This window comes from Hydra vulgaris, chromosome 13, assembly GCF_038396675.1.
Source record: "Hydra vulgaris chromosome 13, alternate assembly HydraT2T_AEP".
NCBI lineage: Eukaryota > Metazoa > Cnidaria > Hydrozoa > Anthoathecata > Hydridae > Hydra > Hydra vulgaris.
The window spans coordinates 1,753,036-1,897,214 of NC_088932.1; the positions used below are offsets into that span (position 1 = coordinate 1,753,036).

The 144,179-nt window shown below is 27.6% G+C and overlaps 3 protein-coding genes and 1 pseudogene across 6 annotated transcripts in view; 1 reads left to right on the forward strand and 3 right to left on the reverse strand.

Moving 5' to 3' along the window:
• Positions 1-11,851: 11,851 nt before the first annotated feature.
• On the reverse strand, positions 11,852-60,062 carry LOC100206328 (puratrophin-1). Of its 3 annotated transcripts, none has more exons than XM_065815510.1 (20): positions 59,882-60,062; positions 54,349-54,510; positions 37,672-38,032; positions 33,739-33,973; positions 31,092-31,197; positions 28,284-28,388; positions 25,991-26,107; positions 25,503-25,889; positions 20,367-20,489; positions 16,456-16,941; positions 15,958-16,364; positions 15,802-15,871; positions 15,614-15,703; positions 14,557-14,700; positions 14,407-14,484; positions 14,288-14,323; positions 14,062-14,196; positions 13,821-13,928; positions 12,603-13,676; positions 11,852-12,337 (listed from the first exon to the last, which is right to left on the reverse strand). In XM_065815510.1, the coding sequence occupies exons 1-20, from the start codon at positions 59,885-59,887 to the stop codon at positions 12,263-12,265; spliced, it is 4,305 nt and encodes a 1,434-aa protein (XP_065671582.1). In that variant the 5' UTR covers positions 59,888-60,062; the 3' UTR covers positions 11,852-12,262. The 3 variants fall into 3 exon arrangements, with proteins under 3 accessions (XP_065671582.1, XP_065671581.1, XP_065671583.1); XM_065815509.1 differs by lacking the exon at positions 59,882-60,062 and adding an exon at positions 55,206-55,403; XM_065815511.1 differs by lacking the exon at positions 54,349-54,510 and having other exon boundaries at positions 59,882-60,022.
• A 41,027-nt stretch (positions 60,063-101,089) lies between these two features.
• LOC136090187 (cytochrome b-like) lies at positions 101,090-102,340 on the forward strand (annotated as a pseudogene).
• Positions 102,341-113,133: 10,793 nt separating this feature from the next.
• On the reverse strand, positions 113,134-113,907 carry LOC136089524 (uncharacterized). The gene has a single exon (XM_065815574.1). It carries the CDS (start codon positions 113,905-113,907, stop codon positions 113,134-113,136), a length of 774 nt encoding a protein of 257 aa, XP_065671646.1.
• Positions 113,908-124,864: 10,957 nt separating this feature from the next.
• Positions 124,865-144,179, reverse strand: part of LOC100197148 (polycystin-1-like protein 2) — a 212,699-nt gene continuing 193,384 nt past the window's right edge. For both annotated transcript variants that reach the window (XM_065816396.1, XM_065816397.1), the window contains exons 34-39: positions 142,552-142,871; positions 138,138-138,333; positions 137,102-137,740; positions 134,602-134,880; positions 134,134-134,403; positions 124,865-126,126 (exon numbers count right to left, since the gene is read on the reverse strand). In XM_065816396.1, coding sequence (XP_065672468.1) covers positions 125,843-126,126; positions 134,134-134,403; positions 134,602-134,880; positions 137,102-137,740; positions 138,138-138,333; positions 142,552-142,871 — 1,988 coding nt within the window. In that variant the 3' untranslated portion in view covers positions 124,865-125,842. The remainder of the gene's footprint in view (positions 126,127-134,133; positions 134,404-134,601; positions 134,881-137,101; positions 137,741-138,137; positions 138,334-142,551; positions 142,872-144,179) is intronic.

A 144,179-nucleotide genomic window follows, 5' to 3' on the forward strand; every position in this document is an offset into this window, starting at 1 on the left:
TCATATTATCATCTCATATCATATTCATTATAATATCTCATATCATATTCATCTCATATCATCTCATATCATATTCATCTCATATCATATTCATTATCATATTATCATCTCATCTCAATTATCTTCACATTATCATATTATCATCTCATTATCATATTAGCATATAATCTCAGTTATATTTTGAATATCACAGATTAAAAAAAAAAAAATTCCTTCAGAAATTTATTTTTTGTCGCACTATAACTAATAATTACCACAACTTGCCATGTGTTGTCTTATATTTATTTGAGCTATAAGATGATCAATCGAGTTTAAATTGATTGCTCGTCCCCTTAAATCCCCATTTTTATATATGTTTTAACTTGATTGCTATGGTACTAAATTTTGCATAGCAACAACTCATTTTTACATTAAAAGTTGTTTTAACAGTATTTTATTTGCGCTAAGTACACAATATTGGGGTATGTATTAAAATGAGATTCACAATTCTAATGAGGTTAATTTGTCTTGGTTGTTATGGATACAGTGTCCGACAAAAAAAAAGCTTTGGTAAACTCTCAAAAAATTACAACAAAAAAGAATGACAATCAAATATTCTTTACAATATATATATTTTTTAATACTATTTCAGGAAGAAATAATTCATTTCAATAGTTTATCTTTAATATTCTAGAAATATCTTTGAACAAACTACAACCACATGTTTACGTCATTTTATTATTTGTCAATTAGAGCTTGACATGTAGAATTCCGGACAAATTTTTGGCGAGTTGTGAAAATATTTATTGTGAGCGAAAACGTAATCCTAAATTATTTTTCTTGCTTCCAACCAAGCACCCAAGTCGAACAATGCGTCAGGCAACTCAAAAAAAGAAAAGAAAATAACTCACTGAGTTTGAAAAGGGCCAAATTGTGGCATGGCATGAAAGTGAATACACTGACCATGAAATTGGAAAAAAAATTTTTGTTCAAGTATTATTGATTTTTGTTCAAGTATTATTTGACGGGAAGTTTTAAACGCAAAGAAGGGAGCGGAAGAAGGCGTAAAACAACTACCAGAGAGGACAGATTAATTATAAGAGAGGTTCGAAAGAATAGAAAGATAACAGCGGCTAAAATAAAGAGAAATTTTAAACTGGATGTTGACGAACGGACGGTTCTTCGAAGGATCCATTCTATTGGGAAATTTAAATCTTACTGGAGCGTTAAAAAACCATTCATTTCTGAAAGTAAGGGAAAAAAAGACTTCAATGGGCAAAGCAATATCAGAATTGGACAATCGAACAATGGAAAAATGTTTTATGGAATGACGAGTCACCATTTTGTTTGCGCTTCAGTGGACGGTCGCGTGTTTGGCGGTTACATAATGAACGTTACGATTCATTAGTAACACAGCCAACAGTAAAGCACGATAAAAAAAGTGAATGTATGGGGATGTTTTACTTCATCGGGTGTTGGTCGTTTGTATAAAATTTCTGATATTATGGACAGTAAAATGTACAAAAAAATCTTAATTCATCAACTGATACCTAGTGCAAATGAGCTCTTTAAAGATAAAAGTTGGGTCTTTCAACAAGATAATGACCCAAAACATATGGCAAAAAATGTGAAAAATGATTTGAAGAACAAAAAATTAGTGGTTCTTTCTTGGCCAGCTCAAAGTCCTGATCTGAACCCTATCGAGAATCTCTGGATGTATATTGGATAATGTAATCAAGACAAGAGCTCCAAAAAATGAAGTAGAGTTGTTTCAAATTCTTCAAAATCAATGGAAGAACATTTCTGGGAAACTTTTACAATCACTTGTTGAGAGTATACCTCGTCGGTGCAAGGCAGTGATCAAAAGCCGTGGCTTCACCACAAAGTATTAGTTTGGTCTATTTCGTTATTTTAATAAAAATTCTCAAATTTTTGTCATTTTTTTCTTGTTTTTTTTTTTCTAAGAATCAATGCACCAAATCTAAATTTTTTGTTTATTTTTTTCTATATCAGTTGTAGAAATTTAGTTCTCTTGCATGTCTATCTAAACTTTTTTTTTGACGGACACTGTACCTTCTTTGCATAGCATAGCAACAACAGATTTTCAGTAGTTGTTAATAATTTAATTACTAACACTAATGGTAAATTAATTACTTTTAATTTTAATTACTGACACTTGTACTAACTTAATTACTAACAAGAACTAGTAGTCCACGCGGCATGTATGTTGTAACATTAAACTTTTAAATAAAAAATAATTGTTACAATAATTATTTAGATATGGTTTTATTAAACTAAGACTCATAATTTTCTCTAAAAAAACAATCTTAGTATTTCAAAACAAAATATTACTGATATTTTGTTTTGATATATTGAAATTTATTCATCCAAAATTTGCTGAATTTAAAGACGTTGATTTTAGACATACTGTTTAACGATTTGTTTATTTGTATAAAAAAAAAGTGGAAATCTGCAAACTATACTGTCGAAAATTTTGAAAAGAAGTTTGTAAACTGGCTTAATGAATTGTCAGAAAAAAGACAACGAACCAACTGCAAGTAGACGTGGTTGAAAACCAGTGGAATTTGATAATAGCTCTAATAAAACTAAAGAACGACGTGTATCTTGTTTAATTGAATCTCATTCATCCGATGAACTATTTTTTGCTGCTAATATAAAATTTAGAGATGAATCTATTGTTATTGCTACCAAGAACTGCCAAGAAAAATAAAGTAACTAAATATTCAGCAGACGAAGCACTGGCTTTAATAATTGATGCAAGTCTGACAAAAGCTTCCTATCTGTTGATTAGAAGTGGAGCCTTGGAGAAAGAATATAACATCTACCCCGTTACAATGACGTCAGAGATGCAAAATTAAAATGTTATCATGCAAATATAACAGCGGAGGACTATTCAGCTTCAGTTCCTTTAAAAGATTTAATGATTCGTACTTTGCAAAGAATCTGTGCAGTTCAAAACCTGTGCTAAGGCACTTGATATTGAACGAAAAAGCGATAAAAATAATGACACTTACGTGTAAGGCTGGTTTTGATAGTGTTACTGGCTAAAGCATTTATAAACAAGTTTTATCAGAACCTGACATTAACATACATTTAAAGCGTGAAGAATCATTATTTATTACTTGTCTAGTCCCATTGAATTGGACTGGATTTAACAAAAAGCAACGAAAAGGTGCCTATTTGGAAAAATCAAAAGTCGTCCTCCATAGCCCATTGTAGACCCATAAGATTTGCATACAAAATGGAATCCAAGGAATCTGTGATTGAAGAAGATCAGAATATTAAAAGTGAGATAGAAAGCTTGGGTATGATTTTATTAGAGGTTTGCGGATCTTCTATTGAAGTGAATTGTATAATTGAACTTACAATGATTGATGAGAAGGTTCAAACAATATTATCTGAAAAAACTAACTCATACCAATGCTGTTCAGTGTGTGGTGTCTCTCCAAAAAATATGAATAGTTTTGATATCCTTACTATAGATTATACTAATAGAGAGTTCAAATATGGTCTTTCAAGTCTTCATGCATGGATTTGATTTTTTAATATGGTATTGCACATTGCATATAAAAAAAGAAACAAGAATGTGGCAAGCAAGATCTAAAGAACACAAAGAAAAGGCATCTGTAGCCAAAAAAAGATTCAGACTGATTTTATGAACAAAAAGGGACTTGTTGTTGATTTCCCTAAAAGTGGTGGTTCTGGAACAAGCAATGATGGCAATACCTCAAGACGTACTTTTGCAGCATATGAACAAACAGCTGAAATTCAGGGAATTGATCAAAACCTTATATTCAGATTTTACATTATCTTGGTAACGCTCTCTTAAGGATATGAAGTAGACTGCTTAAAATTCAAGGGTTATTGTTTTGACTCTGTTAGACTATATGTATCCCTTTATCCATGGTATTACATGGCTCAATCAGTTCACAAAGTATTGATACATGGACATGACGTAATTAAAAGCCTTACATTCCCCATCGGACTTATGTCAGAGGAAGCTCAAAAGGCTAGAAATAAAGACTTCAAATCGTATCGCGAAAATTTCAGCCGAAAAATATCCAGAAGAGCAACAAATACTGATCTTATCAATAGACTCCTATTTCCAGTGATCCTGTTATTTCATTACTGCGTAAATCATTATCACACCAAACAAATCATGAAGCATTTCCTTCAGGTGTTTTACAATTACTTAAACAATCTTGAAACGATATTATTTTTTTATAATTTTTTGATGTAATTTAAAATTGAATGTTTTCTTGCACTATTTTTTGCTTTTATCATTCCTAAAACATTATTTACCTAAATACTCAATTGTTATTCAATATAGGTGGTCAAAAATCCAATAAGATATTCAAATATCAATTTACCACATCGTAACTAAGGAAAGTAACCGGTAACTAAGCAATATAAGTATCCATAGCAACTAAACTTTAAAAGTTATCACTTTTGTGAGAAGTGTGATCTCATATTGGTATTCATGCCGAATTTAGTGAATATAGTACTTATAAAATATCTGCAGATAACAAAAATAGGTTGTTGCTAAGCAAAATAAAGGTATCCATAGCGACAAAATAAAAAAATATCACCTTCATAAAAAGCGCAGACATCATATTAGTACTCATACTAATTATAGTGAATATAGCTCTGATATTAAATTAGTTATGAATTTTGTCCAGTAAAAGTGAATTCTGGCTCACTGTGCAGTGTATATATATAGTGTATGTATATATATATATATATTTATATATATATATATATATATATATATATATATATATATATATATATATATATATATATATATATCTAGAGATAGGGGACGGACCCCTCCTCCTGCATAAAACGTGAGAGCAACAAGTTGGTAAAATATTTTTTTTACTATTCTCAAATAATTTAATATTTATCGAAAACATAATATATAATACTCTTAGCATTGAAAAATTATATCGATATATAATTTTGTGGTTGGTGCGGCGAGGAGGTTGTGCGCCTGGATTGAGGGGTTTCTTTTAGAGATGAAGAAAAGTCGATAATATTGTTCACTAACTCTTTTGTTAAAGAGTCGAGTCATTATTAAAAGATAATTCGTTAAAAGTGTTTTTATATAGGAAAAAGTTTAAGAAATTTAATTATTTGATCCTCTAAAGAAGAGTAAATTAATGGAAAGTTATTTGGCTGATGACAAGAATATAAGGGTTCGATTCCTTTCTCTTTATTATAAAACTAAAATAATTTTCTTTTGATTATGGAGAAATAAAGTATTATAATCGTTTATACATGTTTGTGGAAGCAAATAAATGAGTAAAATATGGTAATACCTGTTTTGTATTCGATTTTATCGATTTTATGTCAAAATTGATTTTTCAATGGCGGGGTGAACTTTTTTCAAAAGATATGCAAATAATAGTTCATTTCGTACTTTTTAGGTAAAAGTTCATCAAACTACAGTACAGGAGCATGGGGTTGAAAAAAGTCATAACCCTAGTGGACACATTTAACCTATTTTTTTCATAAAAATTTATTTCTTAATTATCACGGCGTCTGCTGGCACTTGTTGTATGGTTGTTTTCAGCTTTAACATATTATATGTTTATAATGTGTATTAATTCTTTAAATTCTAATTATTCTGTTTTTTGGTTAGTAGCTGTACTTTGTTTTTCTTTTGCTTTATTAATTAATTAGATTTAGAATTTTTATCATTACTATTAATAATAATTTACGTAGGAGCTATTGTAATTTTATTTTTCTTTGTAATAATGATGTTAGATATAATTCAAATTAAAAAAAAAGTTCTAATTTTAATAATATAATTCCCATAAGTTTCATTATTTTAACTTTATTTATAATAAAAATTATTAATAAAGATGGATTCATACCTTATTATTTGAACAATGATGTTTTGTATTTGATGGTAGTTCAAACTTTAAATGTTCATAATTTTTGAACGTTAAAAGATTATACCATGAAACGGGACGACTGAATAAGCGCGAACTTCATAAGTGCAAACTGGCATAAGTGCGAAGCAGTTGCAAAAACTGGCACAAGTGCGAACTGGCATAAGTGCGCCAAATAAATTTGCAAACATTAGCATAAGTGAGAATTGGCATAATTGCGAATTCGAATCAGTTATAAAAACTGGCATAAGTGCAAATTAGCATAAGTGCGAGTTGGCATAAGTGCGCCGAACAAAATTACAAACAGTTGCATAAGTTCGAACTTTCATAAGTGCGCTGAACAAAATTACAAACAGTTGCATAAGTTCGAACTTTCATAAGTGCGAACTGGCATAAGTGCGAAACGGTTGCAAAATCTGACATAAATGTGAACTGACATAAGTGCGCCAAAAGAATTTGTTAACATTGGCATAAGCGCGAGCTGGCATAAGTGCGAAAAGCTAATTTGCACTTATGTTAAAATTTTCAATTTTATTCGGCGCACTTATGCCAATTCGCACTTACGCTAGTTCGAGTTTTTGTAACTGATTCGCACTTATGCCAATTCGCGCTTATGCCGATGTTTGCAAATTTATTTGGCGCACTTATTCCGATTCGCATTTATGTCAGTTCGCACTTGTGTCAGTTTTCGCAACTGCTTTGCACTTATGCCAGTTCGCACTTATGAAATTTGCGCTTATTCAGTCTCCCGCATGAAATTTAAAATTTACCGAAGAATATAAGTTTAGTTGAGATAAGTAAAAATACTATTTTATCAACTAGTTGCTCTTACGTTTTGGGCAGAGAGGCAAATATTTTGGGGCTTTTTTGTTTCCAGACTCCAACCATTGCAACTTTTTGCAAAGCATCTTTATATGAAATAAGTATAAACATTTAATTGTTTGGAGTTTGCAACATATCTAAAAGTTAGCTATCTTCGGCCCCTTGCTATTATCCTTGAATATTATCCAAAGTTTTGGGGAATTTATTTAATGAAAATCATATACCCAATATTTTTTGATTTTGTTTAAATTTGATTGATTTTATTTTATGGACTTGATTTTTTTCCTGCATATAGAATGTGTAAATTGCACTTAAAAAAATCTAACAGCATGTTTTTATCTATATAGCAATTTCCTAATCTTACTTGCTTTAGAGCTTTATTTTTTTTTTTTTTTTTTTTTTTTGTTCTTTATTACAACTTTTTAATAATTCATTTTACAGTTTTTATAAATAATAAAAACAAAAATCTAAATAGAAGAAAGAAAATACAATAAAAAGATTTTGTAATAAAAATAATAAAGAACGCGGAAACTCGAAGAAGACCGGCATGTCTTGTCACCGAGAACCGCTGAAGTAAAACACTTATTTTAAATTTAAAATAATATAAAAAGTATATAACAAATAACGTTTTTTTCACATTAAACATTAGTCTACAGAATATAATAATTAAATAAACTTGAAAATATTTTAAAAGTAAATCAATAAATTTGTAATTGATAAAATTAGTTTTTTAAGATTAAATTTAAAAGAATTTAAAGTACAATCTTGAGAAATATAATTTGGAGCATTTAAAATTTTTTTTTTTTTTTTTTTTTTTTTTTCTTTCGCTGTTTATATAAAATAAAATAATAAAATTACAATGAAACTTTTACGTCACACAAAGAATATATATAAGACAGACAGGAGCTCAAAGAAGATACGGATGACTGGTGTCACCACAATCTTTTCATAGAGCCCCTTTACAATAACATTTAAAGCCCACATGGCTTTAGTAAATTTACAATAAAACATTTTTTCTGAAAAATACTACGTGAAGAATAAAACTCAATAACATAATTTACAATAACATTAAATAACATTTAAAGCCCACAAGCCTTTAGTAAATTTACAATAAAATATTTTTTCTGAAAAATACTAGGTGAAGAATAAAAACTCATATATACATCCTCATATATACACATACACATACACAAACACATATGCAAACATACTTACACACACATATATAAACATACACGCATAAATATCAGAAGTTAAGGAGATGCAATTTCATTTGTCGTTTAAAAGAGGAAGTGCTTTTCAAATCTTTTATATTGTTATTTTTTAACTGATTCCATAATGACGGACCTTGGTTAATAATTGAGAATTTTGACACTTGCGATTTTACTCTGCTCAATTGATAGTTATGGTTGCTATTTGATCGAAGATTGATAAAATTACATTGTTCCATAAAAATGGTCCGCGAAAAGAAATACAAAATTTTCCAAAATTAGTTTGAGAATACGGTTGACGAATTAAATTATTATTCCTTAATATATATTTATTTCTGCCTTTTTGTAGATATAAATTATGAAAAGAAATAGGCGATAAGTTTGTTTTACATTGAAACATGAAACATAAAATATTAAAAACATTTAGTTCGTATATATTAAGAACTTTCATTTCATATAAAAGAGGTTTGGCATGAGCAAAACGGCCTTTAAAATTTATAAGCCGTGCAACATGCTTCTGTTGCCGATAAAGAAGTTCGAGTTTTCCTTTATTTGTACTGCCCCAAGCAATATTAGCATAGCTTAAATGGCAATGAATTAGTGAGTAATATAATTGAATTAATGTATGTTTGTTTAATACGCTTCTTGCTTTGTATAAAATCCCTATACTCTTAGAAATTTTATTACATAAATTTGCAATGTGGTTCGTCTAAGTAAGACTTTCATCAATATACACACCTAAAAATTTTGTCACTATAACCCGTTTAATAAGAATATCATCAATAAAAAGATTTGGCATATTAATTGGAAGTTGGTGTTTTTTACCAGCTGGATGGAAAAGAATCCATTTAGTTTTTTCAATATTTAATGATAATTTGTTTAATTTAAACCAATTATAAACTTTAGCCAGTTCAATGTTCATGTTGTTAAATAATGTTATTATGTTATTATGAGAGAGAAATAAGTTGGTATCATCAGCAAACATAATTGTAATTAGATTTGAAACTTTAAATAGGTCATTAATGTAAATTAAAAATAAAAGAGGTCCTAATATGGATCCTTGCGGAACTCCGCATGTTGCATTTAACAAACTAGATGATGTACTTTCATCTGATAAAGATTTTTTGCTGCCAGTAGCTTCCCTTATAATTGACCATGTGCGCTTAAAATTTAATTTAAATTTTTCAAGTAAATTTATGTAATAATTTTTATTTTATTTTATTTTTAGGTTTTCAAAAAGTTTAGCATAATTTTTATAAATAATTTTTTCATTTGTTTTAGTTTTTAAGTATTTAATGTATAGTTTTTGTTTAATTTTAGAAGACTTACGCAAACCCTTTGTAATCCATGGTGATTTAATACTTTTAGCATGGAGATTGTGAGTAATGGGTTAGGGTTAGGGTTAGAGCTGCACCAAGCAATATTAGCATAACTGCTAATGAAAAATTTAAAAAAATCAAATTTTTTAAAGTTTAAATTTTGAATTTTTCTCGTCAATTTGACATCGTTGATTCTGAAAAAACAATAAAATTTAGACAAAAAAAATGGAAAATGTGTATAATTAGTTCCCCAGCAACAGCCTTAGCAGCCAGAATGGTTGCTGATTTTGCTAATGAAAAAATCAGGAAGAAACAGTTCTGATCAAATTATAAACATCATAACAATTAGAGTTAGTTACTATTTTAAATTTTTAGAACTTTTTTAAATTTTTTGATAATCGTTTTAATTTTTACTCTTTTAATGAGTTTCTCTCATTAAATTCTCATTCAATTAATCTCTCAGTTTCGCATTTTTTTTAACTTTATTCCAAAATAACTTTTACTCTGTTTTGTCAAATTTGTAGTAATTTTCACGGTTTATAGATAGATAACCCTAAACCTGGCTAAGATAGACAGTCTATGTTCTGAACTTAAAAAAAGAAAAAAAAAATATATTCCTTCTTTATTTATACATTATTTATACTTAGTTCTGGAATACCCAAATTATTTTAATAAACCGAATTAAGTTTTACTTTAAAATTATTCATTATTTTTTTAGTTCAAAACATCCATTGCATCCATTTGTGATTAGTTAGCCACGTTTGATGTAATTATCATTTGCAATCAAAAGGTATCTTGGAACAAAAAACCTACATAATTAGAGTATTACCCTAATTATTTTTAAGCATAATTATTTTTTTTTGTTTTTTTTTGTTTTGTATTTATGTTTATGTCATTATAAATCTAGAAGATATTATCAAGAACAAATATTTTATGAAATAGTTTTTTTAGGTACGTAACACCTTGAAAGAACTCTGTGATCATTTGTATAGAAAGCTTTAGCTTTGTCGATAAAAACCCCAATTATATATTGGAAACTTTCAAAAGAGTTAGTTATATCTCTAATAAACTGGAGAATTGTCTTTTCTGTTGAGATTTTTTTATAACATAATTTGGCAGCTACTTTTACATGATTTATACTGAATTGTAAAGTTTTAATGACTATGGGAAAGTATGCGGATATCAAACACGTATACATTTTAGCGGATCTCGACGACAATCTTCTACGAGTTCCCGCGTTCTTCTATTTCTTAATGACGATCGTGTAAATTTTATTTTATTTCTGTGTTTTATATTTTATAACGGACTGCTTTTTAAAAATATAATAAAGAACAAACAAAAATTAATAATGCAATATCAAAAGTTAAATTCTCACAATATAAAAAATGTCAGATAAAATCTTAAAAATCTCATGCCACGACATAGAAAGTTAGAATTTAATGCGTTTCTCCGATATTAATAGTCAAAAAAGTTACAGGTCGTACGCAGTTTATACTGTCTTAAAAAACTTTAGATAAGACTGAAATTGAGACTAAAATGTTTTATTTTTAATTTAAATTTTGGTCATTATAGCATCTCCCATAATATTTTCGTTTTATTTATTTTTAATAAATGAGTATTTTAGGATGATATACATTTCTAATATAAACAATTGCTATCAATACGTGTCCTGAATAAAATTAAGAATTATACGCGATTAAAAGTATAAAATATAAATTATTAATTAAAAAATATATTTACAAGTTTTATTATTATAAAACTTGAGTTAAGATTTTTATTAAAGCATTTTTTGACTCTTGTTAAAAGATTGTACTGCGCCTGCGTAATAAAATAATTTTACTTTCAAATTTTATCTTAGGAATTACAACAGATTATTGTACCGTGTTTGTTGAGAGTGTTTTTGTATTGTAATATAGTTTTTGAAATTGCTACACATGGTTCCATACAAACATATATATACTAATACGCAAACTCTTTATCTAAGGATTTCGTCTATTGATGGATTATTTATACAATTTTTCTATATTATTGGAACAGCTCTAGCTTCTAATTTGATAGTTTTATTTATTTGGTCGGTAATTTTCATCACTACTAATTTTTTATTTTCAACACTATTCGTAATTTCATTTGCGACATTCCTTATTCTGTTATTCGTAAATCAATAACGCGACAATTTGCAACACAACTCCTTTTTTACATTTTCGACAATCAAATTTGCGACAATTCCGCCACAACTCAACTTTTTTTTAACTCTTCTGTTCACTCAATGCCAAACTTTTTTAAAAAAATTCAGTTTAAACCCAATTATTTATTTTTGAATTTCAAAAATCGCATTTGAAAACTCACTGCTTGATAAAAACTGTTTTTATAAAAAAATATAGCAGTATGAATATAGATAGATATAGCAACATGAACTTAAAAGTTTTTTAATATTTATTTATAGGATCAACCCATTTTTATTCACCTAAAATAATACAACATTTATATATGGTTTATATATATATGTATACACTTATATTTTATATATACACACATGTATGTATGCATATATATATATATATATATATATATATATATATATATATATATATATATATATATACACATAATATAGTTTCTATTTAATTTAAAAATAAATATAAACATATCAATACTAAAAAATTTAACAAGTTTTTGATATATAAACAAAATATATTAAACGCTAACAAATTATTTCAAATGCAAACCTAACATGTTTTTCTTAAACTCTTATTTCGAAATTTTAAAGTTAGTTAACTATAAAAACCTTTAATAAAAATTACGAAGAAACTGTTTCGATACTTTTACTAAAACGAGATTTTAAAAAAAAACTTAGGGTTGTACGCAACAACTGGGTAGGTTTATCTACTCCGAAAGTTTAACAAAGCCAAAATGTCAGAGGCCAACACAGAGTCTAAGAAAATGATAAAGCCAAAATATTGCTGTCGGCGATGTCGCTATTCAAAAACGTTGAGTTTATAAAAAAATATAATTCTCAAAGTAAGTCTGTAAAAGATTTAGATAAGCGTTTTCGGAGGAATGTTGGCAACATTGTTTGTTTCTTTGAATCCTAAAAATAATTTTTTCAATTCATTTTATTTATCATGATGACAACAATCCTTCACACGATTCATCATCATCATCATCATCATCATCATCATCATCATCATCATCATCATCATCATCATCATCATCATCATCATCATCATCATCATGATCATCATCATTATCATCATCATCATCGCCATCATGATGATCATCATATTGCCATTGACATAATTATTATAATGATCATGATAATGATGATGATCATCATCATTATTTTAGTAACCTACCTTGGATGTAAAAAATGTTGTAGTCGATAGAGAGATTGATTTATTAGGACTTTTTAATCTGAGATTTTCTGAAATATTGGTTGAACACGAGTGCAAAGGATCACATGAAAGGCTTTGTAAATTAAGGAACTTGTTGCTGCCCTCCGCCATTGGCGTTTTTGACTGGAAATATGAGTATTGTTTCAGTGGTTTTGTATTATCAAAACAATAAGTTTGAGGAAAGTCTTTATAAATAGATAAATCACCTTGTGTATACGCTTTTTTACATAACATAGGTGATATAGGTTTTTTTATAGAAGTATTATTTGTATCATTTCCTATAAGTAAACTGTTGAGTTTATTAGCAAGGGTATCTTCTTCAACACATTCGACAATAGATTCAGGAGATGTTGGGCGCTCAGAAAGTACTTTTCGGTATTTAACCGTGTTTGTTTTTTTATATACTTCAGAAAAATTGCTTGGTAGTATTATGGGTTGGGTAGCGAAACGTGGCTTTCCTGATGAATATTTTTTATAAATTTTTTTCGTCAAACCTGTTTTAGTTCGGTCTAAAGCGGGTGTTCCGTCATACTGAATGGTTTTTCTAAACACATTATTACGAATAAAAAAACCATCATAAACGTTGCTTTGATCTCGTCTAAAAGTAATATCAGCTTCGTTGTATGTTAACGGTAAATTAAACTGTTGCGAAAACTTTCTCTGTGTTGACGAACTTTTACTACTACCTTCTGCTCGTTTACAATAATTTTTCTCATCACGTGGAGAAATACAAGGAGGATCTTCCGGTAAACTGCCCAAATCATGTACACCAGAACTACCGGAACTATCACCAGCACTCACCCATGAAAGGCGCTTATTTATATTTATATCAAGGGAACGAGGTGATATTTCACGCTGTCTTGAATAAGAGTTCAACTGAACTCCACTATCTGGAAAAATTGCTGATGGTGTACTCTCAACACTTATGCCAGTACTGACTTCTGTTAGACCATATTCTTTATTTCGCGTGGCTTGACGCCATAGAATCCTTGTAATATCACTAGTCCAAGCAGCCTTTATTTCTTCTGTAGTTGCCTAAATTGCCAAATGAAATACAAATTAAACTTTAAAATAAAGCATAAATTTAATCGCTAAATAAAGTATACATTAAACTCTAAAAGCAAACAAAAATTCAGTAAACAGAAAATAACAAACATGGGTACATAAATTTAGATTGACCTGTAAAATGTAAGCATCTGAAGTTCTCCCTTTTTTCCATCGGCGATACCAGACTTCAAATTTTAATCCACTATCCCCAATATTTGCAGTCAGTCCTAAATCAACTGTCTAAATAGAAATTTTTTTTTATAAAATTTGATTTAAAAAAAAGCGTGAAAAATAATAGCACGAAGTAGACATTCAATAAAAATAATTTATTAGCAAAAAGAAAGATAAAACAAAAAAAATATTAAAAAATTGCCTTTATAGAATGCTTATAAATGAAGTGATCACCATGAGCTTTTTGTTCTTTAGCTTTTGTGAATACTATTGAGTGCTCAAAAAGAAAAACCCTACGTAGCCGCTTACGCTTGCCATACCAAACAATAAAATCAGCCTAAAAATGATTTAAAAAAATATCAAGTAAAAGATCTTTCAAAATGCAGTTCAACAGCATGTTTACAGGATGTTAATAATTCAAACTTTACCTGACGTAGCAAACACCCTTCCTCTTTTAAGTTAACCTATAAGAAATATAAGATTTGCTAAAGAGTTAATATGCCTGAATTACTTGAATTTAAAATTTGAATAATAATAAAAAAATTACATCAGCATTTCTTATGGCATCCATAGCAAGAAGATCATTACCGTGGCGAAGTTGAAACTTCATTAATTCATGGGCCATCTAAATACAATGTAAAGTTTTTAATCTAAATAATTACAAACTGCATGATATTCTGAGAAACTTTTTACTCACTTTCATCTCAGAAACACGAGGATCTTTAGGATCACAACAACTAATCATGTCTCGAAGCAAAAGTGAATATTTACCCAGACGTTGAACAGGCTTAATCAAATAACTTGCAAGGTCCAATTTATCATTTAACTGCTTCATTTTCGCCTTATAAAAAGTTAAAAGATATTATTAAAATGTATTTTTTAACATGTTGACTTCCCTAAGGTCAATAGAAAGTTTTCTTCTGTCTCAACCTTATAAAACCAAAACGCAAAAAATAAGAAAGAAATAAGCGTAAAATAAGCGTAAGTGAGCTACCACTTGCATGTAAGTACACTGCCAATAAGTACATTGTCAAATAAGTGCACATAAGTACACTGTCACATAAGTGCACATAAGTACACTGTCACTTGCGCATAAATACACAGCCACTTGCGCATAAGTACACTGCCATTTACACATAAGTACACTGCCATTTACACATAAGTACCATCACTTTACACTAATAACTCATATCTTACTCCTAACACATCTAATTACACACCAAATTTTGTTAACTTATAAAAAACTTATAATAAACAAAAGAATTCAACAAAAAAAATAAATAAGAATATATATATATATATATATATATATATATATATATGTATATATGTATATATATATATATATATATATATGTGTGTGTATATATATATATATATATATATATATATATATATATATATATATATATATATATATATATATGTATATATGTATATGTATATATATACATATACATATATATATATATATATATATATATATATATATATATATATATATATATATATATATATATATATATATAATAATAATAATTTTCAAAAAAAAAATAAGTATATATATATGTATATATATATATATATATATATATATATATATATATATATATATATATATATATATATATATATATATATATATTTTATATATATATATATATATATCATAATAATTTTCATAATACATTCAAAACCCAAGAATAACACTAATATTTAAAGAGTTAAAACAGAAGCAAATATCAAGTCTTCACCTCAAAATAAACATTAGCAAAATCATTCCAAATTTCATCACTTTTGGGTTTGTTTTTATTGTATTGTGCATATACGTAAAACTGACGCTCCTAATAAATTAAAAATTTACTAAATAATTAAAAAAATATTGAAAAAACTGTAAAAAAAAAAAAAAAAAAAAAAAGAATATTCAAACTAAAATACCAACCCATTTTAAAAAACATTTTCCTATCTGTAAAGGAGCATGTCTATAAGATTCGATATCATGAGAAAAATGTCTAGAAAAAATAAAAGATTAATTATAAATAAAAATAACTAAAAGGATTTAAGAAGTTAAAAAAAAAATTAGATAAATAAAGTAAACCTTTTGTGAAATTCATATATTCTGTCTATGTTTCCAAAAAGAATATTTTTTCTTCCTTTTAAAGTTGGGGGAAGGTGATCTGAGTCCATTTCTGGAAGATAATTTACCAGTACATATTCTAATGAATGTACATACTGATACTCTGTATTAATCATCTCTTCTATAATGAACCGAAGTCTCTCTTTCATTTTAAAAGGCATAGCAGCATCAAAAACTGCTAGATTAGCATCATTCTCATCATATTGGGATCCTTGCCAACTATACACAGGAAAATTCACAAGATCAAAGCAATCTGAAACACTTTTAGCATCTTGATACAGATCTTCATCAGCTTCTGTCGAAACATCATCATCTTTGATACCACTAGAGTTTTCATTGTCAGGATCGCTACTGTATTGATCCCAGTTCTGAACAATAAAAAATAAAAAAATTCAATTTCATAAAAAAAATTTCATAAACAAACTTAAAATATAATTAAATATCTTGATACAAATATACCCTTTTTAATCTTTCTTCAGCACCTGCAATTTGATTTTGCTTAACTTGAAGCATTTCTTGAACCTCTAAGCATCGTTTACTATTTTGTTCAGCTTGCTCTACATATTTACTACCTAAATGATGCGCTAGTTCTGTAATTCGAGCTATTTGACTTTCTTTCAAAAATGGATTTTCTTTAATAAAATGACACAAAGAGTTTTTTAAATGGGCAATGCCTTCATGAGTTTGTATTTCTTCCATATTCATGTGTGCTATATATTGCAAACCCGTCATCCACCACTGGTGAGCTTCTAATACTAAAGTGTGAAAATCTAAGCTCTTCGTAAGTTTTTTTTTTCTCTCAGAGTATTTTAAAATAAAATCTTTAAGATATTTTTCAAGTGTGACCAAGGTGTCTTTAATAGATTCATGTATGTCTTTTAACACAGGAAGTTTAAGTAACTGATTGCCCAAAATAATATTTTCTTCTGCGCATTGAATGTTTTCCTTTAAAATAAATTTATATTATTATTATTTTATACAAATAAACATTATCAAGCTTGTCTTTATAGAAATAATTAAACAATAATTAATCAAGACAAAATATAAATATTTTTGATAGTTTTCTTTTACAGGATATAGTATGCAAGTTTTTTTTTGATGTTGCATGGATAGTGTGAAAGTTATTTTTTGCATCAATAGTATGCAAGTTTTTCTTTTGTAGCATAATTACTATGCAAGTTTTTATGGATGTTATGCAAGTTTTTTTGTTATTGTATGCATACTAAGAAAGTTTTTGTTTTGTTTTTGTATAGATGGTATGCAAGTTTTTTTGTTATTGCATTGATAGTCATTGCTCTAATTTAAAATGTATAGTGAATGTAGTGTAAACGTAATAAGAAAAAACAAATATATTGTGAATGTAGTTGGACCTGCTCAAGTTGCCAAGCATGTAGAAAGAAAGAAGAAAGAGACTGAAACAGAGGTTTTGAGATTTTAATCTCATTCTACATATACATATCTCTTGTTGACCAAAACTCAATTTTGCATGACTCATCATTCAGTTAAGTTTTCTATTTTATATGTTCCTTCATTCTTAAAAAATATTTATTCAAATTTTTTTGTCACACATCAATGCTTCAAAACAATCTTCCATCATGTTTACCATAGTCATACAATTAGTTTATAGTTTTTTAAGTTTTCTGTCAACCATTTTATTTCTACTTAACAATATTCTTTGTTTTCTATTAAATTTCAACATGACATCAAGAACAAAAAAATAAAATAAAATCTTATTATGAATACGCTAATTTAATAGTAGTAGTAGTAGTGTCGTTTCACTTTCCGATTTAAAGCCGATTAGAGCTGATAAATTTTTAGTTTCAAGTGGAATTGATGTTCCTCATTGTTTAATTTTACAATAAAAATTTAAATGTTTGTTTGTTGTTGGTTATTTATATATTTCTAATTTTTATAGCCTGTTTCCTTTTCTTTAAATAAATTAAGACTGTTTTTTGTGGACATGTAAGTGTATTTACATAAATTTGCATATATTTCAGTATATTTTATATTTCTCTGTATCTATATGTATATTTTCTTTTAAATAAAATTTTTTTTTTTTTATTACTTTAGATAAAAATATACTAACTGACATTGCCAAAAAAATATGAATATTAATAAATCCTAAATTAAATTGTTAGAGGCTTTTATTTTGAACAATAATTGTAATAAATTGTTTTGATTTTTGTTTAATAACTTTTGACCTCAATGGTAAACCAGTGGTTAAGCTAATGAGTTAAATTCTAGAGGTTTATATTACATATATTCTAAAGTAATTGCATTTGATTTTTTTTTTAAATACATTGCTTAACATAAGCATTTTGATTTTTTTTGTTTTTTTCTTTTAAATAGTTAAATAAAATTGTTTTATAGATGAGAAACCAAGTAAGATTCAACCTTGTGTTTTTGTTTTTATTTCCAAATAAAATCTTTGTTATTAGGATTGCAGGTTTTCGTTGATTTTTCTTTTTACAGATATGTTTACCACTTTGTAGATATGCTTACCACTTTAGACTATTTTTGATATTTTTATTTAATTTCTTTTCTCTTTTTTTTTGGATGGTCGATATTAGGCTTAAATAAGATATTAGAAGAAATACTATCAACTTAAAAATAATTTATAATTAATGAAATGATTAGGCAAGCTGGAATTAATTGCCATCAAACTGTAAGAAATGCTGCTTGGTAAAAAGAAATTAATTTATACCTAAATTAGAACATCATGGTTAGATGAATTGAAAATAATAATCACATAAATGAAAGAGATTGGCCTAGATGAGATAAATCATTCTCAAAATTTAAGAAATGTTGCTAGACAAAAAGAATGTATTGTATTACTTGGTATTACTTGGCACTATATAGTGCTGGGTGGTCTTAATTTCTGTTAATTATTTTTTACTTAAGACACTTTAGAGCTAAGACTAGGTATAAATCTTACTATAATCAGTATCAAAATATAAATACTAGAATTTGTTAAGCTACATATCTTTTTTTTTTTTTTTCTTTTTATCGAAGTTACCAATTATAATTTCTTGGACCCATCAGATAAGTGCTAATATTTATATTTTAATTAAAATTCAACCTTATGTATATCTACTTTTTATTATACTTGACTTTGTTTTTTCATTTAGTTTCAGATATTCTACGATATCACGACTGATAAGGTAAAGATTATTATAATAACTTTTTTTATGACTGTAAAAAATTAGACTATTATCAAATTTGTTATATATATTTTAGTTTTATTTTCAAATAACTGATTATGATTATTCTAAAATGAAATGATTTTATATATTTTTTTGAAGTTCAAACATAATTGCATTCGTTTTTTTTTTTTTAGTTGCCATTGCTTTATTAGTTTACTTACTGTTAAAACATGGTTAGTAAATTCATATGATATGAAATTTACTGTGTTAATTTTGTTTAGTGATAACATTAAAAAGCCTTTTTTTTAATGGTAAATTGTGCTATAGCTATTTTGTGCTAGTTTTGTGCTATTTTTTTATATATTTTTTGTCGATATTAATAACTAATTTATTAATATAATAACTTATTGTAACTTTTTTTTAACACAGTGTCTTTGAAACACAGTCAGGAGATCACTATTGGAACACTCTGTTATTACTAAACTTTAATGTATTTTTTGTTACCATAATTGATTTTGACCATGTTTAAGAAATGATTGATGACCATGTTTAAGAAATAATTGATGATTGATGACCATGATTGATGACATGATTGATGACATGATTGATGACATTGATGACATGATTGATGACCATGTTTAAGAAATAATTGATTTTGACCATGTTTAAGAAATTACGAGTTGCTAATTCATGAACACAATAATAAATATAAAAAATAATGCTCCCCTTTATTAATAAACTTATTCTAAAATACAATAATAAATCTGTAAAACAATGCTTTTGTAGTTGTCTTTCCTTCTCTGGTGCTTGCTGTTATTAAAAATAACCTAATATTTAAAATTACATGGTCTTTACTAAATGCCAAGACCAATAAAAGCTTAAGGTTGCTATTGTCCCAATTTTTATGGAGGAGAGGACAATGCTAAACTAATTAAAATTTTTATAGCGTTCTTTAGCGAAAAAACTGGGACAATGGCAGACCAAATAGATGAATTTGTATTTTATATTTTTCAGATAATATATAATATAATTCAAATTGTTTCAGATAATATATAATATAAGTCAAATTGTTATTTATTTATTACTAACATGTATTACGGTAGCTTACTGATAATAATACAAGAAAAAAGAATATAAAAAGAGCCTTAAGAGCGATAAAATTAAAAAAAAAAAAAATGCATGTTTTATAGGAATTAAAAACAAAAACACAACTTAAAATACAATTACTTCTGAGAGTTGAGAAAATTTTGAAAATTCACTCATAAGAGATTGAGCATGACCTATGGAATCACCTATTTCATTTGGCTGTTCCAGAATAAGAAATGCATCTTTTTGAATCCATGTTGTAATCTAAACAAAAAAGAAAACTATTTACAATCATTAAAATAAATATTTGTTGGCAAAAGTATATTTATTAATGGATGTATATGTATGTATATATATATATATATGTATGTATGAATGTATGTATGTATGTATGTATGTTTGTATGTATGTATATATATATATATACTTATATACATACATACATACATATATATCCTTCACAATACACACAAATATATCCTTCAGGTGTGAAAAAGGTTATCCAATGCAAATAATAGTTCTGACAATCCGCACACCACCTTATAAACTTTTGCAACATCTGAGATCATACTACCAACTATAAATAAAAATGAATGCGGTGTTAAAAACTCATTCAAGAAAATTGACATTCCTATAAACAGATATTGCTGAAAATTATAAATACTCCACAAATCCATCTTATTCTCAAAAACTTGATACCAAAAATTTAGTTATTTTATCATGGATCCCAAAATTAAGCCTTGTTCTTAGGAGAGAATTTCGTAAAGTTGGCATTAAAACAGTCTTCCGTTTTGGTAATCCCTTGATCAATATATTTTGCCGTAACAAGTCTAAACTGCCTCCGAATAGTCATCCAGGAGGTGTACCAACTTGATCGCACATGTGATGCATGTTATATTAGTGAAACAAGAAAAAAGATTTCCACACGAATTCAAGAGCATAAAAATAATGTTACAAAAGCCAACTGGGATACACCTGGAATAGTAGAACATTCACAAAATTGTAATGGTAAAATAAACTGGGAGAACCCTAAAGCGCTTTCTGTTATTTCAAACAACTATACAAAAAAAAAATTAGTGAGGCCAATGAAATACAATGTGTGCAATGTTCAAAATCAAAAGAAAACGTTTTAAATTGTGACAATGGCAATACCGTGATAACTCATCATTGGAAACCACATTTTGTAAAATTGAAAAATGTTGAATATCTAACGTTGCAATGATATCACTTTGTTACGTTAATTTTAATTTTTTAAACGTTTTTTTTTTAAGGTTTTTTATTAGTTTGATTATGGCTCTCACTATATGAGCCAAAATATCACGTAAATAAAAGAAAGAAGTAGTATGATACCGTATATGATGTTTTAATGCTTATAATATTATCACACATACTATTAAAGATCACTTAAATTTTGTATATATATATGTGTGTGTGTATGTATATATATGTATATATATCTATATATATGTATGCATATATATATATATTTATGTATGTATATATATATATATATATATATACACACACACACACACACACACACACACAAAAGTAATTAAAAAAAATACTAAATTGATTTTCTTGTTGAAAAAGGTCAACCATAAATTAAAAATTCGAATTTGCCATATATGCATATGGATAAAATTTCAAATAATTTTATGATTGTTATTTTTTAGTTTTATTTTTTTTTTAAATTGAGAGTTAACATGTAGTTTTTATGTATTTGTGTCAAGCCTTCCCAGGTAGCGCGTGCGGTGGCATACCTTGTTCATCCACATTTAAAGTATTTTTTTAAGACAAACTGACCACGGCAGTTTGCATCTTTTAACTTACAAAGCGTTTCAATAATTTGCAGCAAAAAGCTAAACTTATCTACTAAAAAAAAAATTAAAAAAACTTGTAACAAAATATCAAGTTTAATTATATAAACTAGAAAATTCAATAATTAAAAAAAGTAAAAAAAAAAAAAATTTATATAAAATTTTTACACAACTTTTGTATTCTTTTTTTAGAGTTGTTATTGAAAAAAACATCTTTTATAACGATTTAACAACAATTGAAAGTTTTGATATGCAATTTATTCACGATTTCTATCCGTCCATATAATTAAGAAACTAATTTGGGATGTACGCTAGAACTAAAAGAAATTTTGTTAATTTTTTTCTTACGTTTATTCGTTTTTATGTCTTTTCGCTTTAAAAAAAGTTTTAGCTATATTTGATGCTTTTTCTCAATACTTGTGTAATAGGAAAATAAGCAAATAAATTATTTATTTGCAAAAAATATTACTTGATTAATAAATTTTGTTAATGACAGAATAAGTTAAATAAAAGAACAACATAGTTTCTTTAATAAATGTATTTACCACATTTGATGCATGTCTGAAATTGTATCTTTTATATTGCCCAATTTCCTTTTTTAATACAAATTACTAGAGATTTTGAACATAACAATTGTTCTGTTAAAAAAAATATTTAAAAACTTAAAAAAAGTTTTAAATAAGCTCCTAAAAATTTCGTTAAGAAAGTTCAGTAAATTAACAATGCACTAGCCCACAAAATTTTGCAGCATCGTTTTATTTTTTTACATAAAAAACTTGTTTAAAAAAAAAAATTTATTTTTACAAATAAATAGCAATTAGTTTTCTCACTTTCCACTGCATTGATAAAAACAATAAAGTTTAGCAAAGACATTTGATAAACAAATTTAAAAATTGCCGTGTTTCTAGCGTAATTTATAAAATTTTTCCTTTATATACTGAAAAAAAGTCGCGAAAAAATTGTATATCAAAAAAATTTTTTTTTTTCGTAATATTCTTATTTACTTTTTTGCTCGACTTCAATATAAATGGAAAAAACGCCCTAAAAATAAGAAAACAAAAGCAGTGAAAGGTATATTATTTTTTCGACAACAATTTTCTTTTATCATTATTAAATTTTTTTTAGCTTATTTTATTTAGATATTTTATTTCTTCGAGTATTGCTGGTTTTTTCTCTAGTTTCTTATAGGTTTGTTTGCCGTGAATTCTTAAAACACTTACTATATAAAAACGTGGTCAAGTTGTCTAAAAAATTACTTTAAGTGCGGACGTACAAGGACCGCACACGACCGCACGCGCTTCCTGGGAAAGCTTGCTGTATGCTGTTATTCAGCTTAATCAAAACGTAATAAACAATTCTTATGCTTTGTTAGACAAAATAAAATTAAGCTGGAAGTTCTCTTTTTTTTACTAATGTCAAAAAGATCTTGAAAATTTCTTTTTCATGTAGTAATTTCCTCGAACATCTTTAAAATTTGCTCCCTTCAGCTGGTTTTCCTGATTCATATAATTTGCAATCTTTTAAGTCGTCTGTTAACTGTTATCTTGCTTTATAAACTTCATCTTTTCTCTTTCAGTAACTTCCAACTATAATAGTGGCTGATTGCAACCTTGTTAGAAGTGAAGATGTTTACAAAAAAAAAAACACTTGATAGCTCATTCTGCACAATGATTTGCTCTGGGAATTTCCTGTCTTGATGGTTGCTGAGTCTATAACTTTTTAAATGAGTTTAACGCATTTTTTTGACAGTGTAAGCTAATACATAGCTTTGTATTATCATTTGAATTGTACATTTTATCAGTAAACTAATAGTCCACCTATCTGTAAGAGGTGAATCTACAAATGTCGACTCTTCTCTCTGGTAGTACATAAAGTGCTAAAGAAGCTAGTATTGGAAAACTTGCATTATTTAATTTAAGTATCAATCATATCATCACGCTATAATCACTTCTTTTTCATTCTTGAAACTCTTCCTGAACTGTTTGTAGTTCTTTACATCTACTTTTCTATCTGGTAGATCTAGTGTTTGTAGCTTAACTTCTCTTTGTTTATTCTTCAACACTAACTTTATTAATATAATTTATAATATTCTTAGTGACTAATACATTTCCAATCAAAGTGAAGTGAACAGCTTTCTATATGTAGTGTTTTCTTCATTTCTTCTTTGTTTAACAGCTTCTTTAACAGTTGATCTGAATATACCAGACGATGGTGTCTGTTCTTCTGAATCTTCAGACTCTTGATAATCTGCCTCAGACTCGAATAAGGAAGTTGAAGCTGTTGCTGTTGCCATTACTGTTGTTGAAGTAAGTTTTAAGGACATTTTTCTTCTTTTGGATGGATGAATAGTTTTTGAACTAGCAGCTTTCCCAGTTGTATGATCTGAACTTTGATCTCAATCTGAAGATGATATGATCTTTTGTCATCACTGCAGAACCATTCGCTATCATTATTTGTGATGTCAAAAACTTCATTCAATGGATCGTATTTTCTTTGTTTTACTCATTTATTGTACATCTTCAGCACTTGATCCAGTTTTTCTTGTATGACTTGAATTAATAAATGTGGAAAATTTTATCTCCTTTTACCATAAACTTGTTACTTCTTTCTCAATTTGCTTTATGCGTTCTTGTCTCCCTTTGATGGATCCACCCAGGAACAGATAAGACCAACAATTTGGATTTTGAGTGCTATCCACTGTAACTTCCAGTGTTCTTCTACAGGAACAGTTCTTTTATTCATATGTGACTCATAAAATCGTACGAGATTCTTCAGATTATTTTCTTTCTTTCAGTAGTGGAAGCACTTTTTTTTATAGGATATTATGATTGAAGATAATACTTGAATATACTTATGAAAGGGAATAATAATAAATATAAGTACTTCTATTGTACTTCTAAATCATTTGACTGCAATCTCACGAATATAGATTTTATTATTATTATTATATTATTACTGTTGCTCAATCAGGCAGCTTATATAGTATAAATCTTGCTAATTTCTAAAAACTTCTAGAAGACTCCAGAAAATTCTAGAAAGTTTCAGAGATTTCTAAAAACATCCAGAACAGTCCAGAAAGTTCTATAAGCTTCAAGAAAATTCTAGGCTTGCAAACATTACTTATATACCATTTTAAAATTTTCATCTTGTGGGTGATCTTTTTAAAAAGTTAATGGGATTAAACCCATTACTTTTGAGCAAAATGAAAATGTCAAAAATAATACTAATGTTAAAACAAGTTTCGAAAATTGACTCCTCTCAGAGCTGTTTTTGAGATCTATTAGAGGAGGGCAACTAGTCATTGTTTATTTTTTAAGTGAAAAGGAACAATTGTTCAGTAGCCCCCCTCAAACAGGTCTCAAAAAAATCTAGTGATGAGGGGGGCAATATACACACACACAGAGATATACATATCTATGTGTACATACACATATACATGTATAAGAAAATAGAATACCTTTTGAGATGTTTCCTCAAATAAACTTGTTTTTAAATATAGCTCAATTTTTTCCTGTCTCTTATTCATGTTTAACTGTAATCGATTAAATAAAAGGTTGACTTGACTATAAAGTTGCTTTACACAGTCAATTGTATCAATAAAATCTTCTGTTTTCATATTTTGATCTTCACAATTCTTCCACCAACTGATAATTTGAATGCCTTCTTGTTGAAGATGTATCAAGCGTGAATTACAGAGAATTTCATTTGATTTTTCTTTATGTAGTTCGAGTAATTTTAAGAAATCTTCTTTTGAGTATATTGGATCAGACTTATTTAAATTTGACATTAGATTGATAGCATATTTTGCTGCACTTCGACATCCAACCATAAAAGGCTCCACTTGCTGTAAACGAATGTAATTTATCAGAACTTATCAAATTAGAATAACAAAGAAAAGAAAGTATAACAATTATGAGTGGTAAAAAATATAATTTTAAATGATACCGTTCTAAATTTAATCCATTTCTGATGATCATACTCAAGTGTGCCACCAAATACAATGGGAAGATTACTTTTATCAATCTCATTGTGCAACTTTTCAAGTGATGAAATAAGCTGAAACTAAAAAATTAAACTTCAAAATTAAAATTGCAGAAAAAAGCTATTAAAGCTTGAATAAGTTTTTATGGCACTAAATGTAACTTTTGTAAAACTTAATATTCAAATATTACAGCAAGTCACGGCAGTATTGAAGAACTTTAACTCTCATTCGCACCCACATTCCTCTAAACAGGTTTACACAAGACATTTTTGGCTAACACAAAAGTAAAAAATTAAGAAATTTTATTGACACATAAAATTCCTTTTAATAATATTTTAAACTGCAGGTTATAAACTTCAGCAGGCAAAAAAAATTTTATATTTAATATATATAAAATTATAAAAAAGATTTTTTTAATATATATATACAGAGCGGTTACAAAAAGAGTTATTTTTGTAATGAGTATTACTGTTGCATTAAAAGTAGCATTTAAAAGGTCTTTGCTTTTTTATTGTGTCACTTGCTACAATTTTTCTATTAGCATAGAAATTTAGAAGAGAATTTAAAATCTAAATAAGAACTTATAGAAATTTTGCATAGAGTTTAAAGAGAAAGTAATAATTGAAGTTAAATTTTGAATGAGTTTGATATTATAATTGCATTCCAAATAAATATTATTTTGATAAACTTTAAAACTTACAATAAAATAATTTTGCAGTAAATATATTATTTTCCTTTTGGTATGTTTATATTATAAATATAAAATGGAAAATAAACCCTAATGAAAAATTTAAAATAAATTGCATAAGCTTATATTTCATAACATATTATAATCTTTTTAAACGATTTCCATATTTCTCCATTAACTTTAAACTGCTTTGATGAAAAAAAAATTAACATTTTAAATCACTGACATTTTAAATAAAAAGGATTTTAAACCTCTTGAACATCAAGCCTTTTAAGAAGATATTTAAAAAAAAAAATTTAAACACTTTATTTAATTTATTAAAACTTTTTCATTTTTATTAGGATATTTATGTTTTTATTTGTATATTTCAATATATACAATTTTTATTTAATAAATCTTTTTATAATATATATTTATTAAATATTTTAATAAATACAATTTTTATCATTGAATAAACTCTGTTATAAATTTATTATGTAAATTTTAACCAAATTCAGTTTTAAAAAGCATTAAACAAATTTGTAATGACATCAAACATTAAATGCTACAAAATGATACACCAAATGATACAAAAAACTAATTTAAACCAATATCTCATATAAAAACAGATATCATGCAACAAATACAATGACTGATTGGATAGCTTGCAACAAATATAATGATTGATGCAATAGCTTGCAACAAATATAATGACTGATGCAATAGAATGCAGCATTAGATTTACAAACGATGCCATTCTTATTTTCATTCTAAAATCTGTCTGGGTAAGCAGCTCATTTGGCTCTCAATGGCTATTTCATATGAGCTTTACTTAGCTTGCACACACATTTATTCTTGCCATGGTAACAAGCTTTTGTCTACTTTTTTTAACTTTGAAGATTAGTTTTTTTATTTTAACTCTTTTAAACTATCTTTGGAAGAATTTTAATAAGTAAATTTATTAAACTATACATTATTAGTAAAAATATAAGGTAATATATAAATAACTTTGTTTAGAAATAATATATCTTTAGGGAATTAGAAAAATCTTTATATTAGATAAAGTTAATGTTTAATGTTTTATAGTTTTTCATCAACTATAGCTTTTGTAAAATTCATGTGGTAACAATCTGTATCAATATTGTATGTAATCATTGTACATTTGCAGACAATTATAGAGATATAACTAAACAATTTAAATGCAAAAAAAAAAAAAAAAATTCTTGTGTACGTTGACTAAAATTTTTTTTTTGCATTTAAATTGTTTAGTTATATCTCTAAAATTGTCTGCAAATGTACAATGATTACATACAATATTGATACAGATTGTTACCACATGAATTTTACAAAAGCTATAGTTGATGAAAAACTATAAAACATTGAACATTAACTTTATCTAATATAAAGATTTTTCTAATTCCCTAAAGATATATTATTTCTAAACAAAGTTATTTATATATTACCTTATTTTTTTACTAATAATGTATTATTCATTATTTGTAAAAAAGATAACATTTTTTAAATTTGCATTAAAAACTTTTCATGAATCTTAAAAGAAATACATAATTTAAACTATACAAGTACATTACCTCAAAATTCAAACTTTCTTTTATTTTAGACAATGGAACTAGCAACATCAATGAATCTTTAGGCAATAAGAGATATGTCATGTAAACAGCACCTGGCAAATTTCTCTAAATAATAACAGATATGTCATGTAAGCAAAGCATGGCAAATATTTCTTAATAACAACATATTCATCACAGTCAATACAAACTAAAAAAAAGTAAATTATTAGTGATATCCCGTTAAACATTATCTAATTCTAATTAAGAATAATGATTATAAATTTAATAGGATAAAAGGAATTAAAGAGAGATAACATTAACAAAATAACATATCGAATTTTATTTCATATTCTGATATATCTATACATGAATTAGTCATGTCATATAATTAAAAAAAAAAAGAAAAACAACAAAGCCAGAAAATTGACTTGAAATTACATTTTTATATATTCAACATGTATGTTGAGCATTTTGTTGCTAATAAATTTTTTTTTTAAGAATTGCTATTATTATGAAGAGCAACTAATCAATGAAGTAGGATCACATTTATCTTTGGTAATAAAAATATCAAAATTATTGTAATAAAATGCTTTGAAAATAGCTGAAAAATTGTCTTGAAAAATAAATTATACAATATCAATATCATACTGCTTGGTAATAGAAGCTATTGATATAATGACTGATTCAATAAAATGCAACAAATATAATGGCTGATGCAATAGAAATAAAATAGAATTGTGTTTATAAAACCACTGATATAGCGGTTTTACAAACACAATTTTTTTTTTTGTTGCTTAAATGGAATGCATTTCATCACAAAAGTGGAGCTTTTCTCGAAAACCACCTTAATAAATGTTCAATTTACATTTGTGTGTTTAAATGTTTTGGCAAAACAATTAATTTTTACAACCAAAATATTAAAACTACACTTGTTTTATTTAAAAAATAGCAGCAGATGACAATATCAGCAACAGCAGATGACAAATGACAAATAGCAGATGATAAATGACAATATCAGCAACAGCTGATAACAAATGAAAATATCAGCAACAGCAGATGACAAATGACAAAATCAGCAACAGCAGATGACAAATGACTTGACGAAATACTTGGTAAAGCAAATGAAGCTTCAGCTCTAAAATTAAGTGTATTTTTGCGGTATTCAATAAAACTTTTTGCTCTATCAAATATCTTATATTACAATGTAAAATTATTTTGTTTATAAATTAATTGATAATTTAATAATTATTAAATTATAACATGATTTAAAAAGAGTTACTATGAATAAATTCTTTTAAATTTTATTAACTACCTGATTTCAAATGTTTTGGAGGGTGACAGGGATAATGTCGAAAAATGAATTTCGGAATAATGTCGAATTTATTAAAAAGGCCTAATGTCGCAAATAAATTTTATGAGTAGTGTCAAAAACAAAAAAAAAGAATAGCGATGCAGAAGAATTTAATGAATAGTGTCCAAAACAAAAAAAAAGGAATAGTGTCGCAAATAGTAAAAGGAATAATGTTGCAAACAGTAAAATCGGAATAGTGTCGAAAACAAAAAAAAAGGAATCGTGTCACAAATAAAAAAAGGAATAATGTCGCAAATAGTGAAAATGGAATAGTGTTGCAAATAGTAAAAATAGAATAGTGTCGCAAATAGTAAAAACAGAATAGTGTTGGAAACAGTAATTACTATTCCTTAGATTCATTTGCAACACTGTTCCATTTTCACATTTTCGACAATCAAATTTGCGACAATCAAAATTTTGTGGCACTATTCCGCCACACCGTTTTGGAAATAAAATAATAGTTAAACTTAAAGTAGTTGTGAAAATTCTGCTGAAGACGAACATGATTATTTTTAGAATGAAATTTGCTAGTTATGAAGAAAAACTGAAATAAAAAAACTTTCTGTTTAATTGAACTTTTTTTTCTAACTTATTTTTTAATTAAGTTTAATTACATATTTAGTCTTTACATAAATGAGTAACTCACATAAATACCTTTAAAAAAAAAAAAAATTACATTGATAAGCGACTTAATGGTGCAATTGCACAAACAAAATCTGGCAACTTATGTAAAACATTTATGGCATCTAAAGTTAATTTTATTGTTCAGGATATAGAACTTTAAAAGTTTTATTGGCACTCGCACATTCAAAATTTTTAGTTTTATTTACTGAATTAGTTGAAATGCTTTTTACTAGCTGATAGTGGTTTTAGTAAAAATCACAAACAAGTACTTGTTGCTAGCTATTTACAACATATGAAACAAACTAACTTATTTATGAACAATAAACCAGAAAAAGCTTGGTATGAAGTGAAGAAATGCCAAAATTAACAAACTTAAGGGAGAATTTACCAGAGTAGAGAATTTACTAGACATACCTAAACAGTCTGAAGACCTGGAGATTGGGAAAATTACAAAAAAAAAAAATTTGATTTTAATGCTACACAAAATAATCAGCCATTGGAGAGTCAATCAACGCAATAAACATTAGAGATTTAGCTGCTTTATTTCTATTAACTGCATAAATTTAATTGTATGATTTATTAATACTTCTAAGTTAAAAAGTATAGTTGATAGTTGAACATTTTTCTTTAAATGATTGTAAATTAAAAACTAAATAAAATTGTAAATAAAAATTTCTATATTTGAACAATTATAAAATAATGATAATTTCTATAAATAAATAATTCAAGTGTGAATTTTTTTAAATAAATCTATAAAAAATATATTTATAAATTTTTTTCTGTAAAAAATAAAAATTTAATTCAACTAGACCTAAAAATCAAAATAAAATGAAAACAGATTGTTTCAATATTACCTGCAAAGTTGAAATAGCTTTTCCTATGCATTCTATAATTGTCTGAGCATTATTCATTTGTCGAGCATCTATAACAAGTGATAATCCTTTTTTTTGAACACTTTCTCTAAATTAACATCAGATGAAGACATCAGGTATTTAAACATTCTCTAATTAGGTGAATTGCCCTTAAAATCACCTAATTAAATTAATTCACAAGTTTGAACTATTACCTTTAAAGAGTACCTATTTAAAGACAACTTATATTAAACACTAGATATATGAGGTATATGAATGTTTAACCTAAACAAATAAAACCATGGCAAGGGTCAAATTAAGTGATAGTGAATTGCGATATCTGGAAATGCAACTATTGAGTTTTGGGCTAAAACCGTAAACTCTGTTTTTATCACAAAACTCGATAGTTGCTATTCAATAAAAAAATTTTTGTGCATTGATTTTGAAACTGTGATAAAAAATCTCATTATAAAACCATGTTATTATTATTTTTATTATAGTTATTAAAAATTTAATCTTCAATAGCTTTAATAAATCATCAGATAAAACTAAAGCATACAGTACAAACTAATATTAACAATAAATCAATCACAAATCACAACAGCCAAATGGAGTTTAGCATTGATCAAACATTTTAAATAAAAGAAATCAAAACTACTTTTATATCTTATTTAAATTTTGTTCAATATCTATTTTAAATCAAAGATAGACATTATTTAAATGTTCATAACTCTAGCACAGATATTTATATAAAATCAAAGACATGGGTGCTTAAAAACAAAAACTATTTTAAACAACTTATAGTTAATTTAAAATAAAACAAAAAAATTCTAACAGCATATGTTAACACATCGCTCAATAAGTCCGTAGGATAGCTAATAAAACAACAACATTTTGACATAATTTGATTTTATTCATCAACATAGTCTCCTTTTAAGGCGATACAGTCATTCCAGCGCTTCTCTAACTTTTCGATACCATGTTTGTAGAACGATTTATCTTTTCCTTCAAAATATGCTTCAGTTTCGGCGATGACCTCCTCATTCGATCCAAATCTCTTTCCCTGGAGCATCCTTTTGAGATCTGAGAACAGCCAATAATCGCTGGGGGCCAAATCAGGCGAGTATGGTGGATGGGGCAACAATTCGAAGTGTAATTCATTCATTTTTACCATTGTTTTCATTGACTTGTGACACGGTGCATTGTCTTGATGAAAGACAATGACGTGTCACAAATTGACGCTTTTCGTCAATTACAGCCTTCAATCGTTCCAATAATGCCATGTAATATTCGCTGTTGATCGTTTTACCTTTCTCAAGATAATCAATGAACAATATACCATGGCTATCCCAAAATATGGATGCCATAACCTTGCCAGCAGAAGTTTGAGCCTTTGGGCGCTTTGGGCGGCTTTCACCCGCTGGTGTCCACTCAGCCGACTGTCGATTTGACTCAGGAGTGAAATGGTGGATCCATGTTTCATCCATTGTGACGTAGCGACGCAAAAAATCCTTTTTATCTCGGTGAAATAGTGCCAGACATGCTTCAGAATCATCGATTCGTTGTTGTTTTTGGTCCGGTGTTAACAAACGCGGCACCCATTTCGAACAAAGCTTCTCATACCCAAATGTTCGTGTAATATTGTAAACACACTGCCTTCTGATATCCTTATGGCCTCGGCAATCTCCTTCAATTTCAATTTGCGGTCGGATAAGACGATTTTATGGATGTTTTTGATGTTTTCCTCAGTAACTGCCGAATTTGGGCGACCGGAGCGTTCAGCATCATCGGTGTTTGTACGACCACGTTTAAAGTCAGCAAACCACTTTTCAACCATTTGCCTCGATGGAGAGGAGTCCGAATAACACTTATCAAGCCATTGTTTGGTCTGCACCGTGTTTTTTCCCATCAAAAAGCAATGCTTAATGAGCACACGAAATTCTGATTTTTCCATTTTTTTCAATTCACAAAAGTTGATTCAATCGTTCACACACTAACTTGGTAAATAATGGTCCGATTGTCATGAAACTTTGACAGATATCGTTTGAAGGTTGGTACTTTCTAAAAACAATACGGATTCGGTATTTGTGTTGCCATCTATATGTCATCCTACGGACTTATTGAGCGATGTGTTAAATTATGTATTTTTTATCATTGTTTTTATCATCAATTAACTAATGTTTTAATAATTTAATACATTAAAATTTTCAAATAATTCTTCAAGTTTCCACCTAACAGCAAATCTGATTTAATATTTTGTAAAATGCGCAAACAACTTTGGAATTATACTTAACTTGTTGATATTAAGACCACACTTATTTTATAGACCTTTAGTAACTATTGTTTTAACTTTATTTTTTAAAATGTAAAATACTTGTATAAATAACTGGTGTTTAAACAAACAATAAATTAAATATGATAAGTTAAAATATTGTTGAGTTATTACATTTGCAGTAAAACTTGTTGTTTTGTTTTTTCATAACTTTTTGCAATATGATGAATTTTCATTAACCTTTCATTAAAAACCTTTTTTCAAAACCTTTCATTAAAAAAACAGTTCACAGCTTTTAATGAGAATGATAAAATTGAGAATTTCAAGAAGCAATTCACAATCACTTAATTCGCCCCTTGCATGGAAACCACAAAATACCTTGGAATTTTATAATAATACATAAGTAGTTTTGCAAATTCTTCGCTATCTGCTTTAATATTTTCCCAACTGGTTTCACTAGTATCAAAAAAAATAACAGAACCACCGCGTTTATCTCGACTTCCAGGAAGATAAGCCACCTGATTATGCAACAACTCAAAGTTCACATCTAATACCATCCAAGCACTAAGTGAGCCTTCATTCCAAAGTTCAATTGATAAAGATTTTGAGTGGACTATATTGAAAATAAGTCATTAATTTTTACATACACTTAAACATGAAAATAAACCAATGAAATATCAAAAACATTATCAAATCCCTAACTTCTGAAAAAAAAAAGATTTAAAAATTGTGTTAACATAAATAAGTTTTAACAAAATTAACTTTTTGAATTAAAAAATTCATAAGATTGGTTGATAAAGTTGACAACTTCAATCTATCTGTATTTAATCTTTCAAAATAGAAAAAATAATTCTTGCAACTTCCACAAAAAGCAGAAAAATTAAAAAAAAAAATTATTGTTGAAATGACTGGATATGTAAAAAGGAAGTTAAAATTGAAGTTAAAATTGGTATTACTGAAAATGTTTTCTTATTTCATTAATTTGCGAAGATTATTTGGATAATTTCTTTTGTAACTGGAAAAACCATAACAGAAAACTTGTATGAAGACTTAAGAAAATTTGTTGGAAGGGTTAATGTCTCTTTAGAGAGAAATATCTAAAATATTTTTTAAAGATGTATCAAAAATCATAACTTGTATGAAATTTTTTTAAGTTAATGTTATATATTTACATTTATGTTTATAAATATATATACGTATATATAAATATATGTATATATAAATATATATACATATATACAAATACATATAGGTATATATACGTATATATAAGTATATATACATATATATATGTATACATATATAAATATATATACCTATATATACTTTTATATATATATTAAATTAATAAATATACTTTTATATATATATATATATATATACATACATATATATATATATATATATATATATATATATATATATATATATATATATATATATATATATATATATATATATATATATATATATATATATATATATATATATATATGTATAGATATATATATATATATATATATATATATATATATATATATATATATATATATATGTATAGATAAATGCTTTTGGATGTGCAATATAAATTTATGTTATGTAAACATGTATGTGTATCATAAGTTGAATAAACAAAACCCTTGAACATAGCTAAATGATTGATAGACACAAAAATAAATTGTTTGATGTTTTGTCATGACAGAATGCTTAAGGAAATATATAACAAATGAATAATATTTAACAAAGTTCCCACAAATCATTTTAAATAAACAAAAACGAAATGGTAATATAAGCAGTACTAAACACAGTACTTATTTCATGTTTATTGTTCAATATTTACTCAATATATCTCACCATGTTTTGTCTTCAATATTTCTTACTATGTTCAATGTTCAATATATTTCACCATGTTCAGTGTTCAATATTTCTTAATATGTTCAGTGTTCTATATTTTTTAATATGTTCAGTGTTCAATATTTCTTAATATGTTCAGTGTTCTATATTTTTTAATATGTTCAGTGTTCAATATTTCTTAATATGTTCAGTGTTCAATATTTCTTACTATGTTTTGTGTTCAATATTTCTTACTATGTTCAGTTCTTATTAAATTTTTTTGATTAAAAAGAGTAAATGCATACCAAGAACAACTAATTTTTGTTATTAGTCAGAGCTCACCTTCTCTGTTTTTAATAGGTCAAATAAGTTTTAGTGCATGACATCATTGATTTTTTTAAAAGATTGATCTTTAAAACAAACAAAAAAAATCAATGACGTCAAAAAAATCTTGTTTGAATCCTAGTAATTTATTGTTTTAATCAAAAAAATTAAAAAACGATTTTTTTTATAATTCTCTTTAATATGAATACGATATATCTTGGCATTGAGGATTCCTTTAAACACTATCTTTAATCAAACAGATTTTCATTAAAGCTACTGACTTGTCGAATAAATTGCGTATCAACAGGCCTTCAATGCATGGAGGGGAATTCAATGGCAATCATTGCCAACAACTCTTGAATAAAATTGACTTGTTTGAATCATTATTAGCAAGTGTTAAAATTGGATAACAAGGAACAAAAATAATTGCTGCTTTCAGAGCTTTCAATGAAGTTGGAATCTTGGAATTTCAATCATTCCAAAAATACATGCTGTTATCCAGCACATCATCCAATTTATTGAAAAACAGGCTAAAAGCATGACATTGACCAACAAAATAAACTTTCAAATGCTCAGAAGAATTTTTCAAAAAGACTTGGCTTCTATAATGAACAAGTACCAGAATCTGTTCATTATAATTTCATTAGGCTATAGGAATCTGGTGCCTACAAAATAGATATTAATGTCTATTAATGTCTAGCAATATTAACAGCAATATATAATATATACAATTTTACTTTGCTTACCTCTGAACAGAAGTCAAGCGTTACAACCTCTTGGTATTGGTTTTTTTGCTCTGTTGAAATGATTTAGAAAGAAATTAGAAAAAAATTGGGTAAGAGATTGCAGGCATAAAAATGTTGTTAAATCTGTATATCCTACTTGGTTAAGCACTCTTATCAGTAGTGGTATATATAGTGGTATATATATAGTATATAATAGTATGTATATATATATATATATATATATATATATATATATATATATATATATATATATATATACTAAACAACTAAAGAAAAAAGGTTTCAATGTAAATATATGACTACTACGTCTTACACAATTATACAGCCAAAGTGCAATGAAAAAAAGTCTAATGAAGATCTAATGAAAAAGATAATCACTCAATTTTTTCAGCAAAAAATGTTGTGGTCAGGTTACCATAAGAAGAGAAGAGAAAAAGATGAAAAAAAGACTGCCAGGAAGAAAAAAGTAAAAATAAAATAGGATTCATGCAATATCAGGAATGTATATTCTTATTACTCATACCATATTGTTAAGTTATTTTATACACCTTGAATGTAAAAAAAAGTTGAAAAAATTTCAATTGCAATAAAAAATTATTTAATATTCAAAATAACAAAATATCTAAAGTTTTACCCATATCACCTTATCTCACCCTACGATACTATAATAACCAAGATTTAAATTATTAGAGAGAGAGCTTGACTCAAACATAGACAGTACATGGCACCCTAAGCAATAAGTAAGCAGTTGCTTTATTGTTTCTAATAAACCTACTATCAAGATAACCAAGCAACTTCTTTGACTTCTAATCAACCCACTGTCAAGACAAGCAACTTCTAAGTGATAAAGAGATGGTAAATTATTATTTACCATCTCTTTATCACTTATTTGGCTGATTATGTATGTATTGTATTTGGTTGTATAATACAACTTATTATGAACTGACTCTCAGATTTGGATAATACTAATAATACTAACAAAATATTTTGAGAGGATAAACCCTCTCTCAATCATAAGTTAACTAAAAATTTATTAAACTTTTATTTTTCTTTACGCATTTATAATCATCATTTTGTCACTAAATGGTAATTTACTAAAAAGTAGACTTACTAGCAAAGTTTTAAGCAAATATAATTTACAAGACTTTTATTTCATTTATATACTTTTTATCATATCATATCCAGAATAACAATGACCCTTTCCGTTAATAATTCCTAATTCTTTACTTAACGTTAGCAAAAAGTTAACCAAAAACCAATCATCTGCGCAGCACCAATACAATCATTAACTGTGAAATTGTTAATTTGAACTCATTCATTATATTTGTTAAATATTTGAAGTACTGCATACTACTTTTATATATTGTTTTGCATATTCACACTTTTAAAAAAAAGTTTTGTAACAAACCTGGTGAACTTTCTTCATTATGCATTGAAAGAAGCTTATCCCATGAAATTCTTTCAAAATCATTTTGATTCCAAATAATACATTTTAAGTAGTTGCAATTATCGGTGATATTCAACATTTCAATCCAGTTTTCAGAAACCATTAAAACACAATCTGCACTTGATAATGTTATTGTTTTATAAATTCCATTTAAATAATAGCGTAATAGTAATGTCCTTGGTGAAGTTTCAGCAATATAAACACAAAAATCTCCTGGAAATATATCAGCATTTATTTCATAAGGATGTATAGCATACCTAATAATGTTTTCAAAACGCTGCAACCACGGATGTGGTTTTAGAGAATTTGTGCAATAATATTCCTAAAATAATAAAAAAAGTTTCAAGTTTATTTATAAAATCAATAATTTTTTCTTATTATTACTTGATTTTGCTTTATCTAAAATTGATACAATTATTAGTCTTCTATTTTAATTTAAAGCACATGAAAAAGTGCTAGCCATGTGATCACATGAAAAAGTGCTAGCCATGTGATCACATGAAAAAGTGCTAGCCATGTGATCACATGAAAAAGTGCTAGCCATGTGATCACATGAAAAAGTGCTAGCCATGTCATGAACATTAAGATCTTGCTTTATATTGATTTTTACCACAATTGTTTGAAGCATTCGGATTAAAGATAGTAATATGATTCGGACTTCGATTAAAGAAAGTTAATAATTCAAATTAAAAAATATTAATAATAAATAACAATAAAAAACAGAGTTTTTTTAAATCCAATTCTTCAAAACAATATTTTTTATTCAAACGTTTGTTTTTTTTGCTATTAAAGAGATACTGTTACTAAAGTAACTACTAAAACACAATTAAACTTTTCTATAAATTTTTTTTATAAGCATTTTTTTAAATCCTTATTAAGTTTTGATTTTAATTTTAAAGAAGTAATCAACCAGAGCCCCATCCAAGATAAAATAACAAAAAGCCGAAATTTTTTTTTTGTAGTTCAAAAATCAAGGTGTAAAATAAATGAAAAGAAAAAAATGGTTCTGTTTAAAGTAAAAAAAACTTAATATTCTCAATCTCATAACATACTATTCATAATCTCAAATTATAAAATTGTAAAGACTATATGTATAATTGTTGCCAAATAATTAATAAAGTTTCCCCAAAAAATTCAAACTTTTGAATTTTTTGGGGAACAACATTTTTGAAAAAACCTTTAACAAGACTGCAAGTAAAAAATAAGTTAAGACAGAAACAAAGAGAGGTAAGAGAAGGGATTGACAGAAGAGAAGGGATTGACAGAAGGGATTGGAACTGACAGAAGGGATTGGGATTGACAGAAGTGCTTGGGATTGACAGAAGACTTTAAAAACTGTAAATTGTATGGTTCAGGAAAACATGAAGAGAAATCAAAAGAAAAGAAATTTTATAAAAAGTTTTTTACCTCGAACAAAGACAAATAAGATTCATGATTTCATTAAGAAAAAAGTGTTCTTAAAAAAAGTAAAACAGAGGTTTTAAGGGTTGTTCAAAAAATATTGCTCTGAACCTCAATGGTCTAGTGTAAAATTTTATTTTTCTAGTACAAATCTAATCCCACTTTCCTCTCACACACACAAGTTTCTAAAATACTCTAAAATATTCTATTGCATTGCATAAGATTCTAAAGGTATTTTAATATTTAAGTAAGATCAAGAATATTTAGGCTATTTAAAGAGCATTAGAAAAGATTCTGAAACCTACCAGAACATTTAGGAACTTTCCAGATCATTCTGGAATATTAAATAACATTCTGGAATCTACTTTCAGACACTATCCAAAAAACTCTAAAACCTTCCAAAACTTGTCAGAAAGTTTTAAGGAAAAAATATCATCAACTGTTATGGAAGATACTAGAATGTTAAGAAAGATATTGGGAGGTTCTGGAAAGATTCTGATAGTTTTTTAAACTAGAAGAATGTTTTTAAAGGTTCTAGAAGAATCACAATCTGAAAAATTTTAGATTCCAGAGCTATTTAGTTCCTAAGGTGCATATAAGTACATGCCTTGTTTTTAGATTTTGTTGTGTAACAGAAAAGTGTAATGCAAGTAAATATAACTTTACTCAATATACATATTTATATCATTAAAAGTTAAATTATGTCAATTGTGTATTTTAAAGTACTGCATTGTAATTAAATAAAATTTGAAACCATGCTAAAAATCATTGAAAGTCTAAATATCTCTGAACTAAACAATATTATTACAAAAATAGTTATTAATAAAATTTAAATGTTATTTGAAAAAAATATATACATTTCCTTATTTTAAAAAATTTATACTTCCTATTTATTTCTTAAAACATAACATAACATTATCGGCTTATGTTTGCTTTTATTATTAATTTTATTATTACTAATTTGTTTTCTTTTTAAATGAGGGGCAAATGTTTTTATCTGAGTTTATAAATAAGAAAAAACAATTAAGCCAAATATTATTTATTATTTTTTTTAAAACTGTTCTCTTAATAGTATCTACTTGTTTCATATTTTAACATATATTTCAATTTCATACTATTTTACGGTTTTAATTAGTGGTTTAAAAATAAAAAAATTCAAAACTACCAAAAAGTTTTTATATTTTGGCTTTAACAAAATCTTCACCTACTACTCATAATCTAGTTAATCATTTATAATTGACCTTCATCATCGATGATCAATCTAAGAAATTAATAATAATGGAAAAACTTTTGTTAAAAAGCAATTTCTAAAAAAATCATCTTTTTATAAACTTGTTATATATTTTAAGATTAGTAAAAAACTTATAAAATAATTTGATTATGCTTTATTATATATTACTATTATGTAATATTTACTATTATGTTATAATATTTATTATAATTTAACAATACTAAATTATATATTATAATTTACTATTATGTAAATTTATTATATATTATTATGTATATATATATTATGATTATGATTAGGCTTAATTATGATTTACCTGGCAATGCATTTATATACAATTATAAGCATGAATCATTATCATTTATTTTGTAACAGTATATAAAAAATTTATTGATTTGATGAAACTATAATTTGTTGAATGTAAAATGAACATAAAAAGTAACTTAAATTTTATCAAATTTAAGAATTTTTTTTTTATTAACATAGTTTGAAATTGATCTTTTCTAACACTTTTATTTTACAGCTTTAAATAAAATGTTAATTATAATGATTTTTTAAAATAAACAAATTTTCTGTAAACTAAATGTGTAAATTTTTTCTAGTGAGCATGTATTTTTTATAATAAATTTAAACATTTGAAACTTTCCATGTTTTTCTAAAAAATTTTTCATAAGATTACTTTTTTTAAATACTTTTTTGATGCATAAGTTTAATTTAAACCTTCTCGTTGCAATGAAATGATTTAACTGCTTTATTTTTTTTTGTTTTTATTTTTACAAAGAATTGTTTTAAAGCTTTTTTTAAATTGACTTACTAATGAGATGATTAAAAATCACTATTTTAAAAAGACTATGTTATTATAAAAAATTTTTTTTTTTTTTTTTGCGACTTTTTCAAAAAAAAAATGTTTATACAATTTAAAAATATTATATTTTTTTCCTTTCAATAATTTAATTCCACATTTTAAATAAACAATAACTTAAATAAAATTTATTTATTTATTAAACAATCATTAGAAGTAATTTGTTAAAACGTATTACGTAACTTTAATAAGACGTTTTAAAAGATAAGTTTTAAAGTAATTTATTTCAACCGCAATTAAAAACATAAAAAAAGTAAATTTTGCCTCGAGTTTGAGTTTTTTAAGTATTATTCTAAAGCTTATATATTTTCTTTTTCGTGAGGAATTGTTTTCTTTTTCATTTTTTTTAATTTTCTTCATAGTTTTAAGATTTCAAAAAAAAAGACTTGAAAAAAAAAACGCTGAGCTGAACTGTTTAGCTTAGTGTTTCTTTTTTCAGCGCATTTTTGAAATGTTTAAATCATCAAAATATTTTAACAGTCTTGGTCAAGTTGTCAACAAAAAAAACCATTTGCGTGGTCAGCAATAGCGTTCAACTGCACGCCATTCCTGTCCAAGCCTGTATCAGTATATTTTTGCTTATACTCACTTTGACTGGAGGCACCACCAAAACCACCTTTAAAATGAAGTATACCTTAAAACTTTCCCCCTCTTATTCAAGTCTTGGCATTCACTAAAACTTAATATCCTTGTCAGAGTATGATTATATATACTCTAGAGAGGAGTTGAAAGAGATGTTTCTGTCATAGACATTAATATTTTTGTCTCTTGTTCCTAATTTCATAAACTGAAAGTTAAATATCTGCATTATAAATTATGGATAAATTTCTAATAATTAAAAGACTGTTCATCAGAAAGATCATACTGAATTTTTAAGCTCTTCTTAAGATTAAGGATCTTCATTTTTCATGAGTCTTTTTTTTCAACAGTCTTTTTTGCTAGTAAATCTAGTAGCTTTTTTTATTGAAGCCAATGCTTCAGCAGGATATTCAACCAATTTGGCAACCTTGAACAAAACAATATTGGGTAAGTAAACTATTTTATGAATTGGTTTGAATTTAATTGATGTATTAATACCTTAGATCTTCTGCTTCTACCACCTAAATCTTACCAATCTTTGCTCTTTCTACCTGGACCTGCTGCAACATCTTTTTTGTCAACTGCTATATCTTTTTCCAACCAAGCTTGCTCATATTCTAGAAGTCTTGAGAAGGTTCTTGAATGTTTCTGCATTTTAGATTGGAATTAACATTTAAATATTAATAAAGTTTTGTTAAGATTTATCATTTGAGGTTCGCCAATACTTTTATGGTATAGACCCTCTAGTCTACAAAACTCATGTAAAAGAGGTCAAGTAAATTATCATGATTCCTATCTCTTGAATGATAAGAATTAAATGCTTCTCACAATAAATGTAAGCAATGAACTATTATAGTTATAATAGCAGTGCATTCCTGAGGAGGGGGATCAACATTATCCACTACTTAATGCTGATTGGTCATCAAGGCACCAACATTTTTTTACCTCTTACACCCACGTATTACAGCGCTTTGTGAGCTTTATATTATGAATTTGTTACATTAACGACATTTATATACTTTTATGTCACACAGGTGATTATCAGTTTTCAATAAATTATCTAGAGTTTAGACCATAAATAGTACCACATTTATTAGCCTACTTTTTCTTTTTATATTGCCCGAACTGTCATTTTTTATTATTTTACTTAATATTTTGTTATCTACTTATTTTATTTTATTGTTTTTGTATGGTGCAATAATTTTAGCCATGGTTGCCATTAATAAACCAGCAGATCTATACTGACTTGTTTACTCATAGACCATTGTTTTATCATTTGTTTAGGATGACTAGAGCATGAGTTATTGTTCACCCTATCCCTGAGTCCTAAAATATTATTCCTCCTACAAAATAGTTTTTACATTCATTTATGATTCTCACTCAATGACATCATCTACAATCTACTTCTATTTTCAAATCTCCCAGGTCTCCATAACTGGACGACTCCGTTGGTCACTTTTTGCAACTGTTGGTCACTTTTTGTGACCGTTGGTCACTTTTTGCGATCATTGTGTCCCATAAACAAATTTATTCTTTGAGCCCTGACTTATTCGTTGAGCCCTGACTTTTTCCAATGTACACCACAATGTCCCTGAATTATTCATCGAGCCCTGACTTTTTCCAATGTACACCACAATGACAAAACGGACATTAGGCTATCCCGCTTGATGTGGTTATGGTGCTCAACAACCTAATGACTACGCTGACACTCATGCAACACGCTCCACAATGTTGGATCAGCGCTCGCTGACTATGTGCTTGGATCTAAAATCTCACTCCATAGCACATTATTCCACACCAGCACGGGGCAGTAGCTCTTTTGGCTAAGAGTGATAGCTTGTGGCCTATAGTGACTAATATGTGCATTCGATCGATTGAAGTCCAATCTGTAGGTCTTACGCCTGGCTCTGAGTTGCTAGCCCATAAGCACAAGGAGTGAGTGTATTTAGCTTTCTATTCACCTGATTTAAAAGTGAACAAAAACATAACAAGACCATACTAGATGACCAAACGAAACATACTAATGCACTACACCATCACACCTGTAGACATCAACAGTCTCTGAATCAGTATATCAAATATTTGTTCTTTGCTGCATATGTTCTACACACAGAGTGACTAGAGCGTTAGCTGTTTCTCTCCATGCCCCCTTATCATCCACTCTTCGTTTTTCTACTTCACAAAAGTCTTGCCACACATTTTATATTTTCTTATAATTTTTATTTTTTATTCAATGACACCATCTACATTCTGTTTTTATTTTCACTTTTTGCAAACTTTGTGTCGCATAAACAATTAAAAATTATCATGACTATTTCTTAACTCTTGAATGATAAGAATAAATGTATGCTTCTCACAATAAATGTAAGCAATGAACTATAGTTAGTTATTTTATACACAAGTTTTAATTATAAATTTTTAAAACATGCAATATACCGTCAAATCTCACATATTTTGGCTTTTGAGGTTTGATAATTAGCACCATCTGCTTGAGCACAAGTTTTTTACTCATAGGAACTAAATGTGCCATTTTCACAATGAATGTAAGCAATGAACTACTGCTTGTTACTTAAAACGCTTTTCTTATAAACAAAAACAAAACAAAAAAAAATATTTAAAAGGTTTTATATCAAATTAGGCCATATATGGGCAAATGGTTTTTTTTCGTTCTGCTTTTATATATACCTATCAATGGGAAAATGTTAAAATTACCATGAAATTAAGTGAAATTTTTTAGTTTTTGATCTTAAACTCATAGTTAAACAAACAAAAAAAAAATCAATTCAGGACACTTTTTTAAGCTCTTTTTAACAAAAATTAAAAATTAAAATTTATTGCAAAAATGTTAAAAGTTACCAAATATCTTAAACATGATTTCAAATTAAATTTTGAAATGCTTTTACCCATATATAAAAAAAAATAAGTCTCAGGAAAAGGCGTATAAATTGGCGAATTCTTAAAAAATAACAACAAAGAAAATTATTATTTTCTTTTAATGGTATTTAGTTATATTTTAATTTAATTGATAATTTATAAGCAATAGTTTTTTTTGGAGGGTTTTTTGTAATTTTTTTTAATGAATTTTGACACAGTGCACCACGACCAAATTTTTCCATTTTTTCTCAAAATATATTTATATTACTTAAATAACAAGGGTATACATAACCCCTAGAAATACTATATATTATATCAAAAAGATTTGATAAGAATAAGTTTGACCATGTCAGATGTTTTAACTTGATTAAAATATCAATTAGTTTTTCTACATATTATTAACGTGATTTTATATGCATAAGTTTTCAGATAGATATTGAAAATCAAACAGTTTTTACCAAAACAATGAAAGTACTGAATTGGCCATGTCATTAGCAATCTGTTAGGAATTGTGTAAAGCAAAGAGCTTCAAGTTGAGTGCGCACTCATGAAAAGAGAGACATATTTCAAGCCTTCCCAGGAAACATGTGCGGTTTTTCAATTTGTATGTACATGCATGAGTATTTTTTTAGACAACTTGGTCACAGCCGTTTGAAAGTTTTATTATCAAGTGTTGCAAAACTAGTAAAATAGGAAACTAAAATAAACTTAAATAGAAAAAAAAATAACAATAATTTTAATAATTTGTGTACTGTTTTTATTTTAGTTTCTTTATGGTGGTTGTTATTTTCAGCATCGAAATGTGTTAAGTAAAAGCAAAAAAATAAAACCAGTTTAATAAAAACATGATTTCCCAATATTTTACTTGTTTTGTTTTTAAAGAGGAAAGCAAAAATTTAAATTGCCATCTGATTGTAAAATATATTGCCCCTATAAGAAAACGTCTGGGTATACTTTTAAAGCATGCGTATGTATAACTTTTTGTATTATATAACTATAATTATTTGTTCCTAAGTATACGTACATTTAGTTTATTTAGATAAGGTGTAAACTTCATACACGGATTGTCCCTGGTTCGATTTCTACAACTGTCCAATTTTTTTATTTTTTTATTTTAAATACCGCTGGTCATATGTTTGCTTTGTAACCATTTATTTTTTCTTATTTTATATAAACAATCTTTTTGTTGTATGTTTCTGAATAATACAAATCTCATCACATTTTTTATAACATTTAAGCAATTCAGTGTATTTTCTAAGTAAGGCGCACACATAAATCATGGTGGCCACAAAATCTTAAAAGTTAAATTCCAGGATATTCCCAGGACATTCCAGGACTTTTTGTTGCATTTTCTAAGACAATTTATATCCTATTAAATGAATATTATCAATTATCTTTTCATAATATTTTTTTCATATTGATTGAATTATAGAATATTATATCAATGTTAGAGTTTTTATATATATATATATATTATATATATATATATATATATATATATATATATATATATATATATATATATATATATATATATATATATATATATATATATATATATATATACATATACATATATATATATGAACTTAAAAATAAACAAATCTTTTTTACATTTTTTTTATGAATAGAACCATTAGAAGGGTATTAAATGCATTAAATGTATTATTTTATATATCAGGTTTATTACTGTAAAATATATTTAAATGTATTAAATATAGCGCAAATATAAAAACAAAAATAAAATATGAAGAAATCATATAGTATCATTTTTATCTTACAAAAGGAATATTTATAGTTATAAATTATTTATAAATATTCATTTTAAATAAATTAGCCCAAAATATCTTCAATTTCAAAATCGAACACAGTTTCTTCACTTTCACTCAATTCAGGCGTTTCCCATTTACTTTCACTGCTTAAACTATCATAATCAATGTTGTCCTTTTCGTCATTTACTATTGTAGCAGGTTGAATTATTGGATCAAAAAAAGCTGTTTGCTGTTTTTATAAAAATATATCAGTAATCCGTTTGATTACATTTTTCTTATCATTATCACTAAAATTTGGATCATTGATTTTAATGGCCAGGATAGCGTTAAGTGTTTTGTGGTTAACTCTTTGGTCTTTCTGTTGAGTCTTTGGTCTGACATAAGCATTATCAGAAGGCTTGTTCCACTGATGAGTTTGACCCAGATAAGCATATGGCTCCATATGGCTTGCAAATATTTAGCTTGCAAAGTAATTCTTTTTTATACTGAATGCAGACCATACACCATAGCTTTACAGCAAATATTGTTCAATTATTTTTTCATAAGGTTTAAAAAAAATTTTTTTTTTTCAGAATTTAATTTTTATCCAAATATTTTGTGCAATATGTCATGTGATTTTTATTGTAGAGTATGATAAGTTACTTTAAAACAATACTTTTAAACAATGTCAATGATTGGTTATGGGGTTGTCCATAAAGTACATAAGCTTTTTTTTTTATCTCTTTCCCCCCCCCCACCCCCACACTCCACCTTCAATTTTGCTTTACACTTTTTTGAGTACCTTCCACCTCCCTAAAAGTACCTACCCTTTTAACCTACCTACTCAACATTTTATGATATTTTTTTTAATTTAGTATCTCCTTACTTTCATAACTGAACCCCTCTTTCCTATTCGAGCGTAATTTATGAACGATCTTTTACATACATACTTTATGGACGATCCTTAACGAAAAAATACTTTATCTATGTGTTAAGTCACATGATTTGTTTTAACATTTTTAATTAGTTGAAACATTTTAAAAATAGAATTAAACATACAAGTTCCAAATAAAATTAGGAAAAGATTTTAAATGTGTTGTTTTTTTTAATATTATTGATATTATTATTGTTTATACTATCTTGTTTATTATTTCTGTTATATTTAAAATTAGTCATTTACTTTATTTTCATAGTTTTTTATAAAAAAAGCTTCAAACTCAAACGATCCTGAGAGATTTCTAGATAAGCATTTTTCAATTGATAAAACTACAAAACTGGTTACATGTAAATTACAGAAAAGTTAAATAATAAAGTGATTTCATGCGCCATGCCAATAAAAAAATCAAAAGTTTACAATATGAAACAGCATTTGGAAAAACACATCTATCAAAATATAAAATTGTTGAATCTGAAATGAGTCTTAAGGCCCAAAGAAAATCTTTAAAATCATTTTATCACATTTACAAGATTTCAATACTAAAAAAACTGAATAGATTACTTTAGATTCTTTTGTTATCATTAGTAGTTAAACAATAAATCAAGTTAGTGAAACTTTTAAAATTAGAATTATTGAAATGGTAGTGAATAACGGAATTTTGTTGAAAACATGTGCGGATGAAGGATTTCAGTTGGCTACAGGCCAATTAGGTAAAACTCTTGGATTCAGTACCGGACAAAATCCTTTACGCAATTTGATTAATAAACTTGCTGAAAAAAAAAGAAAGCTGAAATAAAGGAAATATTGCTACAGTAATTTATTTATGTGAAAATAGATGCAGTCACTCGACACCAAAGTAACTATTTGGAAATAAATATTCAATATTATTATGTGAAAAAAATTTAAAAACTTTGGCACTAATAGATACACAAGGACAACACAACCCTGTTGCTATCAAAAAAAATGTGGAAGATAATCTATATAGATTTGGTATCAGGATTGATCAAATAGTATGTGTAAGTGTACACAATGCAGCCAATATGATCAGAGCAATCACAATTTTAAACAAATATTCAGGTGATGAAAATTTTTGAGATGAAGTTTTGCATGATTAAGAACAAGTGGAATTTTTACAACAGGATACAAATGAAGAAGAAAGTGAGGGAGCTCAGGAAGAAAATCTGGCCTTTATCAACCCAGAATGGTGTCAACAATTGTCTACTGGCATGAAGCTGATGCACTGTGTTATTCACATTTTGCATCTAGCTATTCATATGATTTAAAAAAAATATACATTGCCCAACTTTTGGCAAAAGTCCGTTATGTTGTAAAGAAACTAAGAAACTAACATACAATATTTTTAGCAAGGAAGCAATACAAGGTTGTTGCAATTTTAGATAATGAGGCACGCTGGGGTTCTACATTCCAGATAATTGAAAGATTATTACTTTTGCATCCAATGTGAGCAATATGCTGCAGTTGATCAGGTATTCTTTCTACACCCTGAAATATGGGATAAATCTAGTCATCTTTGCCATCTTTTAAAAAAACCACATGATGTGATAGCTAATCCACATTACTCCAGGAGAGTTCCTAAAGGAATGGTTGAAATTGAAATCTGACCTAGAGAAGAATCAAGGACTATTTGAAGAAGACATTTCAAAATCTATGCAAAAACAAGTAGAAAAACCTTTTATTAATGATATATTTCTAGCTGCAGTTTATGTTAATGCTAGATATAGAATACTATTGGAAGAAAACCAAATAATACGAGCAAAACAAGGCTTAAAAACAATAGCAGAAAAAATTTATAAGAGATGCCAAGAATATAATAGAAAGTCAAAAAATAAGAAATACTGCTGTACTATCTACAGTACTTCTTTCAGTTTTAAGTGAATCTAATTCCGATGGAGAAGAGGATGAGATTAAAAAGGAGCTTGATAAAAAAAAAAAATTTATAATACTTATATAGTGCATAATATATAAAATATAAATATACATACGTATACATATATATATATATATATATATATATATATATATATATATATATATATATATATATATATATATATATATATATATATATATATATATATATATATATGCTGACCCTCGGAATTAGGGTCAGCATTCGGCAATGCCAACTTAACTGCCTGAAAGTGAAAGCCGACCTTGTTTCTATGCTTTATGGTAAGACCTTTGTATCAAATAATTTTTGCCGACCTGATGCCGACCTTTAAAAGATTCTCATTTTTCCTAATACACATATATATATATGTATATAAATATATACACAATAGGGTGGAGTGAATTTTAGTTTTTTTTTACATTTCGTTTAGCCTGGGTGTGCAAAAGTTGTCTATTCATTTCAGAAATACTCTGGAAAAATATCAATGCTCTTGAGATTATCTTTGAGGTTCCTCAAGACCTTTAAAAATTTAATGGGTCCCTAATATTATGTAAAAAAAAGTTTTTCAAAAGTATGTTGGGTCTCAAAAGAAGCAAAATTTTATAAAAATTTTAAAAATAACAATTATTTTAAAAAAAAAATGGTTATTTTATAGTTTATTGCAGAAAAAATGACCTTTTAAACTAAAAATGAAAAAAGTTTATTTTTTTTAATTATAATCTCAAAAAAATCTTAAATAATAATTCTTTTGAGACCCAACATGACATACTTTTAATTTTTTTTTACATAATATTAGGGACCCATTAAAATTTTAAAGGTCTTGAGGAACCTCAAGAGAATTTCCTAGAGCATTGATATTTTTCCAGAGTATTTCTGAAATGAATAGACAACTTTTGCACACCCAGGCTAAACGAATTGTAAAAAAAACTAAAATTCACTCCACCCGAATACACAACCCTCAGAATTAGGAAAAAAAAGGTCGGCAATAATTTGCCAACCTCAATCTTTTAAAGGTCAGCATCAGGTCGGCAAAAAAAATTTGATACAAAGATCCTTCCATAAAACATAGGAATGAGGTCGGCAAAAAATTGCCAACCTTAAACACTTTAAGGTCGGCAGTTAGGTCAGCATTGCTGAATGCCGACCCTAATTTCGAGGGTTGTATATATATAGATATATTTTATATATATTATGCATTACATAAATATTAAAAATTATGCACTAGAAATTATATAGAAAAAGAATTTGAGTTCCTAATTATTATCTTTATGGAAAATGGATATTCTGGGCAACAATTTCTAGACATCCTAAAACATTACAAACCATCTTAACCAAAAGACCGCCAACAAATTAACACAAATAATACCATAATACTTCCATAATACTTCTAAATATATATATATATATATATATATATATATATATATATATATATATATATATATATATATATATATATATATATATATATATATTATACATATATATATATATATATTATTCATTCATTTATTTTCTGATTAAGGTCTAACAATCAAGGATATTTACAAATAGTTTGAAACTAATTTAAAGTAAAAACCTGATGAAAATGATATCAAATAATATAATGATACAAATAGTAATAATAATATTAAGAATAATAATAACAATAATAACGATAAAAATAACAGTGATTATGATAAGAATAATAATGATACTTAATATGATAATTAATGGATTTCTAAACAAAAACTGAATATTCTATACACAAATAAGAAAAGTTACAAACACTTAAAAACTGATATAAAGTAACAACCAACTGTGAGATAAAAACAGTTATCGTGAAGAAACTGACAATGCTTAATTAATATTTATAACATTTATAATCAAAATGAAAACTATATAAGTATTATAATAATATGATAAAATACGAATAAATAAAACTAAACTTATAAAAAAAAGATAAATTTAAAAACCGAAACAATAACAACACCAATAATAGCTAAAAAAAAATAATTAAAAATTAAGTAAACAAATCAAAACAGCAGCAATACAAAAAACTCTTGCAAAGTAGAAAGTAAAAAAAATGTTGAAATAAATAGATTAGTTTTTGTTGTTTACTAACAATTAATCGTAAGTAAAAAACAAATAGAAAAAATTAATTTTAAATACCAATAGCAATGATGATAATATTAACATTAATAATAGCAATAATATTAAAAAATTAAGCCACAATTATTACAATAATAAAGTAGTTATATAATATTAAAAAGACAATATTAATTTTCAAACAACAATTGAATATATAAGTACAGACAGGGGAAGTTACAAACAGTATATACTGACAAAACATAACAGCCTACCACACGATACAAACATTTATTGTAAAAAAATAATTTATAATATGCAAAAAAACTGAACTTTTACACACAAGAATATGACATATATCACAGTATAATAAAAGTACATGAGAATATAAAAATTGCACAAGACAATATAAATCCCCACCACGTCCCTGGTAGTACCGCGCTCAACTTGTTTCTCCGCGCAGCGGCCTTGTTTGTCAAGGTTCGTGTTTTGAAGTTATAGAGTTGAGAGAGGGTTATAACCACTATTAAGTAGCCTCCTCATCTGTAGTGGCTTTATCGGCCTTGAGGAGGTAAATAAAAAAAAAAAAAAAAAATAAATAAAATAATGCACAAAAATACATAACAATACTAAACAAAGATTGAAAGTACACAACATTAACAATACACAAAAATATGTTTCAATACAAGATACTGAAAAAAACAACCAAAACTTAAAAAAAAAAGTCTTTTTCTTTTTCATTTTCATTTTTTTGAAAGTTCTTTTTTAAATATATTCAATTGTTACATTTTATTTTTTCAGTTTTCTTTTTTTTTTTGTTTACTTGTTTTGAATTCTCTTTTTTTTTTTGTTTACTTGTTTTGTTTTGGTTTCCGATTATTTAAAGTTAATTGCGTTTTTATCATTATTTTCTTTCTTTTATTTTCTTTAATTTTCTTTAACTTGTCTATAATTTTATTGTCTATATTTTATATATTATATTGTCTATAATTTACAACTATCCTTTTAGTTTTTCTATAAAACTTTTATAAAAACCTTCTTTTACTTCTATAAAATCTTCCGTTATTAAAAAGCGTTCGTCATTCCGGAAGCCATTGCAAAAAAAAAGTCAAAATTTCATTTTTCTCTCGTAGCTCTGGTAGTTTGATCTCTACAACTACATAATCTTAATTTTAATAAAAATGTAGAAACAAAAAAGAAATGAAAAAATTATAAATACATAAAACAAAAAATGTATTGCCAAGTAAAAAATGAAAATGGACAAAAAAAAACTTTTTTTCTTAGTTTTAATTGTTTTTTACAGTATCTTGAATTGAAATATATTTTTGTGAATTGTTTATAATGTTGTATACTTTTAAATTTTATTTAGCATTGTAATGCATTTTTGAGCATTATTTATATTGTCTTGTGTGATGTTATACATAGGGTCTGATTGAGAATAGGGGAGCAGAAGGAGCAATTTGTTAAGAGCCTCACACAATTTAAAAGCCTCTTTTCTAAATTTAAAGACTATTAAATTAAGGAAAAAAAAGAAAATTAATATATTGGGGTCTCTAATACATAAGTTGCCCTACGCCTCACATTTTCATAATACATAATACAATTTTTATATTCAGGTGCTTGCAACCATGTATTTGAAAAATGTGAATCTTGAGGCATTCTACAATTTATACTTTTACTATTTACACTTCTAAAATTAAATTTGCATATTTAGATAATAAACCAAAAGCAATTCAAAACTTTAGAAAAATTAAACATTAAAATTTAATTTGCAAGACTTAAAACTCCACAATTTAAGATATAACAAAACAAAAATTCAAAAAAATTTAAGCAATATATTAAAATAAAGAAAACCTTTCAATTAAATAATAAATCATAGATTGTTAGTTTAGCTTTCTTTGTTTTTGAAACTTTTTTTTTTTTGAAGTTTTTTCTGCAATGATTAATATTAAAAAACTTGCAAGGGGCTATGTCCAAGTTGTCTAAAATAAAATAGTCACAGGTGGTCATAAAAGGCCAAAAACAGCACCTGTCTCCTGGGAAGGCTTGGATTTGTACGAACTATATAATATATATATATATATATATATATATATATATATATATATATATATATATATATATATATATATATATATATATATATATATATATATATATATATATATATATATATATATATATGTATATATATATATACATACATTCATATACATATGTCCAAGGGATATATATATTCCTCAGAATTAGAAAAATGAGGTCGGCAATAATTTGCCAACCTCAATCTTTTAGAGGTAGGCAGCAGGTTGGCAAAAGAAACTTGATACAAAGGTCTTACCATAAAACCTCAGAATTAGGGTCGGCATTGCCGAATGCTGACACTAATTCCAAAGGTTGTATTAGGGTGGTCATTAAAACAACTTTTTTTTAAATGTCTGCTCTCACCCTATAAATGTGTTCTATATAATAAAATAATACTAGAATTTAAAAATTTTCGAAAAAAAAACAACATATTTAGAGGTAGTCCAAGACCCTTAAATATCAGACAGGTAATTATCAAAAAATTAGTTTTTCAAAAGTATATCATGTTGGGTCTCAAAAAAAGGAAAAATACATAAAAACTTCAAAAACAATCATCATTTTATAAAAAAAAATATTATTTTAGATTTTACTGCCAAGAAAATGACATTTTTAAAACTAAAAACTAAAAATATGCATTTTTACAAAAATGTTTATTATAAGTTTTTTTCCTAATGTTTATATATATATATATATATATATAATATATATATATATATATATAATATATATATATATATATATATATATATATATATATATATATATATATATATATATATATATATATACTATATATATATATATATATATATATATATATATATATATATATATATATATATATATATATATATATATATATATATATATATATATATATATATATATATATATATATATATATAAATACATATATTATAGAACTAATAACAAAATGAAAACCTCAAGTGTGATGCGTAATGAGTCAATTAGTTCAACAACAGGTTGCAGGTACTCTTGTACAAATCGAAAGCTGACCCCTGCGTAATATTTTTGACAAATATTATCAAGCTGTTCAATTCGATTTGAAAATAGTGAATATTGGCAAATTATTTTCCAATTTTCCTAAGTAAATCAATTAATTATAAAAGTAATGACTATTTAATATAATTATAAATTACTAAAACATCTATTTATTATAAAACTTTAAGTAGACAAAAAAACTTGTTAAAAGCAGATCATAAAAAAATCAATTTAATTAAACTTCAGTCTCTAACACTGGTTTACCTATAAATCTTGATATATTTACTGATAAGTAAATATATCGAGATTTGAAGGTCTTATAAACTTTAATCAAATTATAAGTTGAAGGTCTTATAAACTTTAATCAGATAAGCCAACTAAATAGCAAAATTTTTGTGTGAACTTTTTGGTTTCAACAACTTTCTAGTTTTAACATAAAACATTTTTCTAATATTAGAATATTTCTGATACTATTATTATAACATTTTAAAATGTTTCTTTTGTGTTTATAATTCAATAATTTAATACTCTTATTCTTCTAATAACATAAGTTTTAAAACTTCTTAGAAATGTTTATCACCGTTGTTGTTTTCCATCAAATTAAGAAATTTATTAAAATAATGCACCTCAATACAGTACAATGTTACTAAACCACATACCAGCATGAACATTACAATATTACAGTTTAAATACTCAGCATTGCATTACAGTTAACATTACAATTTATATATTCCTCCATACATTTAATGAGATACATGTTTAATTGCAAAAAACAAATATAAAAAGTAAATATTAACTATATTTCTTTTAAAATAACTGTTTTCCATAGCAAAATATCATAGAACTTTTGAAAAATATTATAAGATTTTTAACATTGTTAAAAAACAATAAAAAAGAAAAAAAAAAACTTTGATTTGAAAAAGATGACATGAAGTGATCTTCAAACATAACTGTCATTTTAAAAAGTCACCACCAGGAGATGAAAAAAAAGGCTCATCCTTATAATTGTTTTCATTCAAAGTAAAAGAAAAACCTGCATGGAAGTAAACATTGATAAATAAGAGGAAAGCTTTTGTCAACAAAAGTGTTTATATATCTAAACTTATAAAATACGTTTGTTAATCTTTATGGTTACATTAATGTAAATACTTTTTAAACAAATTCTTAACACTAGTATATTGTCATAACACTTGCAGAAAATAGTTTACAAATATTAAACGTATAAGATTTTTATGAAACTTTTTTTTCAGTTTATTTTTTTAGTTTCAAAATTTTTAAGTGTTTACTTGTTATATTAAAAGCTTAAATCTAAAGAAATCCCTAATAAGTTATAAAAACTAACCAAATTTCACACACAAAAAAAATATTTGAAAAAATAAAATTTTTTAAATTTATATAAAATAAACAATAAAATTTAACAATAAAATTAAACAATAAAATAAACAATAATTTATATTAAATAAACGGCAATTTTTTTGTATAATAACAATTCTTTCTTAAAAATGGTTCATTTAAGTAATCAAATAACAAATCTTATTATTTGAAATTCAATTAATTTATTTCATTGTAAATAAATACAAGTATAAACTTTTAAGTGAGACAATTTACACAACAAATATATAATATAAATAATCTCATAACAAATAGGAAAAACTTTTTTTACACTTTTTCAAACTTGTTTTTTTTTTTTTAATATCTCAAGTATAAAACATAAAAAGACTTTAGGGTCATTCCATGACAACTGGACCAAGGTTCAACATAGACCTCCTCAGATTTTGATGAAACTTATTTGAATAAGTTTCATCAAAATCTGAATCAAAAAACGTGGATTTGTTTATATCAATGAGTAAAAGAAATTCCTGAAAATTTCAGCATAAAATCTTTAGTGTTTCATGAGATATGGTCGTTTGAAATTTCTGATTTTTAACTTATAATTTGGTATAAGTTGTAATCTAAATTTGAAAATGATAATCAAATAAGTCAAATTAATGAGGAAGGGTGGAATCATGAATGTATTGAAAAAATATTATAAAATTTATAGTCATGGTATTAAATATCAGGTAAATTAGACTAAAAGTCTTTCACTTCAGTTTTACTTAATAGGCTACTAATAAGTTTATATGAAAACATTAAAAACTAAATTTCAGTTTTTATATATGTATGTTTAGTGGTGTGTTTGAGCATAAAGGCACTTCATACATCAGACATAAAACCAGACGCACCATGTAAGGAGAAGTGTTCAATTACAATTTTTTTATAAGTTCTGGGAAAAAGCGTGAATGTTAAAAATTAAAAGGAAAGGTTAGGGGGCTGGAAAGAGCTAGGGCTATTTAAAAATTGAGTTTAATTCAGGCTTAACTAAAGACTTATTTCTAGTACTGATTATGAAATACTTTTAAATTCATACATACATTGTATTACAATATATAATACAAACTAAAGTACAACAATAACTTTATTTTTATTGTTTTTAATGCATTTTGGGCAATTTTCATTATTGTGATTTTGTAACTTACCCATGAGTACCCACTATTTTTTTTTCTGAAATCACTGTAATAAAGTTTACTAAATTAGAAGAAAAAAAAAATCTTATTAAAACCAGTGTTGATCCTAGGTTACCGTTACATATTTTCCTAAGTTTTAGCCGCAGCAATTTTTAGAGGGCAATTTTTTACTGAATTGTATCTTATCAGTAAATTTCTAAAAATTTAGAAGCCTACCATATATAGAAACTAAAAAAATATTTCTTTTCACTTCTTAAACTGCAGGTTTTGTATATTGACTCATCAAAGACCAACTTTTTATACTTGCAAACAATTTTTTTGTTTTTTTAGGTAGCCATTATAGAAAAAATGTGACATTCAAGAATACAATGTCAAAGTTTTATTAAAGAGTTGTATACAATAAAAAAAACTAGAAGATTTTCTGAAATTTTGTTTTTAAAATATAGAGCTTCAAAGTATGAACAAATCATGTTTTCGCTACTGAAGTTTTTATTTTTGGAAAAATCAGAAATTTCAAACGACTATATCTCATGAACCACAAAAGATTTTATGCTGAAATTTTTAGGAATTGCTTTACTCATTGATATAAACAAATCCATTAAGTTTCATCAAAATTTGAGGGGGTCTATGTTGCACCTTGGTCCAGTTGATATGGAATGACCCTTTAGCAGTTAAATGTAAAAATGTTGTAAGAGGGGGGTAATAAGAAATCAATAACTACCTATTAAAAAAATAATAAAAAATAAGAAGACCTGTAATATTATAATAGACAACAGACAAATTCTTTTAATGAAAATGATTTTTTTTACTTTTTTTTTGTTGCTCTTATTGTTTTGTCTGCAAACAAAAGCAAAAAATCAAAAATTTCTTGAGATTGTTTTGAACTATGACCTGGTTAATGCATTGTTTAAAATACTTTTTCAATTTAACAACTTAATTACTTAAAAAAATTAATAGTAATAGGAGTTAATGCTGTACTGGACAAAGCCAACAAGTGTTTTGTCACAGACAATAAGACAGAAGTTATGCTTGATTGCTACTCAACCAAAGCTACTTTAAAACAACTAATAGATTTTGCTGTTACAACTTTGATCGAAAACTAATTAAATGCATTTGCATTTCTCTTGAAAAGAATATGTACCTTTGAAGGATGTTTAGTGAATTCTTTGTGTTATTTAAAGCATTTCCCAATAAAATAGTTTTTAACATGTGAAAAATATTTTCAACTGTTTATCTTATCAATGCTATATATTTGTATAATTCAAATCTTCCCTTTTTCTTTGCTCAATTAGAGTTGTCAAGGTAATGAGCTAATTTTATTATTTGAGATTGTTAATTGATGAAACAAGTTTAGCTGCTCTGTGTTATACTTTTTCCATTGCATTAGTCTCCTTTCATATAAGGAGACCAAACCGGAACAGCAAATTCAAGAAGTCTATGAATGAATGTTAAATAAAAAGATCACATTTATGGATGGTCTCAGACAATTTTGCAAATAATTTTCTTTGTTTTTCTTTACTATTGTTTTTATTAAAATAAGTTTCAATTTTGTTTAAAATGGTACCTTTTAATATTTTGCACACCACTAAAGTAAGGGAAACTAGTCTATAATTAGTTGCAACTGCTTTGTCATCTTTTTGATAGCAAAATTATATTTGCAAAATATATATATATATATATATATATATATATATATATATATATATATATATATATATATATATATATATATATATATATATACATATATATATATGTGTGTGTGTGTGTGTGTGTGTGTGTGTGTGTGTGTGTGTGTGTGTGTGTGTGTGTGTGTGTGTGTGTGTGTGTGTGTGTGTGTGTGTGTGTGTGTGCTTATGTGCATATGAAAAGCTGAGAAGAAAAAGTACTTAAGTAACAAAATAAATGTTTTAAGAAAATTTACTCTCATCAGACATAACACTTCAAAATAAGTAGTTTATAAGCATGATCAAAGTAGATTTTTTCATAACATTTATTTTGTAACTTTATTATTTTTCTTCTAGGACCTTTATATATAAATCAGTTTATGAAATAAATTATAATATATTATTGTTACATAATAATAATAACAAAAATAATAAAGGTCAATTTTTTAATGTAAATGTGATCTCAATTTAAGTTGTCAGTCATTCTAAAGTGGAGTGTTGATTACAGGCTGGTTAGAAGCAAATGATACAGTGGGTATTAAAAATAGGGACAGGTTGCATACAAGTAACTACCATTAAATTTTATTTTCTTAAGTTGTTTATAAAATCATGGAAAACATCATATACCTTACTTATTTAAATCAGAATGTATATTAAGGAAACCTTCTAAAAGTCAAAATCAAAATTAAGGAGGCAATTAGTTCAGAACTTTTTAATAAAAACCATATTTTAAAAAACCATTTAGGTAAAAATAGGAACCAACAAGATAATGAAAAAGTAAATACCACATCAATTATTGAAATTAAAAATATCTTACAAAAATTAATATGAAAAATGATTGTTAAAATTTAATATCCACAGTTAGATCTTTTTTCTGAAACCTGATACAACAGATACTTCAGTTATTACTATCTTTCTTTATTATTATTATTATTATTATTATTATTATTATTATTATTATTATTATTATTATTATTATTATCATCATAACTATATTATTACTAGCACTTTTGGTGTTTACTTCAGTATTTTAGATTAGTTATATACTATTTCTTTAATACCTTTTAACTGTAAGCACTTTCTCAGAATTTATGTGATAATATTATGTGAAGTAAAAATATCAAATTACTTAGTTTTTCCATTTAGAGTAATATAATTTAATATTTACTAAATTTATAATAAGGACCAATTATTTCTAGAGACTGTGTTTTGAAACAATTATAAGAATGAAAGATTGGAATTTTTTTTCTAAATATAAAAAAAAGTTACTGCTGAATTCTAAAATCCTAAAAAGTTACATACCTCCATGATGGAGTACTGTGTATCTTAGTATTTTACATTGAGAAATTCTGTATCCATTTTCCAACAAAGGAATTTTATGTTAAAATTTCTGTAATCTCAAACCAAAGCAATTTTATCTTATTTTTTAAGTATCTAAATTTAAAAAATGATACATTTGTCAAGCCTTAGATTTGTCTAAAAAGCAAATATTCTTTAGATGAATTTTATAATTTAATTAAGTATGTTTATACAATGTATACATAAAGATATTTTTTAAATCGCCAAGTAAGTATTGAGATTAAGTAATTTAGGCTTGAGTAACTTTACATGTAACAATTTATTTACAAATGAAAAGGATAAATTAAACAATAAGAAATGTAAAGCTTCATAATTTAAGTTCAGTTTTTTTCACTGAAATAAAAATGATATTAAAAAATTAAATACTATTATAACACCCAAGAATGCTATTCAAGATTTTAAAAACATTTCACATTTTTTTAAATTTATTAGCCAAATAATGTACGCGGGTTTAATGCAAACACCGCCCGCCATTTTATTGAACTATTGTTCAGTAAATCATGATAACATTTAGGCCCTAAGCCAGTAAGATTTCACACTACTTTTTTTCTAACATAAGAATTGTTTACGCTTTAATTAAGCTGAATACCAGACAACAATTTTTCGATATATTCAGTAGCTTTTCTTACTTGCAGAATTGTTATTTAAGTTTGTAATTTTATATTTATTTGTAATTTAGAGTGTTATGATGTAGCAATAAACATTAGTTCGCATGTGTTTCAAAACAATCTCGTTCGACGTATGTCAGATAAGAATGTTTTGATATTTTCTTTTGTTTATTGGATATTGAAATTGTTTACTTTAGCTAGACATATTGTATGCTCAAAAACATAATATTTGTTTATTATGTGAAACCCCTGAGAAAATTTTAATGATGCACAAACAATGTTTTTGTATTTTATCTTGTATTTTTTTGTATTTTACATTTTCATATATATAATTTTTTTTTTGATCCAGATTTAATCTACTAAGGCGTACTTTTTAAAAGTTGTTTCCATATATCATCCAGGGCCGACGAAATGGGTTTCGAAGTGGAGGGGCGCAATCGTCAATTTTTAAAAAAAGTCTTCTATATCTAAAATTTTCTTAAAAAAATTTAAAAAAAAAGGGTCCTTTAGAAAAAGTGTGTGTGGAGAAGGGGGAAAGGCACGTGCCCCTGCTTTCCCCCTCCCCTCCCCCGCTGTCTTCGGCTTTGCCATCACAAGGTGAAATATTACTTTTTTTTTAATTGTTTCTTTTTTTATTCAATATCACAACCATTATTATACTAATTTTTTTACTCATAATAATAAAAGTTACACCTTTCATCATAAATTAACAGATATTGGTTAGATGTCTCTCATTGGTTTGGTGTCACTCATCTAACTAATTTTTTTTTTTTTTTTTTTTTGTAATTGTATTATGTAATAAAATCCTTTACAAAATGTAAAATCCGAATACTTATAAGTACTTATACTTATAATTACTTATAAAATTATAATTATAAATACTTATAAAACTTGATCACAAAAAATATACATATATATATATATATATATATATATATATATATATATATATATATATATATATATATATATATATATATATATATATATATATATATATATATATATATATAATTATTATAATACAAACAAGGTAACTGATAGAAGATCCTAATGATCTTATCGCCAGAACCTTTTTTCAAAAACAATACATATTACGATACCAAAAAGAAAAAAAGAAACTTATAATATAAATATACACATTGTATCATAAGGTTTCATTATATATTGTAATAGTTACTATATCAAAAGTATTCAAAAATATTTTCAATTGAGAGAATGACATTTTTTAATTTATTTTTGAAGACTGGAAAAGTAATCGGCAAATCAAAATTCGGTAAAACAATCCTATTCCAGAGATGTGGTGCACGATATGAAATACAAAATTGTTAAATCTTGTTTTACAAGCGGTTCATTTACAAAATTATTATTTCTTAAGACGTATTTATTTATGGGTTTCAAGGAAGATAAATCTTTAAAAACTAAAGGACACAAATCGTTTTTCCTCATATAAATGAAGCATAAAACATTAAATACATTTAATTCGTATACATTGAGTAATCTCGTTTCCATAAAAAATATTTGAGTATGTGAGAATCGATCTGCAAAATTGATTAAACATTTGAACCAATTTTTCACTTTTTGCAATTCATCATTCGAAAAGGTTTGGTAAATATTATTATTAGAGAGAAACAAATTGGTATCATCTGCAAACATGATACTTAAAATATCTTAAAAGATTTGAGGCTTTATAAAAGTCAATTACGTAAATCAAAAACAAAAGTGGTCCTAGAATAGAACCTTGCGGAACACCACAGGATATTTCTAACAAATTTGTATATCATTATAATAGACAAATTGTTTTCGATTTGATAAATAGCTTCGAAACCATTGTAAAACTCTGCTATTTATTCCGTAATGTTTAAGTTTATGGAGCAAAATATCGTGATCTACAGTATCAAACGCTTTAGATAGATCAATAAAAATGCCTAATGTAAATTGAGAATTTTAAAAAGAATTGGAGATTTTGCGTACAAACTGAATAACTGCATGTATAGATTATTGTTATCGATTGAACATTCTATTGTACATGATTTTTTCTAAAATTTTTGAGAAGGTAGAAAGAACGGAGATTACTAATATTACTAATTACTAAAGAAATTAGTAATATAAGTAATAATACTAAAGGGCGGTAATTACTAATATTAGTTCTGTCACCTTTTTGAAAATAAGAATAATTTTGGCAATTTTTAATCAATCAGAAAAAACTCCTTGTTTAATAGATGCTTTCAAAACTTTAAATAGAACAACTTTTAACTGTTCATAACACTTTATAATTATGTTTCCATTAATTTCATCAGCTCCTACTGCTTCGTTTTTTTTTAAAGAGATTTATAGGCTTTTTCAAACCCTTCAAAGGGTTAGGGTTAGGATTAGAGTCAGGGTTAGGGTTACTCTTCAAAGGATGAATCAGAAAATAACTCATTAGAATAAATGCAATTATCCGTAAGGCTTTGGTATTAGGAATCTTTTTAGCAAGTTTCGGACCAATTTTGATAAAGAATTTATTAAATTCTTGAGCTATAATACTAGGCTCATATACTTTTGTTATCAACTTTAGTGACCTAAGGAGTTTAAGCATAATTTCGTTTTCCAGTGTTTTTTTTATTATTTCCCAAGTGCATTGGGAGTTATTTTTAGCTTTATCAAGAAGTTGTGTATATATATATATATATATGTATGTATATATATATACATATATATATATATATATATATATATATATATATATATATATATATATATATATATATATATATATATATATATATATATATATACATATATATGTATATATATGTATATATATATATATACATATATATATATATATACATATTTATATATATATATATATATATATATATATATATATATATATATATATATATATATATATATATATATTGCTGTTGTATGATTTAGTATTAAAAATAATAAACTCTTGATTGTTGTAGAGTGCTCAATATTTAAGAAAATATATATTTTTTCAAAAACAGAGCGTTTTATAATTATAATTAAATTTTAGAAAAAACAACTTTTAATGGAACTTAAAGTTTCATGCCTATCGGCAATCATCAGCCATGAAGTACAAAATCAAAAATATAAAAAACCGTTTAAAAATTACAAACTACGGTAGAATGAGTTCTGACGTTATATTACAAGAAGACGTAATGGAAAACTCCGCTATCAAATAATGAAAGGAGAAATTTATTTTTGTGTCTGCATTTAGAAACTAATTCGCCTCTTTTGTTTAGCAGATTGTTCCCTTTGTAAAATAATATTTCGAATTTCTCATTTAAACAAAGCATACAAATTTTTGACGCAGGATTGTATGATTTACAAATGATTACAACCACCTTCTAAAAAATGCAATTACTTCCATTTATAAAAAGGCCGACCCAAATCTAAAGAACGTAGTAAATAAAGAAAGTAAGCAAATTTTGACAAATCACGATATTTTTAATAGAATCGAGATAAACGGAACTGCCAATTGTTTTATAACTTTAAAAGATCACAAAGCTAACTTCATAAACAACCCTACTGTGCGTCTTTTAAATCCTGCAAAGAATGAGGTAGGAAGATTGTCCAAATTTATTTTATCCAATATCAACTCGGAATTAAGAACCAGGCTCTGTTTAAACCAATGGCAAAATACGCAGAATGTAATAAATTGGTTCCGAAAAATTGATGATAAACACCTTTGTAAATTTTTAGTATTTGACATAAATGATTTTTATCCGTCAATTGATGAAAACATGCTAAATAAAGCAATTGCCTTCGCCGAGCAACATATAGTTATAGATGAGCAAAGCAAATCCATTATACGTCATGCAAGAAAATCTTTCATTTTTAATGATGGCATATCATGGATTAAGAAAAAAGCAGGACTGTTTGATGTTACCATGGGAGCCTATGATGGCGCGGAAGTTTGCGAACTAATTGGGATTTTTCTTTTAGATCAACTTTCGCAGTTTTACAACAAAAATGATTTTGGTTTATATCGAGATGACGGGTTAGCTGTTTTTAAGAACAAAAATGGCACAAATAAAAAAGCAAGTCGTTCAAGTTTTCAAACGTAACAATCTCAACATCTCTATCAATTGCAATCTTAAAATTGTTAACTACCTTGATTTAACTTTTAATCTTACTCAAAATTCTTTTCAACCATACTGCAAGCCTGAAAATAACCTAAGTTATGTGCATGCTGATTCTAACCATCCACCAAGCATAATAAATAATCTTCCAAAAAATATCGAGCTAAGATTGTCCGCCAACTCATCAAGTGAAGTTATTTTTAATAAATCGACACACCTTTATGATGACGCATTAAAGCAATCGGGATACATTTATAAATTGACATATAAACCAAGCATAAATAATGTTCCAAAAAATAACCGCAAACGAAACATAATCTGGTACAATCCTCCATTTAGTAAAAATGTTACAACCAAAATTGGTCAACGCTTTTTAACCCTAATTGAGAAGCATTTTCCTAAAAACCACCAACTACACAAAATATTTAACAGAAACACAATTAAAATAAGCTACTCCTGTATGCCAAACATCAAATCTATTATCAACTTACACAACAAAAATATTTTATTTCTGATCTAAAATTATCAGAGAAAGCCTGCAATTGCATTAAAAAATCTCTTTGTCCACTGAACAACAATTGCTTGTCTAACAATATCGTTTACCAAGCCACCGTAAGCTCAAATAAACCTCAATACAACGATAAAGTATACATTGGGATAAGCGAAACCTCATTTAAGCTACGTTATGCGAACCATCAAAAATATTTTAAAATAAAAAAATACAAAAACGACACTGAGTTGTCTTAGGAAGTATGGGAGTTAAAAGAAAACAATTTTACGATTTCAATCAAATGGAATATTATTAAACGCTGTAAATCATACAATCCTGCGTCACAATTTTGTAAGCTTTGTTTAAATGAGAAATTCGAAATATTTTTTTACAAAGGATACAGTCTGCTAATCAAAAGAGGCGAATTAGTTTCTTAATGCAGACTGAAAAATAAATTTCTCCTTTCATTATTTGATAGCGAAGATTAGTTTTCCATAACGTCTTCTTGTAATATAACGTCAGAACTCATTCTACCGTAGTTTATAATTTTTAAACGGTTTCTTATATATTTGATTTTGTACTTCATGGCTGATGATTGCCGATAGGCATGAAACTTTAAGTTCTTTTAAAAGTCGTTTTTTCTAAAATTTATTTATAATTATATTTATATATATATATATATATATATATATATATATATATATATATATATATATATATATATATATATATATATATATATATATATATATGTATATATATATATATACAGTATATGTACATATACTGTATATATATGGGCGCACAGTGTGTGGGGGGATTCGGGTTAGTTTTCCCCAGGCAGCACGTTTATGGGGTATCCTAGTGGACAAAAAGTAGTGTTTTATTATTCTTATTATTTTTATTTTAGTGATGCTAAGGTAGACGCATTTAGTAAATTTTTAATGATCTACCCCGTGCATATATATATATATATATATATATATATATATATATATATATATATATATATATATATATATATATATATATATATATATATATATATATATATATATATATATATATATATATATATATATATATATATATATATATATATATGTATATATATATATATATATATATATATATATATATATATACATATATATATATATATATATATATATATATATATATATATATACATATATATATATATATCCGTACAATTCAATCAGTGCAATCGACAAAGAAAAACCCGTGTTTCACATTTTGACTTTTTACATGCACAGGAAATTGACTGCAAAACATCTTCTGGAGCAGGTGGAACTTTGTTTAACGTACCGCGCGTTCTTCTTACGGAGAAGTTTCCATCCCTGTCAAAAAGATAATAAATTGTAAAGATTTAATTTGAAGCTCTTTTTAAAACTAAAACTTGTTGAAATCCAAATAAAATATTTTGGAGTACAAGCTTAGATAAACTGTTGATAAATACTTGGATGAGTTTTAGGAGTTTGCATCATTTCGATCCAACAGAAAGTTAAAAAGCGAGAATAATTCGGACGACCATATGCAAAAAACTACGGTAGCATATGGTGTGTTGCCTCCAAATGAAGAGTCCAGTTACTAACCTTCGTTGAACGGAGCAAAACAAAAAAAAAAATTAATATTTCAATAAAGGAAAACCAAAGAGCGGAAGTTGGTCCGGGAATATCAATATCATTTAACATATTTGAGTAATCATCTAAAATGTTGAAGAAATCATCATCAAACAAGGATTTCAAATTGTCATAATTCGTTTAGAAATAGTCAAAGTGTAATTTTAATATCATCATTAAATTGAATGAACTATAAAAACTAAATGCGGTAGTGGTGTAGTGGTAGAACACTCGCCTCATAAGCGAGAAGTTCTGAGTTCGATCCCCTTTACGTCCCTGGTGTCATGTGTGAAATTCACCTATTCGGAGGACAATAAATCTTTTAAGACCAATATGATTAGGGTTCATCAGGATTTCCATCGCTTTTGCATATATAGCTTGACCCATTGCAACGTCAGTTTCTGAGAGACCAAAATTGTCGGCTTTAGCTTTTGACTGGAGCAGAACTTCAAGCACTGTGCTCAAGTTTGTAGGCGATGAGTTAATAGCAGGAGGATAGCTAATAGTGTGGATATCTTCTAGTATCCTTTAAGGTGTAATTAGGTAGTTAAACAGGGGTCTTGTATAGTTGTACGTAACAAAACCAATGATAATATAACTTTAAGGAAATTATGATTTGCCATTTTGTGCCCGATATACTAGCCATGAGTCAAGGGATGTCAGCTTTACTTACAGTATTTTCTTTCAATATGTTTGCTGCACTTTCCGGTGCGCATTTTGTAAGCGTTTCATATCTGTTTCTATCTTTATTATTCTTTTTGCGATAGCAAATGCAACATTCTTTATCCGCAATAATTTTTCCTGAAACAAGGGAATTATTTTAAGTTTGAAGTAGTTCATAAAACAATAAAAAACGTAAAAACCAAGAGTAATTTTCTTTGTTTTGCATTTCCCACCCAAGGGTTTTTTAATTTACCTGATCTATCTCTTTTCAGAGCTGAGATTCTGCGCTCAGATGAGGATGCATCATCTACGCCTACACTCTTATTTTCTGCTCTATTTTTCCTATATTGTAGAATGTTTAATATTTTTATATTCAAATACTTATCGTAACATCTTTAATGAAACAAGAGAGTTGTTGGGCACGTATCAGGTAGAATGTTTATGATTTTAAAGTTATTTCGAATTTGACTTAAAGTAAAAAATATATTATTATCAAATCCATGCTATTTGTTGTTTTTTCTGTACCATTGTTTTAGGCATATATAAAGAAATAAATTGAGGTGGACATTTAGGTTATGACTTACCAAGCATTCTTCACTTTCATAAGCGCATTTTCAGTAAAACCAGGCAGTTTATCATTATTATGACCAACTTCTCCTTGATGAAGTATGCAAGCATTTTTTAAATCTTTTTTAGGAACTAGATTAAGATGCAGCGTTTTTTTGCTACTCGTCATTATTAACTTTAATAATAATAAATAAAATAAAATAAATAAAGCACATTTTTTTAGTAAACAGTTTTTGAAAAGTAAACATTTTTTAGCGTAAACAAAGAACGAGGACAATTTTATTTTTTAGATTTATTAAGTTAAACTATTTTATAATTTTAATACAACTTTAAGTAGCAATTATAAACAAATTTGTTTTTAAATAATGCTTATGAAATTTTAATTGCATAAATTTTAGTAATTATATTTAAAACATCTAATTTTACAAATTGTTAACCCCCTATCAATAATTTGTAAAAACTAAATTAATGCTTTTCAGTATTCGATTTATATAAACATGGCGGATATTTAATGCTTGAAATCTTTTCAAAAAGTTGCATCTATTTTTGTCTTCAGGGTAAATACGCCAATTAACGGCCATTAACCATTTACTGGCCACTTTTAAAAGCTTTTCTCATAAAAAACTATGACACAACATGTCCTATATTATTATTTAAACTCAATGACTTCATTAAAACTTTGTAAATATCGCAATTTCAGGAAAGTTCTAGAAGGTTTTAGTCGCTAAAACTAAATGTCAAAAACATTATAAAAAATGTAACAATTTTACGCTTTGTTTTCTTAAATTTATACCTTATAGTCTTTTTTTTGTGCGTTCCAAGTATTTGTGCCAGTCCATTCAGGAAGGAAAAAAAAGATAAATATCTTATGTACACTTTGAAACAAAAGTATTTAGTTGATGTTTCACATATAATGTTTTAACTGAATTAGATTAATCCTTTTCTAATAAACCATTTACTGGCCGGTTAATTAATCCATTTACTGGCCATGGCCAATAAATGGTATCAGGTATAAAATTTTTTAGTTTCATATTTTTATATAGGATTTTCTCACGCTTAGTTATTATTCGTGTGTGAGAAAAGTTAAGTTAAGATAGTAACAAAATCCACATTTAAAATAATTTCTGATTTTCTGAGTTCATTCTACTTTTAAAGTTACTTTAAAAGTAAAATGCTCAATCATTTTGAAGTTAGTTTTAAAATCATTTTAAAGTTACTAATTTTAAAGTTACTTTAAAAGTAGAAAGAACTCAGAAAGTTTTAGTTAATTATAATTATAGTTAATTATGTTTTGAAAATGTTGATTCAATAAAAATACACCATTAAAGTAAATATATGATTTTCCTAAAAGTATTTTATGAATATATGTTTTTTTTATTTTTTATTTTTAATAGATAATAATATTATACGATACCATGAAACCAGTTATTTCAACAAGGATAATAAAAAAACGCATGCTATGGACTGAGAATAACATGAAACTAGCAGTACATGCAGTTGTATTAGGTATGTCTCAACGGAAAGCAAGTGTATCATATAAAGTTCCGCGATCGATTCTGCAAACCATAATCTCTGGAAAGTCCAAAATAGGAGCGAAACCAGGGAAAAAGCCAATGCTAGGTGACCTTGAAGAAAAACTAATTGATTATGCTGGCAATCGTGCCCAAATGGGAATCGGTTTTGGGAAAAAAACATTTATCACTTACGCTGCTAAGCTTGCTAAAAAACATAACATAAGTTTTAAAAATGGTCGATCTAGTGAAAAGTGGTGGCAACTACTTAAAAAGAGACACAGTTGTGTTAGTCTTCGTTGTCCAGAAGCTACAGCTTCTATACGACACATGTGTATGGGTAGGATAAAGGTTTCCAAATATTTTACTTCTTTAGAAGTTCTGATACAAAGTAAGAATTTACAGGACAAACCAGAATGTATGTGGAGCATGGATGAAACAGGGATGCAACTAGAGCATAAACCTAGACGTGTTGTTGCCAGGAAAGGCTCAAAATATATTCAGAGTCGAACAAGTGGCAACTAGGAAACAATTACTGTTATATGTTGCGTAAATGCAGCTGGTCAAGTCATACCACCTCATATAATAGGGAAAGGAAAAACTGTACGAACTCTTTATGGTTTTGATACCAAAAATGCTCCAAGAGGAGCAACATGGAGTGTGTCTGAAAAGGGCTAGACAAAACGAGGTATTGCGCAGTTATGGTTTGAGAAAACATTTCTTCCAAATATTGGCTCAGCAAGACCCCAGATTTTAATCCTAGATGGACATGACTCACACAATTTTGTTGAAATGATTGAGCTATCGTAAACCAAATTGAAATTGTCGAGCTTCCAGCTCACACCAGCAACTGGTTGTAGCCTTGTGACAGAAAGGTTTTTAAGTCACTGAAAACTGCCTATTCCGAGGAATGCCAAACAATGATGAGTGACTACCCAGGTGTAGTAGTTTCGCATTCTAACTTTTGCGGTTTATTTTCAAAAGCGTGGAAATATGCTTTGACTGACACAAATATACGCTCAGAATTTAGAGCTTGTAGAATTTATCCCTTTAATCCAGATGCTATTCCTAAAGAGGCATATATCCCAAACATTTTGTATAGTAAAATTTCAAATGCTGTCCCAGGTAGTGGGACAGCATTTGAACATAGTGGGACATTTCAACAATAAACAACCTTCCATTATTGTCTGATTTATCAGAAAACAGCTTTGCGATTAACTCGCTGTCTTCTACCAAACCAGTAGAAGAAAATGAGTTTATTGATTTTTTAATTCAAGACAATGATGAGCAATATTCAAATATTGTTGCAGAACACAGCTATGCAAGAATCAAACCGGTACAAGACAATGAATTTATTGATTTTTCTGTTCAAGACAATACTCTGGGTTTAAATATTAATACTGACATATGTCTTGAAGAAGTAAAAGTAATTGAATCAACATTAGATTCAAATGATAAAAAATTTTTTTTTGCGAAACATTAACAGATCTTCCATTTCATTTGCTAATTCATCTTGTCCATCAGTCAAAGATTCAGATGTTCTTACATATCCTTCTCCGCAAATTAAACAAACAAAAAAACACTCAAAAAACTCTGATTTAAAGTTTTTTGTTCTGACCTCAAAGGAGGCTTATAATGCAAAGCTTGAAGATAGGGCTTCAATGGTAGCTATTGAAAATAGAAAAGTTGAAAAACAAAAGATTTTGAAAGAAAAAAAAGAAAATTTTAAAAAAAAAGCTAGATCGTATATCAAACTTGAAGAAATTGATCAAGGTGAAAAAAGATGATATTTTATAAGAAGGTGAAAAAAGATGATATGTTATAAGAAAATTTTTTTAGGTATTTTTGTTCATGTTAATTCATCTTAATGAGTGTATAAATAAATTAATTAAACAAGTTATCTTGATTTTATAATGTGCTTTTTTTTTTTTTTAATTTTATGATAATAAATCAATTACAATGCCCTATTCAATCAAATACAGCCAACGGCCAATAAATGGTTAAGATGGTCAGTATTTTGTAAAATTGTTTACCTTTGATATCTGGATTATATATAATTTTATGTTATTTATAATCACAATAGTTTTTACTTAAAATGTCAGAGCTTTTAATTTTCTAAAATTTTATATATGGTATGTAACATATACTTAAGTATTTTTCTGTAACGGGTGTTTCTTGTAAAAATGTGGCCAGTAATTGGCGTAAGTACCCTAACTAAATATATAAGCAGTTTCCAAGCGGCACGTAAAAATTTTAAAATTTCTTAAGTTATATAGAACAAGTCTATACAAAAATTAGAATGTCCACTCAAAGTGTCTAGTTTTCCTGTTTTTTTACATGTAGCGACCAGACTAAGAAGTTCACCTGAAGAATTAAATTGATAAAAAGTTTTTTTCAAAAAAAATCGTTGTACTTACGCTATATTGTATAAGATAGAAACGTATCGATTGTTTTTATAGTTGATACAAAATTTTAAAAATGCCAAAGAAATGTTGTGTGATGAGTTGCAATGGCAACTATAATAAAGAAAATAAAGAAAAGGTGTTTCGATTACCAACTGATAAAGCAGAACGTGCTTTTAGGATTTCTATAATACCACGGGATAATATACCTGATAGTGACAATACTGTTGTATGTGAGCGTAATTTTCCACCCAATTATATAACAATAATAAAGAATGGTAAAATGAGACCTCGTGACCCACCTTCACTGTTTACAGTCTTGATTTTTTGAAAAGCTCTATTTGATACTTCACCAACAATACGTTATGCATACAGTCTACTGATTTTGAAAAAAATACATCAATACTCAGAGTTTTGATAAAGATTAAGAATGATTTGACCTTTGAAGGATTTCATTCTGGTATAAAAAATACCATCCAAAGTTTATCAAAAAACAGAATAACCAAATTTAAATCATATTCACAACTTGAAGAATGTTGGAGATATCTTAATACTTTAATGAAAAGTAACAAAGTTAATGTACTTCAGGAACATTTTGATGCAATGAGTCCTGTTATTATTAGAACAAAAAAGTATAGTCCTGAAATGATTATTTGTGGTTTTGAGTATTATTCGTTATCAAGATCCCTTTATGACAGACTGAGATAAAACCACCAGCTTCCAAGTATTTCACTTCTTCAAAAACTTACATCAAAAATTAATTCTTCTCTTGATGATCTATGTAAAGCCTTCTCTTCATATTGCTCTGGGTCTTTATTAGGAAAGGCAGTATACAAACTTGACTCATTAGCATCAACCGTTCTGAGTTTTATGTTGGTTTCAATTTGTGGTGGTCCAAAATACTTATGTCGTATGTTGCCAGTATTCGAACTCAATGCTGATTTTTTATTTGAGCAGGCGAATCATTTGATTGATTGTGTTTATAAATCTGATGGAGAATTAATTGCTATCATTTGTGATAACAATTGTATCAATCAGTCTTTTTACTTTAAGTTTACTTGTAGGGAGCCATGGCGAACAGAAAGTAATATATTTTTACTTTATGACTTTGTCCATTTAATAAAGTCAGTGCAAAACAACTGGCTAACTGAGAAAACTCAAACTCTAAAGTTCGAAGATGATGGTGAATTGAAATCAGCATTATGGGCTGATTTAAAACATTTACATGAAACTGAAAAAGGAAGTTTAGTTAAACTTTCAAAACATAATGATGTACCGATTGCACCAAAACCCACCGAAAGACAAAAGGTATCTACTTGTCTGCGTATATTTTGTGACAAAACATTAGCTGCACTGAAGACATGTTCTAACATAGTTTTTAAAAGTTTTTCAAAACATCTTAGATAAGCTTTTATAAAATTTAATTAAGTTGTAACATTTAATTAAGTTGAAACATCTGGTATAGTATGTAAACTTATCCTCTTTCTTATAATAAATTACAATATTTCTAGGGGTTATATATACCCTCGTTATTCAAGTAATATCCTAATATAATATCATAATATGATATTACTTGAATAACGAGAGTATATATAACCCCTAGAAATAGTGTAATTTATTATAAGAAAGAGGATAAGTTTACATACTATACTAGGTGTTCTAACATAAGTAATTCAGATGGTACCATACGATTTATTGAAATTTTATTAAGGTTTTGGAAGATTGTTAATGTTAAAGGACCATATGCAGACTTACGTTATCATGATGATGATAGAGCTGTTATATCTACAGAAAATAAGGAAAGAATAACTTTTTTGAACGAAATTGCATGTACAACACAGAAAATGACTGGTATTCAAGGTCAATGTCAGTGTCAGCTCACAGGTGATACAAGGACAGCATTTTGGCATACATGTTCATGTATGATTGCTCTGGTCAAGTACCTTCTTAACTCTGGATTTCGATACATGGTACTTGGTAAATTTACAACAGACCCTTTAGAGAAAATGTTTGGGAAGCTTCGACAAGGGTCAGGTGGGACTTATTTTATAAACACTCAGCAAATTTTAGAAAAAGTCGGAATATTTGAAACCAAATTAATTTTGCAAGTGGGTTTAAATATAGATGAGGTTGCAGAAAACGAAGCAGGTCATGATTGTGAAAAGTGCAAGTTTTTATTAGATGATGATCATCAAGTGTTTTTCATAAATTACCTGATCTGGAAGAAAAGCTGGGTGTAAATGTTAAAAAAGCCCTAATTTACATTTCTGGGTATGTTACAAAAACAGAAACAAGCGAAGGAACAAAATTTTATTATGAAAAATATGGTCTTAACATACCATTTGACAATGCCTGTCAATGGACTATGTTTTGTTATGCTATGTTTCATCCACTTACTGATAAAGTATGTCGAAAGTCTTTATGTAATATATTCATGTCAATTTCTGATTTTTATGATTTCAGAATGAAAAAAAATCTGGAGTAATTTTATGTAATATTTTGTTTAATAACCATAGTATTTTGTATAATCCCAGATCATCAAAAGAACCACACTTTTATATTTTTCATATTTGTATTTGTACTTAATCTAATAATTTTTATGAACATATTATCTACTAAACTCATTTTATTTTTGTCTCCCTTGTACATTCCTTCTAGACTCGTTTCTCAATGAATGTATTATAAACCAACTGTTTTTAATTTAAAATAACTTTTTTTAATTATGCATTTTATCTATTTTGTATCAAAATTATCTAATCTAGTTTCGCTAATAAAACATTTACTTCACAGATTTAACTTATTTATTGCTAAGTTAGGATTATTAAACTTGGTTTTAACTTGAATAATGTTAAATCTGCGTTTTCTCATTCAAAAGAATTTATTAAAAACGTGTATTTAATGATACATAAATCAGCTGTATTCTTCAATGGCCCCCAGTTTATCGCACATTTTGTTTGTTTACACGGCCTGTTAGTATAAAGATAGACAAGGGTCAAACTAAATATCTGTAATCAAAATCTTTATTTTTTTATTTTATAAATTTTTATTTCAATGTGTATATTTCAATAAAAGGGTAGAGATGTAAATTAACACCGAGAAGGAGTATGTAATATATATAGTATGTATATATATGTGTATGTATATATATATATATATATATATATATATATATATATATATATATATATATATATATATATATATATATATATATATATATATATATATATATATATATATATATATATATATATATATATATATATATATATATATATATATATATATATATATATATATATATATATATAATGTTTTGTGTATTCATTATTTCCAAATATTTTTCTTTTCTTTGCTTAGTAAAAAATGGAATGAAATTTTAAAAGAAAAACTAATAGAGGTTTTACTTCGAAGATGTCATTATGCGTGCTGTTAAAGATGTAAAGATCAATAGCATTTCTATTAGATTTGCAGCAAAAAACAATGGGATTAATTGCAGAACATTACCACGTTATTGTAAAAAAATTATCATTACTAACCCATCACAAGGCTCTACAACAGATCTAATTGACAAAAATCAAAACTCCACCTGCAATAATATTATAGGATACAAAAATCGACAGATATTGCCAGATAAAGTAAAAAACTTGTCACGTATCTGTTGCGAGCAGCAGAGATTTATTTTGGTTTAACTCATACTGACGTAAAAAAGCTTGCTTTCCAACTTGCAATTAAAAATAATAAAAAAGTTCCCATTTCTTGGGTTGTAAAGGAACAAGCTGCTAAGCATTGGTTTACAGGATTTATGAAGTGCCATTCAAATATTTCCATTAGGCAGCCTGAAGCTACTGGTTTAAGTTAAGCGACAAGTTTCAATAAGCAGAATATTGCATCATTTCTTAGCAATTTGCAGCTCTGTATGCAAAACTACTTGTTCTCACCAAATGACATTTGGAACATGGATGAAACAGCTGTAACTACTGTACAAAGACCTAAAAAGGTTATTGCCAAAAAAAGACTAAAACAAGTAGGAGCCATCACGTCAGCTGAAAGAGGAACTCTTGCAACATTAGCATGCACAGTAAATGCAGCCCTTGGATAAGGCAGTTTACGGTCCCTTCAAAAACTATATAAATACTGCTATGACTTCATGGTTGGTAATGAATTCTAGAAAAACCGTTACAATATATGATATTCCAAAAATAGTAAACATTGCATTTCCAAAGGCTGTTTCTCCTCACATTATTTTAAGTGGTTTTGCTGCGACAGGTATTTACCCATTAAATCCAGATATTTTTACTGAAATTGATTATTGTCCTAACTATGTAACTGATTGCCCTGACCCACTTTGTTCACAGGCTGACTCAAAAAAAAAAAGACTGCAAACCTTATTTAATGCAATCAGAACCAAAAAATATAAGGTTTAATGAATCTATTCAGATACCAGATAATCATGTAGACATAACAATAGATGATCCAGTTATATAAAACAAAACATCAAATCAGGACCCAAACACCTCATTAGTTTTTAAAAATTTAATCATACCTCCTGAGTGTATTAGGACTTTGCCTAAAGTAGGTCCAAGGTTAGCATCAAAAAGAGGTAGAAAAAAACGTTAGTTCTTACTGGTTCACCTGTCAAAGCATGGCTTGCTAATAATAAAATGAAAAAAACTAACAAAAAAAAATATTAACAAGAATCATAAACCATTTATGATTAGAATTAATAAAGAATTGATAAAATCAAATCTTGCCAAAAAAAACTTTCATCTGAAGATGAAGAGTATCTATGCATCTATTGTTTTGAATCATTTGCTAACAGCAGATCAAGAAAACAGTGGATTCAATGCCAGGCTTGCCAAAAATGGGCTCATGAAGAATGTACATCAGGCTTACAACAGTTTATTTGTGAATTACGTTTTCCATTCAAAAATTTATAAAAACATAGTTTTTAAAAACACTTGCTAAACTAAATGTGTTTATCGTGTTATATTAAAAAAGATTAATTTTTCGGTATACAATGTTTTCTTTTTTTTTAGTATATAGCCTTTTCTCATTTTTTCTTTTTTAGATTGTTCTTTGTGTTATATAAACAAAATTATTTATTGGTACATAAACTGGTTATAATCTAAACTCTAAACAAACCAAGAAATTTGACAACCAACCCCACACTATGTGACAACCAACCCCGCTGGTGTGGCTGGTTGTCACACTGAAGAGTCTTTGATAAATGATTTTAGAGCAAAAAATATTTTACTGAATGTCATAAAAATATTGTAATAATTACCGAAAATAGTTAAACTTCGTTTGTGCAAAGTTTGGCATTGATTTGATAAAAAATAAAAGCTGAGCAGTCTAAAATGTAAAAAGTGTGACAACCAACCCGGCTTTCCTCTACGTTTAATTTTATTGTTTTCGGAAATTTTAAAACAAATAATGAATATTTTATTTAGTTTTTATTACTTTAAAATGATTGCATAAAAAATGACTAATAGTGGTTTCAATGCAATCTAAATGTTTATTGAGTGCAGTAACTATGCAGTAACTAGAAATCAAAACAATAATCAAAATAACTTCAGTTTGACTGCAGTCAAACTGCAGTTATTTTGTTTTAATTCTAGGCCGGTGTCTGTGGCATGAAATTCAATCACTTTCGTTAGACACATTGAGTAACTAAGTTCTGAAAGGACCAACTTGCATTTTAAGTATCATAGAATCTAAAATAAAAAGATCCCACTCTAAAAGTGTCCCAAGCGGCCAGTATAGACCCCAAAGTGACCTATTATCGTGTCTATCGTGTTCTATCGATTTCATTCGGTTTCTTATTAAATATTTTTTACAAAAGATATTAACGATTTTTTGGTGTAGAAAACAGTTCTGTAAAATAAAAACCTCATAAATATTAGGGTACAAATTTTTTTTCTAGTTGAACAAAATGAATGCATGTTCTATTCACTTTGATGGTTTTTCTGACGATTTGATTTTAATTTCTGAAAAAAGATTATTATCTATTAAACGTGCCAAAAAATTATGGTTACTTTATGCTGGATGTAAACAACACTTGGTTAAGTTATTTAGTAATGTTCAGCTTCTTCGTATGCCATATAATGTATGGCATATGCCATACATTTTCTGTTTAAAGAGGAAGGTTATATGTATATATATATATATATGTATATATATATATATGTATATATATATATGTATATATATATATATGTATATATATATACATATATATCATATAAATATATACATATATATATCATATATATATATAGATATATATATCATATATATATAGATATATATATCATATATATATATACATATATATATCATATATATATCATATATATATATATATAAATATAAATATATATATATATATATATATATATATATATATATATATATATATATATATACCTGTGTGTGTGTTTGTGTAAACTTCCTTTTTAAATAAAACAGAAAATGAATTTTTTAAAATCTTTTTCAATGATTTCTATCAGAAATATTTTATTAACTTATTAAATAAATTATTAACTAATAAAACAAAAAAAGAAAGAGCTCAAAAATTAGCAGAGAAAGACCAAGGTAAGTCACTTAAAAATCAAAAACAACCTTTAAATTTTTCAGTTTCTTCACCAAAGAAAACGCGATCGTCACAAGTTTTAAAACAAAGTAGCAGCAGACCAGCCGTTCTCCCAGATATATGTATCATTTGCAAGAAAAATGAAAAATTTGTATGTATTTAGTCTAGCAGTATTATTATTTTATAGTTTATTTTTTATATTTTTTAAAGGAGGTTTGCTGAAGTTAAATCAGTTACCAAGTTTATTTTAATAATATTACATTTATTGATTAACCAGGGAGATAATTTACTGGTAACACTCCCTCTCAAAACACAGGTTTAATTCTCGATAGTACTTTGAGTTGCTGTATAATAGTAGTAGTAGTAGTAGTAGTAGTAGTAGTAGTAGTAGTAGTAGTAGTAGTAGTAGTAGTAGTAGTAGTAGTAGTAGTAGTAGTAGTAGTAGTAGTATTAGTATTAGTAGTAGTAGTAGTAGTAGTAGTAGTAGTAGTAGTAGTAGTAGTAGTAGTAGTAGTAGTTGTAGTAGTAGTAGTAGTAGATGGAGTAGTATTAGTAGTAATAGCAGTAGCAGTAGTAGTAGTAGTAGCAGTAGTAGGATATTCTTATTGAATCTGGTATCGTACCATCTGGCTCTTTGAATGGAGTGTTAAGAGGGAAGTACTATAATCGTTCAGTATATGCCTATAAAATCTTATACGACGCCTTACAACGATTAAGGCTGCATTCATTTACTGAAACATTGAATTTAAATGAACTGGATTGCCTCAATACTCATATTGCAATGCTGAGAGAGAAATTTCCCAATCAGTTTACAGATCATCTAGTAGAGGACAAATACTTGTCAATCTTTGCGAGGTATTTTTGTTTCCTTTCTTTTTTCTGAAGTACTTTTGAAACTGTGCTTTCTATTAACTGTCATTTAAAAACAGCATGAATCTGCAATTTTTTTTCTGCAATTATTAAAAAACCCTGCAGTTTCCAATCATTTTGCTAATTTTTCATATTTTTTGACTATTATTTTGGTATAAGTATGATGATTTTATTATCGAATTAAATCAACAGTCACCAACGTTTGCATTCTGGTCATCTTTTATTGAAATGATAGATTTGTTGTTATTATTTCATTAGTGCTACATGCTGCGGTGATAGGAACCTTTATTTGTCAACTACCAGATCAATTTTACTTTGGTGTTTTAGCTATGATCGAGTTAACTATTCAAGGTATCTCTCATCATACTGGTTAGAAATGACATTGCTCAACGAAACACATCCTGATAAGTTTACTAACAAGGCGTTATGATTGTTTGCAATAGAAAAGTTAATTATAAATTTTAAATACAATTAAAATAAATGGTTTCTCATAGGGGTCAAACATGAGCTATCAAACCAATGGACAGTCCAACGGCAGACTGAATATGGCTTTTCATCAGTTGCATGTGACCAAACCATTGAACAAACAGCTAACCGTGATTGCAAAACTACTGCTGGTATTGTTGGCTCTACCTTACACTAAGGAGTAGTTCATCGGTGGATTTTAGCTCAGAGTGATATAGCTGCAATATCGAGTGAATGCGAAATGATGGCAGGCATCAATTTAAAAAAAAGGTTAGTAGGGTCATGTCTTTCTCCCTACCTGGAGCCAGCCTCTATTGCGATTTTTTTTAAATAAGGAAATTTTAAATGTTTTTTTTCATTAATTTTTTTAGTATTGCTTTATACAAAACCAATTTATTTCAGTAATTATATATTTTTGAAATGATTTGTTTTTAGGTTTTTTTTATTTGCGAATGATTTTTATTGCTTTCTTGTAAAAATGTATTTACTTTTTTTTATGCCACAAAATTAGTATATTTTTTTTGATAAAAGTAATTGTTCAAGCATATCAATTATAAAATAATTGTTCAAGCAAATGTTCTAAATTTTATCGCAAAAATTGCAGTTTTTTTTTATATAACGTTGTATAATTCTTGATATGGTAGGTAATTACGAACATTATATGATTAGCATAGAAATATATTTGGATCGGTTTTATTTTATAATATTTTTTCTCTAAGAAACCAAATAGGTTACCCCAATTAACAATTAAAAGTAATTTAGCCCTAGGGAATATTTATTTTATACGATTTTTATACTTTATTTAAGATGTGAAACGAATGCTTATAATAAGATTCAAGATTCGAAAAAAAATTATATATACTCAATTAACTATTCTTGATCTTACGAAAAATTAAAAATAGCATTAAAAAAAAATTTAAATAATAATTTAGTATCATTATTCCGCGCTAAACCCAAAATTTATATCTGTTACCGTTTTGAAGTTTTTAAAGTTAAAAGTTTTCTTAAAATCACGGATATGGATAGATAAATAATTATTTATCTTCCCATACCCTAATCATATTTTCTGTATTCGCCAACGTTACAATTGTAATGCATTTTAATTAATTAAATGTTTTAATTTTTTTTTATTATATCATTGTTATTTTTTATATTTTCGGACATTGAACTGTGAGATTAGCATTGACAGTAGTAATGAAAATAAAAAATTCGGTTATAATAATATTTATGTTTTAAATGCAATACTCTTTTGAAGCGGAGCATAAATATGGTAACTGATAATTATCCAAAGAAAACAGCGCACAAAAATACAAAGGTGTAGAAGTCAGGTTACCCATATCATAAATTGTCCAAAATTTTATATAATATTGGAAATTTATTGAGGAATACACTAACAAAATTTGAAATCACAAATATTATTTATTTGGGGGTAATTAAACAAAAAGCAAACTTAGGTTTTATTTAGTTAGTAGAAACCGTCTTTGTTAAAATCAGAGTAATAATCCGGTTATTGTGACTATAAAAATCTGGGATCTTTTGGGTATTATATCAGGTCATTTAAATCTTCAAAATAACGCTTTCAAAAATTAGTTACTAAATGTGTCTAACGAAAGTCTTTTTCTAGAAGACTTTTCTGTTAACAGACGCTGGCCTATTCCTCTTAAATTTATTATTATTGATAATAACCGATAAAAAACGCAATAACGAGAAACGTGGACGTAGTTATTTGAATCTAGAAGTGCATTCTTTTAGGCAGCTATAGGCAGGAAATTTTTGAACCATTAGATCAATACCATAGTGATGTTTAATGATATATGATTTTAGGCGGTTGATACAGGTTGATCTGTTGGTTTTTAATGATATATTTGAAAGTTTTTTTATTTTTTCACTCAAAATGAAAGATGTTTTCTTTGTTAAAAATATTTATATAAAGTGCTAACAAAATAATTTTTTTATTTTATTTAAATATTAACGTAATAATATAAAAGTTATTTACATGGTAAAAAAATAGACTTAAAGTTCTTTAAAATAAGTTTTAAAAAAATGTAAAAAAAGAAAATTTTCGCACTTTTTTTTTTTTTTTGATGAAAAGTTTTTAAGGCGATATTTAAATAACAAATTTGATATTTTATCGCAAAAATATTTTCTAATAAAGTATAATTTCTGGCTCAATAATATGTGGAACGATTCTTGCCATTTTTTGAATTTCAAAATTTCAAAATTTTTTTGTATTGTTTTGCCACACTTTGACCCACTGTGCATAGATAAATACTCCACCACCGCGTTTATTATTTTGCCTCTCTAAAGAGATTTATTCAAAATGAGGAAGATGAAAACTTGTGTTATCAAAGCTTGTCGAATTAATCCAACTTTCAGTGAAACAAATTATATTAAAAAGGTTTTTAGTCTCTTCAATAAGATTTAAAAAGCTTTCAAAATTACAGCTTAGGCTTCTTATATTAATGTGGAGGATTCTTATCTGATCATAGTTTCTGTCATTAATTTACTTAAATAAATAAAAAACTCTTCTAACTCGCTAGGATAATGATATGAGGAATCAGTAAATAAGTGATTATAGTAATTTATGTCTGGATCTATGTTTTTAACCGATGAGAAACAATTAGTTGAAGGTTAATGATTCAAAATCAATTATTTCCGACATTTTAATTAACGTAAAATTTTAATTAACGTAAAAAAAAAAATTTTTTTCGTTATACTTAACTTTAAAAATTACTTTTTATGTTCCCTACAAAAAATTGTGTCAAACTTTGAAACGGCATACTTACCTTCTTTTCGCAACTTTATAACTTCTTCCCACAGTTTTTTTCGAACTTCAATAGTTTCCTATGCAAAGTCTTCATTAATGAAATACCTGTGTATTTTGACATTGATGAGTAGTGATTTTCAAGATGAAATCTTGAAAATCAATACTCTTTTTTAATTCACTAATATCTCATTGGATACTTCTTATTTTTATTTTGTCGTTGTTCAAATCGCATTAATTTTTTTCTAGTCTTTCTGTTATTATTTTCATATTTGCGCTAGTGATTTATGCAAAGTTATTTTCTTGTTCTTAAAGAAGTTTATCTGTTTTATTTAAAATATACTTTTCTGTTCCTCTAACATGCTTTTGATTAGTTTTTCGATGTTTTTTATAGAAACTTCCATAGTAATTGGTGTACGACTTAAGTTAATGGAGTAGCACCTGTAACTATAATAAAACACCTATAAAAAGCACAAACAAAAAATAAAAAAGAAAGAATAAGAAGAAAACTAAGCAACGAGAAAAACATTTAAAGAAAATAGAAATTATAAGAAAAAATAAAATTAGTTTTTTACAATAATGACTCAGTTGACTATACCATATTACTTTTTCAGTAATATTTCTGGTTAATGAGACAAATATGAATATAAGATTCCGAGATTTCGTTTGAGTTATATATCATAGAGTTGTTTATAATATTTAAAAATTCTTAATACCATCATATGTAGATATAAAATTTATAGCATCATCAAAGAAGAATAATGGTTTTTTTTCATTGCGACGGATGAGAAATAGTATGAATTAATAGAACTCAGGATTTAATATGTAATCAGGGCCGTCCCAAAGAAATTTTAAAGGGGGTGACGTATTTTTTTTGCCGACTAAGATCTAAATAAAAATAAAAAGTTCCTCGTTGGCTGACGTTTGCCGAATGCCAACTATAGATCCAATTTTTCAACTTCAGTGTCTCATACACCGACTAGTAAATTTAGTAGCGGGGCTAGACACCCCCACGTGCCTCCTTCCTTGGGACGCCCCTGGGTGTATGTTATAGGCGCCAACTGAGAAGGATGCAAAAAGGAAAAAGGAAAATTAAAAAATGTTTTTTTAAAAAATATAAATATGTGGATTTAGGTAGTAGTATGGACCAAAATGGTCGAAGAGGGACGCAAGGTTGGTGTTTGCCATGGGTGCACTTTATCCTTGGTGCGCCATTGATCGCTTCTAGGTTTGCATTTTAGTTTAAGAGAAATATAAATTAAAACATCTCCAAAAGATTTTGTTGGAGTATGCTCATAAGCATAATCGGTAACCGGTAAGATTTAAAGCAATTGGTAGGATGTGATTTTTTAGTTTAGTTTCAAATATGTGCGACGGTGGCGCAATGGTTAGAACGCTTGCATTATAAGCAGGAGATCCAGGTTCGAATCGAGCTCTGGACATAGTTTCGCGTCACGGTAAGGAAGGAGGCGTGAACTTCCTGGTTAAATGCACTTCCGCGGTGCTCTGTGACAAGACCGCTAGGACTTCTTGGGGCACCTAAAAAAAAAAAATATACCAATAATGCTGAATTCATGCTTAACGAGAGATAATAGGGGAGAAGGAGGCAACTTTGAACAGGGGCAGCTTTGAAAAAATGCGCTTATGAAGAGTGCATACGTTTAGATTAAGTAAAATAATTTACAATGAGAAGATAAAACTTAAACTCGCAGCTCTCACTTGAGTTTGTTGACATTTGACATTAAATGGACAATTTGCACGATTAATTTGTTTTTGAATACAAGCTCTAAACATTTTGATAAAAAGTTGTAAAAATTTCCTGACCTCATTTATAACAAATGGTAAACGTTGTGTTACATATTATGAAGAATATTCCATACTATTTACGTTGAAGCAAAAACTTTTTAAAAAAAGTTTTTTTCTTCTTCGAAAAAAAGCAATTACTTTTTAAAACGCCATTGGGGCAGTTTTGAAATAAATAAACGGCGCCTTTAATAATTATTTTAAATAGACAAGATTTAAAAATTCTTAAGGCCTATGAAAAATAGAGATTTTTTTATAATAGGTATATATTTATAATATATTTATAATAGGTAATATATTTATGTAAAAATTTATTCTCTATCTGCTGATATATGACTTGTTTATGTTTGATCAAACTAAAAGGGTTTAAAATAACATATTTTCTTAGCTAGTTTGTTTACTTGCCTTAGCAACGCCATAGCAACGAAATGTTAAGACCTTTTTTTACCCAAATTAGATGGCCAAAATGACAAATCTAGTGAACCTTCGTTTTCCAATTTAATATAGACCTACGGTATTTTTGGTCATGCTTTTAAATCACTTTTTTTTTTAAGTAATTGTCATTTTAAACTGTTTATATTAGTTTTGGTATAAAAAGAAAATGTTTACATGGTCAAACCCGAAATTCAAATGAAGCATTTCATTCAATTTTATGGACTCGTTGTCCTAAAAACATTTTTGTAAGTAGAAGAACATTTGAACTTTGTATAAACTCTGCAATAGTTCATTATAATGATGGTGGAGATAAGGTAAAATCTGTTTTAAGTGACTTTGGAATATAAGGATCAGTGGCCATTCCAAAACTGGTTTTAAAGGACCAAAAGCGCATTGTAAACAAGCATTGTAAATCAACTTCAATATGCAAAAAGCAAAGAAAAAAGATCACTTCATAAGGAATACTAAGATACTGAAAAAACAGATTCATATAGCTCTGTTAGCTTTTAAGGAGTGTTTATAGACATAAATTTTGATTTTTTAATTTTTGATTTGATTTTTCTCATTTTGAGATTTTTAGTTTTTTTTAAACTTTAAAACATAATATCTCTAGTTTAAATTAAGCAATTAAGCTCAAACTTTCAGGAGATGTTCTTCATATATGTAGAATTCATTTGTAATAAGATTTTTAAAATTTCTTTTTTAGGGGCGCGCCTTAAATCATTCATTGACATTCCTTAATTCATAATTCATGTCAGAGTAAAGTTGCCTAATGTCACTGTTCGATAAGAAAAGATTTGTGTCGTCAGCAAACATTATCGCGTTAAATTTTGCTGAAGCATTATGCAAATTGTTTACATAGATCATGAACACCAAGGGACCAAGAATTGACCCTTGCGGAACTCCACACATAATTTTTAGTTCACCTGATTCCTTATTAATAACATATTGTTTTCTTTCAGTGAGGTAGCTTTTTAACCAATCATAGATTTTATTTATTACTCCATAGTGTTTAATTTTTCTAAATGAATGAGATGATCAACCGTATCAAATGCTTTTGATAGGTCAATAAATAATCCTAGAGTAAAGTTATTGTTTTCGAATCCATTAGTAATTTGGTCTACTATCTCAATTATTGCGTGTTCAGTTGAATGGGTTTTTCGAAAACCAAACTGTTTTGTGTAAAATAAATTATTTTCATTAAAATGGTTATAAATTCTATTATAGATTACACGTTCGAATATTTTGGAAAATACATAAAGTACTGATACAGGTCTATAATTAGAGATTTCTGATTGATCATTGCTTTTGTAAATTGGGCATACTTTTGCCAACTTTAGTGCTTCAGGGAAAATACCTTCATTAATTAAAAGTTTTATAATATGGATCAAAGGTCTGGAAATGTAATTTTTGTTTAAAATAACTATATTACTAGAAACGTCATCAAAGCCAAGTGATATATTTTTTTTAATTGAAGAAAAGGTTGTTTCATATTCTTTAAGAGAAAAGTCGCTATCGTGAAGTGTTACGTCATTTAACGATTTAAGATATAATTGAAATGAGTTGAGTGTGGTTATAGTTTTTTTAGCAAGGTTCGGGCCAATGTTTGTAAAGTATTTATTTAACTCATTCGAGATTTTTAAAGGACAATAAATAACAGTTTTACTGATATTTATTCTTTGAGGCAGTAAAGCCGTAGTTATTTTGTTTCTTCCCATTATATTATTAATTACATCCCATGTTTTTTTTACATCGAATTTGTTTTTTGTAAGTTCTTCACTATAATAGTTTTTTTTAGCTTTCATGAAAAGATTTTCGTAAAACCGTTTATATTTTTTGTATATTTTTCATTATCTTCACTACTGTTTTTCAAAAATTTATTGTAAAGTTTTTGTTTATTTTTTGAACATTTTATTAGAGTTTTATTCATCCAAGGATTTAGTATTGTTTTTTTTTTAATTATTTTTAATTCATATGGGCACGTTTTGTTATATATATCAAGAAATGTTTGTAGAAAAATATTAAAAGCTTTATCTGTATTATCACATTTAAAAACCTGATTCTACGTTTCTTGCTTTAGTTTATTAGAAAGATTATTCTTATTAATTGTTGATAAGTTGCGTTTTTTCAGAGTTATAATTTTAGAATCCCCTTTGGATGTGACATTTATTTTAATGTATATTGGGAAGTGATCACTAATGTCAGTTTTAAAAATACCTGTCTCAAATGACATTTCTATATAATTATTAATAAAAATATTATCGATTGCAGTTGCAGAGCTTTTCGTTACCCTAGTTGGTTTATTTATAACTGGTAAAATATTATATTTAAAAAGCATATCAAAAAAAGATTTTGTTTTTGGATATTTTTTATAAGTCAGAGCGTTCAAATTTATGTCACCAGCAATATACAAACTTTTTTTTTCTTTATTTGTTTTTAGGACCGTATTTTTAATAAATTCTTCAAAACATTCAATTTTACCACTCGGCGGTCGGTACACGCACCCAATTACAATGTTTTTGTTTTTGTCACTAATTATTTCAATGAATAGACTTTCATAATTAAGATTTGATGAGCATAATTTATTTTTTATTTTGTATGAATATATCTCTAAAACATATATACCAACGCCTCCTCCGTTTTTATTACTTCCTCGCGGTTGACTAATTAGCTTATAATTAGGTATTTTGCAATTAGAATTAGAATCAAGTGTATTTTCATGCCAAGTCTTTGTAAGGGATATGACACCAAACGTGTAATTTATAATATTTAAAAATTCTTTAAACTTGTCAAAGTTTTGATTTATGCTCCTAATATTTGCATGTAATATAGAAAATGAATTTATTTCTTTTTCCCCCTTAAACTCATAAGGATCAAAATACAATGTTTTCATTAAATTCCTTTTAAATTCTTGAATAATATTTGTGTTATTTAATAAATTGTCTTCAAAAGGGTCAAATTTTATATTTTCAAAAACATTATTCGAATCCATTTTTTAAATGAATCAATGTATACAAAAACGTTCTAAGTCATTTTTTTTAATATTTGACTTTTTGATGAAAATTTGTTCTTTGATGACAGTTCCACCATTGTATAGTAAAACGTTCTAAATCAGACCTCTCCATACACGTTAAATAGAGAGCTGAAATATTGTCTGTAAACTAAAAGGTTCTAGGTCAGTGACTTAAAAGGTTTTTGTTGGCAGCACTGAGAAAACCAGCTGTGTTCTGCTGGTAGCTTTCAGATGTTTTAAATCCAATTTTTGTTATGTTTTGGTTACGAGTTTGAGGTTATTTGGGCTTATTTTATTATTCATGTAGTTTTCTCGCAGTGAAAACAATGTTTTGATTTCAGATCTTTTTTATTCATTAAAAAAACTGCCTCTACAAAAATTCCTTGTTCAACTTATACTTTAAAAAACACCTCAAATATGCTCATAAAAAAACCGTTTAGACTATATTTATATTTCCACAACGAAACTACGTCAGTCAAATCCGCCGTACAGGGTTTCTCCCACGCAATTTAATAATTAAATTGCGTTATGAATTGTAATTATAACAATCCATCTCGTTGTTTTAATGAAAAAGACTTATAATGGATGAAGAACCTAGTACTAGCAGTGAAAGAAAGGTTAAAAATGAGGCTATGTGGAAAAGGAATGTTGTTAAAGAAGCTAGAGTGAAAGGTAAAGAGTACATTGACTACAAAGGAAGAACTGTACCTGCTGAAGAACGAGCAAGATATGTTTCTACAATCGTTGATTACAAGCATGAAGGTGAAAACTCACGGACCCAGAAAGGAAGGTGCCGAAGAAAGAGTAGCTCATGACTTTTCATTTACTTACGAGGTTGGTGGTATTAGGAAATGTTGGTATTAGGAAAATCACCAAAGGACCTTAGAGGGAAAAAATTAGGAACGAATGCAATCAGGGGCAATGTAAGACTACTCATAAGAGAACATATCGAAAGTTATCCTTTGAAACAGAGCAAATGCTGGTAAAACATCAACTATCTAGATGCTAGACCATGGCCTATTATAAATACACGGCCGGGTTTGTTGGTTTTTACGGAAAAAATTAGGAGGCCAGTTTTTCTTTTGTTGTAATTATTGAGTTTTCATAGAAAATGCTGGAATAATAAAAATATAAATTATTAAAACAAATAAACAACTGTTTAAAATTCTTTATTATTTAAAGTAATATAAACATTCATAAAATCAAATTAAATTTTAAAATCCTGTGAAATTAACAACAAGAAATAGATTAATCATTATGCTTTCTTTTTGTTCTCTTTGATTTAAAAGCAACAATCTCGTCTTTTCTTTTTCCACCATTGATAAATATTTGCTTGTTGTTAAAGTATATGTTTATAATTATTTTATTAATAAATATTATAGCATTATTAAAATGCTGAGGACATATGAAGATCCCTCCTCTTCCAGGATTCAGGAGCTTTCTTGCAGCATATCTGATATTATCAGTATTTAAAAATAAATTTTCTTGAGCTAAATCTAGTTTAGCAAAGCAATGGGATATATATGATGCAAGATGTTTCTTAGGTAATTGAAGCCCCCTTCTAGAGAGCAAATTTTTATACTCAACACAAATGGTGACCTTCTCATGATTTAATAACGCTTCACATTCAGAACAAACAAATTTTTTAGAGATTTTTTTCATAATTAATCCTGCAATGTAGTTTGCCACCTCCTTGCTATCATCGTCTAAATCAATCTCTTCAAAATCATTTTCAAAATCGATTTCACATGAAAGATCTGGACTTATCTCTGGTTTAAGATTTAAATCCCAGTAATTTATATCTTCTTTCATTAGAGATTTAATTTGAAGTATTTTCTCAGAAGATTCAACTTCACGTAAACCAACAAGAAAACGACCTCCACTCATTTGTCTATATTTTGAAAATTGACGTTCTAGAGGGTCACTTTGAAAACGACTTGTTAAAATGTAAGTATAATCTTCATTGAGTAAATCATCACACAAATCAGCAGAACTTTTTAATGTTTTTAGAATAGCATTTGCCGTTTGCTTGCTAAGAGTAAACTTTCCACACTCCTTTAACTGTTTTATTTGCCATTCATTAATCCACTTCGAAAAACAACGTAAGAATTCAGATTTTTTATCTTCCCTCACAACTGCATAACCAATATAGTTATTTGAATATTTTGACTTTGAATTTGATATTAACCACCAACTATTAATAAGGCGTAAAAATTCAGCTGCAGATAAATCTTGTGGAAAATAACTTTTAATGGCAGCTGACGTTGTTTCACGAAAAACATTTAAAGCAAGAGGAACACTTTGCTTATCATTTCCTGGATGTAAAGTTTGAAATGTGAGTTTATGTGCCTTACGTAAATTAGCACAAAGTTTTTCATCTTTTTTGTAAGTTTTATGGAGAAGATGTCAAGATATTTCACCAGCAGTAACTGAAATAGGATCATAAAGTCCATCGAAAGGGAAAACAGGGAATATAAATCGCTTAGAATTAAGTAGTTTATTTCGAATATTTTTTAAGAGATGAACACTATCATACATAAGGTAAATTTTTTTTTCTTCGTACACAATAAAATTATCTTCTTCAGATTTACTAGTTCCGAAGCATTTAATCAACTGTCCATATCCTGATACATTTGTCGAATGATTGTCTGCAACTATTGAACGTACATTAAATCCTGCTAATTTCAAAACAGACAAACTTTCTTTAAATTCAAGGAAAACTGTATCTCCATTTATTTTTGTTTGTGGACAAGACTTTATGACATAAGGGATAGATTTTTTTAAACTCACAACCATAAAAACAAGGATACTTTTGAAAAAGTTACCATTTTTATCCAAACCTACATATTTACCGCTACTATACTCACTACATTTCTGTAAATACATTTCATCCAACATTAAAATACAGTCTGGGTCTACTTTTCTTTCCTTCAAAAGTAACTTAATAGCTTTTAAGGGTTCAATTCCTCCAGCTGCTAATTTTTTTAAAACTGACAATGACGGTAAAGGTATTTTTTCTTGTAATTGAATGTATTCTTGCTTTGAAGTATAGCGTTGTAATAATGAAAAACGAAGAACTTCAGATGAATATGGTTTCCTGTCTTTCGGTTTATAATTGGATACTATGAATTTCATCTAAAATAGTATTTTTTTTTTCTGCAACAAAAAAACGCATATATGATGCAAGTTTTTCTAATATGCTAATAATATTAACTAAATATTGGTTTTGCTTAAACCACTTTGAAAGAGGAAAGTAGAATCGACTTGTATTGATTCAATACAAGGATAGCCATTCCAGACGATTTTTTTATAATTTAAAAAAACATATATAATTTATATCATCGTATAGAGCTTGACCTGACTTAAAAAATGAGGGGTCATTCGACCTTTGAAGTTAAGCGGATCCAAAGTTATTGAATTTTTTGTAGTGCAAAAATTGATGATTTTTTGACGAAAGGTATAGGGCTTAGGTATGGAAAATTTGCATGGCACCGAAAAAGAGAGTATTTTTGGATCATATTGACTTTTGAATAACTTTTGAACCGTTATTACATTTGACTTGAAATTTTCCATATTGATTCAACAACTATAAGAAAATAAAATACCAAAATATTTTTATTTAATTCAGTCGGGATTGTCCAGATTTGTCTATTTTACAGACTGTGGGTTTTAACTTATTTACTTAGTTTTGGTGTCATATTAACTTTAGAATAACTTTTAAACCATTATTACATTTGACTTTAAATTTTCCATAGTGATCCAACAACTATAAGAAAATAAAATAGCCCAAAAGTTTTTTGTTCAACTGACGAGATTTACCAGAATCATCTATTTTACAACTGAGGGTTTTCACTTATTTACTTAGTTTTAGAAAATAAAATATTTATAATTTTGACTTACTTTCTTGACTTATAGATGGAGCAACCATTTTGGTGAGACTATTGTTAATGTCAACACCTAAAAAAAAGGAATTAAAATAATTATTACAAGAGTTCATAGTATTTAATCAACAAACAAATAGAGGCAAATAAATATAAAAAGAAATAAAGAATTTCTTACACAACTCCATTTTCATAAGCTTTTGTTGAATTTTTAGGTTTTTGTTTTGAAAAAATCAGTATAAATAAGAGCAACCTGTAGTTAAAATAGTAAAAATCAAGATTTTAACTTTCTTGAAGAATGCAGACCTTTTACCTGGGAAAAAGTAAAAGATGTATTTTCATTTGATTAAAATTTTAAGAATTATACTTTCACTTTCAATTTAATTTTCATAATCTAACCAAAACAAACGCAAAAATCAAAACAGATAACGTCATTAAATACGCGAACAAAAGCATATATATATTCACATAATTTATATATGCAAATCCTAAGTACCAATTCTTTAGGTAAACTTAAGTAAATACTTGTTTTAAATAGAGGAAAGGCTAAACTTGCAATTTCCACCTGGACGTTTTTCAAAAACACTTTTTTTTCTATACAAATCAACCTTGAAGTTTTTAAACGCTGAGAACTAAATTTTTTTGTATAAATGTTAAAAAACGCCTAGATTCGATTAGATTCCCCGTCCTTTTTTTTAATAAATATGGAAAGTTTCATAAAAATTAGATGTGTTTAAGATCTTAGGAATCCTTACCTTCAAAAGCTTCGTTTTAAAAAAACGTTTCCGCGGCAAGTTTTTTTATGAAAAGTGGTCTCAAGATATGGGTAATATATAAATGAAGCCATACAAAGCTTAGTACTTTCTATATATGGTTGGAAAGAAATTGAGTAACACTAACTGATGCAAAAAACCTCAAGGCGCTGGCTTAACCATACAAAAAGATATAACAAAGCAAAGTTTATGAAAATTACGTGTTTTTTGTCAAACGTCAAATGTTTTTTGTTAAACCGTGGAATCGCTAACAGGGAGCATTATCAATAGATGCCACATTAAAAATACGATAATATAAATCATGGGAGTCATATTTTTGAAAATAAAGCCAACAGGACTTGAAGATGAATTTAACATTTCTAGGTCTTTGATAGAATCATTTTTCCATAAAAATATCTGATTCATCTTGAATGCACATCTAGTTAGAGATTTTCTGGATGGACCTGGAATAGATAATAATAGAAAAGGTGGAATTTTTTTTATTGCATCATTTGAATAAATAGTTGGTATCGGATGAAGATCATAAATAAGAGTCATTCTAACACCGTGCTTTAGAAATTTTGGATCAAAGTGTGCACTACAAACACCTGAATGTTCTGTAGGAAATCAATTTTTTCTATTAACAAACATAATCCATTTTTTTCTTAATTCAGGTCTTTTAAGAGCATCAGGAAACGCAAAAACACTATTTTCTTTGTTATAAACTGTTGTTTCTGAAGTCAATTTTAGAGTATTCACATTTGTATTTGATGATTTACTTTTGTATCCACTGCAACAGTATATCACTGCACACTTGTTTGGCTTTGTATTAAGAATTCTAGGCTTGAAAATAAAAGTAATTCTTATATTTTTGAAGCACAATAAAAATAATCATATCTCAAAAGCGACAAGCTGTTATAAATGTGTCTAATTTAAATATTGTATTTATATTGTTACTTAATTAAAATCTTATTTAAAACATCAAAATTATTAAGTTCCTCATAACTAAACTCATGATAAAATTCATATATAATCAAAAAATATTATATATAACAAGAAAAACAAAGCCTTCTGTTTAAAGATATCGTTTATTACAGCAAATAAAACTGGCCTCCTAATTTTTTCCGTAAAAACCAACAAACCCGGCCGTGTATTTATACTAGGCCATGGCTAGACTAAATGTCAAAATTTTGTATTCAATGTTTAAAGGAAAACATTTTGAAGCAAAATGTAGCTACAAATTTTTTCTAGGCTACTTTAAAGACAACTTTACTAGGCTACTTTAAGGACAGATTTGGCCGTCCCCAGATAGACTCTTGTTGCACCTGTGAGGAGCCTAATTTAAAATTACGAAGCCCTCATCTCAATGATGCAGCAAAGAGAAATGTTGCTGCTGAACTGATGCTGCACAAATGTCGATCAAAAAAGTTTTACAACAAACTCCAAAATGAAAGCAACCCGGAAAAAAAAATAAATGAACCGCATGTCTTAGCGATCGCATTTGACTACATGCAGAATATCCCTTTACCGATAATACCAGTCCAGGAAACCTTTTACCTAAGACAGCTATCTGTTCTACCATGAATGCACAGCCAGAAAAAGCCCTGATGAGGTGTGCTCTTTTGTGTACAATTATCTAATGTCTGCTCCTCCACAGTTTACTGAAGTCCATGTCTACTCAGATAACTGTGGAGGCCAAAATAAAAACCATGCACCAAACAGAGTCTTTTTGGCTCTCAAAAGGTACTGGACGATTTGATCGAATCGAGCAGTACTACCCGATAAGAGGTCACTCGTACCTACCTTGTGATCGGGACTTCGCTGTAATAAAGAGAAAACTGAAATAGTATGACAGGGTATACACTGTTCACCAGATAACTGAACTTATCATTACTTCTATTATTACTGGTAAGTTTACTGTTAAAGAAGTTGCAACAGAAGATGTTATAGATTTTCAAAAGTGGTGGCCAACATTCTACAAAAAATCTTGCATTTCGGAAGAAACACGGGGAAAGAAAGTTCCTGCTAAGGATAAGTTTTGGATTAAGTTCTCTAATGCACTTCACTTACGGGACTTCTCCTGGTGTAATTGTCTGTTGGCCACTCATTGATGGGCTGATGGTCCAAACTTACAAGATGTCTCAAGTCGTCGATCGCATCGTCGAGTTTCCGCAAAATGTGTGCTACCCATTTGGTAATGTTCCGAAAAAAAGAGTGAAACTGCAGGATATTAGGAAGCAAATGCAATATGTTCCGGATGAGTTCAGTGGTTTTTATGATGAACTCATGAGCTGGCCAACAACCGACGAGGCGAATGACGGGGAAGAGGAACACGATATCCAGTGAGGTGTCTACAAAGGCTTTGTAATCGGTCCTTTTATACATTGTGTGATTTAACATGTGTAATAGTTTGAACTTTGATTTTTAATAGTTTTTGGTACAAAAAATGAATAAATATACAAAAGACAAGGTTTTTGTTATTATCCTTAACAAATATAAACAAAAAAGTTCTAAGTCAGACAACTTTAACTATGTATAACACATATATATATATATATATCACAAATTTTGATATATATTTTAACAAATCTAATATTTAAAGATGTCAAAAAGCACCCAGAATTTTTTTTGAATTTAATAAAGTAATAATTTTGGGTTTAATAAGTTTTTTCTCTTTCCCCGAAAAAATAGTTTTTATGACTTAGAACTCCCACTCTATGCGCTCGTTCTATTTTGATTTCTCTTTTGATATTAAGATTTTCAGCAAATAATTTCCTTACATTTTCTTTGGTTTTTTCCCAATCTTTTTCATCTCTACTCTCAGGCAAACCATCAATACGCAAATTGTTGCTTCGATTTCGATCCTCTGCATCAACAGATTTTAGCTTTAGGTCGTTGTTGTCTTTCAAAATTTTTCCCTGTATTATCTTCACTCTGGATAACTCTTCTTTAACTTTACTAATTTTTTCATTTACACTTTTAACCTTATCGTCGCAAGCATCATCAACGAATGTCAAGCCAGCTTTGATATCGTCAAGAGCCTTTCTTACTTCTTGAATGCTTTTTTGAACTGAATCAAACTTTATATTAATCATTTTAACTGTTTCTGTAAAAAACGTCAATATCGTCTCTTTTTGTAAGTTCAGTAGTTCTCTCACCATTACCATTGAAACAACATCAGCATTGCTCATTTTAATTTAATTTTGATAAAAAAATTCCGATTTTAAAGATAAATAAATACTAAAAACTCAAAAATACTAAGACTATTTTTTATTATTTCTTACGCTGCTTAAACACGTCTGTTCATAAAGAAAGCATGCCGCAAAAAAGACAAATCCTAAGACAAATAAATTTTGTACATATGAAGAACTACCTTACCAAATTTAGAGTTTTGATTTATTGTCATTTTTGAGAAATTGTGTCTTGAAGTTTTCGTTTTTTTCACACTTTTTAATAAAATTTCGAGGCAAGCGAGGCACTTATTTATATATTTTTTGGATTTTATGTTTAGTTTCATAATTATTGTTAACAACGGCTTAGTATTATTGTAAATCTAAATTTGATGCTTGAAAAATGTTTTTCATAGGCCTACCACCTTAGGTAAAATCTTTCATTTCAAAACAACAAACTTCAAAAACTTCAAAAGCAAAACTGTTCATTAATGTTTATGACCTTATCAATTCATGTTTGTCAAAGTAATTCCTTTTAAAATATAGAACTGAACGATAAAATACTTTTTATATATAAAATACAGCTGTTTTAGAATTTTTCAATATCCTAAAAACATTCTTCGTCTTCTTAATAATAAAACAACTTCAGACATTATCTTTTCACAACTGAAACACCCCTTATTTAAACATTCGTTTGTTGGCGATGTTCAGGACCTATGCCGTTTTCGGATGCTAAATTTTCAAAACTTAATTCAAAATAAAAAGAAGATAAAAATAGCACTTTCTAAAAGTGAAATTCCCTCCGAAGTTGAACAAACTTTGAAACATGCAATAGAGTGCTGGAATGCGAAAGAGCAAAGAGGAATTTTTAAACAAATTCTGGAAGAAAAAATTCTTAAGTGAAAATCACGAGAAATAACTTTCTTATTTTTCTTTTTTACCTTGTAAATTACATTGGGTGTTTAATAAATGAAATAATAATTATCATTAGGGAGGCAGGACCTTTTATGAACCAAATTTAACAATTATAAACAAAAAAAAATAAACAAACAACAAACGAAATTCCTTTTCTTTAAACCCATAATTTAAGGGTTTGAATTTGGAATTAAGACATATTTTTGTATTCTTTTTCAATTAACATTAGTTAATTGAAAAAAGAAGACTTAACTTTTTTTGTTTTGTTTTTGTTTATCTATGATTTTAGTTTTTTTTTTAAAAGTTCTTTTTTATATATATAAATACAAATCAAAAATCAAAATTCCATTTTTTATGTTTTTTTTCTTTATCACTTTTTTTCTCTTTTTATCATATTGTCAGTTCAATTCTTACTTTTTATCAAAACAATTTTTAACTCACTTCAATCCGATCAGCTTTTATTTCTTTTATTTTTGCTCTTTCTTAAAGTCTTTTCCCATTCATACCTTTTCGTATCATTAAAAAGACGCTCCCGTCATTGCGACCACGCTACATAATTTCTGGATAATATATGCAAACAAAATTCTGACCGGTAAAAATTGCCGTCTTTTTTTAACTTCTGTTAGGTTTGATTTGGAGAGAGTGACAAACCAAGAAACATTGCTTTAATGAAGGGACTCTGAAAGTTTTGACAACCACAGAACTAATGATATCATTAAATATTATTAGGCCTGTGATAGGTTGAATTAAATGTTTTTTTTTATGACAAGGTAATCTATTAGTTTTTAAAGTTGCTAATTTTTAAGGTATATTATTCAATAAGACTATCGGTAGGTAACATTACTTTGTAAACTAAAGGGTGGTCCTACCATAATGCAGGGTGTTAATTTTGAGTCACACCTCAACATCAAATTTTTTGCCTAACTTAATTTGGTATTTCTTTGTTTTAGCTATTGACAAATTTAACCTTGGAGAGGTGCACAATTTAGGCGCGTTAAGTTTGTTAAAGCCTTTTACAAAAAATGGGCGTTTAAATCAAAATGCATTTCATTTTGATTTAAACGCCCATTTTCGTAAAAGGCTTTAACAAACTTTTACAGTTTAATACTTTCATAGTTTAATAAAAATTTCACAGCATAACTGACAAAATGTGTCCATAATCGGGAAAACTGTGCTCAACTTTCAGCAAACCGGGTCTGTAGAAAATGTGAAATCACCAGTGCATTCTTGCCCAGTTCGTTCTGCGGAAAATATTGATCTTGTTTGCAATAATGTGGTAGAAGAGCCTAATTGTACTCGCTGTCGCGCCGTACAATTGAACATCTCACAAACATTGGTAATGCGAATTTTGAATAAAGATTTCAATTCACACGCTTTCAATTGACTCAAGAGCTGAAGCCTATTGGCCATTTCAAGCGTTGTAATTACGCTGAATGGTTGCTTTAACAGACAGAAGTAAATTTACTTATATAGAACATCATTTTTAGTGACGATCCACATTTCCATCTCAGTGGATTATTTTACAAGCATATTTGCCGATTTGAGCAAATGAGAATCCCTGAGTGATTGAAGAAAAGCAAATACATCCATAAAGAGTAACTGTTTTGTGGCTGGCGGCATCATCGGATTGTACTTCTTCAAATATGAGGTCAGCCAAGCAGTTACCGTGAATGGTGCTTGCTATTGCAAAATGATAATGGACTTCTTGTGGCCAGAAATTGAAAAATGGACTTGAAAGATGTGTGGTTCTAACAGAATAGTGTCACTTGCCATACAGCCAACGAAACAATTGCTCATTTGCGCGAGAAATTCAATTGCCGTGTTATCTCACGTCATTGCGATGTTAATCGGCTGCCACAATTGATTTGACACCGTTAGACTTTGGGAATATTTAAAAGAAAAAATGTAGTCAATGAGCCAAGAACAATTCAAAAGATAAAGGAAGGAATAGATGTTTTGGTACATTAACAACATTGAACTTCAACTATGTCTTAAACATTGAAAATATGCCGCCGAAACCGCGGCAAGTATTATTGGAATAATTATTAATAGAAGCAATATAATATTGATTCTAGTTAGTATAGAAATTTTATTATTATCTATTTCAATGAATTTTATATTAAGTTCATTAACTAATTTTTCTCTAGAAGGACAAATAATAGCAATATACATAATAACCATTGCTGCTATTGAGTCAGCTATTGGATTATCAATAATAGTAGCTTTTTATAAAATAAAAGGATCTATTTCTTTAAAATTATTAAATTTATTAAAAGGATAATGAAAGACATATATTTAATTATATTAGAAATTATTAAGTTTTTGACAATTATTGTTCCAGTTTTAATTTCTGAAGCCTATTTGACCTTAGCAGAAAGAAAAATTTTAGGTTATAGTCAGAATAGAAAAGGTCCTAATGTGGTAGGAATATATGGGTTATTACAACCCTTAGCTGACGGTGTAAAATTATTTTCAAAGAAGTTAATTATTCCTAATCATGTTAATATATTTCCAGTGCTTTTTTGTAATCTTATTTTTAGGAAATTGAAATAATTATTTCTTTATTTATAATTATTAATTATAATAGAAATTATAATAGAATTAATTATAATTAAATAGAATTAATTATAATAATAATTATAATAGAATTAATTATAATAGAAAATAATTATTTTCTTTTTAAAGATGATTGTATTTGTTTTTTTGTTTATTTGAGTTAGAACTTCTTTTCCTAGATTAGGATATGATTAATTAATGGGTTTATTGTGAAAATCTTATCTACCTTTAAGTCTATCATTTATTATTATTACTAATTCTTTATTATGGGCTTTTTGAGGTTTATCTAATAAATGATGTATTTAACCCGTCATTTATTAATTCCATTTTTAAGTATAATAAATATCTTGTTAGTTCAAAGAAATAATAATAATATTTTTAATATTTCTTTGTTTTGATCTTTAATATTATTATTTTATTTTATAATATTTTTTATCTTGAGTCATAAAATCTTAAATTTTCAATTTTATTTAAATTTTAATTGATTATTAATTAATTCGATATTTATTAATTGAAATAATTCTATTCTTTCTGTTGATGGTTTATCTATATTTTTTATAGGCTTAAGTATTTTTTTAATCCCTATATGTATATTAATAAGCTTAAAATCTATAAAATATTTTAAAAAAGAATTTAATATATTGCTATTTATATCAGTTATTTTATTAATTACAGTATTTTCTATTTTGGATATTTTATGTTCTATATTTTGTTTGAAAGTATATTAATACCTGTATTTATTATGATTGGTATATGAGGTTATAGAGAGGAAAAAATCAAAGCTGCTTTTTATTTCTTTTTTTATACCTTGATAGGATCTTTATTAATGCTAATAAGTATATTTAATATATTGCTATTTATATCAGTTATTTTATTAATTACAGTATTTTCTATTTTGGATATTTTATGTTCTATATTTTGTTTGAAAGTATATTAATACCTGTATTTATTATGATTGGTATATGAGGTTATAGAGAGGAAAAAATTAAAGCTGCTTTTTATTTCTTTTTTTACACCTTGATAGGATCTTTATTAATGCTAATAAGTATATTTAAAATATACTCACTAACTGGAACTACTAACTATGAAAATTTATTAATCATAAAAATTCCATATAATATTCAATTTTGATTATTTATAGGGTTTTATGTAGGTTTAGCTGTAAAAATACCAATGGTACCATTTCATATTTGACTTCCTCAAGCTCATGTAGAAGCACCAATAGCAGGTTCAATTCTATTGGCAGGAATACTTTTAAAATTAGGGGGTTATGGTATAATTAGGTTTTGTTAACCAATTTTTCCATTGGCTTCTCAATTTTATTATCCATTGATTGTTATAATGAATATCGTAGCTATAGTTTATGGTGCTTTAACTACATGTCGTCAAATAGAAATAAAACGTTTAATTGCTTATTCTTCAGTTTCTTATATGGGTTTAGTGACTATAGGTATTTTTTCACATTCTATTGAAGGATTAGTTGGGTCAATGTTAATGATGATTGCTCATGGTTTATCCAGTTCAGGTTTATTCATTATCACTTCAATTGTGTATTTTAGATTTCATTCTAGAATTATAAAATATTTTAGAGGTTTAACTATTACTATCTTAAGTATAATTACATTTGCTTTAATTTTAGCTAATGTTTCATTTCCTTTAATATTAAATTTTATAGCTGAATTATTTTAAATAATTTCAGCTTTTAAATTTTCTTTGTTTATAATTTTATTAATTTTATTAGGGGTTTTCATAAATCTAATTTACTCTTTATGGGTCTACAATAGAATGTTTTTGGTTCTAGTTCGCCTCATCTAAAATTTTCATTAGATATAATAGGTTTTGAATTTCAAAGTTTATTACCATTAATAGTGTTTATTATTGTGTTATGGATTTATCCGAACATACTTATTGATTCCATAATATTTAGTTCTTATACTAATATTTCTATATAATGAGAATTAGAAAAAACAATCGTCTTATAAAACATATTAACTCTACTTTAATCGATCTCCCTTCTCCATCAAATATAAATTACTTATGAAATTTCGGATCCTTATTAGGATTGTGTTCTGCAATTCAATTAATTACTGGAATTTTTTTAGCTATGCATTATTGTGGAGATATAATTTTAGCTTTTAAATCAATAATTCATATATGCAGAGATGTAAATTATGGATTTTTATTAAAATCAATTCATGCTAACGGAGCTTCTTTATTCTTTATTTGTGTTTATATTCATATAGGCAAAAGTTTATACTATGGGGGTTATCAAAAAAAACCTATTTGATTTTCAGGTATAATTATATTTATAGTAATGATGATTACTGCTTTTATAGGTTATGTATTGCCTTGAGGACAAATGTCTTTTTGGGGGGCTACTGTAATTACAAACTTTTTATCTGCAATTCCTTATATAGGGGATGACATAGTTCAATAAATTTGAGGCGGATTTAGTGTAAATAATGCCACTTTAGGTAGGTTTTTTAGTTTACATTATCTATTTCTATTTGTATTAGCATCTTTAATTCTAATTCATATAGTACTAATTCATAGTGTTGGATCTAGTAATCCGTTAGGAATTAATAGTAATTTTGATAAAGTACCATTTCATTGGTATTTTGCAATAAAAGATATTTATGGATTTTTTATATTAATATTTATTCTATTATTTATAGTACTTTTTTATACTAATACTCTAGGTGATCCAGAAAATTTTATCAACGCTAATTCATTAGTAACCCCTGTTCATATAATGCCAGAATGATATTTTTTATTTGCTTATGCTATATTAAGATCAATTCCTAACAAGTTAGGAGGAGTTTTAGCTTTAATTTTGAGTATAATAATTTTATTTGCTATTCCATTTTTACATACTAATAAATTTTTTTCATTAACTTTTAGACCTATAGGAAAATTATTATATTGAATGTTTATAGCAAATTTCATCTTATTAACTTGATTAGGTTCTAAACCTATAGAAAACCCTTATATAATAATCAGTATAATTTCTAGTTTATTTTATTTTTTTTATTTTTTATTAATAATTCCAGCAATAGGAAAATTAGAAAATTACTTGTTTTTTCAAAAGATAAGTGTATAAATGAATCACACGTTGAATGTTTTCAACTAATCACAAAGATATAGGAACTTTATATATAATTTTTGGGGCATTTTCTGGAATGATAGGAACTGCTTTAAGTATGTTAATTACAATAGAACTTTCGGCACCAGGAAGAGTAATAGAAGATGATCATTTATATAATGTTATAGTAACAGCTCATGCTTTTGTAATGATATTCTTTTTAGTCATGCCAGTCCTAATAGGAGGTTATGGAAATTGATTTGTGCCTATATATATAGGAGCACCAGACATGGCTTTTCCCAGACTAAATAATTTAAGTTTTTGACTACTTCCTCCTGCATTAATTCTACTTTTAACTTCATCTTTAGTAGAACAAGGAGCAGGAACAGGTTGAACAGTTTATCCTCCCTTATCTGGGCCTTTAGCTCATTCAGGGGGGTCTGTAGATTTAGCTATTTTTAGTTTACACTGTGCCGGATTTTCTTCAATTGCTGGAGCAATTAACTTTATTACAACTATTTTCAACATGAGAACACCAGGTTTAACATTTGATAAACTTCCTTTATTTGTATGATCTGTTTTAATAACGGCATTTTTATTACTTCTTTCTCTTCCCGTTTTAGCAGGAGCAATAACTATGTTATTGACTGATAGAAATTTTAATACTACTTTCTTTGATCCAGCTGGAGGAGGAGATCCCGTTTTATATCAGCATGTATTTTGATTTTTTGGTCACCCAGAAGTATATATTTTAATAATTCCAGAATTTGGGATTATTTCACAGATTATTCCTATTTTCAGCTCAAAAAACCAAGTTTTTGGGTATTTAGGTATGATATATGCTCAATTAGCTATAGCCTTTTTAGGTTTTATTGTTTGAGCTCATCATATGTTTACTGTAGGTATGGATGTTGATACTAGAGCTTATTTTACAGCAGCTACTATGATTATTGCTGTTCCTACAGGAATGAAAATTTTCAGTTGACTAGCAACAATGTATGGAGGAAAAATTAACTTATCTACACCTATGTTATGAGCTACCGGCTTTATATTTTTATTTACCTTAGGTGGTTTAACTGGCGTGATTCTAGCTAATGGATCATTAGACATTTTATTACATGATACATATTATGTAGTAGCTCATTTCCATTATGTTTTATCATTAGGTGCAGTATTTGCTATGTTTGGGGGATTTTACTTTTGATTTGGAAAAATCTCTGGATTTGCTATTAATGAAACTTTTGGTAAAATTCATTTTTGAATTACTTTTATAGGAGTAAATTTAACCTTCTTTCCACAACATTTCTTAGGATTAGCAGGAATGCTTAGAAGATATGGAGACTTTCCAGATAGTCTACTTACTTGAAATACCATTAGTTCTTTAGGTTCAATTATTTCTATTATAGGAGTGGTTTGATTTATTTATGTAATTTTTGATGCTCTTTATTCAGAAGAAAAATTTATTTCTTGAAATAACTTAGACATTGAAAAAACAAATACCTTAGAATGATCACTAAATTGTCCTCCTAGCCACCATACTTTTAACGAACTACCTTTTATAAATCACTCAACTCATTAAAAACAGGGAATAAAAAAAACTCTTCGGTTTTCTTCTCCCCTAAAAGAGGATCACCCAACCCCCCAGTCCAGGCGCCGCACTGGCGTACCCCCTGCTGCGGCTAACGCAGAGGGTCCTGCGCCGCACCAACCCCCCGCGAAATTCAAACTTCGAATTTCGAAGTTTAAAAATATGGACTTCGAAAACGCGGAATTCAATTTTTTCGAAGTTGAACAAAATGGTCCTTACAATTGCGTATACAATCAAAGTATTTCGAAGTTATGAAACTCGATTTTTAAATTTTCAAAGTTCAATTTTTTTCAAAATTTTTTTTAATTAAAAGTTTGCCATATTTTGCTTATCGCACATTGAATATTGAATAAAAACTAATTAATTTTGAAATATTTTTGTTACGTAAATAATTTTTAAATTAAAGTTAATATCAAGGTTGGCAACGGTTGGAGCAGTGTTTTTTACAAATGAGTAGCCGTTGGTATCAATTTTGTTTACCATTTCAGTGAAGTGATTTTTTTTTTTTTTTTTTTTTTATATGTCAAATTTAATTAGGAGTTTTTCGAGTTTTATTGTAATATTGTTGTAACCAATGGAAAGTAATTAGTAAAATGTTCAACTTAGTTTTTAAAGTACAATCAAAGTATTTCGAAATAATGAAATTCGAATTTTAATTTTTCGAACTTTATATTTTCAAAGTTAATTATTTTGCAGATAGTATGGTTTGTTGAGAACTAATTTATAGTTCTAGATTTAGTAAAGACAAGTTTTTAACAAAAACAATAATTTACGACTTTAGCTGATTAAATATCAGAGTAAATAAACAAATATTCAATATATTATCACGAAACATTTAGTTGTGCAACTTGAAAAAAAACCTCTCCACAAGTTAAAAAATGGCTCCTTCAACAAAATCATTGTGGAAAGAGTTTGACAAAATAAAAGCTCCTGATGACGCACGCTCCTGATGAAGTTGTTGCCAGCCCAATCCACACCTCACAATTCATTTGTTGGATACTTTCAGCCCAAAGTTTCAATTTTTGACAAGCGCCAACTTGACAATTTTTGGTTAATATAAACTTTTGCTCAGTGATGATTATGACTTATGAAAAAAGGTCCGTGCTTTTTGAAATTTGCCGATTAAATGAACGAAAAATTATGTGATGGGAGGGGGGAGGCGGTGAAGAACTACACTCCCTTTCCCGACAGCCTTGGATGGGATATATTTATTTTTTTAATATTGTTTATCTTATATGCCCTGAGAAATACTAATGGGCTTATTGCAGAGCACCGCGGATGAGCATGTAACTAGGAACTTTAAGTTACCTACCTAGCCAATGGCGCAAAATGGCCATTTCGGAATTGCAGCCTTTATATTAGCTGCTGAATCGTGCACAGCAATCCTTTGAACGCTGGCTCTGAGAAAAGAAAGGTCTATTTGCATAACCTTACCCAAAGCTTTGATTTCGACCTACTTGAGCTGTTGGTGAGCTGTTCCCTCTCATTCAACATTGTTCAGACAGAAGGATTCAAAAAATGCGGCCAAAAGGGAACCCAGGATGACGGTCAAGTTTGCAACAACTTTTTCAAGGTGTGTGTGTGTGTGTGTGTGTGTGTGTGTGTGTGTGTGTGTGTGTGTGTGTGTGTGTGTGTGTAAAATTCTTTCCTAGTACAGCATGCTGCTGTCAAAAATAAGTTACTGCTGTAAAAACGTTTGCATGGATAATTGTAATTTGAATTGAAAATCTGGCATTATATATATATTTAATTGGTTATTATTATTTTATTTTTTAGGCAAAAAATCCCATTGCTTTACGGACAGGTGAAGCAATACATTTCCGAGGAATTGGCTAGAGAACTCAATGACTGTGAAGGCCTTGGGGCTTCGACAGACATTTGGACAAGCAGAAGCAACGATTCTTACATATTTGCAACACTTCATTTCATCAACAAAAACTTTGAACTGAAAAAGTTTGTTCTTGCTTGCCAGCCATTTAGTGGCTAACATACAGCTGCAGCCTTAGCCAAAGCTTTGGATAAGGTTATGCAAACAGATCTTTCTTTTCTCAGAGCCAGCACTCAAAGGATTGCTGTGCACGATTCAGCAGCTAATATAAAGGCTGCAATTCCGAAAATTCCATACAAAGGTCTCCCTCGTCCCGATTTCTCAAACACTTATATCCTAAAGTGATGTTAAGCCCATTCAAAAATGATTCCACTACTTTCCCAAGTTGCAAGAAAATACTTGGCCATTCCTTTAGATTCTGCATCAAGTGAAAGGGTTTTCTCAGCTGCAGGCAGTGTGGTCACTGATTCAAGAACAAAATTGGATCCCCAAAATGTTGACAAAATTGTTTACCTCAAGACCAACATTGGAAAGATGAATAATCCACAATCTACTTTGACAATTGAAACAGCAGAAGAGGAAACAGAAAGGAAATCCAAGACCTACCAAAAAGATCAATCTGCTGTCACTCCACTACGACAAAACAAGAGGATCCGAACAAACAGTGGTTCCATTGATATTTCTGATGATTAAACTTAAATTGTACTTCTGTAAATTGTAATACAAATCAATTACAAGCAATAATAGTTGTTACAAAGAATAAAATCTAAAAATAGTTTTATATATTTACTTTTCTGTTTTGCATAATTTTTACACTCTTAAATCCATTAAAAATGGTCTAAAACTGGGTTTGATATACATCAGGAAAATTTCGGAATACTTCGAAAAAAATTGGAAAAAAATTTGAAATACTTCGGAAAAAAATTCGAACATCTTTGAAGTCCGAATTTGCTTTGATTCACTTCGAAACTTTTACTTCGATTTTCGTAGTTACAAATGTACACTTCGAAACTTCGACTTCGAAAGACTTCGTCACCCGTAATGCAGAAGCTTAGAATGAGGAATAGTGTCGCAAATGAATTTAATGAATAGTGTCGAAAATAAAAAAAAAGGAATAGTGTTGCAATTGAATTTAATGGATAGTGTCAAAAATAATAAAAAGGAATAATGTCCTGAATGAGTCGAATAAATAGTAACAAAAAAAACAAAACAATAATAATGATAAAATTAAAAAAAAAAAAAAAACTATGAATCTGTTTTAGATAGCATGTCTGATGTCACACTGAAATAGCCTGCTGCCGGGGGCTTCAGTACATACATCGACTATCAAATAGCCTAACCCATAGGGGAGTGCTGCTACATCGACTAAGGGTAAGGCATGGGGCAGCAACCTTTTCTTTCGTCATTCTTTGTTTTTTTCTTTGTATTTTTTTTGTAAAAGTTGTATGCTATAAAGATAAACAAAACGAGTAAGCAATTGCTGAAATTAACTGTTTGCGACACTGTTCCTTTTTTTTGTTTTCAACACTAATCCTTTTTTTTTTGCGACATTAGACCTTTTTAGTATATTCATTACTATTCTGAATTTCATTTTTCGACACTATTCCTGTCACCTTTTTCAAACTTATCAACAAATATTTTCAGTTTTTGCGTAAATTTTTATTTACATTAAAAAGTGATGACGTAACCTCAAATGTGTTTACGCCCAAAGCAATTATCTAAGAAATTTCAACAGAACTACTAACTTTTGACAGAACTACTAAGTTTTGGCGTGTCAAATTTTGAAACAAAGTTTCGCGGAATTTTCTTAACTTGCAGAAACTTTAATCGATATCAGATAAGTTTGTTAATCCTATTATATCTATTGCATCTATTTGTCAAATAATGTTATTTAATTAAGGAGCGGGGAAGCGGGGGGAGGGAGGGGGCAAGCACTGTCGCCCCCAGTGTTGTCGGCTCTGTTATTCGATAACTTAATTTTGGTCGTGTAATAATTTTATTGAACTTGGCGAGCCTTTATTTATTAACAACCCCACAATATGTTATTAGAAATGTATATACAGTAGGGTGTGTTATACTGATGCGTCGTATGACTTTTTTATTTTAATTTTTTAGAAAAACCCGGTATACAGAAACTTGTGTACAGCTAATTTAAAACTAAAACTAAAAAAAAAAACAAATAAAAATTATGTTAAGCTACCGGGAAGTGTGTTTTATAATTGCATATTTATGGTAAATATTTTGTCATTAGCTTTGAACCTAATGACAGATGTTTTGCGTCCGCAGATTTTTAAATACAAGTAGTTGTTTACACCCACTCGCTTTGAGTTCTATGCGTGATATGTAATTTCAAAACTATAAAAAGTTGCCAATTTATAAATTGAAAAATTTATTGTTTCATGTTATTTTTATATGTCAAAAAATATTATTTAAAAAAAACAGCATTTGCCTAAAAGGTTTACAAACTATGAAATTTGCTATTTAATCAGAGCAGTAGTCATCAATAAGTAGAAAAGGGAGCTGATCAAAGCTTTTGAAATATATAGGTTCCGGGAACAGATTTTTTTGTATAGAACTTACTGGATGCAGGAATTATAGATCACAACCAAATCAAGCGAGTTCAAGAAAAAACTATGATGTCTTAGAGTTTGACACTCAATGCAGGACTAGCATTACTGATTGTGTTTTTTTTTCAATGGCAGAATTAATAATACAAAAGTTCAAATAATAATCGAAGGCTCGACTAAATGTTATCTTGCTACAATCAAAGAGGAACATTATACACTATGTCAAGAGATAATAGATATCTTTTCCATTTCACACCTGAAAAAGTTCAAAAACATATGAAACACGCTGAAATGTCAGAACATACATATAGGTGATAGGCGGTGATTCTCCCAGCTAACACAAAACGTTCAACGAACGTTGCGAACGTTCAAGAAAGTTCTATAAACTTTCGTAGAGCGTATTTGAACGTTCGCAACGCTCGGCGAACGTACTTGAACGTTTTGTGTTAGCTGGGCTACTAGTGTTAACACAGGGTGGTCAGGCGGAGCAATACATTGGTTGGAAGTGAAATTAGAAAGAAAACTAAACTGGCTGGTTTTAGACAAACTCCTATCAGACTTTTCTGAGTTTAGGTCTCAAAACATAAGCTGGAATAATTTAAAAAACTTTAAACTAATAATTGAGTTCACTTTAGGAGTTTACATGCCTATGTGGTTTAAAATTAAAATTGATTATAGGTTGACTCAAAGACCGAGACACATTATTTACAAGCTTAGTCTTCTGAAACATCAATCAAGTGAAATAGTTGAAATTGTTATGCCAACAGTTCGACGTTCAGTGTGGTATGCTTTTATGAACCCGTCATACAGACATTGCTCTGCTGAGAGAATGTAAAGAAAAGAAAGAGCAGTATAGAGTTAACTGTGAAAATCAGAGGCCCCGGAGACAAAAAACTTCAAACTGGTGATAAATATGTGAGAGATAGAATAACTCCAGAAATAAAACCTGATGCAACAATACTAATAGAGCTAATTAATTGGACTAACTACTATGAGCCTATTCTTACTTATGATCTGATTACGAAACAAGCAAAATCGGTTATATTTCAGCTAATGAATGTTGCAGAGTGTTATCGGCAGTCAATTGAGAGACGAGCTAAGCAGGCACCAGGAGCAGCAAGCAAAGTTTGTTCTCATGAAAAAACGGATGGTTAAAGAAGGCAGGATTAATCTTAAGGTGGCAGAATTTATTGAGACAGATGATAAGAAAAAATGTAAATTTTTGTTTTGTTATAAAAATTATAATAAAACGAACTCTTATTTTGATAAATAGATAACTAAACGATTATAAATATAAATAAATAAATTATAAAGATAAATGATTATAAATAAAAGCCATTATAAAAGTTTTAAAAATATGATAAAAAAATGATTAAAAAAAAATTAAAGCCTTTAAAAATATACTACTACAAGCAAAAATTCGCTATTCTTGTTAAGAGTTTTCCTCAAGTTTAAATGAATTCTAAATTACGGTTCCCGGTAGCCTAATCATTTCGGATTTTTTATTCTAAGCTTTTTTCAGTACTTTTATATAAAAATGTAAGCTTTTAGAAAAAAGGGTTTATATTCATATTAATAAATATATTTTTTCTGATTTTTTTTTGATAAAAAGTAACATCAAGTTATTAAAATTCAGCCAAGTTCATCATTTGTCGTGGTTATTTTAAAATCGAAGAAGTTTTTAATTTATTTGTTAAATGTCATCAGATAAAATATTTTATTAGTTTTTTTGTTCTTTTTACAACACAAAATTATCTCAAATATTTCAAAAATTATAAAAGTTTTAGTAACACTCCTTGAGTAAATTTTTTCATAAACTAACAAGAAGCCGCAAAGCTCGCTTGAACACAGCCGTATTTGATTCGTACTAAGTAAGGGGTCGTCCATAAATTTCGTCATGGTTTAGGAAGGAGGGGGGGGGGGGGAAGGGAGGTAAGCGATTTTGTGACTGTTTGTTACGAGGGGGAGGGGAGAGTATCTTGATTATGTGACGCAACATTTTTTTTTTAGTCTAAATCTAGAGAAGACTTTCTTTTAACTAAAAGAGTATTGGACCAAAACAAAACCTTCAGTTGATGTATCTACATGCTAATTGTAAAATCAACTACGCCTAAATCTTACTTAATCGATGTGTAAATTTCGTTAACGGAATAGTTACGCCTGTTAATGGACTGTCACGGCTGTAACAGTCATACCACTATCTTTTGATACCAAATCTTGGTATCAAAAGATAGTTGTATGAGTGTTTTACAAATTTATGCTGACTGTTATCCTCTACAAAAGCATTCTTTATAAAACAGTATTTTTAGTAAAATAAATAATTTTTATATACAAAGAGTTTTTATTCCAAACCAGTACTAAATATGAGAGGTTTATCTTAGACTTGGTGGTGGGTGTATGAGTAATGGTTTAAGACAACCTAATAGCTGAAAAAATAACCTTCAGCTTTCAGTGGCGGACGTGTTTATCTGAAGTGTTTGTTTATATAGCAGTTTTACAGTACATATTACGCATTTAACTGTTTATTTTGTGTGCAACGTTTATAAATAATAATAACTTAGAACACTTTAAGCATGGGTAAAAAAGCTGATCTTACACCGCGCAAAAATGCTGAAATAAAGGCCCTTGTGAATGCTAAAGTACTTTCAAATCGCGAAATATTACCAAGATTGAAGATATCTGAAGCTAGTATATGACACATAAAACAGAAAATTGAGTCAGGGGAAGAATTGATTCCAAAACGAAAGAAAAAATGCGGCAGAAAGCCTATTTTCACTCCAAGGGCAGAAAGATCTTTCAAGAAAATTTGCCTTGAAAACAGATTTGCTCAACAAAACAAGGTGGCTCAACAAAATATTTACATTTAAGTATATTTATGTCCGTTTTCTTTGAAGAGTCAATAAATACATATTGTACTTTCATAATAATGTTTTATCTGTAATATATATATATATATATATATATATATATATATATATATATATATATATATATATATATATATATATATATATATATATATATATATATGTATATATATATATATATATATATATATATATATATATATATATATATATATATATATATATATATATATATATATATATATATATATATATATATGTAAATTATGTTAGTGTATTTTACAAATAGAGTGCTCAATGACAGAGCAATAATTAATTAGTAAAAAACACTTATCTAACTTTTATCTTCGACTTGAAGTTTCACCATTGCTGGATCATCAGGAAGACTCTTCCTGATGATCCAGCAATGGTGAAACTTCAAGTCGAAGATAAAAGTTAGATAAGTGTTTTTTACTAATTATATATAATATATATATAAATATATATTTATATATATATATATATATATATATATATATATATATATATATATATATATATATATATATATAATCAAATTAACCAATAAAAATAAATCAACATAAACTATATATAACAGTGCATTTAAAATAGTGATCTACCGTATTTCCGTTCTGGCCGGAATTCCGGCCGGAATTATGTTGCATTCTTCTATTCGTTTATATACATATATTAAAAACAACTATCTAAGCGTTTTTCAACCTTCTGTTTTATTACAAAAATCGTATATAAATACAAAGTTATAATTCCCATGACAATTATAAAACAACAATAGTCATTAAAAACATAAATGAGTGCGTGACTTTCATCACGTTTATCTACGTGACTTTTACCACGTATACGTAATAATTTTAATTCACCAACTTTAATAGAACATGCCCTCTTGGTGAATTAACTCATAAGTCTAATCGTTGTGGGGCTCTTATTATTCGTCCGGAGCGCGTTATCGTTTGTTCGTTGCAATCATTTCGAACTTGAACGGCATTCTCGTCATATCTTCCTTTACCGTTACCAACTTCATTTTTTGGTATATCAAGACCATCGTTAAATGAGTCTTTTCTATTATGAGAGTCCGGAATACGGCGACGCAAGTGTGAGATATGTCGTGGGAATACCCTATTTGCGGTTTCGACGTCAAACGACCAGGCATTTTGCTTCCGTACGATACCAGGTATTCAAGACCGATCACATTTTGTCTCTTGAGCTGGTTTTATCCAAACATTGTCACCTTCCTTGTCTGCTTCATATTTTTCGACTTTCTTACGTGTATCGACACCTGGAATAAACGACGTTGGTTTTTGCTTAAATTGCTGCGATGGACTTTTACTACAATTTGATGAGATCGTCTCATTGTACAATAATACTGCCAGAGCGATTGAGCAACGTGAGCGGGCGACTGTTCTTTTGATTGTTCTTTGTATGCGTTCAACGATACCATTGCCTTGAGCTCGATGAGCTGCTCGATATTCTAAATCAACGTCCCATTCGTCAGCAAACCTTGTTAGCGTGTGTGAACGAAATTCATTATCCATTAGAAGACAAACTGGCGGTCCAAATAAGGAAAATATTTCTTCCAGCTTTCCAATAATTTCAGCCGCTGTTTTGGTTACCAGTTTGCGCCACACTGTATACCGTGATGGGCCGCAGTCAATCATTGATAAGTATAGTTCTGCACATACATGCGTCACATCGAGAGCAACCCAATTCCAATTCTGCTTTACACTCAGCTGACCATGCTTCCATTTTACGGAATAAGGATCGATGGAGTTGCACTGGTTACAACTTGCAATTACTGCTGAAACCTCCTTACGTGATACATTCTGGTTGTTTCATAAACAAAGTTGCAATGTTCGATCGACACCAAAATGACCAATTGAGTGAACTTTCCATATGTCTTTCTGTTGGATTATTCCGGTTGCACACACTGTTCTGCACCATTTTTGAGGGATTCGTGAAAGTCGATCGGCCAGATTTAGTTCAGATGGAATCCATTGTACAATAATCTTAATATCTTTTGCTATTTCCTTTATCGTATTCAGCCGTCGTTAAACTAGCAGCTGAGAAATTCCCCGAGTCTTTACGCGATATTCTTCTTTTAAAACTGCGTTTAACCATCCCACGGTGCTCTTGCTATCGCTGTATACTGTGAGTTCTTTTATATCCCATTTACTGGCTAAATTTAACCCTTGAAGTATCGAATCTAGTTCACTTATATTAATATGGTGCGTATCACTCGTTGGTCGTAGCCATGCTGCATCTTCAATAACGATTCCTCCAATTAGAAGAACTACACCCAGTCCTATGGACGATGCATCACAGTAAAGCTCAGCTTTTCCATTCACTGGTACCAGCCATTTCCCACCAACCGAGTCCTCTTTTTCCAAACAGTGAAGCAACTCATTCATTTTTTCTTTGCAATCTTCAGAAACATACTCATTCCATGGACTATTTCCAGCTAATCGTTTGATGTATGAAGCTTGTAAACGCAAACTTCCTGCCACCGGGTAATGTCCAATAAGTTTACCTAAATTGCTAAAAAGCTGTGATCGTGTGACTGCATTTGAAGATTCGAATTGTACTACATTGTCCCGCTTCCATATCAATTCCCCATTTTTATTTCGTTCGACTCTCAATCCTAAAACACGTCCTTTTTCTAGCTCTTCTGGAGGTTTACACTGTAACCCAAATTTCTCAAGATGCTTCGCTACATTTTCAGCTGTTTCTACACTTTCATCGACAAATATATCATCAATGTAATTATCACATGCTTTCTTCACAGTAGAACTCATATTGAGCACGTGACGAAGAATTGTAGTCATTATTGTTGGAGCCACGTTGATGCCAAAACACATTCTGGTGAAACAATACCGTTCCCCATTTATAATCACAGTTTGATATGGCTACAGTTTTTTGTCAATGTGAATTTGAAGGTAGGCTTTCTTGATTAATTCACCAACTTTAATAGAACAAATTATTGATTGTTAGGTCAATCCGGTTCTGACCGGAATTACAATATTACAGGCTGGAATTTATTTTTTACTTTTTTTTTTAAGATATGTGACACAGACTGTGTAAATTAAATCAAAACATCATAGTCGTACAGGGCAATGAAGAACTATAGGTAAACCTAGGTAAAAAAGTTCTTAACAAACCAGGTACAAAATTCTTAACAAACACAATGTAATTTTAGGTAAAGCTACAGTTAAGCGATCTTAAATAAATTTTTTTTGCTTGTTGCGCTCTCGTCAATGGAGGCTTTTTAAACATTTGGAATTTTAATTAATAAAATAATTAAAAAAAAAGATTGCTGCCTTATGCCAAACCCTTACTTAATGTAGCAGTACTTTTTTGTAGCAGCAAGCTATAAGATAGTCAACATAGCAACACACTCTTGCAGCAATAGGCTATAAGATAATCGATGTAGCAGCTTTCCCTTTTTTCAAAAGGCTATAAAATAGTTGATGTATATACTAAAGTAATAATAATTCTTTATGTTTATATTAAAAAGTCACCTATTTGAGCAAGTCTACACAAGAAGGCCTAACATGCTTGAAAGTAAAATTATTTTAGACGGTTTAACTGTAGCTTTGTCTCATTTTATTTGTAGTAATCACTTATGTAAGGATTTCTAAAAGTTTAAGAGTATTGTGGTGCAAAAAGTGTTGCTATCCAGTTTTTAGCAACAAACGAGCTCTTTTTCCATCAAAAATGTTACCTGCCTCTGAGAATAGTCTCATTTTTAATGTTTCTTAACTTTTAAATAGTTAAAAAGTATAAGATGCCTAATACAGTAAATATTTCAATTTAACCTAAATGTAAAAGTATCTGAGTGGCCTAGTATAACAATGGGAAATAATTTTTCATATATTCTTAATAAAAAATATTTTGATTCGGAATATATTGGCAAATATAAGGACCAAAAAGCATTTTCATTTTTCGATAGTGGTTTTGTAGGCCCAATAATGCACTTCAGGTTTAAAAAAAATGTTTTATTCGCATATTTTGAAGTGTGTGGTTCGCAAAAAATTCACAAAAAAAGAAAGCTTTGGATTGCCTTTTGTAATAATGATATTCTTTATGCTTGGTGTTCGTGTATGGCTGGAGCTTTTGAAGTTTGTAATCATGTCATTGCCACCCTTAATAAAATGGAATATGCTAATAACAAAGGTTGGTGTAATCCAACATGAACAGAACAAGCTTGTGTCTGGAATAAGTCTTCTAGAAAAGATATAAAACCGTGATTAATAACTGACCTAGTTGTTAGAAAAAAAATTGCAAATAATGAAAAAAATAATAATAATAATAAGGAAAACACTAGGATGGAAGCATTGCAAGAATTCGATCCAAGAATCGAAAGTCATCGTGAATTTAATGAACATTCATTTGAAACTTTTTTAAACAACATTCATATATCTGAGCCTTCTGCTGTAATATTTAAATCAAATATTAAAAAATCTGATGAAAATATTGTAAGTAATCCTGATCTTGAAAAGCTATCATTTGAAATACTTTTAGACCATCCTAACGCTGATGAGTCAACATTAGGCAAAATATTATTAGAAAAAATGGTTTTAACACATGAAACAATTAAAAACGTGGAATATAATACAAGAGATCAAGCTAAAAGCAATACCTGGTTTCAAATGAGAAAGGGGAGGGTAACTGCATCCAAACATCACAGAATATATACCAAAGTTAATACTCTTTCTAGAAATACAAGTTCTAAAAAGCCTAAAACAACTCCTCTTGTTGCTGAGATTTTATACCCTCATAAAAAAACATTTGTTACTGCTTCTATCAAATGGGGAATTGATCATGAGCAAGATGCTATAAAAAAATTTTATGCAGAGCATGTATTAAATCACACTGGTTTAAAAATTGAAAAAGTGGTCTCTTTATTTTGTATGACAGACCTTACATTGCTTGCTCCCCAGATGGATTTATGGTATGCAAATGTCATGGTAGAATGTGTTTAGAAGTTAAATGTCCTTTTAAAATTTTTAATAAAACAATCAAAGAAGGAGCTAGTGAATGTAATTTCTTTACAATAAAAAATGATCAAATAACATTAAATAAGTGTCATAAATATTACACACAGATTAATTCCCAAATGGCAATTACAAATTGCAAGTCAGCATATTTTATTGTTTGGACGCTTAAGGACTTATATGTTGAAGTAATCGAATTTGATCAAGAGCTCTGGGATACGGTGAAAATAAATTTAGATATTTTTTTCAAAACATATGTTTCTCCAGCATTATTACTAATAAAATCTATAACATTCTGTGGAAAATGCGATAAATTTATACTCGAAGATCCAGAAATCAATGTTAAAGAATTAAATGAATTTAGCAGTATTCAATGTGAAGTATGTTGCACTTGGTTTCACTGTTCATGTCAAAATTTAAAAAAAGAAGACTATGAGTTAATAGCAGATCTAGACTGGGTTTGTTGCATGTGCTCAATGTCTAGTTTATGTTTAGCTTAAATCTTCAAGAGTTGTAGATAAATATGTTGTTTTTATTTACATTTTTTTGAATCTTTTTGCATTTTCAAAAGATTTTCAAAAAAAAGTTTTTTCGGGGCTGGTTCGGTTTAAAAAAAACAACTAATTTTTTACACATCTTTCAAACCCTAGTTGATATAAACTCATGTTATAATAATAACCTAAAGTTTGGACAGTGGAACATTATATTATACAATTAAAAAAACTGTTTAGTAAACTAAATTTGTTTAATGAACTATTTAGAAACTAATGGTTTTCTCAAGTTTGATATAGCAGCACATACGCGTAGTATATTATTCATGATAGGTAGGTATAGTAATGGCTGTGTTAATTTTAAAATACGGAAATGTTTTATCCTTTTTATTGCTTGCTCCACATAAATACGTACATTAGCAATGTTTGATGTTTCTCGAACTTCTTCTTTTGACATTTGAATTTCTTTAACAGCACTTGGAGGTATACAAAGAGTTCACTGTTTATATGCAAGGTCTGTCCTTATTTTAAAGCCACGATCTGCCATAACTTGGTCATAGGGCTCAAGTATATCAAGAAAACCACTATTTCTGACAATAAAAATGTCAGAGGCACGTCCACCATAAAGGGGAGACTATTAAAAATTTGACTGTTGCATGATGTTTATAGTCACTCCACATACAAGCTTGAACATCAAGAGCACTTGATGTTTCAAAAAATATTTCAGAACAATCTATAATTGTTCTCACTTTTGGATATAATCGCATAAAACAGTTTGGCATAGTTGCTCGAATTGTATACTGGCTAGGCCACAAGATTAGACTGTCCAATTCTTTAGATAACAATATTACCCATGTAATAATAATTTGGGAAACTGTTCCAGCTGATATACAAAAGCGGAAAGCTAAATCTTCAATTAAAAGACCCAAACGTAATCTCATCATAACTAAAAGAAATTCCTGTTCAAGTGAGATTTTTCTTTTAGGTCCGCTTTTTCTCATAGGAAATAAGTTATCGCTAATAGTATAATCTTCTGATAAGTGTAGCTGCTCGACGGATTTAACACTGGACATGGTTTTTCGTAATCGATTTGTTCTCTTATTTCCATCCCAGTATTTCATAACTGCTGCTTTGTGCTTGACATAATTGAAAACACTTTGAAACATTTTTGCATTTTGTAAACCTGTAAAAGTCGATACATCTGAGTCCCTAGTAATATGACAAAACTGTAAAGCAGTATATGTTGATAATAGAGTAGGCTCTATATTATTTTTAACACTGTAGCCTGCTTTATTTTTAGACAAAATTGGATTTACAGTGTCTTTTTCTTTGGGAGAGGCGGGTGGGTGTAATTATTCTTTGAAAGAGTCGGAGATGTGTAATAATTCTGCTGCAACTGCATCGCCACTAACATATGGAGTTATTTCGAACGATATTAAGCTTTCTTCGTCTGAAGAAACAATCATAAGATCTGACAACTCTTCAGCTGTAAGTGTATCCGAGTTAGAGTTAATAGATTCAATCATTTTTGACGAAACAGGTTTTACAATAGATGTTGTTCTGATTTTTGGAGGAGGTCTTGATTGTTTTTTTTCCGGAGTACATTGAACATTCATGGTGTATGTCAAAAAGAGTGTTGGGTTCGGATTTTCATAAGTGGGCATGCCATTGACAAAACGATTAGAGCAGATTTTAAAATGTTTAGGTATAACAAAGTGTTTTCGCCCTTTAGAAACTGCATGAATCCATGATTTTCCTGTTTTTCCATCAACAGGCAATTTGTGGAAACATAATTTTCCAGATTTAACGTTACTATGTATTTCGTAACGCTCTGGATAACGTTTATCGTTATTGCAAATACCAACTACACAGCGATCATTAACCATAATGTTTTTTTAACTGAGATAGTAAACAGTAAAAACTTAGTAAGGAACACAACATGATAATAAATATTCAAACAAAAAGATTAAAACTTAATTAAAGGTTAAGAGAATAACCAAAGTTATATTATACAGAATCATTTTTAAACAATAAGAAAGCAAATAAATTCTTTGCAAAAACTCACTGCTTTAATAAGAATAATTTTTTGGTTTGTATCTTTTTCTATTTTATTGAGTTAAAAGTATAAATAAAATATTCTTTACTAAATTTTTTTCGACTTTTATTTTATTTGTGTTTATTTTTGTAAACGTATATCATTTTTAAAATTACACACCTGATGTATTTTTTCTTATTTGTTATTTACCTGATGTATTATTTCTTATCTTTTTCTTATGGGGCATTCCACATCAAGTGGACCCACCAATCTGACATTACCGACTTGGATTTTGATGAAAATTGGCTCACATGTTGGGCATATGGACAGAAGAAAAACATGTAAATTTTTTTGACTTAGGTCAATTATTTTCTGAGATATGACCTTTCAAAGTTTTGACCTTTTCACTTGACCTTGGTTATATAAAACGTCATAACTTTTTTGCTATTATACTTAAAAAGTTGATTTTGGTGGCAAACAGAAGCTCTTGCATAGACGAACAACTTTGTGTCTATACAAAAAAGTGATAAGTTCAATAAAAAAAAAGTTATTGGTCATTTGGTCATTTGACCTTTGACCCTGGTCGATGGCAAAGGTCAAAAGTCATATTTTTTTTTTTACAGATTGCTTTTTTTATTGTGGATGTCCCATGAAAAAATCTTTTTGGGATTCCCATAAACAGCTTTTAGAATAATATTAAAGTATAAGTAGGTTCTTAAAATTTAATATTTAAATACCTTAAAATTATACAGTATTTTATTGAATGTAGGCCCTAGGTTATATAATATATATATGTAAATATATATATATATATATATATATATATATATATATATATATATATATATATATATATATATATATATATATGTATATATATATATATATATATATATATATATATATATATATAAATTTATATATATATATATATATATATATATATATATATATATATATATATATATATATATATATATATATATATATATATATATATATATATATATATATATATATATATATATATATATATATATATATGTAAATTATGTTAGTTTATTTTACAAATAGAGTGCTCAATGTTCTTAAAGAACAGAGCAATAATAAATTAGTAAAAAACACTTATCTAACTTTAATCTTCGACTTGAAGATAAAAGTTAGATAAGTGTTTTTTACTAATTTATATATATATATATATATATATATATATATATATATATATATATATATATATATATATATATATATATATATATACATAGTTGAAAAGTAACAAAAATGCTTTATTTAGCAGTTTTAGCTACATAGCAGTACAGTACTGAATGCAGTATAATATTTACACCATTACCATTGCAATACACATTTGCTAAAAAAAAATTAAAAAAGCTATAATAGTTAACGATGATGCAAGTTAAGTGCTTTGGTTGCTCCTTCAGACTCTTTAGAAGTAATGAAGTATGACCAACCAGTTGTAGTTTTGGGTTCAACTGCTAGCAAAAGATCATTCAAACCAACGGTAAAAATATCTGAAGGATCTCTGAAGGAGAAAAGTTGACTTGGACCATGAGGGTGAAGAAAGTTCATGGTTACTTCTTTTTTTTTCTGGATTGCTTTCAAACACACAACGTATCTACCAATGCTCATCATACTCTACAACCATGTAGCCAGTAATTGAACTGAAGTTGAGCTGGCAAACGTTCTGTGATGTAATTTTTTCAATTCTAGACACAGAACTGGAACTATAATCTTGTACTTGAAGTTCATTCGTGGGTAATGGTTTAAAGCAATGAAGTTTTTGGGTACCAGGAATCGTTTTAGCATTCGAAAATCTTTCCTTTAATATTGTGGATTCGATTTGCCAATCATTTGCAGTGAGGTATTCAAAGGAAATTTCATGGATATTTTCTCTAGCAAAAGTATATAATTGATAAGTGGTCATTATTTGGTCATCGTATGGACGTTGTAAGCTTGCTTTTGCTGCTTCACGTTTAACAGTCCCTCCAACTCCATCACAAGGGCCCTTACCATGACTTGTGGCAAAGAAATGCCATTCGGCTGGAATACCAAAATCCTCTTTGTGATAGCACAGATTTATGAAATTCTTGCAGTTTTTGTATTGTGCTGCACAGCCATCACTAAAATATGTTATTTTTAATACCTTAAATTTCACTTTTAAAAAATTAATTAGTTTACGCTGAAAAAGATGAACTGCAATTGTGTCATGAGTATTACATTCCAAAAGCAGCACATAACTTCCATGACATAAATTTCCTTCATATTTTATTTAATAAAAAACAAAAGGATGTAAAGTTGCTTGATTATTTGTCCAATGATATCCCTGTGCTGCATCTTGTATAATAAATGCATAATTTTCTGAAAAATCACCGATAACCAAAAATTCTCCATCTGATAAACTATTTTTCTTCCAGTCTAAACATTTTGTCTGGTCTTGAGCAATAAAATCATGCCTAGTAAGTGTTTTCAAACTCCCTAAAAATCTTTCAATAAATTCATCAGTGGACTGTATAAAGGTTTGAAGCTGGGACCTATTTATTGTAGTCCACTGTTTATACTCAATTTCTTCAACTCCTTTAATTTCGAAGCATTGCAACAGCCGTTCCTTTAGCATAGCAACTCCAGGGCAATTTTTACACTCGCCAAGAGGACATGCTTGTAAGGAAGGATTTCATTGGATTTTTGCGAAAGCATGTTTGTAGTTCTTAATAGGGGTTTCTAGTTCGTCTTCTAGTTGTAAATCATTCATATGTGATCCGACTATAATGGGTTTAACATTTTGATGAATGGTACATACACACACAGTGAGTACCACTTGCTCCTGCAAAGACACATTCTTTTGGACGTAGCTCTGTAAACTTCGAAAACCCAATTCTGATATTTGGATACTTTTCTGAAAATAAATGATAAACTTCCTTCAAATTACTTAAAACTAATCTTTTCTGAATATGTTTTCTTTCCCCATTTTCCATAACAGATAGAAAATCTTTTTTTCCAGGCATTACACGGCTAACAATGTCAGAGTAATAAAACTCTTTTACCATATCTTTCACATGTACAGGTAGTGATTTCCCTTTTTTCGGGTTAGGGGTTGATAAAACACCTTTGGTTATTAAAACTTCTTTTGCTTGAGATACGAGTCGATGCGAACAATTAAATTCTCTCATCACTTTTCGATTACTCCATTGAGCAGCAAATATTGTCAAAATCATGATCTTTTCACTCTTACTTTGTGTTGATTTATACTTATCCTGAAACACTTTAACAATGTCATCAGCACATGTGTTGGAAACTTTTTTTTTAGTTGCTTCGTATTCATCATCCTCTAAAGTATCAATTGCATCTGAATTAGTAGATAAAAGGTCTAACTTCCTTTTTACAAGTTTTTTAAGCTTTTTCTTTTTCTCCGGAATATAACTTTTAACAGTTTGTAACTTGCGTTCATCCAAAGGTGACTCACCCAATAACGACAAGGATTTATTAAAAATAGAAATTTCTACTTCCTGGCACTGATAATTTTTATCTCCCTTGTCACTACAAATATCTTGAGATCTGGAACTGCCTTGAGAATCTGACTCTATTTTACAATTTGCAGAGTTTTTATCATCACATAATCATATTTCGGAAGGTAAGCCAGTGATCCTCTTTCGGCAATTATCACATAATTTTGCTTCAGCCATAAGTTTTGAGGGATACATAGCTACTTGCCGACTAGTAGCTACCCTCAAGGTTTTATATTGTTTTTTCTTATGGTGTTGGAAAGGATCATAACAACAGTGTTGTCTCTTCTTTAACTCTTTTACTTGTGCTTGAAATGCCATTTTTAATCTAAATTTAATTTGAAAGTTGCTAAAAACTAATTCCTAAGTTGTCTTTTGATGACTAATTCAATGGAAATGAATTGATAACTTTAATGTAAATATATATAGCTTTAAGCCTAATATAATTTAATACTGACTTAGTATGTATTTATAGTACTAGTAATTAAATCACAACCTAGAAAATAAAAGAAAAAAAAGGAAATAATTAATAATATATATTTACAATAGGCTATTTACAGAAAATGACCTCAAAATATCGCATTTGTACGGCCGACAAATATTAAATTTTTAGAACCTACTTATACTTTAAAATTATTCCCAAAGCTGTTTATGGGAATCCCAAAAAGATTTTTTCATGGGACATCCACAATAAAAAAAGCAATCTGTAAAAAAAAAAAATTATGACTTTTGACCTTTGCCATCGACCAAAGGTCAAATGACCAAATGACCAATATTTTTTTTTATTGAACTTATCACTTTTTTGTATAGACACAAAGTTGTTCGTCTATGCAAGAGCTTCTGTTTGCCACCAAAATCAACTTCCTAAGTATAATAGCAAAAAAGTTATGACGTTTTAAATAACCAAGGTCAAGTGAAAAGGTCAAAACTTTGAAAGGTCATATCTCAGAAAATAATTGACCTAAGTCAAAAAAATTTACATGTTTTTCTTCTGTCCATATGCCCAACATGTGAGCCAAAATTCATCAAAATCCGAGTCGGTGATGTTGAATTTGACCAAAAATTGGTTCCACTTGACGTGGAATGCCCCTTATATGTTTATTATTGGTTTGTTTACATTTTTGCCCTCCCGAGAAAAACATTGCATCACGTGATTCATAATAGCCGCTTAATTACGAAATCTTCTATTACAAATAATGTATTCTCATTTACATACTACGATTTCTTAATTACAACTTTTGTTTTTCAAATTACATATTGTGATTTCTTATCTTTATATTGTTGGGTTTCTCAATTACATTTTAAAATTTCTTAAATACATGTTGTATTTCTTAATTTCATATCGCGACTTCTAAATTACATGTTGTATTTCTTAATTACATCTTACTTTTCTTAATTACAACTTTCAAGTTCTCATTTACATCTTGAAAAGGTGTAGTTGCAATTTTGTTCTCATTAAATTTATTATTACACTAAAGTGCTTTGAATAAACTAGTATTTAAAATTATTGATTGCTAATTTTGTGTGTGTTTTAGTTTTACTATTTTGTATTCTCCGATACCATAATATATTGATGATGCGTTAGTAATTGAAGTATTAAGTTCTTTAGGTTGATTTCTTAGTTGATACATAAGGCACCTTTCTGTTTCAGTCATATCAACGTTAAAATAGACACCATTAATTTTTGTTTTCATAGTATGCAGTTTTCAGCAATACATCTTAATAGCTTTAGTATTAATTTATCTTTAAAGCTTCAGTATTAACATAATTGTGTTTATTTTATTTCGGTTAAACTTTTTTTTTATTATAAAATACATCATAATTTATTATTATTTTTTTTTTATTCGCTTAACTGTTTCATTAACAATAGTATTGACGATGTAAATGTAATTATACCACTTGAACATAAGAGTTTTTAAAATGCAATTTATGCCAAAAAACTATAATTAGAATATTTTGGGCATTTTTCGGGGACACGTAAAAAATGTTGTTTTGTTGTTCGAGTCAGTTTAATCCAAACACATTTCCACGAGTTAGAACTGTTTAACAAATCATTATTATTTCAAAAATATAAACAGAATTCAATTATATATCAGAAAAAAATTGACATAGGTGGTTAATTTACAGTTAGATTTTCAGACCAATACTTTTTTAAATAGCAAATAAAATTATATCTCCGTTTTTCGGTACTTCTTGCATAAACTTTAAAAAAATATGTATGATTTATTTACGCATATAATTTCAAATTATTTGGGTATGCAGCATGTTACTGCTGGTTATAGATTTTAATTTGTTTTTGTTTATAATAATGCATAAAACTCGGCATTTTACAGTTATCACATTTGGGGTTGAGGGACACAAGTTTTTAGGTTTTTTGTTCCAAAGTTCTATCCACCGGAATAATCTTAGTTTAAAGTTCGTACTATGCCCGAGAGTTAAGATATCTCAAACTCCAAAATGCGTCGCAACTGCATCGACTGATGCGATGGTAGGGAAGGCGAAATATAATCAAGTCTTTATTGTTTGATTTTAGTTTCTCATGGTTACGCATAATTATTAATGAAAACATCAAAGCTTTTTGACGACTTTATATGTACTTGCTTTCAACTGTAACCCAATTAACTTTGATATTCTCAATTGGTTTTGTTTTCAATGCAGATTATTGATAATCTAAGAAGTCACAATGGAGTATTTTTTAGATTTCAAGTGTTTAATCCCTGGTTTTTAAGAAAAATAAACAAGTAGCGGCAACCAACAAAATAATTAAAAATTAAAAAAACTTTCAGTATTTTTCATTAATACAATTGTTAAATATGTGCTAAAAATTGTTACACAAAATTAAAGTGCTTCTTGAAATGATAAAAAAACAAATAAACAAACGTTTTCGCAATGATAGTTTATGTCGCAAAGCGTAAAGTGTTTTATAAAACTTAACGTGAAGCAATAAAGGCGAGATGTTACGTATACGTAGGTTTGCTGACAGAGATTTTTTCAAATAAATCGAACAATTGTATTAAAAATGCAGAATAGTAACAGAAAGACTGGGCCTAAAATTATTGTTGATATTATATCAAAAAAAATTAATTTTTACTTTGGTTTGCTTTTAACGGAGGAGGCGATGTTTTAACGTTTACTAACAAATGTTGCAAAATATTCAACTAATCCTTAATGATTTCCAAAAACTTTGAAACTCGAAACGGAAGGATGATAAACGAGAAAGGATGAAAATTATGTTAAAACCATTACTTATTAAATGTGTTAAGTTAAAATCTTATATATTTATATTCAGCAAAACAGAAATACAAATTAAAAATGTTTATAACTTACCATTGCACTTGTTTACAAATCTAACAGTAACCTGAGATTTGTAATTTATTATTTTAAAATGTCCCGTATAAAGAAGTCCAAAGCTTAATTTTTTAGTCAGACGTAAAACAGGTTAAATTTAATTTTTTTCAAAAAAATGTGAGTATATTAAATCCATTTACTTACATAAACTTATTTTTGGGGTAAAAAGTAGATTGCCCCGGAAATGCGTCTCGTTTCCGGGACTATCCCAGTCATTACGAGAGACGGTTAGAAACTCTACATATACGTAACACAATGTGCTAAACAATTGCCACATCGCATTTTATTTAATATTGAAATTATTTCATTCAATCATTTCTTAGCTTCAACAAATTTCATCCAATCATTTTTTAGCTTCTACAAACTTCATTCAATTATTTTTTAGCTTGTACGAATTTACGTTTATACAAAATATGTAAGCAATCAATAAATTTTTCTTCCATTTTGTTCATGTACTTGTCGTCTTCTTGTTCTATAACAATTTCATAAGGAACTTCATAGGCGAACCAGGTCATGCTGTAAATTTCTGATAAATGCAACGAGTCTTGCCTCGATGGTGCATTGGGATAATCAAAGTTATCAGATCTTTGTTGTGCAATATCCAACCCTAACGGCAGCAAGTTTGTTGAGTAATTTTTTGTATTCAATCCAAACCATGCTGAAATAAATAATAAAATATAGGATAAAATATTTACGTAAATGCGCGCTGTAAGCTTTGTCTGGACACTTTAATAAATATAATAATATAGAAATATGTAGAATTTGTTAAAATTTTTAATTTTTTTTTAAAAAGTTATAAATTCTAAAATTTAACTTTTTTTGTTTTGTTTTTAGGTAGGTTTTTTAAATATTACTAAAAAAACAACAACCTATGTTTGTCTTAACTATTTCAAGACAAAGAAAGGTTTCGAGTAATCATTTCTGTGAGAATTTGAGAGCACTGAGACTACTTTTGTTGTGTAACATTTTTAAAGGTAAAGATACCAAGAGATCCGAGTTTCGACTCCAGCACCAGCTTCTTTGTTTGTAAAAAATTTTTTTTGTATCCGTACTGTAAACAGAGTAAGTTTATAATAGCTTAACTTTGTAAGTTTATTAAAAGTTAGAAAAAAGAAAATAGCTTTAAAAATAAACTAGCTCTACAAAGAAGTTGACTCTAAAAAGAGGCTAGCTCTAAAATAAGATAACTTTAAAAATCAACATAAATGCTTTGGAGCAGTGGCGTCACTAGGAGCGTGCGGGCCGTATCGGATGACACCATCACGACCTGATACAGAGGTGTGTCACCAAACGAAGAGAATGCAAATTTGACATAACTGCTCATGCTCGTGTTAATTTATTTTTGCGGTTAACCCCTAACTAATAGTTATCAGGTTTTGATTTTTTGATGTTCTTTATTTTTTATTTTTGATGTTCTTTATTTTTATTTTTGATGTTCTTTATTTTTATTTTTGATGTTCTTTATTAATAACTTTGTTATTTCTTTATTTTTCAAACAAAAATCTTTCGTCATTCAAGAATAAAAGATTGTATTTCGTATGTTTTTTACAAAAGATTATTTTTCGTATGTCTTTCACAAAAATTGAAGACACTATAGTGTTTAGTCTCTGATTAGCTATAATGTTATCAGATTTTATTTCCTTGGGTTTGTTCACAAAACTTTTGATGTTTAATTTTCTTCAAGAATTCATATGTTTTATTACATTGATCTTCAAGCGTTGAAAGCCGCTATAGTCTTTAAAAGTGTCTTCAAGATGCTAAGAAGCAATTAGCGTTTGTTAGCTCATTAAATAATTTGTTCTATAAGCTAAAATTGATATTGATTCCATAAATGCTAGAAGTGTGCATTTTTCAATATAGCAAGTAGAGCCGGAAGTGGAAGCGTTTGATACAGAAACACAGGAAATAGCAGTGGATAAATATGAAACAGAAGTTGATGTTAAAAATGATTCTTGCCATGATACTGTAAATGTGACGATTAATCAAGTTAATAATAACGCGGTGTCTAGCGCATCTTAAGGTCACGGTAGTGATTTCTGATTGGTTGATTTTTTTTTCTTTTATCTAAAGAATGTGTGCCCAAAACAAAACCCTTAACCGAAATATATCCGCTCCACTGCACCTATCCCTAAATCAGTCGATGTATGTGCGCTCCTAAATTAATCAATATCATATATAAATCAGTCGATGTATGTAAATAATAAAAATCAATGTAACTTTCAATATAAAACAATAACAATAACTTTCAATAAAAAATAGTAAAAAAACATTAAAAAAAGTTTTACTAAGTGAAGGACTAGATCTCGGATCACCGAGGAAGATGAACTAATGAGATACCACAATGCTAAACGCACAATGAAAGTTTGTAGAAATATAACTTTCAAAATTAACCAATGATATTCGCAGCCGTGATTAAAATAACCCAACCAAACTTTACTACCGTGACTTTAAGATAAAAAAGTAAAGCAACGTTACTGTTGCGCTACACACATCGTAATAAAAAATATTGGAATATTTTATTTGTTGCTAATTTCTGAAATGTACCAGCTCCTGATCATTTCCGGGTAATCAAAATTATCAAAAAAAGAGGCTATTTTTTCAGAATAAGGATGGTTCAGTCAGTGTTTTGTCAATGCAAGGTGCAAAAGCTAAACAAGATGTGCACCAACTATAATAAAAAATGGATCTGCAAGAAGATGCCAAATAGTGAGAAAATATTAATATAAGCTATACTGCTTTTTCTGCAGACTCTTTTCTGTTAATATAACAGAAAAAACATCAAAATTTATCACTAGGTTTCAGAAGTGGTGGAAGCTTATCCTAAAATTTTATAATCATGAAATATCGGATAATCATCTACCATCTATGTAGCCTTGAAAAATGGAAAACGTTGGAAGCAGGACATGTACAAAATAATTGAAGTCGAAAGTATTGCTGTGATCAAAAGGGAGAGAAAAAAATGGAGGGATATTTTTCACAGGTTGCAAGATATCACTTTGTTTCTTGCTAAACAAAATCTGGCATTTCGTGACCATAAGAAAGAGGAATTTTTATTGAATAAAAGAAACGTTATTGAGATGACTGAGCCTTCTAAATATGACCCTGTGTTAAAAGAACACCTAACGAGATTAAAGCTTCTTTCAAGGGCAAACTTCAGATACAGCAAAAGCATCTGTATCTTATATTTCACAAGAAACTCAGAATAAATTTATAAATGTTCTGACAAATCATGTGAGGAAAATTGTCAAAAAAATAAAGGCTGCGAGGTATTTTGGAATTATGTTTAACAGCACACCTGACATATCAAACACTGACTAACTGTTTGAGATCATCATATTTGTAAAAATATAAAATCTAAAGTTGAAGTGAGAGAAGTATATCTAGGTGTTTCATTTTAAAGGGTAATAAAAGTTTAGAATATCAGAACTTCAGTTCTAACATTATAAAAAATCTAGAAAGTGGTGGACTTAATATAATCATGTGCCGAGGACTACGCCCCTGGTAGTATAGCGCTTAACTTGTTTCTCCGCATAGCAGCCTTGTTCGTCAAGGTTTGTGTTTCGAAGTTATAGAGTTAAGAGAGGGTTATAACAACAATTAAAGTAGCATCCTTGAGGTAGTGTGCCTTATAGTGGTCTTCTCGGTAGTAGCCTTGGTAAGTAGCCTTCTCAAGGTAGTGTGTAAGAATAGACTTTCTTGGTAAGTAGCCTTCTTGAAGTAGTGTGTCTGTAGTGGTCTTTTCGGCCTTGGGGAGGTGAATTAACAATAAAAAAATGTCTAGAATCCATGGAGGTGTTCAGACTACTATGAAAAGAAAGAACAAGAAATCTATTTTTAACGGATGTGTGGACCATTTGCTTAACTTGTGTGGTTAACACTCTTTCGCTGAAAATGCTTCATGTGTAACATGATTTTGGAACTCTTTAAAAAATGTAGTCCTTTTTTGCTGCTTCCACCCATCGATGGGATATTTTAATTAAATACAATGTAATGTTGGTCAAAAAGCTATCAGCAACACGTTTTAGTACTCTTCATGCTGCCGTTACAGGGGCAGATGGAGATTTTTAATGAGTGATGCTTTTTTTAAAATACAACCCCCTCTAGCCAGTAAAGAGAAGTAAAAAAATGAGGGGGGGGGGTGGGGAGAAATAAAGAGTGGGAGAGGGAGTTAATGCAATATATTCTAGCTAATAGGGCAAAAGAGTCTGTCTAATTATTACTTATTGATTTTAGTTACCTATTTAGAATAAACTTATTAAAAATGATACATTGGCTTTCTGTTTATAAATTATACATTTAATACTTGTCTAACTCACTTAACGAAGTGCACCAACAAGAAGGTAACCCATAGAACTTAGCATTCCTTTTAATAACTGTCATGTTGATTAAAGTTATCCCTCCATTTCTGAATTCTTTTCTTTGCTTGATAAGCAGTTTATGCACAGTATAGGAAATTATGCCCATTTTTTAAAAGTTTTTAATACACTGTTCATAGCCAAATTTATAATATTTATATTGAACCATAACATAAAACAAAATAAAAAACTTATAATATAGTCAAGTCAATAATCAAAAATGTAATTAATATTAGGTAAAACCTATTCGAAGTACCATTCTCTTGAAATGGAAAAAATATTTAAAAATATAACATCAGAAATGTTTTCTTAATGAATATTTAGCTAAAGCAAAATATTCATATTAAAGCAAAAGAATTAAGTCTTCACTCCATCATGCTTTGTATCTGTTTCATTACACTGTTATGATATATCACAATCAAACTTAGTAATGAAAACAGTGATGGCATAGAAATTGTCTATTATTTGTTTTAACAAAATTAAACTTACAATGAAAGAAATATTTGTCATAAGATTTAAAAACATTGGCTTTAGAACATGTATCAATACTAAAACTCTTGTTATCTTTGCATGTGACTTCTTCCATCGAGTAAAAAACATCTAGACCTCTATGTTTCTGAACTCATCTAGTTTAACAAATATCAATTAATTTTGCTTGATCAGAAAAAATGAAATTATTGAGATAAGTAGGACATTTCTAATACTACAAACATTTCATGACCAACAACTAAAATAAAGTTTATGGAACGCACAGTGAACAAAACGATTTTGAATTTATACATTTTTGAATATTAAGATAAATATCATGAACTGAAGATATTATGCTTTGTTAATCTTGATTTATATTTAATAAATTGCAAAAAGTATATAACAAATAACTAACTCTTGCAAAAAGTATTAACTCTCTCTCTCTCCCTCTCTCTCTCTCTCTCTCGATCTCTCTCTCTCTCTCACTCTCTCTCTCTATATATATATATATATATATATTATATATATATATATATATATATATATATATATATTATTATATTATTGCTCTGTTCTTTAAGAACATTGAGCACTCTATTTGTAAAATACACTAACATAATTTACATATATATATATATATATATATATATATATATATATATATATATATATATATATATATATATATATATATATATATATATATATATATATATATATATATATATATATATATATTAGGGAGTGTCATACTATTTTTTTTCTTCTGCATTGAAAACCTAATTGAAAAAAAATTCTAAAAGCATGTATTTTTACATAATATTATAAAAAAAGCTTTAATTAAAAAATCCGAAATGATTAAGCTACTGAAATGATTAAGCTTCCGGGAATTGTAATTTAGGGTTCATTTAAACTTTTAACGACTTAAACTTTTGTTTAATCTTTTTTTTTTTTTATTAAAACTTTTATAAAAGTTTATACTTTTATATTTACATTTATCTATCATTTAGTTATCTATTAGTAAGAATAGGCTCATAGAAGATAGTCCAGTTAATTAGCTCTATAAGTGTTGTTGCATCAGGTTTTATTTCTGGAGTTATTCTACTTCTTACATGTTTATCACCAGTTTGAATTTTTTTGTCACAGAGGACTCTGATTTCCACAGTTAACTCTATACAGTTCTTTCTTTCCTTTACATTCTCTGTAATTTTTAAAATTGCAGAGCATGGTCTGTATGATGGACTCATAAAAGCATACCACGCTGAATGTCGAACTGTTGGCATAACAATTGCAACTACTTCACTTGATTGATGTTTCAGAAGGCTAAGCTGGTAAAGAACTTTAATTTTAAACCACATAGGCATGTAAACTCCCACAGCAAACTCAATTATTAGTTTGATATTTTTTAAATTCGAACCTTTCAACTCATGTTTTGAGACCCAAACTCTGCAAAGTCTGATAGGAGTTTATTTCAAACCAGCCAGTTTATTTCACTTCCAGCCAATTTATTGTTCTCCCTGACCACCCTGTGTTAACACTAGCAAAATCACCACTTATTGCCTTTAAGCTTTTATTGTAACCATTATTTTTCAAAAGTTCATATATATTTAGATACTTCAGCATGTTTCATATGTTTTTGAAAGTTTTTAGAAAGTTTTTAGCTCTAGTTCAGGTTAGAGCATAGCAGAGAATTTTCGATTGTTTTCATTCTAAACTCTAGGCCAGGTCAAGAGCAATCAAGGAAGTAGCATATTTGTTTGAAGTTGTTCAAACTAAGAGTCTTCTATAAGCAACCAAAAAAGAGTTGTTGGTGTCAGTTCCAAAATTGACAACTTTTTATGACGAATTATCTGAAGTTGAGATTTTAAAAGAAATAGCAAGGTTGAAAAGACACATGAAGCAAAAATTGATCCTCACAAAGCCAAAAACTGGTCAGCATTTGATGTATTGAAGTTCATAGCTGAATAGGACTTCTTTGAGTCTCTCCCAATACTCTCAATAGGCTACAACTATTTATTACAATTTGTGTGTCTGTGGCTTTGTTTAGGAGGGGCTTTTCAAAACTGAAACTTTTAAAGAACATTTTGTAACCAATCATAGGACAGTCGATGCTTTCTAATCTTGCTCTAGCTGAGTTTTTTTTTTTTCTTATATCTTTATTAACTTTCTAACTTATTTTACAAACATTTTATAAACGATTATATATGGTTTAAAATATAGGGACACTTGGAAAGGGTTTAAAGTGATTAGTGAAAGTCTAGAGGGGTGAAACCAAAGATTTACTGCACTGGATAACATCAACCCCAGTGAGGCCACTGCTTTGGAGTTCTTGACGTAAAAAGTGTAAAAGGTATAAAATACTTTATAGATATTAACTTACAAGATGGTAAATAATATTTTAGAGAACCAAATTATTTTAAATACTTTTGATTCCCAATGGGAACACATTATTTATTGTTACTAATTATTCAACTAATAAAAGGTGTTGAAACTGTGTAAAAAATAAATTTCTTGCAGCCTTTTAGCAGTTTTAAGTTTGAATTTTTCATAAACAATTTTTTGATTTTTTAAATTATTAAATTATTTAAGTGATTTTATAATTATGGAAAATTGTGATGACTTTTGAAAAAGAAGCAACAATGACCACCTTCTCTTAAAAATATATGAAAAAAAATGTTATAACTGAACTTAAATAATAAACAGTTGGTTAGATGATTTAAAGTGCCATCTGATTTGTATAATAATAAAACAAAGGATGATTTAATATAAACCTCTTCAAGTGTATAGAAACTTTGAAAACAGACTTCTAACTGAATATTAGGTAAAATAAAATAAATCTTGAAATATTTTTCAAAACCTCTTTAACTTAGTGCATTTCTTAAAACCTCTTAAACTTAATCAGAAACAAATTTTAATGTTGATGAAAAAAATTTTGATGTTGATGATACAAATTTTAATGTTGATGAGACAAATTTTGATGTTGATGAAACAAATTTTAATGTTGATAAGACAAATTTTGATGTTGATGAAACAAATTTTGATGTTGATGAGACAAATTGATAAGACAACAACTCTTCTACACATTGTTTAAAAATATATAGAAGAACTGCATAATCCTTAAGAAGTATTGCATAATCCTTTGAGCATCACTATCAGTGACTCTCGAAAAAAAGAAGTTCACAAAAAAAAAAAAAAACACAGTAAAAGATTAAAAGAAAAAAAAAAAAGTGGAAAAAAGATTAAAGCTACATGAACCCGATGATAAAGAGAATGATAAGAGATGATAAAGAGAAGCCCAAATGCTAAAATATTCAATAATAATATTAAATATTCAATATTTTTGTTTTTAGTGAAATGAAAGGTATAAAAGTTTGTGTATAGAAATTAAATTTTTTTTCATTCTTTTATATTTTCATACATAAAGTATGTATGCAGTAAAACTACTGATTTAGGATCTTTTAAGTTGTTAGGAAGTTTTCTCGTAAGAATTTTACAACTAATATGTTTCTTGAGGTATTATTAAATACCATAAAAAACAAAATTCTTACTGCAAAAAACAGAGCTCATGCCACAAGAAATAACTACTTAAATAGGTTTCTTTGTCATTACTTATATTGAACTCATATTTTATTTATAGTTTCTCTATGGAATACATTTCACAGAATAGATAAATAAATATTGGATACATCTGTGCAGAATAGATATTGCAGAATAGATTATAAATAGAGACAGAATGGATATGAGTAAGCAAAAAAAGTAGGCAATTTTATATTTATATACACTATAGCAGATATAAATAAATGTTTATAAATTAAAAATAATAACATTTTTAAAAAACTAACCTTTAAAACGAGTTAGAAAATAGTCTAGCATCTCGTAGTCATTGTTTTGGAAATCTTTATTTAAATGCACACATGCCAAAGAATCATTTAGAATAGATATAAACATGTTCATAAGTATCCAAATCATGAAAATATTAAACCCCAGAAAAAAGAGGGGACCAAGCACAGGGCTTGCCTTTACAAAAGTATAAAAACTGAATTTTCCCAGAAACAACGATATGACTGAAGAAATTGTTCCTAGATATGTTTGATAACCCTCCAGTAAGACCCCTAAAAAAAATTTTTTATTTATAAAAATATCTTAATAAACAAAATATGTTATATATATATGTATATATATAGATATGTATATATATATATATATATATATATATATATATATATATATATATATATATATATATATATATATATATATATATATATATATATATATATATATATATATATATATATAGTTATACTCACCAAATACAATGGTACAAAATGAGATTATGGCACAAAGAGCAACAACAAAAGTAATCCCAAGCATCGAAAGAGGGAAAAACGCAACACTCAATGTAGAGGAGAGCAATGAAACTCGTCGATTAAATCGAAGAAGTTTTATAAATTTTAACGTCACAAAAAAAACAAGAAGCGAAACAATGTATGTGTACATTGTATCCCAGTATGAAGCAAATTGAAAGTTGATAAACTTTTGTGGTTGTTTTTTTGGTAGACGTTGAATAAGGTCTTTAACAAGTTGCACTAAATTTAAAAAAATATTTTTATAATTAATCAAAGTAGACTTATTTAAAAAAAACAAATCAAAAAATAATTAATAAAACAAGTAACTTATCTATGAAAAAACAATGCAAGCAATACAGTGTATGTCTTTGTAAACTTTAATACACTTGTAAAGTGTAATTGTTAACCATTTAAAAACAATAATAGTTGGTAATTTGGTTGATAAGTTGGTTGGTAAGTTGATTGGTAAATTGGTTGGTAAGTTGATTGTTAAGTTGGTTGTTAATTTGGTTGTTAATTTGGTTGTTAAGTTGGTTGTTAAGTTGGTTGTTAAGTTGGTTGTTAAGTTGGTTAATATGTTTTTTAAACGGTTGGTAGTAGTTCTCAAGAAGAATTTCAAATTTTTTTTATTTGAAACATTGATATTTACACATTGTTTTTATTTCTGTCTTAACAGCAATTTATTCTAAAATTTTAATGTTTGTCTTATTTTATTTTAAAAAACCATTTTAACTCTCTTAAATCTCTATGATATTTTTTTTGTATTATTTTTAATATAAAGCTTCAAATTTAACAACTAAAACCTATTAAACTTTTTGCTATCAAATTATTCCATTGATACATAAAAACAGTCACTTAATGATTTTTGATTATGGAATAAAGACAAACAACAAATATATATATTTGTTGTTTGGCATAGATTTAAACCTGCGCTACATTATTTCCTGTTTTGGTGAATGCTGGATCATCTTTCCTCCTGTGATCTTCCCATTAATCTCACCCCTAAAGTGGCTCTATTTGCTAGACGAGACAACCATATACTGCTCAAAAAAGTAGATCTTGAATGTGATCTTTTAAAACAGCACAGTGCTCTCATTCTCTTACTCCTCATTCCATTCTTCCACCTCTATAAATCTCTTATTTATTCTTATTTATTTACTTATGGAATATTGTTGTCATATTTGGTCCTTCTTATTATGTTTATTCTCTTTTAGACATAATCCAAAAACACATTGTAAATATAGTTGGACCTGCTCTAGCTCCCAAGCTTCTGTTATATTTGGCTTATGGCTGCATCTTTACCTATTTCCTACAAGTGATCTACATCTCTCACACATTTCTTGCTCTATTTATTCCAACAAATTGAGTAAGAAATGTGTGAATTCTTGTACTACCTAAAATCAATCTTACATGAATCATCATTTAACAAAGTTGCATCCTTTTACAGTAACTTTTCCACCATGCTCAAAAAACTTTTATAATTTTTTTTCTACTTCAAACACAATACTTTAGAAGTTCTGCCTTCATGTTTTCTTCATAAAACTAAACTGTTTTCTAGTTACATAATTTTTTCTTTACTTCCTGTTAAATTTTTTACTATTGAAAACATATATTTGATTGTATAAATATATATTTAATTGAAAATTGTTAAATTATTAAAAAAAGTCATTACCGATAATGATAAAATAGCCAATTAAGCCAATACCCATACCAATGCCAATTAATTGGTACATCAATAATATATATATATATATATATATATATATATATATATATATATATATATATATATACATATACACACATAAATTTATATATATATACATATATATATAAATTTATGTGTAAATATACATATATATATTTATATTTACATATATATATATATATATATATATATATATATATATATGTATTTATATATATTTATATATATATATATATATATGTATATATATATATGTATATATATATATATACATACATACGTAGACATATATACATATATAATTTATATATATATACATATATATATAAATATACATATATGTATTTATATTTACATATATATATATATATATATATATATATATATATATATATATATATGTATTTATATATATTTATATATATATATATATATATATATATATATATATATATATATGTATATATATATATGTATATATATATATATACATACGTCGACATATATACATATATATATATATATATATATATATATATATATATATATATAGATAGATAGATAGATATATGTATATATATATATACATATATGTGTGTTTGTATATATATATACACATATATAGTTACTTTTATTAGTCTTGAAGAAGTTTATAAATTTAATTGTTCTATTTACTTAGTTAATAAAATAATAATAATAAATAGCAAAATAAAAAAAATATATATATATATAAAATAAATAAAAACAAAATACCTTTATAAAAAAAGAAAACAACAGCAAGTATGGAAAGCACCACAAGTACAGCTTCAATAACATTCCAAAATTCATGAAAATAACTCCAACTTTTTTTGTATAATAACTTAAACTCACGTGTGGTAAAAACAAACATCAAAAGTAAAAATATTATTTGTAAGCCAATAGTTACAAACGAATTTTCTGTTGTAGATGTGTAGAGATTAAATGTAGTAACATCAAAGTAAGGCACCATTCCACCAAACGAAGGAATCTCAAACACAATAGTAACCATAGTAAAATGATTTGTGGCTGCATTAAATAAAACAAACTCAATGATCAAAGCTCGTGTTTGGCGATCAATCCATTTTTTTTGTTTTAGTTCATTAACAACATCTTTGTTTTTCCATTTTGGGAAAATTTCTATTACATATCCTCCACCGCTGTATATTTCTAAAGTAGCAGAAAGTGGATATCCATCTAACTCTTCAGAAGTTTGGTACCTCCATGGTATTGTTAAAGGATTGATTGGAGAAGAATACATTTTTGATTTTTGCCAATCGAAGTCAAAATCCTGAACTTCTTCAACATTCATTTTATAATCGGATAGACAAGGAATTTTGAATAATTCAGATATCTTACTTGACATTATACAGGAGTCTAAAAAAGGTACTTTGTGGAGTTAAAAAATAGTACTTCGTGGAATTAAAAAAAAATTTAAAAGCTACAATATTAATTTTGACGAAAATAAATACTAATATTAATTAAATACTTAAGAATATTTAATAAATTTAGTACATTTATTTTTATCTATGGTTGTTGCAACAAGCATAAAAATAATTAAAATCTATTTCGCTAGTTTTCTATACACCTAAAATTGTGTGTAATAATTCTAAAAACAAGAAAAAAAAAAATTTAGAGAAATAAAAAACTACAATTTTAAATAAACTCAGTTTTATTAAAATGATAAAGATATTAGAGGGTGGTCTCACAAGGGTGGTAAATGATGACTCTCACAGGGTAATGGTTGAGAGTGATGAATTGTGAATGGTATTACCTTTTTTAACTCGAACTTGTCTGATTCTTATTCCGTTAACAACCTTTGACATAAGATCTGGCAAAAAAACTTTTCCAGGAAAGTTCATGTTATCATTATCTTTGTATCTGTCACTTAGATTAAACCAAGGTTCAGAATGAAGTAGAGGAAGAAAAAAAGAATCCATCCAAGGCCAAAAGTCATCAGAAGATTGAAGCTAAAATAATATTTATTACTTTGTTAAACAAATATTTCTTTGTAGCTTAATGTGGCACTTAATCTTTTCTAATAAATAAAGAGTTAAATGGAGGAAAGTATATAAATATTTTTAATATATGTATATTTTTCAAGATCTTTTTTTTGTTTATTGAGTTGTTCACAAAAAGATAAATAATCCATTAAAATTAAAAAAAAAAGAGTAAACATTTTTAAAACTTATAATTAAAACTTAAAGTACAAAACCCATGAATTAAAATAACTAATAAGATTCAGAAATATCATTGCATCATTACATCATTTACATCAATGCATTGAATGATGTAACGCATCATTACATCATTTACATCAATGCATTGAAACAATAAGATTAAAATTTATAATAAATAACAATAGCAATAACAAAATTAATAATTTTTTCCAATTTAATAACCACCTTATAGGAATATGCAAAATAGTAATAATAATACATATAAAATGGTACAATTAAATAACCTAAAAAAAAATTGCATTTTTATCTTTACTTAGATTGGATTCAGTGATATCTACAAGTGCAACTAAGAAAGGTCCTAGAAGAAAATGAAAGGTAAATAATTAATAAAAATAATAACTTGAAAACCAAAATATAAAGGTTACAAAAATTAATAAAGGTTACAAATAATAAAATAAAAAAATAAAATAAAGGTTACAAAAATTAATTACTCTGCAAAAAGCAATTTTTGAAGATCTTCACCAAGTCATTAATTTTTTTTGTAAATAAGAGGTAATTACTGATCATTGGGGATCACAATATAATTATTAGGCATAAAGGATCTCCATAACTCCAATTTTTTAAGTTAATAAAATATAATCTTGTTTAATCAATTATATCAACTTACTCTTTGACATCAACTTATTGAAAAATTCAATTACAGATAACAATACATATTTCACTTTTGATTGGTAAATGGTTGTTTTTAGCTTTTATCAAATGCTTTTGAAAATTTAAAGTCCACAAATTCAAATGTCTACAAAGATATTTTTTGCCAATTATTTAGTTACAAATTCTACTGTTATAATTAAATTTGTTAAAATTTTTTTTTCACAAAACCTTTTTAAGTTTATTTTATGCATCGATATGCTTTAGTTATTTTATACTTTAATACTTTCAAGAATTTTATATCTGATATTTTTTGATATTTGAATTATACAAGGCAACTTAAAATAGATTGGAATGAGGTTTATATTACAAAAGACAGTCATAAGATAATATAATTTGAAACAGTTGAAATTATGGAAACTGTTACTATGGAAACTATGTTATTACTAAAAAATTCATGGGCGCCCATGGCGCCTGTTTTTAGCAACCTTTTACACTTGTAAATGATAATTATTTTGAGAAGTGAAGTAAAGCTGGTGAAGAAGTAAAGTGAAGTGAAGGCAAATAAATCTAATATATATTATGCATACCTGATGATATATATTATGCATACCTGAGCGTTTATAAGTGAAAAAGAATTAAAATTAAAAATTTAAATGACTTATAACAAATGATAAAAATAAAAAATAAGTTAAAAAATTTCATTAAAGAATTTGTTTATAAACTATATTGCCGATATAAATTATATCGCCAACTTGGTAAATCTCGATTCAACAAATTAAATCCTATTGAAATTGTGCTAAAGCAGCTGTTCAAAAATGCGCATTTGACTGCAAGCCATGCTAGAATTAAATAGTTTTAAGTGCATTTTGTAAAAAATATTAGTCGGATAAATAAACTAAACTTTTTTTTATAAAAAATACTTATATTGTATCATAAAAAAATTCCCACTCCCTCTTTTATTAACCCCCCTCCCTTTTTTTTTTATATAGACTAAAATTCCATCCCCTCCTTTTATTCTCTCCCCCCCCCCCCCCTTGTATTAATGACTCAAGAGTAAGAGCATTAACGCTAACCTTTTTCTTTAAAAGCAACATTTGTTACATGCATTTATGTTATTTATTAATGGAATTACTTAACTATTTATTAACTGTTGTGTCTTTTATTCTATAAATATTTATTATTATTAATATGTTAGCATCAATTAGTTAATAAATAAAAATATATTAAAAAAAAACGAAATTAGACTCTATTTGGAATTGAACCCGGAGTGCAGGCACTACAATCAAACTTATTTACCACTACACCACACAATATTCCAATATAATAAGTTAATAAAGTTTAAATAAAATGAATTTGTTTTGACTCATGATATTTTTTAAGTAATTAACATGCTTTTAAATAAAATAACTTCCGTATGATTAATACGTAAGCATTACACCAGCGTTACACTATCAGGAAATCAGTGACCTGGGTAAATATATGTTAGATGTTTCAAATGATATTGTTTTATTATTACTATATTTGTTTCATAAAATTGAACACATTTTAAATTGAAACATAAAATTGATAAAAAAAATATCAAGTTATAAAGACTTTATTAGGCAACAGTTGAAGAAGAAGAACTTCAGAATAGAAGAACTTCAACTTTTAACTTAAAAACAAAATCTTAATGCTAAAAAAAACAACAAAAAACAAAACAAAAATACTAGACAAACATTTTAAGGTGCACATTGAATTTCTAAAATTTCTAAAATGTTATTTTTAAATATTTGACTTTTTGAATTAATACCGCTAACTTTGCAGGATTGCAATAACTAATCCCAGAAAATTTAAATAATTGGGATTTTTAAATTATGAAAATAAGTTTTTAGATATTAAAAAAAAATAAAATGTATGGGTATTCAAAAAATTGCTTTTTAAGGTACATGAACTTGTAATGAAAATTAACATTACAAAAACTTGTAATGAAAATTGACATTTTTAAATTTTATTATATAATTTTAATACTCAAACTGATTTTCTAATACTGTAAAAAAATTTTTTATGTACATAATTATTATTTTGGTAATAATGGTTAAATAATAAAGCATTTTATATATTATAATTATTATTATTACTATTATTTATTATCTCAATCATATTTATGTAACAATAATAGTATATACAAAAAAAAAGTATAACTAAAAAACTGAAACAAAATGATGGAAATAATAATGTAAAGACAAAGTGCATGTATACCCATATATCATACAGATGTATGTATGTATATAAATAAATAAAAGAAAAAAGAAAATATAATTAATAATGCTGAGTACAAGTAAAAAATATATATAACTAAATATAATAAACAGACTAAGAGAAGAAATATAATAAAAAATAAAAGACAAGAAGAAAAAAAAGTGTACAACTCCACTTTCAGGGTCATAATATATCACCAATTCACAGACCGTATTTATAGAAGTCTATAAATATTTTAAAAATCAAAAATCATGGTTATTTTAATTTTTTTTTCAAATTATGATGAGCCATATATTTATTTGATTTTATGGATAGCACTATATTTATTGGATTTTATGTGATTTTGCAGGATATTTATGAAATTAAAATTTTTATAATTTTACTTAAGCAAAGTTAATTAAGTTAGATTATGAAAGAATATTTTTTACAACATCATAGATATTACAGCTGATAATTAAGTAAATTCTTATAATATAATTAAAGTTAATTCTTATAAATATAAATCTCTTTTGAAAAAGAAAAAAAATGTTATTTATAAAGCTTTTTTAAAATATTGTTTATAAATTGAATCAAATTAATAATCTTTTTTATCTATTTTTAGAAATATTTTTTTTTATTTTTTTGTCAAATTAGTCAAACATGGTTTAATGTGTGTGAAAAAAGCAAAGATTTAGAAAGGTTGCAAGCGTAGTTAACATGCTTTTTTCACCTGTAATTTTTGTATAGAAACCCTAATACAAGTCAATGACAAAATAAAATTATATCATATTGTTAATAAGTAATTATGCAACACTTCCTTTAGAATTCCCTTAAACAGTATCTCTAAGACAGAAGAGGCTTGTTATTTAATGTTATTTACTTATTTTAGTCATGCAAAGTAGATTCAATGAATTCACTGAACTGCAGAATTCACTGAATTGCATACAATTTAGAAAATGTCATTCAGTAGCATGCTTTAATGAACTACATGTTATAAATTTCATAATAACAGTTATAGGCTAATCTTGACTTGAACAACTATTAAACTATATCATATGTTGTTTAATATGTCTTTAAAATTCAGTGACCAATTGTAAAATTTAGCACAACAAAACGTGTACGTGTATAAAAAATACATACCGTTTCAAAAACTTTAAACTTATTTACTGTCATTGTAGGTCTTATTTTTAAATTAAAAAGTTCTTCTACATCGCGTGTTTGATAATATGGATAACTTCCACGTGATATGTAACCAAGATAAAAAACCACAGTAGAAAACAAGAAATACATTAACAGCTCCCAAGCAATTGATTGCATCTTCAATTCTGTTAAACGAGCTGCCTTCATACTTTCAATTAAAGACATTGGAGGAGGCATCCTGATTTCATCAATTCTTTCAATAATTGTTTCTTCATTCTTATTACTATGAAGCCAATTTTCATCACAAGCAAGCTTTTTTCCTAATTAAAAATACACAAGTAATTACACATAGGGTTACAAAATCCTTTAAAATTTTTATATTAATATATAGAATAGATTGTATATGTCATGCATAGCTTAACAGATATGGTGTTAGCAGAATATGCTAGTAAGGAAGTAAGGTGGAATAAAGTACACACAATGTACAAGAAAGGTGAAATAAAGAACACACAATGTACAAGTAAGGAGGATTAAAGTAGACACTGTACAAATAAGGTGGAATAAAATACACACAATGTAGGATAAACCCAGGCAGGTTGGCCATAGGGGCAGGTTGGCAATAGGTTGGCCCAGTCAAGTTTATTCAAAGCCTATGCGCTTTAGCAAGCTGGGGATCTAGGTGATGGTTGTTAGTTATTCAACTCTCTTTCTAAAAAAAACCTATTTATTGGATTGTTGTTAGAAGTGTGGGGCCATTTAAACAAATTTTGATACATCAAAGTAAATTTTGAATTGTTTGTTTGATGTTAATATCCTTACTCGTGTTCGACAGTAATGTGTTATCTAAGCTTTCAATTTAAAGCTCAAAGTTTAAGGATTATTTTAGTATATAATGTTAAAAAATATTGGTTGTTTAAAAATAAAAACATTTATACTTTAAACACTAAGATGGGGCAGGTTGGCCGAATTCAAATAGGACATGTTGATCATATGTTAAAATCAATCCTCAACAAATTTGTTTCTTGTTAAATAGTTTGTCTTCATTTCTGATAATAAAATATTGTGTTTTGAAATTGTTTAAAGATAAAAATAAAAACTTGGGGTATATAATTAAAATTAAATAGATAAAAATTATATGTTTTTTCAATATTTAGAGGGTTTCATACTTAGGCCCAACATACTTCAAATTTAAAAGAAAAAAAGGCAGGCCGATGTGCACCAGTTTACCCTAAAAAGCATTTAGTGCACACTAATGTCAATTGCCCTATGCTCAGCATAAACTTCTATAATTTAAACTTGAATTATGTCAAATTATTAATGAGAACTTTGATATTAATAAAATATTTGTAAAACCTTTTTTAATAAAAATAATTTACATATTAATTATACTAACTATAAATGAAATATTGACCAAGAACTAAATATAAGATATCAACTTCATTACACTGCTTATAGTTTGTAATTAGGTTAATAAAATAACAAACAACAAGGTGTTTAACTTTATGAAAAAAATTAAAAAACAAAAGTAATATTGGTCATTAACAGGTAATCAAATGAAAATGTAAAGGTAATTAATCAAGAAGAAACATCATTAAGAAAGAAATTACTTTAACTAGTTATTATAATTG

Bases quoted from the DNA above. Each gene is read 5' to 3' on its own strand.
- LOC100206328 (XM_065815509.1), bottom strand. From the start codon at position 55,235: ATGGAAAACAGTTATTTTAAAAGAAATATA. The intron at 38,033-54,348 runs GTTTTCATTTTG...TTATTATTTTAG, and splicing joins CATTACGCATCACACTTGAG to GAATATTATTGCACAAATTC. The intron at 20,490-25,502 runs GTATTCTATTTT...TTTTTTGTTTAG, and splicing joins TTGAGGAAACATCTCAAAAG to ATTACAACATGGATTCAAAA.
- LOC136089524 (XM_065815574.1), bottom strand. From the start codon at position 113,907: ATGACTACAATTCTTCGTCACGTGCTCAATATGAGTTCTACTGTGAAG.